The sequence below is a fragment of the Stomoxys calcitrans genome, chromosome 4 (assembly GCF_963082655.1).
Source record: "Stomoxys calcitrans chromosome 4, idStoCalc2.1, whole genome shotgun sequence".
NCBI classification, from domain to species: domain Eukaryota; kingdom Metazoa; phylum Arthropoda; class Insecta; order Diptera; family Muscidae; genus Stomoxys; species Stomoxys calcitrans.
In genome coordinates this window covers 22591403-22733401 of record NC_081555.1, presented here as the reverse complement: position 1 = coordinate 22733401, position 141999 = coordinate 22591403, and the positions used below count along the sequence as shown (strand labels likewise).

General features: G+C 36.8%; 15 protein-coding genes across 28 annotated transcripts; 8 read left to right on the top strand and 7 right to left on the bottom strand.

Annotated features, from left to right (window-relative positions):
- Positions 1-11863: 11863 nt before the first annotated feature.
- LOC106084942 (fibrinogen C domain-containing protein 1-like) lies at positions 11864-23961 on the top strand. Its single transcript, XM_013248927.2, has 6 exons — positions 11864-11979; positions 17201-17286; positions 17360-17380; positions 21346-21420; positions 23231-23665; positions 23724-23961. Exons 1-6 carry the CDS (start codon positions 11899-11901, stop codon positions 23839-23841), a joined length of 816 nt encoding a protein of 271 aa, XP_013104381.1. The 5' UTR covers positions 11864-11898; the 3' UTR covers positions 23842-23961.
- A 4873-nt stretch (positions 23962-28834) lies between these two features.
- LOC106085878 (venom peptide MmKTx1-like) lies at positions 28835-31663 on the bottom strand. Its single transcript, XM_013250326.2, has 3 exons — positions 31510-31663; positions 31334-31448; positions 28835-28990 (listed from the first exon to the last, which is right to left on the bottom strand). Exons 1-3 carry the CDS (start codon positions 31562-31564, stop codon positions 28891-28893), a joined length of 270 nt encoding a protein of 89 aa, XP_013105780.2. The 5' UTR covers positions 31565-31663; the 3' UTR covers positions 28835-28890.
- Positions 31664-37530: 5867 nt separating this feature from the next.
- LOC106084919 (uncharacterized) lies at positions 37531-41971 on the top strand. Its single transcript, XM_013248891.2, has 3 exons — positions 37531-37657; positions 37878-37992; positions 41753-41971. Exons 1-3 carry the CDS (start codon positions 37603-37605, stop codon positions 41844-41846), a joined length of 264 nt encoding a protein of 87 aa, XP_013104345.1. The 5' UTR covers positions 37531-37602; the 3' UTR covers positions 41847-41971.
- Positions 41972-50603: 8632 nt separating this feature from the next.
- LOC106084892 (nuclear transcription factor Y subunit gamma) lies at positions 50604-52257 on the bottom strand. The gene has a single exon (XM_013248844.2). The coding sequence runs from the start codon at positions 51954-51956 to the stop codon at positions 51066-51068; it is 891 nt and encodes a 296-aa protein (XP_013104298.1). The 5' UTR covers positions 51957-52257; the 3' UTR covers positions 50604-51065.
- A 1820-nt stretch (positions 52258-54077) lies between these two features.
- LOC106085431 (kinesin-like protein Klp10A) lies at positions 54078-78658 on the top strand. Of its 5 annotated transcripts, none has more exons than XM_013249694.2 (5): positions 54078-54175; positions 58382-59446; positions 74181-74427; positions 74491-75237; positions 77573-78658. In XM_013249694.2, exons 2-5 carry the CDS (start codon positions 58485-58487, stop codon positions 77888-77890), a joined length of 2274 nt encoding a protein of 757 aa, XP_013105148.1. In that variant the 5' UTR covers positions 54078-54175; positions 58382-58484; the 3' UTR covers positions 77891-78658. The 5 variants fall into 5 exon arrangements, with proteins under 5 accessions (XP_013105148.1, XP_013105129.1, XP_013105139.1 ...); XM_013249675.2 differs by lacking the exon at positions 54078-54175 and adding an exon at positions 54560-54979; XM_013249685.2 differs by lacking the exon at positions 54078-54175 and adding an exon at positions 57387-57508.
- A 3932-nt stretch (positions 78659-82590) lies between these two features.
- On the bottom strand, positions 82591-84483 carry LOC106085455 (uncharacterized). 3 transcript variants are annotated; one of them, XM_013249736.2, is made up of 4 exons: positions 84398-84483; positions 84155-84331; positions 83234-83410; positions 82591-83173 (listed from the first exon to the last, which is right to left on the bottom strand). In XM_013249736.2, exons 1-4 carry the CDS (start codon positions 84404-84406, stop codon positions 82805-82807), a joined length of 732 nt encoding a protein of 243 aa, XP_013105190.1. In that variant the 5' UTR covers positions 84407-84483; the 3' UTR covers positions 82591-82804. The 3 variants fall into 3 exon arrangements, with proteins under 3 accessions (XP_013105190.1, XP_013105164.1, XP_013105182.1); XM_013249710.2 differs by having other exon boundaries at positions 84155-84406; XM_013249728.2 differs by having other exon boundaries at positions 84161-84406.
- Positions 84155-86217, bottom strand: LOC131996681 (ATP-binding cassette sub-family F member 2-like). Its single transcript, XM_059366349.1, has 3 exons — positions 85609-86217; positions 85109-85545; positions 84155-85032 (listed from the first exon to the last, which is right to left on the bottom strand). Exons 1-3 carry the CDS (start codon positions 86150-86152, stop codon positions 84904-84906), a joined length of 1110 nt encoding a protein of 369 aa, XP_059222332.1. The 5' UTR covers positions 86153-86217; the 3' UTR covers positions 84155-84903.
- Positions 85008-88211, top strand: LOC106081698 (oocyte zinc finger protein XlCOF8.4-like). 2 transcript variants are annotated; one of them, XM_059366347.1, is made up of 4 exons: positions 85008-85061; positions 86385-86583; positions 86644-87927; positions 87992-88211. In XM_059366347.1, the coding sequence occupies exons 2-4, from the start codon at positions 86410-86412 to the stop codon at positions 88142-88144; spliced, it is 1611 nt and encodes a 536-aa protein (XP_059222330.1). In that variant the 5' UTR covers positions 85008-85061; positions 86385-86409; the 3' UTR covers positions 88145-88211. The 2 variants fall into 2 exon arrangements, with proteins under 2 accessions (XP_059222330.1, XP_059222331.1); XM_059366348.1 differs by lacking the exon at positions 85008-85061 and adding an exon at positions 86230-86283.
- Positions 88212-90818: 2607 nt separating this feature from the next.
- Positions 90819-93891, top strand: LOC131997286 (unconventional myosin-XV-like). Of its 2 annotated transcripts, XM_059367985.1 has the most exons (3): positions 90819-90932; positions 91981-93341; positions 93623-93891. In XM_059367985.1, the coding sequence occupies exons 2-3, from the start codon at positions 92699-92701 to the stop codon at positions 93718-93720; spliced, it is 741 nt and encodes a 246-aa protein (XP_059223968.1). In that variant the 5' UTR covers positions 90819-90932; positions 91981-92698; the 3' UTR covers positions 93721-93891. The 2 variants fall into 2 exon arrangements, with proteins under 2 accessions (XP_059223968.1, XP_059223967.1); XM_059367984.1 differs by having other exon boundaries at positions 90819-93341.
- A 1633-nt stretch (positions 93892-95524) lies between these two features.
- LOC131997293 (uncharacterized) lies at positions 95525-97657 on the bottom strand. Of its 2 annotated transcripts, none has more exons than XM_059368007.1 (2): positions 97410-97657; positions 95525-96544 (listed from the first exon to the last, which is right to left on the bottom strand). In XM_059368007.1, exons 1-2 carry the CDS (start codon positions 97431-97433, stop codon positions 95975-95977), a joined length of 594 nt encoding a protein of 197 aa, XP_059223990.1. In that variant the 5' UTR covers positions 97434-97657; the 3' UTR covers positions 95525-95974. The 2 variants fall into 2 exon arrangements, with proteins under 2 accessions (XP_059223990.1, XP_059223989.1); XM_059368006.1 differs by lacking the exon at positions 97410-97657 and adding an exon at positions 96609-96782 and having other exon boundaries at positions 95525-96557.
- Positions 96875-99186, top strand: LOC131997294 (uncharacterized). Of its 2 annotated transcripts, none has more exons than XM_059368008.1 (2): positions 96875-96942; positions 98513-99186. In XM_059368008.1, the coding sequence occupies exon 2, from the start codon at positions 98513-98515 to the stop codon at positions 99140-99142; it is 630 nt and encodes a 209-aa protein (XP_059223991.1). In that variant the 5' UTR covers positions 96875-96942; the 3' UTR covers positions 99143-99186. The 2 variants fall into 2 exon arrangements, with proteins under 2 accessions (XP_059223991.1, XP_059223992.1); XM_059368009.1 differs by lacking the exon at positions 96875-96942 and adding an exon at positions 97961-98010.
- A 32-nt stretch (positions 99187-99218) lies between these two features.
- LOC131996884 (mucin-1-like) lies at positions 99219-99920 on the top strand. The gene is made up of 3 exons (XM_059367068.1): positions 99219-99222; positions 99267-99721; positions 99777-99920. The coding sequence occupies exons 1-3, from the start codon at positions 99219-99221 to the stop codon at positions 99918-99920; spliced, it is 603 nt and encodes a 200-aa protein (XP_059223051.1).
- Positions 99921-116852: 16932 nt separating this feature from the next.
- LOC131994002 (uncharacterized) lies at positions 116853-118924 on the bottom strand. Of its 4 annotated transcripts, none has more exons than XM_059368250.1 (4): positions 118824-118924; positions 118428-118755; positions 117496-117672; positions 116853-117435 (listed from the first exon to the last, which is right to left on the bottom strand). In XM_059368250.1, the coding sequence occupies exons 2-4, from the start codon at positions 118677-118679 to the stop codon at positions 117067-117069; spliced, it is 798 nt and encodes a 265-aa protein (XP_059224233.1). In that variant the 5' UTR covers positions 118680-118755; positions 118824-118924; the 3' UTR covers positions 116853-117066. The 4 variants fall into 4 exon arrangements, with proteins under 4 accessions (XP_059224233.1, XP_059224235.1, XP_059224234.1 ...); XM_059368252.1 differs by having other exon boundaries at positions 118428-118604; positions 118671-118915; XM_059368251.1 differs by having other exon boundaries at positions 118434-118917.
- A 2748-nt stretch (positions 118925-121672) lies between these two features.
- On the bottom strand, positions 121673-123664 carry LOC106084939 (oocyte zinc finger protein XlCOF8.4). Its single transcript, XM_013248913.2, has 3 exons — positions 123324-123664; positions 121980-123263; positions 121673-121914 (listed from the first exon to the last, which is right to left on the bottom strand). The coding sequence occupies exons 1-3, from the start codon at positions 123495-123497 to the stop codon at positions 121762-121764; spliced, it is 1611 nt and encodes a 536-aa protein (XP_013104367.2). The 5' UTR covers positions 123498-123664; the 3' UTR covers positions 121673-121761.
- Positions 123665-126224: 2560 nt separating this feature from the next.
- Positions 126225-128500, top strand: LOC106085869 (caspase-8). Its single transcript, XM_013250316.2, has 5 exons — positions 126225-126494; positions 126579-127475; positions 127544-127894; positions 127957-128120; positions 128191-128500. The coding sequence occupies exons 1-5, from the start codon at positions 126399-126401 to the stop codon at positions 128318-128320; spliced, it is 1638 nt and encodes a 545-aa protein (XP_013105770.1). The 5' UTR covers positions 126225-126398; the 3' UTR covers positions 128321-128500.
- Positions 128501-141999: the final 13499 nt, after the last annotated feature.

Below are 141999 nucleotides of genomic sequence, written 5' to 3'. Positions count from 1 at the left end.
TCGGATTAGTGCAACTCCTATGTTTTTTCTTCAAAAAACAAGATCAAAATCGCATAATTAATATTCGAAAAGTGGTAAAAAAAATCGTGGTGAGTTTGCAATTACTGTAACATCTGTAGTTTTCAAAATTCTGAGGACACCGTTGGATTCGTGGGGAAATTCTCTTTCCGTAGCGGTGCTGTATGAAGGAATAATGTAAAGTTTTCTATGAAAAACATTGCAAAAACCAAATCTTTTTTGAAGTAAAAATTCAAGGTCATCTTCATCTGTAACTCCCTCATTTTTTCGAATATCGATCATTTTCCAGCATTCCGCAGTTCGCAATCCGAAAACGATTCGTAGAATAAACAAAATTACGTAAAATTTCACATTTTATTTTTTTGCATTTTTTTTTAGCAAAAATCCCTTATGAAAATTTGAAATTTTTCATGCGAAAAAATTTTTTGAGTTGAGTATACAGTATTGAAGATTATGGCCAAAAAAATCGGATTAGTGCAACTCCTAAGTTTTTTCTTCAAAAAACAAGATCAAAATCGCATAATTAATATTCGAAAAGTGGTAAAAAAAATAGTGGTGAGTTTGCAATTGCTGTAACATCTGTAGTTTTGCGAATTTCAAAATTCTGAGGACACTGTTGGATTCGTGGGGAAATTCTCTTTCCGTAGCGCTGCTGTATGAAGGAATAATGTAAAGTTTTCTATGAAAAACATCGCAAAAACCAAATCTTTTTTGAAGTAAAAATTCAAGGTCATCTTCAAGGTCAAAAACGCTGTAACTCCCTCATTTTTTCGAATATCGATCATTTTCCAGCATTCCGCAGTTTGCAATTCGAAAACGATTCGTAGAATAAACAAAATTACGTAAAATTTCACATTTTATTTTTTTGCATTTTTTTTAGCAAAGGCTAACCCCTTATAAAAATTTGAAATTTTTCATGCGAAAAAATTTTTTGAGTTGAGTATACAGTATTGCAGATTACGGCAAAAAAATCGGATTAGTGCAACTCCTAAGTTTTTTCTTCAAAAAACAAGATCAAAATCGCATAATTAATATTCGAAAAGTGGTAAAAAAAATCGTGGTGAGTTTGCAATTGCTGTAACATCTGTAGTTTTGCGAATTTCAAAATTCTGAGGACACTGTTGGATTCGTGGGGAAATTCTCTTTCCGTAGCGGTGCTGTATGAAGGAATAATGTAAAGTTTTCTATGAAAAACATTATCGATCATTTTCCAGCATTCCGCAGTTCGCAATTCGAAAACGATTCGTAGAATAAACAAAATTACGTAAAATTTCACATTTTATTTTTTTGCATTTTTTTTAGCAAAGGCTAACCCCTTATGAAAATTTAAAATTTTTCATGCGAAAAAATTTTTTGAATTGAGTATACGGTATTGAAGATTATGGCAAAAAAATCGGATTAGTGCAACTCCTATGTTTTTTCTTCAAAAAACAAGATCAAAATCGCATAATTAATATTCGAAAAGTGGTAAAAAAAATCGTGGTGAGTTTGCAATTACTGTAACATCTGTAGTTTTCAAAATTCTGAGGACACCGTTGGATTCGTGGGGAAATTCTCTTTCCGTAGCGGTGCTGTATGAAGGAATAATGTAAAGTTTTCTATGAAAAACATCGCAAAAACCAAATCTTTTTTGACGTAAAAATTCAAGGTCATCTTCAAGGTCAAAAACGCTGTAACTCCCTCATTTTTTCGAATATCGATCATTTTCCAGCATTCCGCAGTTTGCAATTCGAAAACGATTCGTAGAATAAACAAAATTACGTAAAATTTCACATTTTATTTTTTTGCATTTTTTTTAGCAAAGGCTAATCCCTTATGACAATTTGAAATTTTTCATGCGAAAAAATTTTTTGAGTTGAGTATACAGTATTGAAGATTATGGCAAAAAAATCGGATTAGTGCAACTCCTATGTTTTTTCTTCAAAAAACAATATCAAAATCGCATAATTAATATTCGAAAAGTGGTAAAAAAAATCGTGGTGAGTTTGCAATTGCTGTAACATCTGTAGTTTTCAAAATTCTGAGGACACCGTTGGATTCGTGGGGAAATTCTCTTTCCGTAGCGGTGCTGTATGAAGGAATAATGTAAAGTTTTCTATGAAAAACATCGCAAAAACCAAATCTTTTTTGACGTAAAAATTCAAGGTCATCTTCAAGGTCAAAAACGCTGTAACTCCCTCATTTTTCGAATATCGATCATTTTCCAGCATTGAAGATTATGGCAAAAAAATCGGATTAGTGCAACTCCTATGTTTTTTCTTCAAAAAACAAGATCAAAATCGCATAATTAATATTCGAAAAGTGGTAAAAAAAATCGTGGTGAGTTTGCAATTGCTGTAACATCTGTAGTTTTGCGAATTTCAAAATTCTGAGGACACCGTTGGATTCGTGGGGAAATTCTCTTTCCGTAGCGGTGCTGTATGAAGGAATAATGTAAAGTTTTCTATGAAAAACATTGCAAAACCAAATCTTTTTTGAAGTAAAAATTCAAGGTCATCTTCATCTGTAACTCCCTCATTTTTTCGAATATCGATCATTTTCCAGCATTCCGCATTTCGCAATCCGAAAACGATTCGTAGAATAAACAAAATTACGTAAAATTTCACATTTTATTTTTTTGCATTTTTTTTTAGCAAAATCCCTTATGAAAATTTGAAATTTTTCATGCGAAAAACTTTTTTGAGTTGAGTATACAGTATTGAAGATTATGGCCAAAAAAATCGGATTAGTGCAACTCCTAAGTTTTTTCTTCAAAAAACAAAATCAAAATCGCATAATTAATATTCGAAAAATGGTAAAAAAAATCGTGGTGAGTTTGCAATTGCTGTAACATCTGTAGTTTTGCGAATTTCAAAATTCTGAGGACACTGTTGGATTCGTGGGGAAATTCTCTTTCCGTAGCGCTGCTGTATGAAGGAATAATGTAAAGTTTTCTATGAAAAACATCGCAAAAACCAAATCTTTTTTGAAGTAAAAATTCAAGGTCATCTTCATCTGTAACTCCCTCATTTTTTCGAATATCGATCATTTTCCAGCATTCCGCAGTTCGCAATCCGAAAACGATTCGTAGAATAAACAAAATTACGTAAAATTTCACATTTTATTTTTTTGCATTTTTTTTTAGCAAAGGCTAATCCCTTATGAAAATTTGAAATTTTTCATGCGAAAAAATTGTTTGAGTTGAGTATACAGTATTGAAGATTATGGCAAAAAAATCGGATTAGTGCAACTCCTATGTTTTTTCTTCAAAAAACAAGATCAAAATCGCATAATTAATATTCGAAAAGTGGTAAAAAGAATTGTGGTGAGTTTGCAATTGCTGTAACATCTGTAGTTTTGCGAATTTCAAAATTCTGAGGACACCGTTGGATTCGTGGGGAAATTCTCTTTCCGTAGCGGTGCTGTATGAAGGAATAATGTAAAGTTTTCTATGAAAAACATCGAAAAAACTTTTTGAGTTGAGTATACAGTATTGAAGATTATGGCCAAAAAAATCGGATTAGTGCAACTCCTAGTTTTGCGAATTTCAAAATTCTGAGGACACTGTTGGATTCGTGGGGAAATTCTCTTTCCGTAGCGCTGCTGTATGAAGGAATAATGTAAAGTTTTCTATGAAAAACATCGCAAAAACCAAATCTTTTTTGAAGTAAAAATTCAAGGTCATCTTCATCTGTAACTCCCTCATTTTTTCGAATATCGATCATTTTCCAGCATTCCGCAGTTCGCAATCCGAAAACGATTCGTAGAATAAACAAAATTACGTAAAATTTTACATCTTATTTGTTTGCATTTTTGTTAGCAAAGGCTAATCCCTTATGAAAATTTGAAATTTTTCATGCGAAAAAATTTTTTGAGTTGAAAAAAATTACGTAAAATTTCACATTTTATTTTTTTGCATTTTTTTTAGCAAAGGCTAACCCCTTATGAAAATTTTAAATTTTTCATGCGAAAAAATTTTTTGAGTTGAGTATACAGTATTGAAGATTATGGCAAAAAAATCGGATTAGTGCAACTCCTATGTTTTTTCTTCAAAAAAACAAGATCAAAATCGCATAATTAATATTCGAAAAGTGGTAAAAAAAATCGTGGTGAGTTTGCAATTGCTGTAACATCTGTAGTTTTCAAAATTCTGAGGACACCGTTGGATTCGTTGGGAAATTCTCTTTCCGTAGCGGTGCTGTATAGGTCAAAAACGCTGTAACTCCCTCATTTTTTCGAATATCGATCATTTTCCAGCATTCCGCAGTTCGCAATCCGAAAACGATTCGTAGAATAAACAAAATTACGTAAAATTTCACATTTTATTTTTTTGCATTTTTTTAGCAAAGGCTAACCCCTTATGAAAATTTGAAATTTTTCATGCGAAAAAATTGTTTGAGTTGAGTATACAGTATTGAAGATTATGGCAAAAAAATCGGATTAGTGCAACTCCTATGTTTTTTCTTCAAAAAAACAAGATCAAAATCGCATAATTAATATTCGAAAAGTGGTAAAAAAAAATCGTGGTGAGTTTGCAATTGCTGTAACATCTGTAGTTTTGCGAATTTCAAAATTCTGAGGACACCGTTGGATTCGTGGGGAAATTCTCTTTCCGTAGTGGTGCTGTATGAAGGAATAATGTAAAGTTTTCTATGAAAAACATCGCAAAAACCAAATCTTTTTTGACGTAAAAATTCAAGGTCATCTTCAAGGTCAAAATTCTCTTTTCGTAGTGGTGCTGTATGAAGGAATAATGTAAAGTTTTCTATGAAAAACATCGCAAAAACCAAATCTTTTTTGACGTAAAAATTCAAGGTCATCTTCAAGGTCAAAAACGCTGTAACTCCCTCATTTTTTCGAATATCGATCATTTTCCAGCATTCCGCAGTTCGCAATCCGAAAACGATTCGTAGAATAAACAAAATTACGTAAAATTTCACATTTTATTTTTTTGCATTTTTTTAGCAAAGGCTAACCCCTTATGAAAATTTGAAATTTTTCATGTGAAAAAATTGTTTGAGTTGAGTATACAGTATTGAAGATTATGGCAAAAAAATCGGATTAGTGCAACTCCTATGTTTTTTCTTCAAAAAACAAGATCAAAATCGCATAATTAATATTCGAAAAGTGGTAAAAAAAATCGTGGTGAGTTTGCAATTGCTGTAACATCTGTAGTTTTCAAAATTCTGAGGACACCGTTGGATTCGTGGGGAAATTCTCTTTCCGTAGCGGTGCTGTATGAAGGAATAATGTAAAGTTTTCTATGAAAAACATCGCAAAAACCAAATCTTTTTTGAAGTAAAAATTCAAGGTCATCTTCATCTGTAACTCCCTCATTTTTTCGAATATCGATCATTTTCCAGCATTCCGCAGTTCGCAATTCGAAAACGATTCGTAGAATAAACAAAATTACGTAAAATTTCACATTTTTTTTTTTTGCATTTTTTTAGCAAAGGCTAATCCCTTATGAAAATTTGAAATTTTTCATGCGAAAAAATTTTTTGAATTGAGTATACAGTATTGAAGATTATGGCAAAAAATCGGATTAGTGCAACTCCTATGTTTTTTCTTCAAAAAACAAGATCAAAATCGCATAATTAATATTCGAAAAGTGGTAAAAAAAATCGTGGTGAGTTTGCAATTGCTGTAACATCTGTAGTTTTCAAAATTCTGAGGACACCGATGGATTCGTGGGGAAATTCTCTTTCCGTAGCGGTGCTGTATGAAGGAATAATGTAAAGTTTTCTATGAAAAACATCGCAAAAACCAAATATTTTTTGAAGTAAAAATTCAAGGTCATCTTCATCTGTAACTCCCTCATTTTTTCGAATATCGATCATTTTCCAGCATTCCGCAGTTCGCAATTCGAAAACGATTCGTAGAATAAACAAAATTACGTAAAATTTCACATTTTATTTTTTTTGCAATTTTTTTAGCAAAATTTGAAATTTTTCGTGCGAAAAAATTTTTTGAGTTGAGTATACAGTATTGAAGATAATGGCAAAAAATCGGATTAGTGCAACTCCTATGTTTTTTCTTCAAAAAACAAGATCAAAATCGCATAATTAATATTCGAAAAGTGGTAAAAAAAATCGTGGTGAGTTTGCAATTGCTGTAACATCTGTAGTTTTCAAAATTCTGAGGACACCGTTGGATTCGTGGGGAAATTCTCTTTCCGTAGCGGTGCTGTATGAAGGAATAATGTAAAGTTTTCTATGAAAAACATCGCAAAAACCAAATCTTTTTTGACATAAAAATTCAAGGTCATCTTCAAGGTCAAAAACGCTGTAACTCCCTCATTTTTTCGAATATCGATCATTTTCCAGCATTCCGCAGTTCGCAATTCGAAAACGATTCGTAGAATAAACAAAATTACGTAAAATTTCACATTTTATTTTTTTTGCAATTTTTTTAGCAAAATTTGAAATTTTTCATGCGAAAAAATTTTTTGAGTTGAGTATACAGTATTGAAGATAATGGCAAAATAAATCGGATTAGTGCAACTCCTATGTTTTTTCTTCAAAAAACAAGATCAAAATCGCATAATTAATATTCGAAAAGTGGTAAAAAAAATCGTGGTGAGTTTGCAATTGCTGTAACATCTGTAGTTTTCAAAATTCTGAGGACACCGTTGGATTCGTGGGGAAATTCTCTTTCCGTAGCGGTGCTGTATGAAGGAATAATGTAAAGTTTTCTATGAAAAACATCGCAAAAACCAAATCTTTTTTGACGTAAAAATTCAAGGTCATCTTCAAGGTCAAAAACGCTGTAACTCCCTCATTTTTTCGAATATCGATCATTTTCCAGCATTCCGCAGTTCGCAATTCGAAAACGATTCGTAGAATAAACAAAATTACGTAAAATTTCACATTTTATTTTTTTTGCAATTTTTTTAGCAAAATTTGAAATTTTTCATGCGAAAAAATTTTTTTAGTTGAGTATACAGTATTGAAGATAATGGCAAAATAAATCGGATTAGTGCAACTCCTATGTTTTTTCTTCAAAAAACGAGCTCAAAATCGCATAATTAATATTCGAAAAGTGGTAAAAAAAATCGTGGTGAGTTGCAATTGCTGTAACATCTGTAGTTTTGCGAATTTCAAAATTCTGAGGACACCGTTGGATTCGTGGGGAAATTCTCTTTCCGTAGTGGTGCTGTATGAAGGAATAATGTAAAGTTTTCTATGAAAAACATCGCAAAAACCAAATCTTTTTTGACGTAAAAATTCAAGGTCATCTTCAAGGTCAAAATTCTCTTTTCGTAGTGGTGCTGTATGAAGGAATAATGTAAAGTTTTCTATGAAAAACATCGCAAAAACCAAATCTTTTTTGACGTAAAAATTCAAGGTCATCTTCAAGGTCAAAAACGCTGTAACTCCCTCATTTTTTCGAATATCGATCATTTTCCAGCATTCCGCAGTTCGCAATCCGAAAACGATTCGTAGAATAAACAAAATTACGTAAAATTTCACATTTTATTTTTTTGCATTTTTTTAGCAAAGGCTAACCCCTTATGAAAATTTGAAATTTTTCATGTGAAAAAATTGTTTGAGTTGAGTATACAGTATTGAAGATTATGGCAAAAAAATCGGATTAGTGCAACTCCTATGTTTTTTCTTCAAAAAACAAGATCAAAATCGCATAATTAATATTCGAAAAGTGGTAAAAAAAATCGTGGTGAGTTTGCAATTGCTGTAACATCTGTAGTTTTCAAAATTCTGAGGACACCGTTGGATTCGTGGGGAAATTCTCTTTCCGTAGCGGTGCTGTATGAAGGAATAATGTAAAGTTTTCTATGAAAAACATCGCAAAAACCAAATCTTTTTTGAAGTAAAAATTCAAGGTCATCTTCATCTGTAACTCCCTCATTTTTTCGAATATCGATCATTTTCCAGCATTCCGCAGTTCGCAATTCGAAAACGATTCGTAGAATAAACAAAATTACGTAAAATTTCACATTTTTTTTTTTTGCATTTTTTTAGCAAAGGCTAATCCCTTATGAAAATTTGAAATTTTTCATGCGAAAAAATTTTTTGAATTGAGTATACAGTATTGAAGATTATGGCAAAAAATCGGATTAGTGCAACTCCTATGTTTTTTCTTCAAAAAACAAGATCAAAATCGCATAATTAATATTCGAAAAGTGGTAAAAAAAATCGTGGTGAGTTTGCAATTGCTGTAACATCTGTAGTTTTCAAAATTCTGAGGACACCGATGGATTCGTGGGGAAATTCTCTTTCCGTAGCGGTGCTGTATGAAGGAATAATGTAAAGTTTTCTATGAAAAACATCGCAAAAACCAAATATTTTTTGAAGTAAAAATTCAAGGTCATCTTCATCTGTAACTCCCTCATTTTTTCGAATATCGATCATTTTCCAGCATTCCGCAGTTCGCAATTCGAAAACGATTCGTAGAATAAACAAAATTACGTAAAATTTCACATTTTATTTTTTTTGCAATTTTTTTAGCAAAATTTGAAATTTTTCGTGCGAAAAAATTTTTTGAGTTGAGTATACAGTATTGAAGATAATGGCAAAAAATCGGATTAGTGCAACTCCTATGTTTTTTCTTCAAAAAACAAGATCAAAATCGCATAATTAATATTCGAAAAGTGGTAAAAAAAATCGTGGTGAGTTTGCAATTGCTGTAACATCTGTAGTTTTCAAAATTCTGAGGACACCGTTGGATTCGTGGGGAAATTCTCTTTCCGTAGCGGTGCTGTATGAAGGAATAATGTAAAGTTTTCTATGAAAAACATCGCAAAAACCAAATCTTTTTTGACATAAAAATTCAAGGTCATCTTCAAGGTCAAAAACGCTGTAACTCCCTCATTTTTTCGAATATCGATCATTTTCCAGCATTCCGCAGTTCGCAATTCGAAAACGATTCGTAGAATAAACAAAATTACGTAAAATTTCACATTTTATTTTTTTTGCAATTTTTTTAGCAAAATTTGAAATTTTTCATGCGAAAAAATTTTTTGAGTTGAGTATACAGTATTGAAGATAATGGCAAAATAAATCGGATTAGTGCAACTCCTATGTTTTTTCTTCAAAAAACAAGATCAAAATCGCATAATTAATATTCGAAAAGTGGTAAAAAAAATCGTGGTGAGTTTGCAATTGCTGTAACATCTGTAGTTTTCAAAATTCTGAGGACACCGTTGGATTCGTGGGGAAATTCTCTTTCCGTAGCGGTGCTGTATGAAGGAATAATGTAAAGTTTTCTATGAAAAACATCGCAAAAACCAAATCTTTTTTGACGTAAAAATTCAAGGTCATCTTCAAGGTCAAAAACGCTGTAACTCCCTCATTTTTTCGAATATCGATCATTTTCCAGCATTCCGCAGTTCGCAATTCGAAAACGATTCGTAGAATAAACAAAATTACGTAAAATTTCACATTTTATTTTTTTTGCAATTTTTTTAGCAAAATTTGAAATTTTTCATGCGAAAAAATTTTTTTAGTTGAGTATACAGTATTGAAGATAATGGCAAAATAAATCGGATTAGTGCAACTCCTATGTTTTTTCTTCAAAAAACGAGCTCAAAATCGCATAATTAATATTCGAAAAGTGGTAAAAAAAATCGTGGTGAGTTGCAATTGCTGTAACATCTGTAGTTTTGCGAATTTCAAAATTCTGAGGACACCGTTGGATTCGTGGGGAAATTCTCTTTCCGTAGCGGTGCTGTATGAAGGAATAATGTAAAGTTTTCTATGAAAAACATCGCAAAAACCAAATCTTTTTTGACGTAAAAATTCAAGGTCATCTTCAAGGTCAAAAACGCTGTAACTCCCTCATTTTTTCGAATATCGATCATTTTCCAGCATTCCGCAGTTCGCAATTCGAAAACGATTCGTAGAATAAACAAAATTACGTAAAATTTCACATTTTATTTTTTTGCATTTTTTATGAAAATTTGAAATTTTGCATGCGAAAAAATTTTTTGAGTTGAGTATACAGTATTGAATATTATGGCAAAAAAATCGGATTAGTGCAACTCCTATGTTTTTTCTTCAAAAAACAAGATCAAAATCGCATAATTAATATTCGAAAAGTGGTAAAAAAATCGTGGTGAGTTTGCAATTGCTGTAACATATGTAGTTTTGCGAATTTCAAAATTCTGAAGACACGTTGGATTCGTGGGGAAATTCTCTTTCCGTAGCGGTGCTGGATGAAGGAGTAGTGTAAAGTTTTCTATGAAAACCATCGCAAAAACCAAATCTCTTTGACGTAAAAATTCAAGGTCATTTTCAAGGTCAAAAACGCTGTAACTCCTTCATTTTTTCGAATATGGATCATTTTCCAGCATTCCGCAGTTCGCAATTCGAAAACGATTCGAACAATAAACAAAATTACGTGAAATTTCACATTTTATTTTTTTTGCATTTTTTTAACAAAGGCTAACTTACCCCTTATGAAAATTTTAAATTTTTCATGCGAAAAAATTTTTTGAGTTGAGTATACAGTATTGAAGATTATGGCAAAAAAATCGGATTAGTGCAACTCCTATGTTTTTTCTTCAAAAAACAAGCTCAAAATCACATAATTAATATTCGAAAAGTAATAAAAAAATTGTGGTGAGTTTGCAATTGCTGTAACATCTTTAATTTTGCGAATTTCAAATCTTTTTCGACGTAAAAATTCAAGGTCATTTTCAAGGTCAAAAACGCTGTAACTCCTTCATTTTTTCGAATATCGATCATTTTCCGGTATTCCGCAGTTCGCAATTCGAAAACGATTCGTAGAATAAACAAAATTACGTAAAATTTCACATTTTATTTTTTTTGCATTTTTTTTTACCAAATTTGAAGACGATCGGGTGAAAATTACGACTTGTAATTTGTACAGACGGACGTAGCTAAATCGAATCAGAAAGTGATTCTGAGTCGATCGGTATACTTATCAATGGGTCTATCTCTCTTCATTTTGGTTGTTACAAACAAATTCACTAAGTTATAATAACCTGTACCACAGTAGTGGTGTAGGGTATACAAATTTATTTATTATATACCGCCGCTTAAATTTTCTTTGTTGTAGGAAATTTACATCAAATTGTTTTTTTGTATTGAATCCACAATGAAAGGCTAATATTTTTTTCTGTTCTTACAAGGTGTATTAGAAAAAAATCTTCGATGATCGTTAGAGATTTAAGCCATTATTTGGCGTAGTGCTAAAATTATAAATAGGTTGGGTATAGACCACCGGGCTCCAATTCATCCAGAGGCCCAATGCCGTGTTTAGATAGATCTTTTCATTTATTTTCCGAAATTTTGACCCAGTGTGGGGTATTAATGCCATATTTTGTTTATTGAGTCTATTAACAAATTTATTTTATGTTTGGACCAAGTTTGATAGAGTAGAGTGAACAAGAACCTCCCCCAACCGGCTGATAGCTAGCCCAGTCAATGGCTCCCACTAGTTCCTTTGCTCTATAGTACTTTGAGTCCTATTATTGGATAGTCCGAATTGGTCCATTATAAATTGGTCCTTTTTAATTCCAAGGGACTTTGTAAGCATATTTATCAACATCGTTTTCCCCTGCCCCGGCTTTTTAATGGAATGTTAATGGGCAAATTTGCATGGCATTTTGATTTTCTCAATGAATGCCACAATATGTACAGATTGTGATAGAAATTCCTTATTTCAAATTTACGCAAATTTTTATTTCGATGACTTAACCTGCATACCCAATGTGGTGAAGGCGATCAAAAGGTCGGCTTTGCCTGACTTAAGTCCGTCTATACTTGTTTTTTTCTGTGTCAATTTTCCTTATCATTGCCATTGTTTTTTTTTTTTTTGTATATAAATTTCGCAATTCTTTATGTAAAGTAAATGAGAATATGTAGTTGATCGCCTCCAAATGATAACAACCTTATTCTGGCAGTTCATCCCGAAACTATGAAGCACTCCCTTGCCCTTTTTGTAATTACGGTTGGTTTCGTGCTCGGCACCAACAATACTGAGACCAAGGAATTCTTAGTAAGTAAAAGTTTTCTACTTTAATTAAAAATAACTTATGTTGCAAAAAAAAACATTTAAAACAATAACAACCATAATTTTCAACCATTTTCGTAAGCTGCTAAAAAACAGTAACCTTTTCGGGTAGTAGACACCAAGTTTTACCAAATTCTCACTGCTATATCGGTCAAACTAGAAATGACATCTGCATAACAGTTGTTTCATTATATTGTTTACAAGCCACTAAAAGCATTTGTTTCTGAGTTTATTTAAAAAGAAACGCTACGGGATGTGAATGTGTAGTCAAGTGCCCCAAATGCAAAAATGGAAATTTTGCCCATGGACATTCCACTAAGGAAGAGGGGCAAACTTCTCACATATCTATGAGTGCAGTCCGATTCAAGTTTAAGCTCAATGATAAGGGGCCTCCTTTTTACAGCCGAATCCGAACGGCGTGCCGCAGTGCGACACCTGTTTGGAGAGAAGTTTTACATGGCATAGTACCTCACAAATGTTGCCAGCATTAGGAGAAGAAAACCAACGCAAAAAAATTTTTTCTGATGGTCTCGCCATGATTCGAACCCAGGCGTCCAGCATCATAGACGGATATGCTAACCTCTGCGCTACGGTGGCCTCCAATTGCCCCAAATATACCGGTCCCAAACTGGAGAATTAGTTACCTGTCACAGGACATCTCCTACAGGGAATGAAACTTTTCAATTGTCACAACTTAAGATTTTTAATTATTTTTTAACAAGTAAAAGCGTGCTAAGTTCGGCCGGGCCGAATTTTATATACCCTCCACCATGGATCGCATTTGTCGAGTTATTTTCCCGACATCTCTTCTTAAGCAAAACAGGATATAAGAAAAGATTTGCTCTGCTATTAGAGCGATACCAAGATATGGTCTGGTTTGGACCACAATTAAATTATATGTTGGAGACCTGTGTAAAATGTCAGCCAATTCGAATAAGAATTGCGCCCTTTGGGGGCTCAAGAAGTAAAATAAAGAGATCGATTTATATGGGAGCTGTATCGGGCTATAGTCCGGCTTCAGACCATAATAAACACGTATGTTGTTGGTAATGAGAGAATCCGTCGTACAAAATTTCAGGCAAATCGGATAATAATTGCGACCTCTAGAGGCTCAAGAAGTCAGGATCCCAGATCGGTTTATATGGCAGCTATATCAGGTTATGTACCGATTTGAACCTTATTTGACATAGTTGTTGGAAGTAAGTATAAAATACGTGATGCAAAATTTCAGCCAAATCGGATAGGAATTGCGGCCTCTAGAAGCTCAAGAAGACAAGTCCTCAGATCTGTTTATATGACAGCTTTATCAGGTTATAAACCGATTTGAACCATACTTGGCACAGTTGGATATCATAACAAAATACTACGTGCAAAAATTCATTGAAATCGGATAAGAATTGCGCACTCTAGAGGCTCAAGAAGTCAAGACCCAAGATCGGTTTATATGGCAGCTATATCAAAACATGGACCGATATGGGCCATTTACAATACCAACCGACCTACACTAATAAGAAGTATTTGTGCAAAATTTCAAGCGGATAGCTTTACTCCTTCGGAAGTTAGCGTGCTTTCGACAGACAGACGGACGGACGGACAGACGGACGAACATGGCTAGATCGACATGAAATGTCACGACGACCAAGAATATATATACTTTATGGAGTCTCAGACTTATATTTCGAGTAGTTACAAACAGAATGACGAAATTAGTATACCCCCCCATCCTATGGTGGGGTATGTTATCTGTCCCAGGACCTATCCTACGGTGTTAGAATGATGGCAATTCAACCTCGAGCAACAATTCCTTATAAAGAGGATAGGTTTTTTCAATGCATGGGGACGAGAACTGAGACCGGTTCCTTTCACCATAGGACCTATCCCGTGACAAATTTGGGAGCTGCCCCATTTCCCGTAAGGAAGTTACTAGTGATGGAGTTAAAGAGTAATAGTGTGAATTTGTTATATTTGACTGGAGAATCATAATCAGCTATTGTTGGCGAACTCAAACAAAATGTTTATGTATAGCGCCATAAATCACTATAATGATACTGGTAGCGTTTCCAAACGCCATGGCAATGGTTAAAAAAAATAATACCAGAAATGCATTGGCGAATGGAGGCTCCAATTCAAGCAAATGGCTTAAGGTCTGACAATATCCGTGGAAGGATACAACATATATATAGGTTATATAACCTAAAGGTTGAAAAGAGGGATCGGATATTAATCCGCCCAATACAACTACATACACCTTGTTGAGCGCTCGAAAAACTAAAAAGTAACATCGAACAAGACAATTTTAAGTTAGGAATTCCGTATTGCTTAATTCCTAAATAGTTTTCCATACCATTCCCCTAAGTTGGTTCATGACTGGTATTGTGTCCCCACCTTAGTGCCGATGTCTTTTAGTCTCTAAAGCCGGACAATAACAATGCGGAAATGCTTCAACGTCTCATCATCTTCCCCATATGTTATCACTTGCCGCACCGATTTTGCATAAGTGAGCTCGCAGTCCTATGTGTCCCCTTATAATAGCAAAAGCTATACTGACCTCCTTCTTACTTTCTTTCAGTAATAGCCTCGTTTCCTCACAGATTTGGATATAGCTGCCATATAGACCGATCCTCCGATTTAGAGTCTTAGGCCCATAAAAGCCACATTTATTATCCGATTTTGCTGAAATTTGAGACAGTGAGTTTTGTTAGGCCCTTCGACATCTTTCGTCAATTTGGCTCAAATCGGTTCAGATTTGGATATAGCTGCCATATAGACCGATCCTCTGATTTAGGGTCTAAGGCCCATATAAGCTACATTTATTATCCGATTTCGCTGAAATTTGGGACAGTGAGTTGTGTTAGGCCCTTCGACATCCTTCGTCAATTTGGCTTAGATCCGTCCGAATTTTGATATAGCTGCCATATAGACCGATCCTCTGATTTCGGGTCTTAGGCTCATAAAAGCTACATTTATTATCCGATTTCACTGAAATTTGGGACAGTGAGTTGTGTAAGGCCCTTCGACATCCTTCGTCAATTTGGCTTAGATCGGTCCAGATTTTAATATAGCTGCCATATAGACCGATTTCTCGATATAAGGTTTTGGGCTCATAAAAGGCGCATTTATTGTCCAATGTCGCCGAAATTTGGGACAGTGAGTTAAGATAGGCTCCTCGACATCTTTCTGCAATATGACATAGATCGGTACAGATTTGGATATAGACCGATATCTCGTTTTAAAGTTTTGGGCCCATAAAAGGCGCATTTATTGTCTGATGTCGGCGAAATTTGGGACTGTACGTTGTGTTAGGCCCTTCGACAGCCCTCTTCAATTTGGCCCAGATCGGTTCAGATTTGGATATAGCCGCCAAAAGACCGATCTCTCGATTTAACTGAAATTTTAGACAGTGACTTATGTTGGGCTTTTCGGCATCCGTGTCATCCAATATTTTGTTCTACAAAATTTAACAAAGACTTGTATTTAATAGATCGCTCAATATCCGTGTCGAATTTGGTCCAAAACGGACCATTTTCGATAATGCTGTTATGGGGGCATAAATTTTTCATTTTTCACCGTATTATGACAAAAAGTGGTTGACATATATAACCGAGGTGGAGGGTGTCCAGAGTTCAGCCCGGCCAAACTTAACGCCTTTTTACTTGTTTTTTTTTTTTTGATAATTCTACATTTATTAAGTGAGTATAAGCAACAATAGAAAAAATAAAAAAATGACAATTCCTGTCTTCCATGTCTACTTTTCGAGGTATTACACTTGCAAAAGTACCAAAATACTTAAAAATTGTGTTTTTTTTTTTGAAAATCGAAAATTGATGAATTTTAGCGGTCATATCTCCTAAACTAAATATCTGACATTTCTATACGTACAATTACATAAGGTAGGTTCTTTCAATTTCGTAAGCGCACATGAAAGTGTTGATTTTTGCCACCTGTTTCCTCTGTCCACGCCATTGTGCGCCGGTGGCCGCTCTCTAAACGTTTTCATCGAGGGTGGCGTCAATATAAATGTGACTTATTATCGGTAAAACATTTTGGATTCTGCTGTGGAGCTCTGGGAAGGCAAATAATTCGGTCGTAAACAATTGACATACCATCAAGACTCTGCACCGCCACATAAAACACTTGTAAACAAAGTATGTCTTAATAATCATGTTCCGCACTTTATTTCGTCCACACAGTGACAGTCCAATTCGCCAGATGTCAATCTGATGGAATTTACTATTTGGGACATTTAAGAGAGCAAAGTAAGGACTTACGAGTAAAAGTGTGTTATGTTCGGCCGGGCTGAATCTTGGGAACCCAATTTAGTTGAAGGACATAGTTTTATTCTACCAAACTTCTGTCAAACCAGCAAATATTAAAGCTTATAGGAAACGAACAAGGATGATCGAGGGACCGGTTTAGATGGGAGCTATTACAGGTTAGAGACTGATGTATAACGTTTTTGGCACAGTTGTTGGAAGCCGTAACCGGCTGCAGAATTTCAGCCAAATCGGACAAAATTTTCAGCTTGTAAGGACTCAAGAAGTCAAATCGCGAGATCGCTTTATATGAAAGCTATATCAGGTTATGGACCGATCCGGACCGTACTTAACACAGTTTTTGGAAGTCATAACAGAACACGACATGAAAAATTTCAGCCAAATCGGACAAAAATTGCGGCTCCCAGGGGCTCAAGAAGTCAAATCTGGACATGGGTTTATATGAGAGCTATATCGGGTTATGAACCGATTTGGGGCGTACTTGGCACAGTTGTTGAAAGTCATAACAGAACACTACATGCAAAATTTCAGCCAAAAATTGCGGTTTCCAGTTGGCTCAAGAAGTCAAATCGGGACATGAGTTTGTATGAGAGCTTTATCAGGTTGTAGACCAATTCGAACCGTACTTGACACAGTTGTTGAAAGCCATAACAGAACACTACATGCAAAATTTTAGCCAAATCGGACAATAATTGTGGCTTCCAGGGGCTCAAAAAATCAAATCGGGAGATCGGTTTATGTGGGAGCTATATCAGGTTGTAGACTGATTTGGATCGTACTTGACACAGTTTTTGGAAGTTATTACAAAACACTGCATGCAAAATTCCAGCCAAATCGGACAAAAATTTAAACAGCATCTTATAACAACGATAAAGATTATGATTGTCATATGGTTAAACCCTATTATTTTTTTATTTCTTATATTCTTACAGGATTTTAATGATCCAAATGATAAAAATGTCATTATGGGAGAACTTTTTGTAAAAATCAACACCATCTTGATAGAGAGCAGAAATAGGTTAGTACAAAATTCCCCTATCTCATTGATACAACCCTTCTTTATATTTTAATATCTTTTTTTTTTGTTTCAGATCCGATGAGCTGACTCAGAGGTTTGTATGTGGGCAATCGAAAATTAATACCTGTCTCTTGAAAAAGTGTAGTGTCTCCGCTTTTAAAAAACTGCAGTGCCTACAAACCGAAAATTTTGCAAGGTTAGGTTGAAGAAGAGGTTGCGGCACCATGCCCCTCGGTACATACGCCTAAGCCAGCAATAGGATTATGCGATCTAAATACCGAAAAATATCTCCGTGTAGTGTTAACGCGAGCACGACAAGGACGTAAAGACCATATAACTGTTGTCAATAAACTAGGTTAATCCGAAAACCTTTTGGGTCGACGCAGTCCGCATTTAGCACTAAGAAACAGCGAAATGGTCGATAGGATGCGGCAAGCGATAGCACGTGTGGCGCATGTGGGGAAGCTTATGAGGCGTTGTAGAATTTCCTTTGTCATTCCCAGCTTTTGCGGCTAACAGACACCGACACTTAGGTGCGGACACAATACCAGACATGAACCACCTTAGGGTGGTTCTGCTGACTTGGATTTTTTTGAGGTTACTTTTTAGTATCTAGAGCGCACAACAAGCAGATTAGTTGCATGTCCATAGTGGCATGGAGCGTGGATTATAATATGCGCAGCCTCTTTTCAACCTAACCTAAACTTAGCCCGTAAAACATCAGAAAAAACATCGATTCCATGATAGCCGGTTGCACGCACCAGATTGACCCGATGGAATCCTTCATCGGCGAGGGCTGCCACCTACACTGGTACGTGTTCGTCCGTGCCGAGATTGAAAGGAACCCCGTACCCTGGTTCTGTTTGGTTTGCCAGAACCGACTCCATCTTCGGTCGGTTTCGGTAAGATGTAACCGGTGCATAAAGTGGGTGCATTTGTGATCTTGCTCTGGCTTTACGTCACTGGGGGAGTATAGTCGCACTGAATATGTTGCAAAGTGCTGTGCGAAATTAGACAGCAGTGGGTTACAAGCGTCGTCGTCGTCGCCTTCTGCGTCCTCGTCGTCGCACTATGTGACCCCCCGACCTCTCCCGTGCGGCAATATTCGCAACAGCAGCATCCCAGCTCTTATATTGCCGGGCCAGTACCGGAAGAGGCAAGATCGACGAGATAGTGAGATCGGAGGAGGTTGCAGCGATCCAAGAGACAAAGCTGATCAACACCTGCAGCCCGCACAGTTGTCACAGATACAATGTGCTGGGAATGGAGGTGGGGGATTGGCTTTGAGGTGGGGGATTGACCATTCCGTGCAGTATAGACCCTCTTCGCCTGGCGCTAGTGACCCCAACATGGAGTGTATGGTATAGAGTTATACAATGTGTATATACCGCCAGTTGGTAGTTGTGATTCAGTTAATGGCCAAGCTTACAAACCCTACATAAGTGGGATACTGTCTGACCATAATCGATTGGTTCTAGGAAACTTTAAAGCGCATCACGTTTCGCGGCATTCTTCCCTAGGAACGACCAGCGGGGCATAGCTTTGGCAGAGGTGTTGAATGCTCCACGTTTTGCACGATGAATGAATATGCCCCTACTAGGATTACAAGAAGACCAAGCTTACAAGCCCTACCTTCTGGCCACAATCAACTGGTTCTAGGAGACTTTAATGCGCATCACGTTTCGTGGAATTCTCCCCTAGGAACGACCAGCGGGGCATAGCTTTGGCAAAGGTGTTGAAGGTTCCTCGTTTTGCACGATGAATGAGAATGCCCCTACTAGCATTTCCATTGCAACCTCTGATTTATTTATGATTAGACCAGCTCCCCATAATTCTCACCATTGACGGAGCACCCGACTGCATAACCTCTGAGCGCCGGACGTTTACCAATGAAAAGAAGGCCGATTGGACCGGCTTCAGAGAGTACACCAATCACCGCTCCAGTGAACTGACACCACTCTCAAATTTGTTAGTTGCCGAGAGGAAATGCCGAATCATCATTAACGCAGCAGCCGCTCCCTTTATACCAGGCAGTATAATACCCCAAGTGCGGCCCAATTTCCTCGCAGACGAACGGGATGGAATTCGTTGCACGGACCCCACTAACCCCAGAATCAGCGACCTGAATCTGGATATTAACAGGGCATTCAACAAACATAAGCCGAATTTGTGGCTGCAACACTTGGAGCAATGTAACTTAGGTACCGGTTTAGGCAAGCTGTGGTCTTCTGTTAAGTTACTCTCGTCTACCTGGGGACGACAGGACCCCAGTCATTTTTGGCGACGTAACTGTGACGGATCCGAAGAGATTCGCCAGGTTGTTCAACCGTCAATTCATTATGCATCCTGAGAGTGACAAGGCTAGAAGGAAAGCCATTTGTCGTATCCGTGGACGAAGCAACTAATGTCATTCGTGGCGCCAAGACATCCAAGGCATCGGGCACCGACGGGATCTCTACACTGATGCTGAAGAACCTGCATCTATCTGGAGTCGAGCACCTTACTACTGTCTTCATCCAGTCTTTGGACACTTATAGTTCCCGATGTCTGGAAGATGGACAGAGTAATCCCGCTACTGAAGACTGCAAGGTATCTGAGTTTGGGGGAGTCGCTTGAGTCACTATTCCTCCCGAGCCTCGTAGGAGAATTTTCATAAAAACCTGCTCAAATTCTAAAGACTTTCTACATCAAAAACATGATAGTCTCTTGTGAAACGATGCTATGTTGGTGTATTCATATGAAAGCCAATTCTGGGAATCAATGGATATGGAATCAATTGCTGAATTCAAAGAATTGAGGTTGGTCACGGTGCAACGTTAATTGTCTTTAATTATTAACATAAATAATCGAATCGTGGAGGCCACCGTAGCACAGAGGTTAGCATGTCCGCCTATGATGCTGAACGCATGTGCTCGAATCCTGGCGAGACCATCAGAAAAATTTTCAACGGTGGTTATCCCGTCCTAATGCTGGCGACATTTGTGAGGTACTTTGCCATGTAAAAACTTCTCCCCAAAGAGGTGTCGCTCCGCGGCACGCCGTTCGGACTCGGCTATAAAAAGGAGGTCCCTTATCATTGAGCTTAAAATTGAATTGAACAGCACTCATTGATTTGTGAGAAGTTTGCCCCAGTTCCTGAATGGAATGTTCATGGGCAAATTTGCAATCTGCATTCGAATTAAAATAAGATTAAAATTTTTATCAATGGTTTTTTATGGTTCATTAGGCGGTGGAATAATCAACAACGATTTCGTACTAAAACCAATAACGGTCTGATGCTAAAACCAATAACAAATTGGTATTAAATCCAATACCAGTTCGGCAATAAGGCTGGTACCAAACGGTACTAATCATTTTATGTTTCAAATTGTTATTTAAACCAATACCAGTTTGGTAATAAGGGTAGTACCATACCATCCGGTATTGTTTCTGTATCATATGGTGTTGCTTTACTGTCAATACCGTATGGTACTGAAATGAGCACGTTTGGTATCAACTTTTCTCTGGGTGTAGTTCTGGCTCAATTACGATACCGCAGATGCAGCCGCCTCAATTCCTACAGAGCAAGGATTGATGCCAACGTGCAGGATGTATGCCACGATTGTAACCTGGGACCACACGTCACCTGTTTAACTGCCCAGCCAGACTCACTCGGATGCACAGACCTAAATCCCTCTGGACTTGAAACGAACAGCACTCATTGATATGTGAGAAGTTTGCCCCCTGTTCCTTAACGAAATGTACGTGGGCAATTATGCATTTGCAACCTTATAGAAATGTTTGTCAGGAATCCCTTGCTGCTTACAAGACCCTTAATCGTTTTCCTTACTAGTATGTCCCGCAGATGGTTCTAGTACAGTAAAGTGTCCGCACCTAATTGTCGGAGCAATATCAGGCTGTGAACCGATTCGTATCATACATGGTAGAAGTCATAACAGAAATCTGAAGAGGCGAAAAATACTCATTTCGTATCATACATGGTAGAAGTCATAACAGAAATCTGAAGAGGCGAAAAATACTCATTTCTCCTTTTATTTTTGTTGAAATTTTTTTTTTTAGATTATCAGATCAAGACAGACAGATAAAAAAATTGAAGGAAGACTTGAAAAAAGCCCAGTTGGAATCATATGAAAGGTAAGTGTATAGAGTATATAAATATTGTTTATGAGTATTCATATATAATGTGTTTCCTGTATATCATTTTAAATTGAGCTCAGAGGAATTTTTTTAACAGAGATGTCTTCACTTTTTATATGACTAGCTGACCCGGGCCCGCTACGCTGCGCCCTCTTTTATTTTATATGGAGCAAAATTTTCCTTGGAATATTTATTTTCGACAATTCAAGAGCTTTTAGTGAAATACCATGCTACGAAAATGGTATATCGCTTGACTAACAGTTTAACAATATAAGTGCCTTTATCTGAATCCCATGTGGTCTTTATTGGTCCACGAATTTAAGTTTGGATGTAAGGTGTACTCCATTCTTAAAATACTTTATTCCAGCCCGATATTCTCATGATATCTGATTTAGGGATGTTCTCGGGGGTGAGGTAGTCCCCCAGACACTTGGCCCTGAAAAAATATCAGCATATTTGCCATTGGTTTGCCATTGGCCTCAAAATTGGATATCAAATTTTTTTTCTAATATCATTTTAACTCCTTATTGCAAAAGTCTGCAAATATGTCCGGTTTGGTGTATTGACCCTAAAAACTATGAATATTTAGTTTCACTCTCTTTAAGACCCAAATTGTCTTGATGAGCAAATATGTCCTATTTGAAGGTTGTTATGGTGGTGGGACGTCCGCTAGACAGTTGGCCCCTAATGTTGATATCAGATACATAGTCTACTCCCACATACCTTTAATTTGAGCCCCATATTTCCATAGTCGGCAAACATGACCGGTTTGGGGGGTGTTTTGGGGAATGGGCGCTCAGTGAGTTGGCCTTGAAAATATAAATCGGATTCGTGTTCCACTTTAAAACCCCTCTTATTTGAGCCTCATATTGCAATAGTCAGCAAATACTTCATATTTGGGTGGTGTTGTGGGGGTGCGTTGGCCCCCATAGTCCATTTTCCCGAATATTGATATCAGATTCGTGCTTTACTTCCAAAGACCTTTTATTTGAGCCCCATATTGCTATTGTCGTAAATTTGTTCCCTTTTTTGGGGGATGTTTTTGGGGAGAGGCGCCCCCCCCCCCAAACACTTGGTCCCATATTTGGATATCAGATTCGAATTCTACACTCAAATACCTTTTACTTAAGCCCCATATTCCCATGGTCAGTAAATAAGTCCTGTTTCGGGGGTGTTTTGGGGAAGGGGTGGAGCCCCAAAAACGTGGTCCCACATAGGGATATTAGATTCGTATTTTATTCGCAAATACCTTTCATTTGAGTCCCATATTGCCATGGTCGGTAAATATGTCCGATTTAGGGGTGTTTTGGGGGTTAGGGTGGTCCCCCTAACACTTGGTCCGACAATCGGATATCAGATACGTTTTCTTAACCTAAACATCTTTCATTTGAGTCCCATATTGTCGTGATTGATCTAAATATATGTTTAGTAGGTTTTAGGGTGGGACGGCCCCCCTAAGTACCCCATCCGAAATTTGAATACCAAATTTTTATTTTTAGGGTACTATATGAGAGCACACAAAATTTCGCTTAAATCGCACCACCCATCTCCGAGATCTGGCGTTTCTGAAAATAAGGATAAGGGGGAGGGTCCGCTCCCCCTTCAGATATCAAAAAATTTAGTACCCTATTTTCACCACGGGATCATTATGCACCATCTGTGAAAATTTCAAGAAAATCGGTTCAGCCGTTTCTCAGTCTATAAGGAACACACAAACATACAAACACACAAACAAACACAAATTGATTTTTATATGTATTAGAAGATACTGTACAGATAATTAACTTTGTTTACCATTTTACTTCAGACTAGAAAAGCATATTGCAATGCTTCAAAATAAAGAATGGAAAACTATACTCCGACGCCAAGATGGTTCGGTCAATTTCAACAGAAATTGGACCGAATACAAATTTGGATTTGGCAATCGGAATGGGGAATTTTTCATTGGTCTTGAAGAATTGCATGTCTTAACCACCTACGGCCCACCCCAAGAGCTTCTTGTGGTGTTGCAAAGTTTTGAAAATGGAACACGATATGCCAAATACGATCGCTTTAGGGTGGGCAACGAGAACGAGAAATATGCCATACTTGAATTAGGCACATACAGCGGTGATGCAGGTGATGCTATGAAACATCATAAAGACGTTAAATTTTCAACAGCTGATGAGGATAATGATAGCAGCGATAGGAGCTGTGCTTATATATATCGCAGCGGTTGGTGGTTTAAAAAATGCTATCATTGGTATGTGACTTTAGAACCAATTTAGCACCAGATTTAACTGTGTTCTTATTTCTTTCAGTAATTTGGCCGGATTTTATAGAACGACTTCGGCAGGTGATGGAGTTGATTGGACGGTATGGAAAAAAGATGATTTTTCCCTAAAGTTTGCCGAAATGAGGTTAAGAACACAACTTTAAAATTCATAATTATTTTTGAATTCATAAATAACACGGAGAGTGTGATACGTAAAAAATAATTATAAAAGAAAAACTAAGTGGATTATAAAGGAGGATAAATATAAGTGCCATAAAATTGAACACTAAGTTTCTGAAAGCACATAGACCCAAAACTTAGCCCATATAAAGAGTGATTTTTTAGGTATTATCTTTTTGACAACAATGGTTTAAACAGCGCATGCACTTTTCGAGTTTTGTTTCACTGTCAAACATCTTCAGTTTGGTCTATAATTTATCCATGAATCGTCTTACAAACGAACAATGCTTTGAAATTATTGAATTTTATTTTCAAAATGAGTGCTCTGTTGAGAAAATGCATCGCGCGCTTCTTGTGTTCAGCGACGAAGTTCATTCTTGGCTCAAGGGCTACGTATATAAACAGAATTGTCGATTTTGGAGTGAAGATCAGCCAAAAGCATTGCAAAAGCTACCAACCAAAGTCACAGTTTGGTGCGGTTTATGGGCTGGTGGCATCATTGGACCGTATTTCTTCAAATATTATGCGAATCGTAACGTAACTGTGAATGGTGAGCGCTTTCGTGAGATGATATCCAACTTATTTTGTCCAAAATGAAAGAGCTTGACTTGCACGAAATGTGGTTTCAATAAGACGGTGCCACATGCCACACAGCACGCGTATCAATGAACTTATTGAGAGGCTAGTTCGGTGAACATTTTATTTCACGTTCGGCACCGGTCAATTGGCCGCCTAGATCGTGCGATATAACGCCTTTGGACTATTTTTTGTGGGGCTATGTTAAAGCTCGTGACTATACAGACAAGCCCGCTTCAAGTTACGCATTGGAAGACAACATTAAAGCACTTATTCGTGAGAAACCGGCCGAAATGTTGAAAAGAGTATGCCAAAATTGTACTAAGCGGATGGAGGATTTGAGGCGCGTTCACGGTGAACATTTGCATGAAATAATCTTCAAACATTAAATTATATGGATCGTACTATCGATTCAAAAAAAGATTTCATGCATATTTCTGCATTTTTTGTGTTATTTTTTTTTAATTTTCCACCGTAGCGCAGAGGTTAGCATGGGTTCGAATCCTGGCGAGACCATCAAAAAAATTTTCAACGGTCGTTTTCTCCTCCTAATGATGACAACATTTGTGAGGTACTATGCCATGTAAAACTTCTCTCCAAAGAGAAAAAATTTGCATAGCTCCTAAAAAATCACCCTTTATAAACATATGTGCATTAAATTCTCCAAGTACGATTTTAATGCGGGCCAACTTCCAGATGTTGTCTTTTAAAACATATCCCTGGTCTGTTCTCCCTTGTCTTTTGTCCAGGTATGGGCACAAATAAGATTGATGTAAAAGAATTTGGCTTAAATATATACTATCCAGTGGAGTTAATGTGGTGACGAGATATTTCAGTCGTTGACTAACCGCAAATCCACCTATATTCATCAACTTTCAGTGTCCAATCCATTGCACTTTCTTTACAGCGGCAATGACGGCCTTGTACTATTGCAATATATCCGCCAGTTCGAATACTGCGCCTTCGCACAGTCTAGGCTTAGATTCGCAAATTATATTTTCTATTCCTTCGTGTTTTCAGAGTTCAGTATTTTCTACAAGGGCGGGCTTTCAGACCCAGTAACTTTACACCGCTTACAAGTAATGCCTCCTTGCGAAGTTCCATGCTACTTCTCCCATCGGACGCCTCACCAGGTGGTGGATTGAGGAAAGCTCATCAGATATGACGGGTAACGCAGAAATAAAATATGCGTGTCGAAGCCACAAGTTAGCACAAGCAAGGGATTTCCCGTTTGCACTGATACGAATACAATCACGATGGGTTCGTGCAATAAGGTCGACAGCGGATGAGCCAAAGAAAATGGCCAACGGTGCCACTCGCAGATCTTCAGATAATTCACCATCAAGAAAGCCCGGCTTAGTGAGTCGCTAATAGCCCCAGCACTAGGCACCTATGCCACGGCCCAATCCGCCATCCATGTAAAAATCACGTTTACAGAAACATCAACAAGAAATAATGGAACTGACAACCCCCCGATGACGACCTATGGATTCTGAACACGGTTAATGCTAAGAACATGGAACGTCAGAACTCTCTCAGAGTCATCGAGACTTTACCAAGTCCAGAACGAGATGTCAAACTACATCCTAGACATCCTCGGTTCAACTGAAGTAGGATGGCCGAAATCCGGAACTATGGATCTACAAGGTGGATACCACTTCATTTTATCAGGCATTGAAATCCGTCGAATAATTGGCTGTTCTAGCTCTTCTATCATACACAGTTATATCTGTCAAATTGTGTCAAAATTCCACAAAATATCCATTGTACAATGCTACGCGTCAACCGAACCCGATGACGACAAAACAAAGGATCAATTCTATTCCCAACTCGACTCAGTGACACGCTCTCTACAAAAGGGAACATTGAGTTAGTTATGAGGGATTTTAATGCCAATATGGGCAATAACAACAATAATATACAATCAATAATGGGAATGCAAGGATTTGGCGATACCAGGAATGACAATGGCGACATATTGGTTTATTTCTGCGCAAGAAACCGGCTCTTTATTAGAGAAACAAAATTCCCCAAAAAATGTATACAAATATACTTGGGAATCACCAGAAACATACGTAATCAAATCGACCACATACTTATCAGCAAACTCTTTTTGGGTTTGCTGATGGATGTGAAAACTAGACGAGGGGCCGACATCGATAGTGACCACATGCTTTTAGTGGCCACTCTACCTCTACGCCCAGCCGTCATGAAAAGAAATCAAACAAAAAAAAGAAACGAAACAGCGCGCGATACCCATCCTGGGCTGATAGCAGCATGTACGGAGACGGGCACCTCTATCATAGGTATTGCTCGACGATCCCAAAAACCATGGAGAAGTAACGAAACTATAGAGGAAATAAAACACAAAATCAAGTATAACTAAAATCGCGGCCAGGACTGAATATCGCGCCTTCGCCTTGCTGGTCAAGCGCCTAGTTCGCAGAGATAATCGAATATATTTCAATATGCTGGCAGACAGAGCAAACAGAAAATGCAGCTAATATTGGAAACATGTGTGTTGTCTACAAGTCAGCGAAACAAATGAGCGGCAACAATATAAGGCCAAAGGCAATAACAATAGATAAGGACTGATCGGAACAACACCTGAACAGCAATTAGACCGATGGCGTGGTTTCTTCAGCTCCCAAGGACCAAAATCCGAGGACGTAATCTCCGATCTTCTTAATCCTCCTATGCGCCGAAACCCATACAGGAATATATATACGGTCCCACCCAAGAAATTGAGACAGTTCTGGTCTCACTCAAAAACGGCAAATCAGCCGGCCTTGATAATATACCTGCTGAACTGTTGCGCTAAGGGGCATACCCCATAGCTCAAGCGATACAAACGTTGTCCCCACGGAATGAACAAGAGGATCATGATCACAGTTCCAAAGAAGGTTGACCTCACCCAGTGAAAGAACAAAAGGGGGATAACATTGCTAAACGCAATCAATTAAATGATGGCAAGTTTTCTTCTGCAGCCTTTTTCGCCTGCACTTGACAGTATTTTGAGGACGGAACAGGCAGGTTTTCGGCCAGGACGTTCTTGTGCCGACCACATTAACTCCCTGCGCATAATCAATGAACAGTCTGCAGAACTTAATACACACCTATATCTTTTATTCATCGGTTCGAGCGTGTTTTTGACACAGTTTCGCGAGGTTCAATGTGGAGCACGCTGTTTAATAAGGGCATCCCTGAAAAAATTGTAACACTAATTAGGGAGCTGTATAGGAATGTTGAAATTTCAGTCTATTTCAATGGAAAAGAGAGCCGACCTTTCGGGATCGACAAAGGAGTGAAGCAGGGTTACATCCTGTCACCGATGCTATTTTTAATTTTATTAGACTCCGTATTAGAAGGAACTAATCCTGAGGTACACTATAGCTTACGCTGGGGTATTAACGACTTCCTTGAAAACATTGACTACGCGGATGATATATGTATGCCTCTTTGTGCATCACTTCAAGCACATAAAGGCGATACTGGAACGACATAATGAAAATGCGGTCAATGTAGGCCTGAGGACAAACATAGCAAAGACCAAATTGATGAGGATAGGATCATCAAATCTGAAACCGCGCTCACTATAAAAGACCTTATCATTGAAGACGTTGACAACATATTCTATCGTGCCAGCAAAATAGCAAAGGACGGAGGATCAGAGGCAGACATACGCATACATTTCAACAAGGCTAGAAGCGCCTTTCTTAAACTCATCAAAGTTTGGAGATGCAGAGACATCTCACATAATACAAAAGTCAGGATCTTCAACAGTAGTGTGAAATTTATTTATATGGTTTTATTAGGTGGTTGTACAACTAGGAGCTTGATACCAGCGACTTCCAGTAAAGTCCAAGTTTTCGTAAAACGCTGCATACGACAAATACTTGGAATTTCCTGGCCCAACCGTATTTTAAATGAATTGCAAATAAGAACAAACACTTCCCCTATCGATGTAAAAATTTAGAAGAGAAAATGAACTTGGTTGGGTCATATCCATGATATAGCGAGAAATGTCCTAAAGTGGAACCCGCAAGGACAGCGAGGGAGGGGAGGCCCGAAAAACACATGTATCTGCTGTACGAAAAGAGAGTTGAAATCAACCCATATATAATGGAATCAAGCCATGTCTCTGGCCAACGATTAAGCTCGATGGAAAGATTTTGTTGATGTCCTATATTCACACTGAACAGTTTACTGTTGACGTTGTAGGTACCGCGAAATCCACGGCCCAAATTTCGCTCAGTACCTTTAACGAATGTTAAAGGCAACTACCCCAACTGTACTACGAGGAAAATTTGCCTGTACTTTGCCTTGCTATACTCGGTATCTTCCATTTCCTACGTTACCCTCGTGGAAGACCAGCAAACATTTTATTTGGCGTACAAAAAGTTTAAGAATTATTACTCTTTATTGGATCGTTTAGCAGCACATAATTGGTTTTCTATTTAATGTTTGCAAACAACACGGGCACAACACTCGGGATAGGGTTTTGTGACATCCTTCTCAATAAGTTTGCAATTGTGGGTTACATGGACTGGAGGACAACTGAAAAAAAAAATATAAAAACCATTTTTAGTGAATTTAAATTTTCAAAAATAAAATGAAATAATACATTTTTTGTGTTTTTTCAAACATCTTCCAGCTCGAGATCATATTCAATGCTTTCTATTCAAAGAATAGCTTGGAAAGAAATTATAAAAGTTGAGCAAGAGTGTGCTGCTATTTAAAACACTTTGACTGGCTAGTGTAACATGATTTCGGTTACGCCATGTAACTTCATCAGAGCTTTTGTCATATGGATTAAGATGCCCTACATACCCAAAGACTATTGAGTACGGTGTAGAGCACGGTTTTGTTTTGAAACAGCGCTCTCTCTTTAGCGCAGCAAGAGCGAAGAAAGCCTTACATTCCACTATATTCAGACTGTGTATGCTATTTTCAGCAATCTTTTTTCTACGAGTGTAGGTTAGTTGGGGGAATGATGTGAGGTTGGTGCATTTCCTATGCCATTGCCCGTCTTTCGCGGCTAACAGTCATGTGAACCAATTAGGAATTAGGAATTTTGAAAGTGGCACGGAATTAATGACTTAAATTTTCTTTTTGGAGGTTACTTTTTACTATTTAGAGCTCGCAACAAGCCGATTATTGACTTAGATATGCCCATAGTTGAATGGGCGCATTAATATCCGCACCCTCTTTTCAGTCTAATCTAAACTAACTTATAGGTTAGGTTTGATGTAGATCTAGCAAACTATTGATATTCGCAATATTTGATGTTTCTAATAATAAATATCGATACTATCGTAGATTTCCTAGGTATATACAATAGATATATAGTATGACTTGAGTTGTAGTCAAGACGCTCCATATTGTATTCCAACATAAGTTCATTTATTTTCTTGGCCCAGAAGAGTTGACGCCGATGAATAAGTTTTGCAAGTTTATGTGGAAGCCTTTCTTCGTTGTATTCAAACATGGCTCGATGGAAATATTTTAGGTGTGTACCAAGGGTATATACGTGTCCATTTTCTACACCGGTTTCGAGCATAAGAATATAAGTGGATGTAAATGTTGGCAAGTTAAGTATTTTCTTGAGGAAATTTAAACAGAGTTTGTCCTGCGATCAAAATACATTGATGGCTATAGGGCGAAAGCAAATGAAACGAGAAGGTTCTATGGTAAACTTGATGCATCTGTGGGTCCGTTATACGTGAACAACCGTTATACCCAAGACGAAATAACGTGGATATTTAAGGCCAGAAGCAACATGATAAAACTGAATGAAACCCGTTTCCCTCAGAAGTCGAAACCTCAGAACGAAAATGAAAGTTTGCAACACTTTTTATGTAAATGTCCCGCTTTAAGGGAATTTCGAATTCAATACTTCAAAAAGGTTTCGCTTGATGAGAATGATCTAATTTGCACTTTAAATGGTCTCAAAATAGATTGGAAATCCTTAGCTAACTTTATAAAAATCTGTGTTCAATACAGAGAACAATTGTCACACGAGTTCAACTTCTAAACTATGAATATCTATCACAGAATTATAACATTTGAACAGTAGACTAACGGCCGTAGGCTAATGTCATAAGAAATATCAATATGCTATTCTTATTTTTTTATTGGATTGCCCAAAAAGTAATTGCGGATTTTTTAAAAGAAAGTAAATGCATTTTTTACACTTTTTTTCTAAAGCAAGCTAAAAGTAACAGCTAACTGACAGAAGAAAGAATGCAATTACAGAGTCACAAGCTGTGAAAAAATTTGTCAACGCCGACTATATGAAAAATCCGCAATTACTTTTTGGGCAACCCATATTTTAAAACTTAACTTACATATATTGCAACCAAATTCAATTTATAAATTATTAAATGAATGAAATAAAGAATACTACTTGTGGCCTATTCGGATGGAAGTTGCACCCTCTATGGGTTCGAAAAAATTAGAGATTTGGGAAGGACGCTATACCAATGTATGGACCGGTTCGAACATTACTTGAAATACTTAACAAGAAGGACGATTGAAAAATGTATGATTGGAATACATCCACGATCGGATTGCTTATTTTTTGTTCCATTTTGCAAATAGTGGAACATTTTTGATAGTATCGATGGTAAAACACATCAATCGATATTTAGCCAAAAACTAAAATATCGATATTTTGCCAGCTCTAGTTATCATACCAGACATTAGACATATTATTCGGGGCACAGTGTGATTCTTCATTTCCACTGCCACTATAAACCACTATTAACCTTATTTACAAATCATATTTTTAAACAAAATACTATGCTTATCAAATTTAAGTAAAATTTTCCGTTGAGTTTGGACTGATGTAATCTTGTATACCCTTCTCAAACTCGAATCCAATTTCCAAGCTAAACTTACTCTGTGGTGCTGAAGGTGCCCTCGTTGGTACATTTATAAAGTCTACATTGTCCAGGTGGCTGATAAGTTTGTCCCACTTTTACACTCTTGCCATCAATGGTGCAGGTAACCTCAGCTACAAGACAAAATCGATTAAATAAAAATTGCCTTTTTAAATCATTTGTTTACAAACTTACCTTTGGCTAAAGTACATATGACCATTAAAAGTGTAAAAAATACGTATAATTTCATTTTGCCCTTCTTTATTCTAGTCGACACAGACTATATGAAAGCTTCTTATAGCTAATTCAAATGTTAACTAATCAACAATATGGACACTACAACTCAAATTGTTTGTAAATCAGCTTCCAGCCTTCATGATACTACGAACTCTTATCAGCATATGGGGAAAACAAAATTCTGGGAAAAAAATCACAAATTCAAAAAAAAATAGTGATAGGCATTTGACATCTGCTTGGGGCTATCTGAGATAGGAGGACCAGCATAGAAAGGGACAGTGCAGAGATGAGAAACTTTCAAACGAAATGACTAAGGCTGGGCGATTAACATCACTAAGAGAGTGTTTTGAAAGAGAACCTTGCAGACATATGAGTGCATTACTTCAGATTTAAAGTAAAATTTTATAAAAACTAGTTTGGCTGACTCAAATCTTATATACCCTTGACCATGGATAACATGCTAAAAAACTTTCGACATATCGGCAATATATTACAGCCTCGAGGTTCTCAAGCAAAAAAATCGGAAAATTAAGAATATGATATGATTCTGGGCATGGATGTTGGAAATAGCAGTGGAATCGGATAAAATTTGCGCCATCTAGAGGATCGAGACGGATTTAAGGATACAAAGTACCAGTTCTGAGTGGCCTAAACTTAATAAAGTACAGGCCAATTTTGGTTCCTCCATTAACTTAATTGTGGACACTGAATACTTTGAAAATATGAAGAAAAAGCAAAAACCGATACTCTTTATTTTTGCATGGCCCCAAACGCATTTAGAATTGCGAATCTGCACCTGGCATATCAGAACTATGTACAGATAATGCACAGTAAACGCCCTGGTGGATGCACGATGGAACCCAATGACCATTTCCAAAGGCAAAAAGTCCAATTTTGAACTAAGCAATTTTCAAAAAGTAGGTTAAGTTGAAAAGGGTGGCGATAATAATCCGCCTCATGCCATTATGGACATACACCTAAGCTAGTAATCGGCTTGTTGTGCGCTCTAAGTACTAAAAAGTAACCTCGAAAAAGAAAATTTAAGTCAGGAATACCGTGCTACCTACAAATTCCCTAATGGTTTTCCATACCACGCCCCTGAGTTGGTTCATGTCAGGTATTGTGTCCCCATCAAAGTACCGCTGCCTGTTAGCCGCGAAAGCTGGAAATTATACATAGTGGGAGAAGCCCATAAATTTGGTCACCTCGGTGTTTTGAAAATTTGTTGGGCTGCCAAATTTTCGTTTGTGGTCCGATTTTCAATTTTTTTGGTGGATAGTGTTAAAAATTCCCTACTTGAAAAAGTCTACTTGAGGTCTACAATATCTCTAATGGCTTCGAGATATTCGACTTATTTTTTTTCTTTTGCAACTTTGACGGAGACCTGCTTTGTACTTTGCAATTTACGAAGGCATTTGTTGTCACTCGATTTGCATTTTTATATCCTACAGCACTACTACTGTGGTACAGTCCATTTGTTTGTAACACCCAGAAGGAAGAGAGGTAGACCCATTGATAATTACAAGATCGACTCACAATCACTTTCTGATTCGTCTGTCTGTCTATCCATGTTAATTTGTGTACGAACTACAGGTCGCAATTTTCATCCGATCGTCTTCAAATTTGGTACGGCCATGTTTTTCGACCTAGAGACGAAATCTATTGAAATTGAAAAAAAATCGGTTCAGATTTAGATACAGCTCCCATATATATATTCGTCCGATTTGTAGTAATAGTGCAATAAAATGGTAATTTGTTAACCGATTTTCTTGAAATTTGGCAGGAGGCATTTTCTTATGAATCTTAACATTATAGATGTATTTCATGGAAATCGTTTCAGATTTAGATATAGCTCTCGATATAGCTCGATTTCCACTTCTATGGTCATAGGAAGCGCATTTATTGACCAATTTTCCCAAAACGTTGTACACTGCTTTCCTCGACGACTTCCGCAATGTCTATAAAGTTTGCTCAAAATCGGTTCAGATTTAGATTCAGCTCTCATATATATGTTCGTCCGATTTGCAGGAATAATGCATTAAAATGGTCATTTGTCAACCGATTCTCTCGTAATTTGGCAGAAAGTATTTTGTTATGACTCTCGACATTACTGGTGAATTTTATAGAAATCGGTTCAGATTTAGATATAGGTGTCATATATGTATATCGCCCGATTTTTACTCCAACATCCACAGGCAAGCACATTTTTTGCACAAGCTTTCCTCGTTTGGATATTAGTTATGCATTATTCTAAGGTGTTCAAGGAAATAGGAAAGAATGTTGCTTCGTTTGTTTTTTGAAGAAAAAACATAGGAGTTGCACTAATCCGATTTTTTGCCATAATCTACAATACTGTATACTCAACTCGCATCAAAAATTGAAAAATTTCGTAAGGGTTAGCCTTTGCGAAAAAATGCAAAAAAAAAAAATAAAATGTGAAATTTTACGTAATTTTGTTTATTCTACAAATTGTTTTTGAATTTCGAACTGCGGAATGCTGGAAAATGATCGAAATTGGAAAAAATTAAGGAGTAACAGCGTTTTTGACCTTGAAAATGACCTTGAATTTTTACTTCAAAAAAGATTTGGTTTTTGCGATGTTTTTCATAGAAAACTTTACATTACTGCTTCATCTAGCATTGCTACGGAAAGAGATTTTCCTCACGATCCCAATTGGGTCTGAAAAATTGTGAAGTTTGCAAAACTAAGGAAGTAACAGCAATAGCAAACTCACGTCGGTTTTTTTTTTTTTTTTGAATTTTTTGGATATTATTTAATTATGCGATTTTGAAGCAATACTCTAAAGTTTTCAAGGAAATAGGAAAGAGCTTTGCTTAGTCCAACACCATTACGGAAAGTAATTTTCTTCACGAATCCAACGTAAATGGGCCAAGTCGATCCATGTTTTGACATAGCTGCCATATAAACCGATCTTGGGTCTTGACTTCTTGAGCCTCTAGAGTGCGCAATTCTTATTCGATTGGAATGAAATTCTCCACGACGTATTTTGTTATGATATCCAACAATTGTGCCAAGTATGGTTGAAATCGGTTTACAACCTGATATAGCTGCCATATAAACTAACCTTGGGTCTTGATTTCTTGAGCCACTAGGGGGCGCAATTCTCATCCGATTTGACTGACATTTTGCATAAGATGTTTCGTTATGACTTCCAACAGCTGTGCTAAGTATGGCGCAAATCAGTACATAACCTGATATAGCTGCCATATAAATCAATCTGGGATCTTGACTTCTTAAGCTTCTAGAGGGCGAAATTCTCATCCGATTTGGCTGAAATTTTGTACAACGGCTTCTCCCATGACCTTCAACATACATGTCTAATATGGTGTGAAACGATCTATAGCTTGATACAGCTCCCATATAAAGCCATCTCCTTTTTAGGCCCATACAAGGCGCTATTCTTATCCGAATGGACTGAAATATTACCAAATGACTTTTACTAAGGACTTCAACATTCAATTCATTTATGGTCCGAATCGAACTTTAACTTGATATAGCTCCAATAACATAACAGTTCTTATTCATTATTCTTTGTTTGCCTAAAAAGAGATACCGCGCAAAGAACTCGACAAATGCGATCTATGGTGGAGGGTATATAAGATTCAGCCTGGCCGAACTTAGCACGCTCTTACTTGTTTTTACTTCATATATGTGCCCAAAGCCCATACAAAAAATTGTTTGCACCTGACAAAATTTGTAGCCTCCGCAGCAAATTAACTAAAAAATGCCGATTTTTAAAGCATCTTTGCCAGAAAGAGGTATTTTGGGGATTTTCCTTAAAAAAATCGAGCAGAATTTGTTTTTAGTTTTTTCTGCAAAATTCAAAAGCAATTACTAAGATATCTCTATTTGTTTTTTCTTAGAACATTATAAATAAATTTATAATGTATGCAACTAAGCAAAAACAAAAAAGACAGACCCGTTCAAGTTCAGACAGGCCCAATTGTAAAGGGTGATTTTTTACCTATTATATCTTTGGCAACACTGGTTTAAACAGCTCACGCACGTTTCGTGTTTTGTTTCACTGTCGAACATCTTCAGTTTGGTCCATAATTTAACCATGATTACAAAGGAGCAACGCTTGCAAATTATTGAATTTTATTATTTAATTGCGTGCTTTGTTAAGAAAATTCATCGCGCGCTTCTTCTATTTTACGATGAAGCCCATTTTTGGCTCAATGGATATGTAAATAAGCATAATTGTCGATTTTGGAGTGAAGATCAGCCAGATGCATTGCAAGAGCTACCAATGCATCCAGAAAAAGTCATAGTTGGTTGCAGTTTATGGGCTGGTGATATCATTGGGCCGTACTTCTCCAAAGATAATGCGAGTCGTAACGTAACTGTGAATAGTGAGCGCTACCATAAGATGATATCCAACTTTTTTTTTGTCCAAAACGCAAGAACTTCACTTGCACGCAATGTGGTTTAAACAAGACGGTGCCAAATGCCACACCGTCGCGCGATGAACTTTCTATTGAACATTTGTGAACATTTATTTTACGTTCGGGACCGGTCAATTGGCCGCCTAGATCGTGCAATTTAACGACTTTAAATTTTTTTTGTTGTTGTGAGGCTATGTTAAAGCTCATGTCTATACAGACAAGCCCTCTTCAATTGACGCATTGTAAGACAACATTGTAGGATTTATTCGTAAGATATCGGTCGAGATGTAGGAAAGAGTATGCCAAAATTGAACTAAGCGAAACGACCATTTCAGGCGCAGTCATGGTCAGTATTTGCATGAAATAATCTTCAAACATTTAATTATATGGACCATACTATTGATTCAAATATGGATTTCATGCATTTTTCTAATTTTGTTTTTTGTTTGAAAAACTTCCCTATAGCTCTTAAAAAATTACCCTTTAAATGACAAAAGAGAGTAAAGGCTACTCTTAGTCTCTTGTAAATTTTCACTTGTAAATTGGAATGAAACTGGAATAGTACACAAACAGACCATTTGTAGAGGAAAATCGTTAACTGTGAAAACCTCATTTTCGATCTGACGACAACCTTTTGGTCTAAAAAACGTTGTGGGGGCGAAATCTGGAACACGTCGCTACCAGCACCATTTGTTAATTTTTCATCCAATGTGACAATTTTATCTAAATGCTTAATTAAAATTAATATTTTAATAATAGAGGCAAGGCTGCCGTAACAACAGACTCATTGTAGTCACATTTCCTATTACTTGTTACACTTAAAGAAAATTGAATTGCCATAAACATTTATATGAACGAGAGAAAGTAGCAGGCATTTTTAATAATAATAACTTCATGGAAAATGGCGAGAAAGAAGAACTTGGGTACCACATGGCTTCGCCTGACAACCATGTTACGACAAGAAAATGGCATACAGATCAAACCTGCAGACATTAACAACGTCCACGTTGACTAGGGAAAAAGAGTGAATGGGGAAACGTCTATTCCATAGAAAGGAGAGAGAAATGGATAGACGGTAGTGTGATTAAATGTATAGAAATTATAATTAACTCCAAAAATTCTACTAAAGAACTAAACATTTAACAGATGACTTTGATACAGGCATATCCTCCTGACAACAGCTACAGATTGTGTGGTAAGGTTAGGGAAATAACATTTTTCCCAACTGCTGGTTTTCGTATGAGATCAGCGAGGCACTAACCTGTCTAAAGAATAATAAGGTAGCAGAAGCCTATGGGTTACCGCCTTAATAATGTATAAGCTTGTCTTCGCAATCTACCTAGAAGAACGCATGCCCTATGATTAGAACCTCTCCGCATTAATTTTCGCTAATAGATATTGGTCCCACTTGAACCGATACTTGAATTTGATTTTTTAGTTCTGCTAAAAAGTGTACCTTAATTTTTTTGAGTGTATCAAATTTAATATACGTACCACTTGATGCTCTTAAGAACATCACATAATATCTCACAAGCACAGCCAAACCACTAAATTTAGAATATTTTTAATTAAGCCATAATCAGTTGATATTTAAACGGCAAAGAGAATACAAGTCATCAAGACGAAAAAGTCCATTCGAGACAAAATGAAATTCTACACTTTAATTGCAGTAATTTTTGCCATTATTGGCATTGCTCAAGGTAAGGCGTAATATTTACCAAAGAAATCGAAACAATTTGTAAAAATAATGGAATTTTTAAGACTGTTCCCCTGGAACAATGATAAATCCAAGGTTCAGAGTTTTATTTTTATTTCACCATAACGAATTGAAGAATTTCATTTCAAATAGGCTTTAAATCATTTGTATAGTCTAACTTATTCTTACCCTCTCTCTCTCTCACACTGTCTTTTCATCTACAGCTGCTGATAAATGTACCGTCAATGGTAAGACATTCGATCAAGGTGAGAAATATCAACCCCCAGGAACATGTGAAATTTATGAATGTTTTGGCAAAAACGGAATGATACACTCCAAGTAAGTGCCAAGGAATATTTTTTAATTACTTTTCTTAGAATAAATAATTTATTGGTCATTTGGTCAAAATTTGTAATATAATTTTTTTTTTTCAAAAAGTTTTATGAAAATTTATTTTTCAGAAAAATATTGTCCGTTCTGGACCATAATCAAGTCGGATGTTTGTTTCAAATTTCACACAATTCGAATAATAAAGCATTTGACCCTGCAGCTGAAGTTCAATCTATATAGCAGCTATATCTAAATATAGCCTGATCTAGACCGTATTCGAAACCGATTTCGGGAGCCTTAATATACACTTAATATACACTGCTCAAATTCGGCGAAATCGGGTAATAAATACGCCTGTTATGGCCCTAAGAATCAAAATCGGCAGATCGAACTGACCATATTTGGTTCGAATATCGATGGGTCTAATAAAACTTACCATCGCAATTTTCAGCAAAATCGGGTGATAAATGCGCCTGTTACTAGACTTAAGACCCTGAATCGGTCTATATGGCAACTATATCCACATATGTTCCGATATGGACCATATTCAAGTGGGATGTCGAAGCCCCTAGTAAATCTCAATGTTTCAAAATTCAGCGAAATCCGGTTACAAATGCTCCTGCTACTGGCTCAAGACCCTAAATCGGCATATCGGTCTTTACGGCAGCTATATGTAAATATGCCCCTATAAAGACCATATTCAGATCGAATATCGATGGGCCTAATATAGCTTACTGTTCCGAATTTCAACGAATTCGGGTAACAAATGCGCCTGCTACGGGCTCAAGACCCTAAATCGACATATCGGTCTGTATGGCAACTATATCCATATATGTTCCCAAATGGACCATATTCGGTCAGATGTCGAAGCTCCTAGTTAAACTCACTGTTCCGAATTTTCACGAAATCGGGTAACAAATGCGCGTGCTACGGGTTTAAGACCCTAAATCGGCATATCGGTCTATATGGCAGCTATATGTAAATATAGCCTGATATGGACCATATTCAGATCAAATATCGATGGGCCTAATAAAGCTCACTGTTCCGAATTTCAACGAATTGGGATAACAAATGCGCCTGCTACGGGCTCAAGGCCCTAAATTGACATATCGGTCTATATGGCAGCTATATGTAACTATGGCCCTATAAAGACCATATTCAGATCGAACATCGATGGGCCTAATAAAGCTTACTGTTCCGAATTTCAGCGAATTCAGGTAACAAATGCGCCTGCTACAGGCTCAAGACCCTAAATCGACATATCGGTCTATATGGCAGCTATACGTGAATATGGCCCGAAAATCGAACAAAAAATGCGGCTTTTATGTGCTTAAGACCCTAAATCACCAGATCGGTCTATATGGCAGCTATATATAAATATTGTCCGATTTGGCCCGTTCAAGAACTAAACCTGCGTGCTAATCAATTTTAAGCGTGCTAAGTTCGGCCGCCCAATTCTTATGTAAACCCCCACCATTGATCGCATTTATCGAGTTCTTTGCCCGTTAAACAAACGATAATGGGTAAAAATTACTATGCTATTGAAGCTTTATCAAGTTATGGTCCATTCGCACCATAATTGAATAGAAGTAGAAGTTATTGTATAAAATTTCAGCCCATTATCCATTCGGGTAAGAAGTGCGCCCTTTAGGGGCTCAAAAAGCAAAATCGGGATAACGGTTTATATGGGAGCTGTATAAGGCCGATTCAGACTATATTTGACGCGTAAGATGAAAATCATGGGAAAAGCCGTTGTAGAAAATTTCAGCCAAATCAGCCATAAGAAATCTAATCGTGAGATCGGTTTATATGGGAGCTATATCGGGTTATGTCCGTGCGTAGTTCCAATGCTTCGCGCCAACCGAACCCAATAACGACGACACAAAGTATCAATTCCATTTCCAACTCGACGCAGTGACACGCTCTCTACCAAAATGAGACATTAAACTTGTTATGGGAGATTTTAATGCCAAGGTGGGCAATAACAACAATAATTTACAATCAATCATGGGAATGCAAGGACTTGGCGATACCAGGAATGACAATGGCGGCAGATTGGTTGATTTCTGCGCAAGAAACCGGCTCTTTATTGGAGGCCCAAAATTCTCCATAAAAATTTATACAAATATACCTGGGAATCACCAGATGGAAACAACCGTAATCAAATCGAACACGTACTTGACGAGGAGCCTACATCGATAGTGACCACACGCTCTTAGTGGCCACTCTACGTCTACGCCCAGCCGTCATGAAAATGACTCAAACAAAAAGCACAAACTTCAAACAAACTACAAGACAACGTCAACGGAGAAACTACAAAATAACATCCTTACATGGGCTGACGTAACAACAGCATGTACTGAGACGGGTACCTATATCATAGGCATTGCTCTACGATCCCAAAAACCATGGATTAGCAACGAAACTATAGAGGAATAAAATACCGGAAACGTCTACGCAACGCTCTGTTAGGGACAAAATCAAGTGTAACTAAAATCGGGGCCAAGACTAATTGTTGCGCCTTCGCCTCGCTGATCAAGCGCCTAGTTCGCTGATATAAGCAACAATATAAGGCCAACGGCAATAATTAAATATGAGGACGGTTCGGAATTAACAACACCCGAACAGCAATTAGAGCGATGGCGCAGTTTCTTCAGCTCCGAAGGAACAGCAACCGAGGACGTAATCTCCTTCCCTCTTAATCCCCCTGTGCACCGAAACCCGCACAGGGATATATCTACAGTCCCTCCCACCTGCGAAGAAATTGAGGCCGTTCTGATCTCACTCAAAAGCGGCAAATCAGCCGTCCCTGATGATATACCTATTATACTGTAGCGGAATGGGGCACATTCCATAGATCAAGCAATCGCCCCAATAACCAGGGAGGCCTGGAATACAAACGCTGTCCGCACGGAATGGAAGAAGATGATCATGGTCCCAATCCCAAAGAAGGGCAAGTCTTCTTCTGCAGCGTAATTTGCCTGCATTTTACAGCAAAGGAAGGAAGAGGCATGTTTAAGGCCAGGACGTTCTTGTGCCGACCAAATTAACTCCCTGCGCGTAATCATCGAAATTGTATTTTCAATAATTAACTGTGTAACTGCTAGGAGGCCCCCAGACCACCTAGAACCTCACCTCATTAACACCACAGCTATAACCATCCAACATTTCAAAGAGTTATCGCTACTCGTTCTCAAACGTTAAATTTTTTACTTGTTTTTTTTTCGATTCAATCCCACTGTGTGACGTAAAATAGTATTACGTCATGAGCAAAAGTGGAAAAAGAAATGTCCAGTGGAAAAAAAAATGTCCAAAAGTTCGCAATACCCTTGATTTGGCAATTGATTTGCAACTAGGTAGTTATCCACTATAGAAGAAGAGTGACCAAGGTGGCGTATGACGTATGTGTGTATAAATAACAAAGCGTATCATACGCACCCATGTCAAACAAATTTTTAAATTATTTTCAGGTATTTTCGGGTATATTACAAACTTTTAGGCATAATTTCTTCACTGAACCATAGCCGTAAACATAGGAGAAAAGGTTGCATTTAAACTCAAAAAAAAAAAACAACAAAACAAAAAATTTTAAAAGGTTCCATCTAAACTTAAAAAACAAAAAAAAAATGGTTTGTTATTTTTTCTCTTGAAAACCTAATTTTTGGAAAAAATTTGATTAAATGTTTGATTTAAATTATAATGTGTTCATACGTCATAATATTTTAAATAAATATTTATCTTAAAAAAACCTTTTTTCTATTCATTGCAGTTGCCCTCCAATAGATACGCTAAAACCCTGCAAATATTTTCCACAAGATACTTCCAAGCCGTATCCCAAATGTTGTGCCCGCCAGAAATGCTAAATTTGACAAGGGGTTTATAATAATAACGAGTATATGTGTGTATTTCAGTAAATTAAATATTTAACCTGTATATAAATACATTACTTTTTTCATAAATCAATATACCGAAAAATACTTTCTATCAATTTTTTATGATTTATATACCTAATAAACAAAAGTTTTTTTTGAGGTGTCAAATTTTTGGGTGGCAGCACTGGTTGATTATTATTAGAGAGCGGATATATATGCACTTTTTGTTTATGGACCGATTTTGACCAAAATTTGTATTTAGGCATTATTTGGTGTAAGGAAACGAATTTGATGTCACATCTGATATATGCAAAATGTACAACCTTAAATGATTTAATGGTTTCGGTTCTAAGTACTTTTGTGGATATAAATGTGCTCCTTAAACCCATTTTCCTCTAAGTGTATTCTAAGAATACTAGGTCCAAATTTAAACGCCGTATTTATTTCCCGATTTCGCTGAAAATTGGCACAAGGAGTTGTGTTTGATATCTGTGCCAATTATGGTTCAGATCGGTCTATATCTTAATATAGCTCCCATATAAACTGATCATATTATTTAAGTTGATCAGATTCTTAAATTCAATTTTCAGATAAAATTCTATATAATTATTCTATAAAAGAGAAGAGATTGAAAAATTTTTTTACAAACCTTTTTTTTGCAAACACCACATAAAACTTCGTCTCCATCTAAGGCGTATCATTTAACATTTTTTGACACCATTTTTTTAACTAAATTTGCACTATTTTTGCATTTTCGAAAATTTCAACCGTATATGTTCTTCTCAATTGCAAGACTGATGTCAATCAAGATTTGTTCTTTTTATATAAACTTTCTTTATTTTGTCATTTTGTTTCGAATAATCATTTGTCCAGTAATTCCCAACCATTTCAAAATTTTTCTTGCACCACAACAAACTACAAAATCTATGCTACCATAATGTGTGCAACTATTTGAGAAACACTTAAGAAAAAACAGGTAAAAGCGTGCTAAGTTCGGCGTGCTAAGTTCGAGTTCTTTTCCCGGCATCTCTTCTTAGGCAAAAAAGGATATAAGAAAATATTTGCTCTGCTATTAGAGCGATATCAAGATATGGTCCGGTTTGGACCAGAATTAAATTATATGTGTAAAATGTCAGCCAATTCGAATAAGAATTGCGCCCTTTGGGGGCTCAAGAAGTAAAATAGAGAGAGCTGTATCGGGCTATAGACCGATTCAGACCATAATAAACACGTACGTTAATGGTCATGAGAGGATCCGTCGTACAAAATTTCAGGCAAATCGGATAATAATTGCGACCTGTAGAGGCTCAAGAAGTCAAAATCCCAGATCGGTTTATATGGCAGCTATATCGGGTTATGAACCGATTTGAATCTTATTTGACACAGTTGTTGAAAGTAAGAATAAAATACGTCATGCGAAATTTCAGCCAAATCGGATAGGAATTGCGCCCTCTAGAAGCTCAAGAAGTCAAGTCCCTAGATCTGTTGATATGACAGCTATATCAGGTTATGGACTGATTTGAACCATACTTGGCACAGTTGTTGGATATCATAACAAAACACGTCGTGCAAAATTTCATTCCAATCGGATAAAAATTGCGCACTCTAGAGGCTCAAGAAATCAAGACCCCAGATCGGTTTATATGGCAGCTATATCAAGTTATGGACCGATTTGAACCATACTTGTCACAATTGTTGGATATCATAACAAAACATGTCGTGCAAAATTTCATTCCAATCGGATAAAAATTGCGCACTCTAGAGGCTCAAGAAGTCCAGACCCAAGATCGGTTTATATGGCAGCTATATCAAAACATCAACCGATATGGCCCATTTACAATACCAACCGACCTACACTAATAAAAAGTATTTGTGCAAAATTTCAAGCGGATAGCTTTACTCCTTCGAAAATTAGCGTGCTTTCGACAGACAGACGGACGGACCGACATGCCTACATCGACATAAAATGTCGCGACGATCATGAATATATATACTTTATAGGGTCTCAGACGAATATTTCGAGTAGTTACAAACAGAATGACAAAATTTGTATACCCCCCATCCTATGGTGGAGGGTATAAAAACTGGATAAATATATATATGTATGTACACACATACATATATATTTATCCAGTTATTTTTCTTTTCTACGAAAACCAAAACCTACTATGTAAAACTATTTAGCAAAGGCAAAGCGGTTTGCAATCGTTTTGTTTACCTAAGTGTTTAACACTAGAAAGACGATGATTTTTTACATTTGTACCTACGTGGACCAAACCAGTTTAAGAAGTATTTTGACAAGATTTACGAACATTGGTTCTATTTTATACAGGGGGTCAAAATGACCGGTGAGTCCATTTAGGTATACCGCATACACTTTTCCCTTAAAGAAATTTTACAAATAAAATAATGTGTAACATAAAGTTTACATCAATTTATTAAAAAATTATTTATATGACAAAAAATGTTCGAAAGATATGCAAAATATATACACAATATGCACAATATGCAAAAATATGCAATATATGCATAAAATATTCAACAATTTCTTAGCGTTTTTTAAACCTACATTCAATGAAACGAATGTCTGCGTTTTCAAATTCTTCTTCCGATTTTCAAAAAAATATTTGGATTGGCATATGTATCCGCTCTCTAATAATTATGTACTTCATTGTACGTCATTTTTGAAAGTGAAAAGTGTTCAGCATATTCTGTCATTTCATCATGGAGAAACACATAAACGAGCAACGACTGAAAATCGTTGAAATTTATTTTCGAAATTTGTGCTCTGTGACAACTGTTCGATCAAAATCCACTGTTCAGCGATGAGGCTCATTTCGGGCAAAATGGATATAGCTGTGTTAAAATACCCAGCATTAGTAAGGGGATAATTACCGCTGAAATTTTTTCTAATGTTTACGCCGGGATTTGAACACAGGCATTAGGGATCATTGGCGGACGTGCCAACCTTTACACCACGGTGGCCTCCAATAGCAGTACTTTTAATAGGTTTTCACATATGAACACCTCCAAAATATATGAGATTTCAAGCAAAATTGATTAAAACACATTTTTTTATACTTCATCTTAATAGTTTATTTATCTTTTTCAATTCACGTTTTTAAAAAATATTAAAATATTTTAAAATTTTGTAAGAACTATTCAAACATTTAGATAATATGCTTTTTTTGTAAATATAAGTAGTTGACAATATTAATTTGAAAAAAATCGCCCTAAAGAACATAACCCATAAGAAAAATATCATATATAGAAATCAAACCTATTTCATTTCCCCGAAATTGCAAAAACCTTGCGATTTCAATTCGGTCTCTCTTATATTAGGATACGCTAAAAGAGAGCGTCGAAAAGCAATGAGCTGATTTAGAATTCTTTTTTAAATTTTGACATAACTCGCATTTAAAGTGGTCAACTTTTTCTTGGTTTACTTTCATTGATTGTTTATGTTTCTCTTATTTATGAAATTTTTAATCGTCATGTATAGGCAATTATAATCTCCATGAGGTTTTCCTTCTATAGGCGCATTCAGGAATATATAATATAATTCAAAATGGTTGTTTGGAGTTTTTAATTTAAAATTTAATCATAAAGTACAGGACTCACTGCATAAGGTTAAGCCAAGCGATCAGCCGTCATACATTTATTTTTTAATTTTTGGCAGTACTTGGCATTGAGGATGTCAACTTGTTCTCTTTTTACTGTCATTCTTTCTTTACGTTTTCTCCTATTTGATGACATTTTCAATATTTGACATCCTCAATGATGTCCATGGGGCCTATCCACTTTATGTTTTCGCAAGTAACCTAACCTTCTATTAGTGAATCCGGCATGAAGTACGAATTTATTATCTACCTTATAACTAAAAATATATTTTTATTTTATAAATCAGGCCCTAAAATGTTTGTCCATTTATTTCTATAATATTTTTTTTTTTGTTGGTGTAGAATTATTGTTTTTTTTTTTGTATTTTTTTTTTTCTTTTATTAATAAAAAATCGTATACACTCCCTTCTTAAGGATACAACAGCTAATAAACTATATATTATGGGCCCTTTACATTTGCCAAAAAATTTATAAAACGTACATCATAAGTTGCCAAAATTTAACAACAAACTTGTCAATCTTGTGGTAAATATGAGCGGGCATTTAGGCAAGACAAACAATTATTACTAGTAATGCAGTTTGTAATAATGGCTAAAAGGTTATCCACATCCAAATCATTTTGTATAGAGGAAGGTTTTTTTTTAACTTAAACTATAGCAACTTGAACTGAACCATATCGGTTCAGAACTAGAGATGGCAAACTATCGATAATCGCAATATTCGAAATGTTCGATGTTTCTAATAATATCGATACTATCGTTTATTTCCAATCACCTACATTTCAAACAAAAATGTGAAGTAAAAATCGGGAGATAAATTTATAAGGAAGCAATCTCATGCACAGACCGAAGACTACTAAGTTTAATGAAGTCAGTTGGCAGTCATAAGAGAAATCATTGTACAAAATTGTATCCCAATCGGTTTAAAGTTGAACCCTCTATAGGCGCAACGTATCTTATAGAATACATTTAGTGTCGGATCTCTTATTTCTGTTCAATTTTGCAAAAATTTAACTTTGCCGATAGTATCAATAGGAAAAATATCAATCGATGTTCAGACAAAATATCGATAGTGCCATCGATATTTTGCCAGCTCTTTTCAGAACAGGATATAAAACTCCGTTTACACTGCTCTTTAAATCAGGATTTAATGGCTCGACCATCTGTTTTCCCTTTATGAAATCAGCTGACGAGCAGTGTAAACGAAGTTTAACTCCCATTTAAAGTTGAGCTGGCAAACTATCGATTATCGTAACATTCGATATTTTCAATAATAAATATCGATACTATCGTTAATTTCCTATCACTTATATTTCAAACGAAAATGAGTAGTAAAATCTGGAGATCGATTGATATCAATGAACAGACCGAAAAAAAAACAAAATTTAATAAATTTAGTTGGAAGTCATGAGCGAAATCATTGTACAAAATTTTAGACCAATCGGATGAAAATTGCACCTTTATAGGGGCAGGCCCTCCCATTACCTTAATTTTCAAAAACGCCAGATCTCGGAGATTGGTGAGACGACTCAATATTGTTTGCACTCTTATTGTAAGATAAAATAAATTGGAATGGGGTGCCTCGGGGAACCGCCCCAACTCAAAAATCCCGCCAATGCGATTTATAGATCAATCATGACAATATGGGAGTCAAATAGAAGGCATTAGAGAGTAAAAAACAAATTTGATGTCCAAATAGGGGTCCAAGAGTTTGGTGGGCTCTCCACCACCAAGCCGACCATGGCAATATGGGGCTTAAATAAAATGTCTTTTGGAGTAGAGCACGGAATTGGTATCTTACTTCGGGACTAAATGTCTGGAGGTATGCCCAACCGCCAAAACCTCCAAACTGTACTCTTTTACTGAATACTTAGAGAAGAGCAATAATCTTTGATATATTTTCAGTGTCAAGTGTTTGAGGGGCCACCGAGCATGGCAATATGGGGCTCAAATGAAAGGTATTTGGCAGAAGAGCACGGATTTTATATCCCCATTCGGGGTGAAATGTCTAAAACCGTGAGTTTGTATGCAAACAACCCCTTAACCATTTATAAATTCTGTTATACTCTAAAATAAATTTTTTTTCTCAATTTTTTTGTTGTTGTTTTTTTTATAACTCTAAAAGCTATGATTTTTAATTCCCTATAACTTTGTGTTGTAACTTTGTAATTTTCATAAATAATATAAAAAAACAATTATATCGACACCTTTAAATTCATAGTCGTTCAAATAGATGTTTCTTAAAAATTACTACGGAATTGGTAATTAAATACAAGTAAAAGCGTGCTAAGTTCGGCCGGGCTGAATCTTAAATACCCTCCACCATGGATCAAATTTGTCGAGTTCTTTGCGCGGTATCTCTGTTGTGCTGTTTTAGGCTATAGACCGATTCATGATTGAAGGTCATGATAGAAACCGTTTGTTCAAAATTTCAGCCAAATTGGATAATAATTACTCCTACTAGAGGCTCAAGAAGTCAAGATTCCAGATCGGTTTATATGACAGCTATATTAGGTTATAAACCGATTTAAACCATACTTGGCACAGTTGTTGGAAGTCATAACAAAACAACTCAAATATGGTCCAGATCGGACCATATTTAGATATAGCTGTCACATAGATCGATCATCCGAATTAGGGCTTAATTCCATGAAAGGCGCATTTTTACCCGATTTCCGGCACCAGAGCCAAATATGATTAAGATCGGACTATATTTGGATATTAATATGGATATAGTAGTGTTATAATAAATTTTGATGACCATCACCCATGGTGGTGGGTATTAAAAGTTCGGTACGGCCGAACTTGCGAATACGTTTTTATTTGTTTGAATATTTATACCCAACACCATAGGATGGGGTATACTAATCCAAACATTCCGTTTCGTTTTAACAAAGCAGCTTAAGTCTGTTAGGTTAGGTTCAAGACATTTAACAAAAAATCTTCCATTAATTGTTATAATTTCGAAAAATCTTCAAGTAGGAGCTGTGGGTAATGGTTCTTCAGTTTTTCCTATGAAAAATAGGTATCGACATAATTTCTCTAGTTATATTCATAGGTTGTTGAATATTTGTGCTAAATCTAGGCTTACATGGTAGAAATAAAGTTTTATATATATTTTTTTAAACAAAGTAGTTTTGAAGATTTTTTTCAATTGAATTTTTTTTTTCAAAAGTTAAACTGTCTTTCAAATTGTTTTAGTGAAACCTTTTATAAAAATAATTTTTGACTGAACTGCTTTTTTTTGTTTTACTATGATTAAGGTTTCGGATTTTATTTTGGTCACAATATAAAAGAAGGCTATTATTGAGGTATGTATATTTTTCAATTCTACCATTTTACTCTAATCTATACAGTACAAAGTGAAAACAAATATGTTTTTTTAATTGAGAAAAGGTGTGGGGGTAATTTTTAGCAAACAAAAATTATATCTTATATATATAAGATATGTATAAAAATTAAAAAATCATAAAAAACTAGGTGGATTATGAAAGAGGAGAGAAGAGAAATAGAAAACACATGAAACGGAATTTTTACAGTGTACATTCAAAGGTAATTTAAACAAGTAAAAGCGAGATCAGTTCGGCCGGGTCGAAACTTTTTCAATTATATAATCATAGACCTATGTAGAAGTCATAAAAATTGGCACTTTTGCAATCTCTGTAATAATTTAGCCCTCTAGTGGCTCAAGAAGTCTTGGCACGGTTGTTGGAAGTCAAAGTAAAACTTTACATTCAAAATTTAAGCCAAATCCAATTGAGCCTTCTCGAGGCAAATCTGAAGATCGGTTTATATGGCAGCTTTATCAGACTATTGCACGGTATAGCTGTGAACACCTTGTGTGGTTGTCTGGAACATTGAGGTCCGATCAGTGTGGTGTTGATTGCTGTCACGAGAAGCTTAACTGCGAGCTACCGGGCGCGTCCACTGGTTGCGGATAGTGGTATGCTTCATCCGGAGTAGCTGTAACTGCAGTCGCTGTCAGTGAGAGGTCAGGTGGCGCCGTCTCTTGCCCAAATACTGAGTGCCTGCGGTGCTCGATATGACAAGGCGAGTTACTGGCGCCTTTAAATAACCAATAGCCACCTTGTTCCCGCGGCGATCGGTCCTTTGGACCGGAACGAGAATGCTCACCTACAGGATCTTGACCAGGATCGCCACCTCCACATGAAAATGTGGTTACAGCAACAACAACAACATGGACCGATTTGGTCTATACGTGACACAGTTGTTAGTTAAGTTAAAACAAATCACTTCATGCAAAATTCAGCCAAATCGGATCTAAATTACGCCATCTGGAGGTTCAAGACGTGAAGATCCAAGATCGGTTTATTATAGCAGCTACATCAAAACATGGACCGATATAGCCCATTTTAAAACCCAACCGACCTACACTAATTGAAAGTATTTGTGCATAACTTTAAGCGTCTAGCTTTACTCCTTCAAAAGTAAGCGTGCTTTCGACAGACAGACAGAAATATTCGTCCAAAAAGAATCTTTTTACGTCTTGATATTTCCTGTAATTCTGACATTTTAGGTATACATGGTATATACATATGTCTTTGGCAATATTATTGAAAACTCTGTGATAAATATTTTCGTGAACCCTTTGATCAATAAAAATTAAAAACACATTTTGGGTTAAAGTGTTACTTTTTTGGTGTTACTTCGTCTTAGAAGAAACACGTCAAAGACAAAAATATTCTTTAGCCAATGTTACTATAAGACACTGAACAAAGAAATCTGTATGTATAGCAAGAAAATATCGGTATCCAAATTGGCAGAAATTTTTCTAATTTTTGTATGCCTTAATTAACGAATGTGAACTTTAGCAATTTATTAAACTTTTTGGATGGTTCAACAACATAAACTAAGACATCTTTCTTCTCTTCTAACTTCCGTATTAAAATTGACTAAAAATGCCTAGGAAATCTGTACAAGCAGTACATACTGATATTTTATAGCTAAAACCCTATGTAACAACTCCTCTAAAGACTTGAGGTAAAATTTGGATGGATATGGGTTCTCACGTAGGTATAAAATGGTTTCAAGGTTTTGTGTTTTCTTTAAAAAATGTACAATAAACCAAAACAAATTTCTGATCAAATTGAAATAAAAGAGAAATGAAATGGTTTAAATAAAATCATTTAATAAAGCATACAATCAATTCAAAATAATATACCCATCCACCATGGGGGGCAAGGAAAAACTAAAACTAACTTAATCTAAAGGAGAAACAAAAACTAAAGCTTAATCATGAACATAAGGTAGCGTTATTTAAGAAAAAAAAGTGTCGAATAAAATTAAAGTATATTTTTGGAATAATTCCAGGAATATCAAAAATATTCCTTTGCTCTTTTTAGTGTATAGCAATTCCTTTTGGTCTATATAACTAAAATTTAAACTAAAATCTAAAAAAAATGTCTAAAGAAAAATTAAATCGTAAAGATCATCTATAAAGACTATTGCTTAAAACAATTATCAGTAGTACTTGTTAATGAGATGCTCTCCACATCCTGTTGCTGCTTTTGCTCATGCTCCTGGTCGTCGTCGCTACTCAGCCGTAACAACTCAGCCGGTGTAAGTAATTCTCATTGACGTGCCGAACGCTCTGTCTCCATTAAACATTCTCGCACTAAAATTCTGGCATGTACAATGCCACGTTTTAAACGTTCTGTGGAAGTTCTAGAGCCGGTATAAGTTGGTCTAATATCGCGTCCCATTTCCTCAATAATGGCCAACAGTTGCGCATATTTGGTTAAGCCATTGTTAAGGCCACCGACGCCACCACTACTACTGGGCAAATTAGCAGAGCTTAGATTCAATGAAGACTGAGCTGCTAACAAGGCAACGGGCGAAGATGATTGGGGATATTTGAGTTGAGATTGGGTATGTTGCTGTTGCTGCTGATGCTGGTGGGAGCCATTTAAATTCATGCTACTGCTGGTGCCACTATTATTGTTGTTGTTATTATTACTATTGGAACTGTGATGGTGATGCTGGTGATGATTACTATGACTGATACTATTTGAATGTGCTGCCGAACGGGCAGCTGGGCCAGCTGGAGTCAAGGTGATCGAGGGAGAAGCCGTGGTGTTAGCCTGTTGTTGCAGCAAGGCCAACTGGGCCTGCAACTGTTGTGTATATTGCAAAGCTGCCGCTGCAACAGCAGCACTTGTTCCACCTCCAGCCACTGCCGCAGCCACATTGCTCAGCTGCTGATGATAATCTCGCTCTCTCTTGGACGTGGACGTATAAAGATCTCTGCTTGATGAATGGCCGGATGTGGAAGAATCTCCGCGATCGCTGTGATGACGATCCCTGGGTGTATGATGTATAGCTGAGATTTGTATTTGAGGTTGTTGTTCTCTTTGTTCCCTTTGTTGATAGTTGTAGAAATTTTGAACCTGAGATCTGGGTATTGGGGTTACAGTGACGTCACTCAACTTAGATTCGACAGCTTGAATGTCCATAATATCCATGTTTACAATATGCTAATATGCTGTTGTTGATAAATAACTTCTCTAGCTCTCAAATAACAATTTAACAACTTATTGAAGCCAACACTAATAAAAATTGTTCGCACTTTGCAATTACTAAACTAATCAAAAGGCCAACTTAATTTTGGTTTTGTTATTGAAAGAAGAAAAGACAGCAAGACAAGAAAAAACGCTTTCTAATGTCAAAGGCCGAACATAATAGCTTACACTGGCGTCTGATCATCTATTTGTGTTGCTTTTTCTTGTATGAGCTACAGGCAGCTAGACGTCGACGGCAATAGAACTTATTGTGCTTGTTGTCATTTATGTTCTTCGTTTGACTTTGTAATCGATAGGGGCAGGATTGCCGGAGTTCATCTTTTGGTTAATGAATTTAAAATTGCTATCGCATGTTATCGATAACTATTCACTGCAGCATTGCACAGAAAATCATTGTTCTGGATAAAATATCAGGGCAATGTTGTACTGCTAAGCTATAACAGATAATAAAAAACGATTAATCGTGATTTGCACTATATAGTACTAAAATAAAACACAGAAAATGAACAGGTATCATACAGCAAACAGATGAGTTCAATTTCTTTTCGCGAAGTGCACTATATGTCAACGAGTTTGGTTGTTTTAGTTATGAACCATACCACAAACTCACAACGAAAAATTGGGCGAACCAATAGTAAACACAAAATCAGATTTGAATCAATCACTGATTTTAACAGATAGTAAACACAATATTATGTTTCTGGGCAACTGCTACTTCCAGTTAATGAATTTATCTTGTTGCGGTACTTTCGAATTGCACAGAACAGTGCTATAATGCAATTGCACAGGACAGTGCTAAAATAAAGCAATATTTTCAGATGTTACCCTATGATATCGATAACAACAACAACTTACTATTTTTAATTTGACACCTATCCAGTGCACGTCAAATGTTGTTGTTGTAGCAATGTGTTGTACACTGAGGCGACAGCCCTTGCTGACTCTATCGGGCCAATCCGGTACGTACAGCCGGCTGCCAGTCAGATGTTCTATAAATGTTGTGTTTTATTCAAGGTGACTTAATAAAGTAGTCTCAAGCGAACAGCTGAAAACAGCGGCCAGTTAGACGGTATCAAGATGTCAGTTCTGTGTTTACATTCTTCTCTTTGTTTGTGTTTCTTTTTCTCTCATTTTACCTGCACACGTACACGAGCGCAAGTTTCTTTGGTTGTGTTGACAAAGATTGCATTTTTAAATTGAAAACTTGATGACGGATTGCACCAGATGATTTCTGGCTGTTTACAAATGAGACCACCTTAAATTGCCTCGTCATGTGTTTAATTAAAGTCCTGTCCATTACAAGGCAGAGTTCTGAATAGTATATCGGTGCAAAGTTGTCATGGATAGTTATCGATAACATGCGATGGCAGCCGACACCAAGTAATATAAACATGACACATCAAACTCTTACAAATGTTGTTGTTACATTTATATGGTGAAACAATTAAAGGTGGTCTCATTTGTACGTATGGTGCAATCCGCCATCTTGCCATCACACAAAAAGAAATGTGTGTGCATACTTGTGCGTACATGAGCAGAGAACATGCGAGAAAAAAGATAACAAAAAAGAGAATGCAAACAAAAATCTGTCATCTTAGTACCGCCAAACCTAGCCGGCTGTTAACAACTGTGAGACCTCCTTTTTATATCCGCCTTGAAGTGAAGGTATTGATCCTCATCAAGCTCCATAGGTGAACAAGTTTGTTCGGCTCCATAGGACCATCGCCGCGGGGACGTTATGACCAATGGTTATTCAAAGGTGCTAATATCTCGCCTTGTCTAACGAAAACAATACATCGATTTTTTTTCTTTGAACTTTTTCTTAGTGTTTTTTTTTCTTTATTGTGGATACATATTACTAATCTATTTTTCAGTATTTTTTGATACATGTTGTTTTTCTAGTTTTGGTAATCGATTGACGCCAATTATCGAAATCGAATATTCGAAACCCCACTATGGGCGCCATCTATGACTTTTTCCTAGCATACGGAACCGTTATAAACCTTTATTCATCTGTGCAGGAAGTAGGGAAGGAGACGAGACAGAGCATGGCGTGTTTCGTGTTTACAGTTATTTTATTTGTGCCACAGAAAACAACCGTGAAAATTAACAGTAACGATTGCTATCAGCTGTTTTGGAGAAGGAGAAGAGTCTCAAAAGCGGTAAGGATAGGCAGATAAGCCAAAGGACATTTTTTTTGAAAAAAATATTAATTGTGTCAAATAATTTGGTGATAATCAATTATTGATTTCCTGACATGTTTTAAATAACCAAATATTTTCTAAGAAACATGGAAACTGAATGCACACACACACCCCTCCCTTTTGCACCAACTGTAGGCGGTATGCGCTAACACAACCATTTCCATTTTATAGATTTATTTACATTGCCCAAACCAAGCCGTTGTCGAGGAAACAGTTATTAAGGTGATGATAAAAGTAACAGCAAAAAATAATTAAGAACAACAGCAAAAACAACCAACCACACCAACGACAAAAAGAGAAAACAATGAACCACAAAAAAGTACAGGCATAAAATTGGGAGCGAAAAACAATACTGCAGCTACTACTGTCTGTGCTAGCATGGCAATAAAATTGAGACAATAAGCGTAGTTTTTAATTTTCAATCCAACTGAACTGAACATAGCATAGAGGCACATACATATATATAATGCCCCAAGTGTGACAATGGATTAAAAACATCGTCGACTAATGCCGATACACGCCGACACATTTCCATTGCCATTTTAGGAAAAGTTTAATTGAAAAGAAAAGTGAAATATTAGACAACTTAAAAAACCGTCAGCATAACAAAAAAAAACAAAAGTGAAAAAGTAACAAATACAGAAGCGGCAATATTAAAGAATCGTTTCTTAACGAAAAAGTGAAAGTGTAAAATTCTAAATCGTATCGTAAATGTACATGTGTTTGCATAAAACAATTCAAATTTAAAAAAGTTGTACTGAGGTATTAAATTTCCTGCATGCAATTCATACTTACTATAGCAGCTTGCATAAGTGTTTAGTTTTATTGTGTGCGTGTGAGTGTGGTGTGTTTTTTGAGTGGTGTGCCAATGTTTCAATGTTTGGTGTTTTTGTCACCGTTACACTCAGATTGCGATTTGTTCCCCTTAGTATCTTAAAAATTCATTTTCATCTTCTATCTATCACTATGTAGTTTTGGTAACCAACAATGGATGTTTATTCTTCCAGTCAATAGAAAGAGACCAAAATCATTCAATCGCACCCTGCCCGGCAAAGTCAAGGGAACATACACAAAAACCAACAGCTGTTGTATTTTTTAAAATATAATTTTCCAATCTTCTATTTATTAATTAGTGAAAATAAATGCATGGAAATTGGCAAATAACGAGAAAAATCTTCACTACACAAATTAATTAAATAAATTTAATATCCCTTTGCTATATTTACTTTTTTATTATTCAATGTGTGCGATATCTGATGTGTTAATTAGTTGCGGTTTAGTAGTTATTTTAATTACCAAGAGAGCAGTAGTGAGAAAGAGAGAAACTTACCAAAAATTCTCATTGGACTTTCAAATGTCAAAAATATTGGTGCGGCGAATTGAAGACCAGTGTTGTAATAGTTTGGACAATAAACGAACCTTTGCACAGTGAGAAAAAAACATATTTTTTGCTTTATTTAATGAAAGGCCATCCTTTTTTAAGCGTTTAGCTTAAGGTTTGGTATTCTATTATACTTTCTGCAATCTGAATTTTACAGCAATTAAAAAAACAAAGCAAACACCCAATAATTTAATTTGTTTAATTTTAACAAACAATAAGAGAATGTTCTACGGATAGAAATTAGCATATTTTTTTTTGTTTCTTGAATCTTTGTCCAAAAATAGAAAAAGTAAAAAACATTCATTTGAACTGTGTTCAGGCAGCTTGCCATTGGCTTACACTTCTTATTGTTTTATCTTTTACTTTTTATTAGCTAAGTTCTGCCTTAGGTTCTACTTTAAATACAATTTTTGAACTTTGCAACTCCAAAGGGTTACATTCGGAGTTAGCCGGCACTTTGACATACGTTTAAGGAATGAAGGCGGCTGCATATGTTAGAAAAATTAAGTTTGAATAGTTACCTTCAGCAGAGGCTATGGGCGGTGGATGGTCCTCAATCCCACCTCCTGTACCGTATCCCCGTGAATCTCCTCGCACCTGAGGCTTCGACTTCTTATCGAGAAACATTCCATGCCCTAAACGATGTTACCATTGTTTTGTGAGGAAGCGTAAGGCCTTGTTTTAAACTATCTTCTTCATAGCAACTAGGCAAATCTGTCTTTTTATGGTTATCGTTCAGATCAATGTTGTTCTTGTATCCCCAAGCGCCAATAAATCGCATTGTCATATCGAGCATCATAGGAGGCAACCGTAGCTCAGAGATTAGCATTTCCTCATATGAAGCTGAACGTCTGTGTTGTACTGGTGAGAACATCATAAAATAATTTTCATCGATGGTTATCGGTGGCGTCCTCCTAATCATAGCGACTTTTGTGAGTTACTATGCCATGTAAAAACTTCTCCCCAAAGAGGTGTCGCATTGCGGCACGCCGTTGGGACTCGACTATAAAAAGGAGGTCACTTATCATTGAGCTTAAACTTGAATCGGACAGCACTCATTAATATGTGAGAAGTTTGCTCCTATTCCTTAATCGAATATTCATGGGCTAATTTGCAATCGCGATCATCATCAGTATTTATGCAAGGGCAAGGCCCTCTGGCCTCTCACTGAGACTCTCCACTCGAGACCGTTGACGACAGTTGCAGTCAAGATATATTCATTGTACTCAGCTGTTTACGGTACACTACCTGATAATTATGTCATGGTTGCAGCTACTCCGTCAAGGAGGATTTAAAAAGGTGGTCTCACGCGATTAGTCGTTAACAGATGGCCAGGTGTGACGGTATTAAGGTGACAAATTTTTGTTTGCATTCTCTTTGTTGTTTTCTTCTTTCTCGCATATTCTCTGCTCATGTACGCACACGTATGCACACAAATTTCTTTGCGTGCGTTGGCAAAAGTACGATCAGCTTGATAGCAAGATTGATTTATTGATAGCATATGATTTAATTGTTTCGCCATTCTACTCCATGTGGAGCATTCCACTATGCGCAATAGTTTGAAGATTGGATAAGTGTAATGGTTTCCACATTGTTAAAGGCTCCCTTAATGTCAAGGTATAGGAAGGCTTGTCGATACGGCAGTTTCGACTGATCTCCCTTACCCTAATTTGTAGCACCTTTGGCTAAGTATTTATTACATTTAAACAATTTTCTTGGGCGTCTTAGTAAATTTTCCATTAACTAGGTTTTTATTGTCAAATATTTTCTGAAAGAAATAAAATTCTTAGTTTTGCATCTTTGCAAAAAATCAACTCTGTACCTATTGTTGAAAAAAGGAGGGAGAGAGAGAAATATAAACAAATTAAATTCGCCGCCTATAAGTCTCAGTTGTCAGTTGTATTCGAATTGTAAGCGAATTGGGTTCACACGCACACACACTACGCCAACAATTATTGTGTTTTTGTGTTTGACTTCACTTTGTAATCGCAGATGTTTTTTTCTATTTGTTAAACGAAGATTTGTGAGTAATCTAATCATCTTAACGGGAAAAGATTGATAAAATTAACATAAATTTGTTTATAACTAATTGAAATATATGGAAACAAAGTTTTCAAAAAATTTACAAATATTAAACGGAGAAAATACAAAAGCATAGGAATTCAAGCCCACACATAAAATTTACAAAACTGAAATAGGCAGCGGCGACTGCAGCCAGCAATAGAAAAATTCGCGAAAATAAGGAAGTGTGTTTGTGTGTGTCTTGTAAAGTGAGAAGAAAGAAAATTGAAGTTTTTTTTTAGTTTGGCAAAACTTGAACGGTTTAATTGATTGAAAGAAGAAAGGGAAAAAAGAAAGGCATATAAGTCCTCTCTCGTTCTAATGTGTCAGAAACGGAAAACCCTTTAAATAGTTGCAAAAACACGAAACTCCAATTAAAATTTAGCCAAAGACTGTGATTTTTTTGGGCTGAACAGCACAACAAGAAGCGGTGAGTTTTTTTGTCTTCAACTGAAACTGAGTGTCAGAGTCACCAAACCTCACTTTTTTCTTCCTCTGTTTCCACTATTTGGTGTGAGAGTGTTAGTTTGTGTGTTTGCAGCTTGTATGAATTTTGAATTGAAGTCATACAAACGTTGTTGTTGACGACGTTATTTTAACGGCGACGGACGGCGGGTCGAACGAACGACGACGTCCAATTTTTATACTGCATCAACTTAAACTGTTTTTGTATTTCTTTTTTCGTTTTTATTTTCGGTTTGTGTGCTTGCTTGTCACACTAGTCAGCAGCAGCAGCAGTGGTGGTGAACCTACGCCAAAAATTTTAGACGAACAAGTAACAAACAGCTAGCCAGCCATCCAGCAAAACAGCTAACAACTCCCACTATGGAATTCATCACAATTGGCCAGAGTGTCAATATCAAACGGACGGATGGTCGTGTTCATGCAGCGGTTGTCTCAAAAATCAATGAATCGGGCAAATCGATTACAGTGGAATGGTATGAACGCGGCGAGACCAAAGGCAAGGAGGTGGAACTGGACGCCATATTGGCCCTAAATCCTGAGGTGCTGGAACAGGCCGAACAGGAGGTGGTGCATGCCGCCCCAGAGCCCAAAAAGATAGCCACCGCTCCCATGAACTTGTCCCGCAATGCCACACAAGGTGCCATAGGCCATCGCACCAATCGGGCCACCATCAATTCGTCCAATATCCTCTCATCGGCGTCGGTGGCCGAACATGTTGAGAATATACCACCACAACAACAACCGCCAACCACTGGTATTGTACGCTCTCGAACCACAAATAATGCCTCACGTTTAGCCTCGGCCACCGGTAGTGGCGGTGGTTTGACCACTAACACCTCCAGCATTGGTAACACCTCCTCTTATGCTGGTGCCGGCTCAAACTCAGTGGCCGCTGCCGGTAATGCCCGCCGTTCCTATGTGGTCAAAGAGGTGGAACGTCTCAAGGAGAATCGTGAGAAACGCAGAGCCCGACAAGCAGAAATTAAAGAGGAAAAAAATGCCCTTATGAATCAGGATCCAGGTAATCCCAATTGGGAGACAGCACAAATGATACGTGAATATCAATCCACATTAGAATTCAATCCTTTAATCGATGGCCAAGCTGTCGAAGATCATCAAATCACTGTGTGTGTGCGTAAAAGGCCATTGTCGCGCAAAGAAATCAACCGCAAAGAAATTGATGTTATCTCAGTGCCGCGCAAGGATACATTGATTGTGCATGAGCCGCGTAACAAAGTGGATCTCACCAAATTCTTGGAGAATCATAAATTTCGTTTTGACTATGCCTTCGATGATCGTTGTGACAATGCCATGGTTTACAAGTAAGTAATGTGTAGAGATCTATACAAAAACACTAACCACTATATTCTATTTAAATTATATTGTCTATAAGTAGCAGGGTAGATGTCTTACAGACATATCATAGTCATATATCAAGCCAACTTATTTCTCTTATATAGCCATAGAAAAACCAAGCCATTATCCACCTCATCATTTACTAAATATAAAGTGATGTCATGGACTATCTATAGTGCATGCCTTTTTGTCACATACCTAAGGCTATATATGGCAATGAACAATGACTTTTTGTTTTTACTATTTAGAAACACTGTCATACGTAGAGATATGCATATTTTTTTTTTAGCCAAGAGTTGTCCCGTTTGAACCCGGAAAATAAAAAGTAGTTCTTGGTATGAAAGATGACTCCCGTTAGTTTTTTTATGGAATATTCGTGGAAAAATTTGTTATTTGTTAGTGTTACTATTTGGCCTCATGTGGCCATCAGAAGATAAAAATCCTTCCTATGCGAGGCACAATTATATGCTGTATATATAATTGCTGTATTTATTGGGTCGTTATCTTATCTTATGGATAGATTTATGACCAACGCCTAGAGACGTCAGGGATCTTCATGATCTAGGGCTGTGGTGAGCACACTAAGTTATGTGTATGTGTAATAGGCCACCAATGACCTATAGCGAGAGATTAAGTGCCTCAAACAAGAACTCCTAGATCAGTGAAGGGCAAATAGAAACACTAGGTGTTTCTATTTTGTACGTAAATAAGAACAAAAGCCCAGAAATTGGAAATAATGGGTGCATACATATGTATGTTAGTGTGCTACTATAAGTATCGTAGCACGCCGGCAAAAAAGGAATATGGTAGCGCAAACAATGCACAACTAACAAGTAAAAACCGTATTTGGAGACTATCCGCCGTCTTTGCACCTGAAAAAGCTAACCCCCGCAATCCAGAGTAATTCTGGTTCACGTAGCTGTCTTAATTGTGTATGGGCTAGGACGGATGAAAACGTATGCCTCGCTTGTAACCTGGGACCAAACGACACACCTAACCTGTTTGTCTGCCCAGCCAAGCCTTTTCGACTTACTACCAGTTCACTGTGGATGTGTCCCATCCAAGAGGCAAAGTTCATTGATATGGATATTTAACAGAACACAGCAAGCAAATTAAGTATAAAGATTAAGTATAAAGATCCCCGTCAAGCTCCATAGGTGAGCAAGCTCGTTCCGGTCCATAGCACCGATCGACGCGGGAAAGATTGGTTATTTAAAGGCGCCAATAACATGCCTTGTCATATTGAGTATCATAGGCACTCAGTATTCAAGCAAGAGCTTGAATCTTCTTATTGAGACTCTTCACCCAATATCGCTGATTGTCCGTGAATGCAGTTGGAGCATCGCCTTATCCACAACCTGTGGATGCGCCCGGTAGCTCTCTGCAGAGATTATCCTAATCACAATGAACATCCTTGTGGGGCTCATAGTCCCGTGCCGGAAACATTTCTCTTTAATCGATCTTGCCACATTCATTTCTTATATTACCCTTGATTAAGATTCGCGGGCTTTGGCATCTAGTACTGAAGGTATGTACATGCCAATGTCGAGTCTAGCTTATGTTAGGATGAAGACAAATTCAATATCAAGCCGCTTCTCTTGAAGATCTCAGGTTGGAAGGTTAGCCTAGGTTGTATGGTACGAGTCCAACAAACTCTTTCACTAGCCGCTTCTTTTGGAAATCTTAAGTACATTGTGTTGGCCCTAGAGGAAAACGAGAAAGAATTTTGGGAGTTTTCTTCGTTGATATTATCACTTTTTGTACCTTTTACTTCTACTAATTCAATGTCGAATACCTGACTCCGAAGTAAAGATCTCTCAAACCTTGCCAGCATAAGTAAGGGCAACCCATCACTGAAAAAGGATTTGGATGCTCTCGCCAAGTATTGAACTCTTGAGCATGCACTGCACTTAATTAAGATGTAAAATTAAAATATCATTTTTCAAACCCGCTAAAAATTATAAGAAAACTTATTGCCCAAAATGTCGGTAGTACAAGAGGTACAAGAAGTATAATTCTACAGCATAATCTATAGATTTTCAAAATAAATATTTATTCTTCATAGCGCCCCACACACTAGTAGCAAAATCTTATATTTACCTCAAGCCTCCCAACATCCAACACAATCCTAAAATTAGTTCTATCGTTTTAAATGATTTCTTTGAAAATGATTCATATTTTGGGGCTAACGTATCTTTATGTGAAATCAAGTATGTGTTGCCGCAGCAAAACAAGAAGTGCGAGTATTCTTCTCTGGGATTGGTGACTCATATTCATTAGGCGAAATTATTTTTATCTCTTGAGTTGGAATACCTAATCTTTTGGGGGGTTAATGCGCTATTTCCAGTCTTAAAAAATGTGCATACGGGGCGTTATTATATAATTTTCTTGTTGTGAATACTTCATAATTTTTTTTTAAACTTGAGTTTTGAGTTTTTTTTTTGTGTTATAGGCAGCAAAGAAAATGATTAAATAGAGCGCTTTTAGAAAATAATATATGGAAAACTGTAAGACGGAAGAATTACATAAAAGGAAACGTTTATTATACCCATCGTCATAAGATGGGGTTTAAACTTACCTTGTCATTCAGTTTGTAACACCTCAAAATATTGATTTGCGACCCATAATGTATATATATTCTTGATCGTCTTGGTGTACTAAGTTGATCTAACCATATCAATCAAGACAACAGTCGAACGCGTAAAGTTATCCGCTTTGCAGAGATACTTCTTATTGATGTAGGTTGCTGGGGATTTCAAATGGATCAAAACGATTCAGTTCTTTGACTTGACTTCTTGAGCTTCAACAAGACATAATCGTTATCCGATTTGGCTGAAATGTTTCACATAGTGTTCGGTTACTAATTCCAATTTCAAGGATGGCGAATGGGCCATGTCGGTTCAGATTTGGAAATAACTTCCCTATGTAGTGGTTCTTAGATTTAACTCCCTGAGCTCTTACAAGAAGCAAAGCTACTCATTTGGGGACATAGTTTTCTACGAACACATTTTGTAGAAATGGTGCTAAGTCGTATGTTGTTGTTGTTGTTGTTGTAGCAGTGTGTTATACACTGAGGCGGCAGCCCTTGCCGATGAAGAACTCCATCGGGTCAATCCGGTACGTACAACCGGCTGCCATGGGATTATAAGTTGTATGTGTAAAATAGTAGCGACATGTTGCTGCGTCGATATAAATTCACTTTAATTAATTGCAAATATTATTAAATGCTCACCAACTGGGGCACAAATAACTCTGGTTCATTGCAGTTGCTTTGTTGTGTATTAGGTGTAAAGAAAACTCCTATTATTTAAATTCGAAGTCGACTTTTCCGGCAAACCAGAGTAGTTCTGTCTCAATTACGATCCGCCAGATGCAGCCGATGCAGCAGACCCCTCGTCTCAGACCCAGATCCCTCTGGGACACTCAACAGAATCAAGCAGAAAGATATACCACAACACATTGCTACAACAAAAAAACAGGCTTTTACGATCGTTGACACTATCAACTTTGTTTCATTATCATGCAGGCCCCATGGTGCAGAGGTTAGCATGACCGCCTATGCCGCTGAATGTCCGGGTTCTAATACTATGCCATGTAAACATGGCAGCCATGTAAAAACCCAAAAGAGGCGTCGCACGCCGTTCGAGCTCGGCTATAAAAAATTGTCTTCCTATCATTGAGCTTAAGCATCCAGCAAGATGTTAAAGAAATCACAAGATAAACTGTCCTTCTGTCTAAAACTCTTTTGGTCGTATCGAACGGTTCGAGGAACGTATGTCACCCAGCGTCATCCTTCATAGACGTATCAATTTTGCAAGGATACAAAATTTAGATATGCCTTTAAATTTCTTTAGACGTATGGGTTATCGGAGTCATCTTTGTATATCATAAGTGTCGGTCTGTTGTTTCTCTTGTGTCTTTTCTTGGATTTGCCACAGTGTGAATATCTGGTCTATGGTGGAGTATTGCAAGCTCAAATCTGTCCACGAACATTTCAATTAGTTCTGTCTGTTTCAAGTTTAAGCTTGGTGTTAAGGAACCTCCTTCTACATAGCCGATTTTGAACGGCGTACCGCAGGCCGAAACCTTTTTGAGGACAACTTTTTACATGGCCAGACCAACATGTCGCCTCTTTTATTAAATATTTAGTTCAGATTTTAAGACAGAAACTTTTTTTCAAATTCTAAGCACACTGTTACGGGTTTCCCTTCTTTTTGTGCCTGCAGGAGAATTTTTCCGCACTAAAGTCCTCCTAAGCTACTAAAGCATAATGTTGGCTTATAATCATGATATTTGAGTTTGAGTGACTTAATCCTTTCAATGACTCAATAAACCTATCGGATAGCTATTATCTGTAAAAATTTACCACCCCCATAGCAAATGTTTTAGGCAATCATGAACTTGGCAAGTATTACTTAAAGCCGGCTTAATTACAAAGAATTCTCAAAAGAATATACAAGAATACCCATGGAATAATAATAACCCATGCCTTTCCTTTTTGGGACTGTGTACAACACAAGTTGTTGTCACTAACGTTTGTTATACACATAGAAACAGCTGATGGTGTTTTTCGTACGTTAAGTTTCAAATATTCTATGCGACACCTTCCAACAACAAAATTTTGTTTTGTTTCCTACTTTATGTTATTTCTTTTACATATTTAGCAATGCCATTCATAACGTTTAACAAGACAACACTGCTGACTAGCTGCTCTGGCAATGGTGGTGAGTGGATAGAGAGTCAGACGGTTGTTTAGTTGGTTGGTTGGTCTGACGTTCGTCCGACGATCGGTCTATATTTTATATTTGTTGTCGCTATTGCCGTTGTCTTCGTCACTTGAAAAGATTAGTCATCCAATCAACGGCCTTTTTCTTAGTACTCCACACATTCTCTCCATATACTTCTTCTGCGGCGTTTGGTTTTGGGCTGTTGCTCTTTGCTTGCTCCCCACACACGAACGCTGAGTTTTAGATATTCACACGACAGCAATAGCATAGCAGCAGACAGCAGACAGCAGATCTTGGCATTTCAGTCAGCCTTCCTACTTTTTTTTTTGCTTGCTCTTTGCGAATCTTTGTTTAAATTTTATAGAGCTCAAGATGTGTTTTTTTTTTGTTTTGTTATTGTTGGCGCTTTATTGTGTGATCTGGCCTGCTCTGCTCAATTCTGCACAACAAACAGAGTCCCATGCAGAGGTAACAGAAAGCTAAAAGACATATTGCATTAACAATAATTTGCTGTTGAAATGTCTGTCTTTTTTGAGTAAATACAAATAAATATAGCGCTCAAGAGAAATGCAAAAGAACTTAAAGATTCTTTGAACTCTGAATTGACAGAGTCGACGTATTTCTTAATTCAAAACCATACCTAACGTCACATATGTATATCTCAAAGAGATTTCTGCACATTTCAATATTCAGTTGTTTTAGTTGGGTCGGGCAGAGGAGTTTACAGATCTAGTTTGAAGTACTTAGACATTTCGATGGATTGGAATGCTGAGCTGATTCCTCCATGTAAAGGCCCAAGATCGACGCCAGACAGATGTCGAATAATTGGGAACTGTGAACTCTCCAAAATTATCATGTGACCCAACGCAAACTTAAAAAAGGTCTTGTTCCACAAGCTGATAGCCTGAAGGTTTCAAACTACAATTGAAGCTATCATGATGTTGAGGTAGATCAAAGGAAGGAATTTCATTTTGGGTACTTGTCTGAATTGGCACATGTAACCAGAACGCAATGACTAAGTTAGTATACACCCATCCTATGGTGATGGACACAAAAAAACGGCTTAAGTCCTTTTACATTTTATTATTATATTATTTTATATGAATATTTATCGCATACGTACATACATACATATGTACGATACCTTTATTGCAAAGCTGACTATGACAAAGCATCTGTTGTCTGTGGCTTGAAGATGCAATCGATGAGTGTTTCATTTCAATTCACTGTCGTTGATCTTCTTTCACTTGTATTTCCTTTAAATTGAAGCTATACCAAAGGCTTTGTTGCTGTGTTGTTGGCTGGCTATTGATTTATTTATTTTTTTGCTTATTTCCTAAAATCATGAATTTTAATCTGCGTTAGCTGCCGTTTTTATTGTTATTGTGGGACTATGAAATTGATTTCCTTATGCAAAATTACATCAAACTTAAATCAATTTTATGATTTGCTGGTGTTATTGTTGGTCGTTTCGTTGCCTTTAAAATTACAAAAATTATGTGTGGGGTTAACAAAACTGCGTTTATTGGCCGCAACCAATTCCTTAATTGTCGTTATGAACTTGCAAGAAAAATTCTCATTTCCCTTTTTCGGAAAAGAGACTTTTGAATGATGACAGGGTTATTCATCTCTTCGCAATGAAAATGAAATTAAAATCATTGAAGAAGATTTATGGAAAGGTAATTTAAAATGTCTTTAGTTAGTGGAAGGTTAGATTTAAGTGGCAGTCTGCCATCAGACTCACTTAGACGTTTTTATCCATTGTGATACCACAGGAACAGAAGAAGAAAGACACCTTCTAGTTCCTTCCTTTAAAATATCCAGATTACTTATAAAAGTCCAACAACTTGCGAATGTTCACATCCGCTAAATAAGACAGGTTCTCAAAGAAATAAGAATCTAAAGTTGAACTCCTTCAGACTGCCAGTGCGGGATACACACAAAGAAGGTGTTTTATAGTCTCTTCTTCTTCGATGTCCTCACAGCTTTCAGCATGTTTTCCGATTAGACAGTGACCTGTCATGATGGACACAATGACTGAGACATCTGTTCTTGTCAGTGACAGCAAAGCGGTAGATCTCTTCAAGTCTAGATTAGGTCACATAGTTTTGGAATGCTCACAGCCCCCTATTTGTGACCATCTATCATTCGTTGTCCTTCGGGCCTGGTCCTGAAAACTTAGCTTACATGTCGCTAGAGGCATAGCCACAGATTCAAGTTTCGCTGGAATGTGTAAGGTAGTTCCTAGTCTCGCAAGCTCGTGGGCTTTACAATTCCCTGGAATATCTCTGGCCCGGCACCCAGAAAAGGTGAATTTTGAACTGTTCAGCCGACAATCGATGGCGGTTTTTGTGGCGAAAGATAGATTCAGGACACCGTAGCGGTCCGATCTCTAAGATAGAAATGGAGTAGGGGCGGACGCTCTACATTATACAGTCCATCGTAGACCTTTGTACTTGTAACGTAAGTTCCTTCTCGATGAAGTTAGTCCAACATGCATAGATCTGTGGTTGCCGCGAGAAGGACCCTATACCGTAGTGAAAGGTCGTCTTGAGGAATAAGGCCGGAGAGACAAACTGGCTTTTTCTCGACCCTCGCTGATGGTCGAACTGGAGCAGATGTATTTACGGAGATGTATTTCCTAGGAGTTAGGGAGATGTATTTTTTAGGAGTTAGAGATTCTGATAGACTTCTAGCTGTAGTGTTTTCTTTGCAGTTTTGAGTGTTCTTCAGAGTATTTAGAGGCAGAATCGACAGAGGGTGAAGAAGACTCTTGTTTGGGTCGTTTAACGCGAATCACTTTTTGGTTAATTTTAAAGACTTTTCATGACTAATTTTTTTTTTTGGATATAAACTATTCCAGATGACAAACGACCACTTTTTTGAAAGACGCATTTCTCATACAAGAAAATTTACTTCATAATATCAAACCATTGCAATTTTATTAGTTAAAATACTGTATAATACTCCATAAAAAATTTTCGTTGCCATATGGCAACACCAGGTTGATCCTGGTTAAAATCGGATCGAATTGTAATGGGAAAATGCCGAGGGCTGCTCCTATGTGGATTGCAGAGTGGTCGCAGAGTGGTCGAAGAGAAAAGCTTTACTAATCTTGGCACTGAGGATGCAAGACCCTCAGGCTACTGAAGTTTTCTAATCATTGCATAGAAATGATGCTGCTTTAGACGAGATAGGAGTGGCATTGATATACTGTTTTGCAAAGATATTGAATGTTGAATTTGGAGAAGCTTCAAAATTATCCTTTTCCCTTGAATGTTTATGAGTTGGATACAAGAATTGATGGCACATGCAGAAGTTTACGTTTCGTAAAAAATACCAACATACTTTTAAAGATCGGTCAGCCACTTTGATATTGCCAATTTTCTTTGTAGTTTTCTTAAAATGATCAATGACATACATTTTTGTTTATTTTTCAATAATTAATCATAATATAATTTAACAAATATTTTTTTAAGTTTTAGCCCTCTTTTATTTTTTATTAACAGTTTTCGTAGGTATACGTGGCTTAATTGGTTTATTATTCAAATGTATTTGTTTTTCATTACAAACTTAAGCACTTTCCCATAAACATCTCTTTAAGAAATAAAGGGAAATGGAGATAAATTCTTTAATTCTGTATCTACATTTTATGATTTTGTTACTCTTCCAACCATTTCTCAGTATTTGATCAAAAAAAGTTTTTACTTAAACAGCTGATGATTATTAATGAAAACTCCTTATCATTTGCTTTTGATTGACCAAACACTATAGATAACACCCAAAAATGTGTCACTCAATTGGGTTATACTGCAGTTTTGGGTTCTCTCCTTTTTTCAAATATCCCAGATATTGATATGAATGATTTCATTTCCCGTTTATTTTTGGGGGGTTTTCTGGGAATCATTGCTTATTAATAATAATGACCATAATGACTTGTTATGATTGCCAGGCTGTTTTCTCAAGAATGGTGGGTATTGGTAAGCATGTTTTGCACTTTATGAGGTGTTGGTAACATTTCCAAAACCTACATCACTTAACACCATTAGCATTTATCCACCAAACACACATAGCTTTTAAGAAAGGGAAGACTTATTGTCCCATACTGGCAAAATAACAACGCCTGGGTTTTTCTGTTAATTTTCATTTTCTTTTTGTGTTTGTGTGTGTGTGTGCGCTTGAAAGGGAAGCTCTAGCTTAATTTAAACAGTATCTAATCGACTCTTCCCCCTTGTAGAACATACAATAGGTCATTCATTTATCGTTGGCGTTGAATGAACACCGCTGTGCTATAGTTTTGATTTGTTTCAATTTGTCGAGTGATATGGTTGATGATGATAATACATAGTAATCCAAACCCCCCCAAAGTAAAGCGACCTTGCGTGTGCTGTAATTCTCCACTCCGTTTTCTGTTTTTTATTTTTTTTTATTTTCAAGTTTTGTTTTTGTTGCCATTGTTTTTACGCTCTATCTTTACAGTTGACATATGGTCTGGGCAGCGGCCTTTGTTTTCTTTCTTTGAGTAATCAATGGAAAATGCGTTGGAACGTGTTTAAGAAAGAAAGCATTATATGCAGTGCGTGTGTTTGTTTGTAACATCTGCCTTTGAGCCTTGCAAAGTGAAAATGCTTCCTACTTTTTCTTCACGATATTTACTTGTGGTCGAAAAGATTGTAAGAGACCTAATCTTGATATTTGTATAAACATATATATTAAAAGGCTGTAGATTACTTATCACCGATTTGACAACCCAACACCAAGAATGGTTGATGTACTAATAATTTTATACATCGGTTTTAGTCCCCATGACATATTTTTGTGTGTATATTTTTAATCAATTAGGATGGACACGACTAGGCGTCAGGGTGGGTCAAATGCAGTCACCAGGCGTTTGTAACAATCATAATCTACGATACATTTTAAGAAGTTTTACAATACATCATGGGTTCAGAATCAAAAGCAAGCATCCGATTTTTAATGCTAGGCAATCTTTCAAGTTTGTAGTTGAAAACCTGTAGGTTTCTTTGGCAAGATTTCTTAGAATTTGTCGTTAATTAACATTTTAAAAAATCAAAAAATTTTAAATATACCAACGTGTATATACCTATTAAGATCCATGCTTGTGTAGGTTTGGTACGGTTGACGGATAACGGATGACACTTAGCCCACCAAAAGGGCCAAATGTCACTTTGGGAGAGTCCTTCCTACCTCGTGCGCCGCCAGAGGGTCCCAGAGTCGTTGCAATGTTCTACATATTATCCCCGTCTTATGTATCCTATTCAGCCCTGAATCTTTTGTGGGTTTTATTCCGAAGCTACCTTCAGAAATCGTCCTAGATCTAAACACATTTGATGTTGTTCTTGTAACTAGAAGTGTGCACGTGAGTCGTGAGAAGTCACGTGATTCGTGAGTTAGATCCAAATCTAATCACGTAATCGTGCGTGATTGAATTAATATTCTTCGTGCGTGAGAGTGAATCACGACTCACGAGAAAATCACGAACCACGATTTAGGGTTAGTATTCCTTTATGCTTTCGGAAAAGTCGCTAAAATTTGTAGTTTTTTCGCGAGCGAAATTTGACAGAAATTAAATGTTGTTGTTACCATACCAAATCACGTTTTTTATCTGCACTTAATGTTTTATATTTATTTATTTGCTCAAATCTAATCACGTAATCGTGCGTGATTGAATTAATATTCTTAGTGCGTGAGAGTGAATCACGACTCACGAGAAAATCACGAACCACGACTTAGGGTTAGTATTCTTGTATGCTTTCGGAAAAGTCGCTAAAATTTGTAGTTTTTTCGCGAGCGAAATTTGACAACAATTAAATGTTGTTGTTGCCATACCAAATCACGTTTTTTTTTATCTGCACTTAATGTTTTATTTATTTATTTGCTCAAATATAAGCCAAGCCCTTAGACCTTATTTGAATAGTTGACTTCATTTAAGTTAAAATGTTATAAAAAAATTTGTTCTTAAGTATAAATATATAATAAAGAATAAATGACCACTCAGTTGAGACAACTTCAATGAAAAATTTCTATATTTAATTTATTTTTTTTTTCGGAAATAAATAAAAAGAAGTAACATCGTGCTAAGTTCGGTCAAGGCGAATTTTATATAGCCTTTACCATGCACCCCATTTGTCAAGTTCTTTGCCCGATATCTCTTTATAGGGAAACAAATGATAAAGGATAAGAATTGCTATGCTATTGGAGCATAGAGTGATTGGAACCATAATTTGTTTGGCTGTTGAAGACCAAAGTAAAAGTCATTGAGCAAAATCGGCTTCACAAATAAAATCGGGAGACTGGTTTATGTGGGAGCTATATCATTAGACCGTACTTGGCACAGTTGTTGAATGTCATAACAAAACACTTCGTGCAAACTTTCAGCAAACCGGGTAATTACTGCGCCATTTAGCGGCTCAAGAATTCTAGATCCGAGATCGGATGATATGGGAGCTATATCAGGGAATGAACCGATTTTAAAAATACTTGGCACAATTGCTGAAAACGAAAACAAAACACCTCATGCAATTTCAGCCAAATTGGAAAATAATTGTGCCCTGTAGCGGCTCAAGAAGTCAAGATCCGAAATTGGTTTATATGGGAGCTATATCAGTTTATAAGCCAATATATTTAACATAGTTGTTGGAAGTTAAAACAAAATACTTCATGCTAAACAGCGGGAAAATCGGATAACAATTGCGCCATCTAGCGGCTCAAGAAGTCATGAAATCGGTTTATATGGGAGCTATATCAGATTATGGACCGATTTGGAGAATACTAAGCACGGAGCAAAATTTTATTCTCGTGAGCTTAAGTTATTAGCTATTGGTTATTTTAAATCTGACTCTCGATCCCCTTGTCCATTTTTTTCAAATTTCTTATATTCATTATTAAGGGCACTTATTATTAAGGGCACTTATTGGGTTGCCCAAAAAGTAATTGCGGATTTTTTAAAAGAAAGTAAATGCATTTTAATAAATCTTAGAATGAACTTTAATCAAATATACTTTTTTTTTACACTTTTTTTCTAAAGCAAGCTAAAAGTAACAGCTGATAACTGACAGAAGAAAGAATGCAATTACAGAGTTACAAGCTGTGAAAAAATTTGTCAACGCCGACTATATGAAAAATCCGCAATTACTTTTTGGGCAACCCAATATATCAACGTAGTTATTTTTTACATTTTTAATTTAATATTTAAAATTTTTTAATTTTATTAATTTTTTTTTCTAAATAAGCAAAAAAAAAACTTTAAATATTCAAAAAAAAAATGGAATTAAAAAAAAAATAATAATAATAATAAAAAAAAATTAGAACGCATCTTTTCTCAAAAGTAGTAGGCAATCGCCATAAATGAGTTTACATATGTATTTTTATATATTACTACTAGGGTATACTTCCCTCATATCAATAAGTGCAGTCCGATTAAAGTTAAATATCAAAGAAAAAGTACATTTTTTTACGCCGAGTCCCAACGGCGTGCCGCAAGCGACACCACTTGGTAGAGAAGTTTTAACATGGCAGGATATCTTACAATGTAGCTAGCATTAGTAAGTGGGTAACCGCCGCTGAAAAATTTTCGGATGTTTACGCCGGGATTTAAATCATGCAAACCTCTACGCCACGTTGGCGACGGTTTATGTATATAAGCTATTAAATAAAACGGTTTTCGGAAATCTCACTCCCAAGTATTTTCAATTTTTTTTTTTAAATTTTTGAGCTTAAGCAATTGCTTACACATGACATTATATGATAGCACAAATTTTTTTAACTAGTTTCATTCGCCCACTTTACGCTTATCCCAACTGTATTGGCATACCTCATTCCCAATTTAAGCTAACATTTTTTTAAGACTGCTGTATTCTTGGGTATTTTTCTATCCATTCGACATTAATGGGTTAAAGGCGCCAATAATTCGCCTCGTCGTATCAACTATCACAGGCATTCAATATTTAAGCAAGAGTCGGTGCCGCCCGGCCTCTCACTGAGACTCTCCGCTCGATACCGCTGATTGTCCGCGACTGCGGTTGCAGCTTCTCCGTACTGCGCATTCCTCTATCCGCAACCTGTGGACGGGCCCGGTAGTTGACAGCAAAGCTTCTCGTGACTGTTTTAAGAACCACACATATAGGTCGTCAAAGCTCCAGCCTGTGTGGAGTTCACAGACATCACGTGCCGTTTGCTAGCAATGCGTATCTTCTGCTCCCTAAAACGTCTGATTATCCCATTGATAACCCCTCTTTATGACATTAATTTAATCACAAACTTGCTAACTAAGCCTGCTGCAAGTGATACTTTATTAATTCAGAGCTTCGGCGTCGTATCAACCCAATTCTCTTCTATGTCGAAGAAAGTAGCCAAATAAGTTCGCCTATAGCAAAATTCCCTTTTATATCGCCCACACGTCATGATGAAAGGCATCAACCAACCGACTCTTGTTAAGCAAGCTGCTTACCAATTATGAGTCAAGTGGGTAAGTTTTTTTTATATCCTTAGACACTCTGGTCGATCACCAAGAACGGCATCAACCAACCGACTTGGTTAAGCAACCTGCTTAACAATTATGAGTCAAGTGGGTAAGTTATATCCTTAGACATTGGGGACCAAAGAAGGCTAAAGGAGGTCCTGGCTTTTGATAAGAGGTTAGTGAGTGCTTTTACAGGGGCTATAACGGGATACTATGCGCACTAAATGACACATAAAGAGGAGACTATTGATTAATTGCTTTATGCATATCTGTATCTTCAGGGGCAAAGGCTTTCTATCTTGGGAAGGTGGGTTTTGTCTTCGGTTTGGGTGTACTTGGAGGTGTATATGTAGGAGATGTATTTAAATATATTAACAAGATGGAATGGATCCGTAAGAGGAGACACAATGAAATTCTGCACAGACGTTCATGTGAAGTCACCTTTGTGTAGGGCTCCTCGTATAACTTAAACCTAATCCTAATTTCGTTACATATCTGTCTAGTCCCCTCAGAATTTTTAATTTCCCTGCCCTTAGGCCAAGACCATATACGATGGGGCTCCTTGAAATGATTTTTAGCAGCTGTGTTTTATTGAATTATGTGCCCACTGGATGGCAGAAGGTAAGACGAGTTTTCTTCCCTAAATTGGGGAAAACGAAGCCACTCCCTGTCCAAGGGCTACAGCCCAATAAGTCCCTCACTTGATGTAGAGAGATCTCAATTTAAATGCCCTATTTAAAACGACATTCAAAAAGTTTTTGCTCATTGACCTACTCAGTAAAGTTCTTGGCATGTCCGAGGGTGTATCTACAATTATTTTAATCACGCCCTATACATTCATTTTCTTATTGGCCCAAAAAATACTTGCCACCTGAAGTTTTCTGCGAAGTGCTGCATTCAACCAAAAAAGGAAACCAACAAAAATATTTGGCATTGAAATTCAAATCCAAACTGAGTAGCAACAAATGAAACGCAAAATTGTTTTGTTGTTCTTTTTTATGGGTTTGCCGCTACAGCAAATTGATGATGAATCTTTTTTATTATTTGTATTCGCATTTGCAACTTGTTTCTAATGGTGGTGAAGCGGCATTTCACAGTGCCGCAATTTAGAAAATGTAAATTGCTCAAACAAGTGTTTTGCTCTTTTTTCTGAGGAGTGGTTCTTTTGTGGCATATGGAATAGATAAAAAAATTAATTTTAACAATAAAAGATCATTCAAAATAATTATCTCATTAATATTATAATTAGATAATGAAAGCCAATTTTATTAGGGTAATCAATCGTTGACATAAAAACTTTAACTTTATTAATGATTTTTTAATTACTATATAACTGCTATTTTTTAAATATCTTTTTTAACAATTTTTTTTAATAAATTTTTATTATTTTTTTTTTAATAAGTTTTTTTATATTTTAATATTTGTTAGTAGTTTTTTTAAGAATTTTTAATAATATTTCTTTCATCTCTATAATCTTTTTTATTTTTTTAGATATACTGCCAAACCATTGGTTCAAACCATATTTGAAGGGGGCATGGCAACTTGTTTTGCCTATGGTCAAACGGGCTCTGGTAAAACGCACACTATGGGCGGTGAATTCAATGGCAAGATACAGGATTGTAAAAATGGTATTTATGCAATGGCAGCTAAGGATGTGTTCACCTATTTGAATGGGCCTCGGTTTCGTCATTTGAGTTTGGTGGTTTCTGCAAGTTTCTTTGAAATCTATAGTGGCAAAGTAAGTTTTAATGTTTTATTAACGACAACCTAACCTAATGTGCACTGCATTTTTTGTTTACAGGTTTTTGATTTACTTTCGGATAAACAAAAACTTCGTGTACTAGAAGATGGCAAACAACAGGTTCAAGTTGTCGGTCTAACCGAGAAGGTAGTCGACAGTGTTGAAGAAGTGCTTAAACTTATACAGCACGGCAACAATGCTCGCACCTCCGGCCAGACCTCAGCCAATGCGAATTCATCGCGCTCTCATGCAGTATTCCAAATTGTCTTACGTCCACCCGGTTCAACAAAAATTCATGGCAAATTCTCATTTATCGATTTGGCTGGAAATGAACGTGGTGCTGATACCTCATCGGCCAATCGTCAGACACGAATGGAAGGTGCTGAAATCAACAAATCCCTATTGGCTCTCAAAGAATGTATACGTGCTTTGGGTAAACAATCGGCCCATTTACCCTTCCGTGTCTCAAAACTAACCCAAGTACTGCGTGATTCCTTTATTGGCGAGAAAAGTAAGACCTGCATGATAGCTATGATTTCACCCGGTTTAAGTTCATGTGAGCACACGCTAAACACCTTGCGCTATGCGGATCGAGTCAAAGAACTGGTTGTAAAAGAATTACCCGATGTGCTGCGCGAAGAGGACGCCGAACAATTGATGTATGAGGAGGATGAGGAAACCAATAATATACAGCATGTTCAACAGAAGCCTATACGACATAATAATCACACCAATCACAATAATAATAATAACAACAAAAATGGCCAAATGTCAGCAAATGATTTGGCATTGTTGCGTTCGTTGAGCGTAAGTATTAAATATTTAAAAAGTTATATTTGAAAAAAAAAAGATGTGTAATCCCAAAAAGTCAATACAGAAATTCAGCATTGCACCATCCGGAACCTTTGGCTCCCAGTTAAGCTTCTTGTGATAACATAGGTCTTTAAGACCGAAAAAACTATATACATATATAGTCTTTGTCGGGTGGGGTTGAAGATGACCACCAAGGGTTTAGACCCCGTAAAGCGATTATCCGATCCGAATTCTTGACTTTCAAAGTGAACCAAAGAGAACCCTTTTTATTATCTTTTTATTCTTCTTCTTTACATATTATGTTTTATTTATATTTATCTTTTTGGTTTTTATTTTATTATCTTTTTATTTATTTATTTTTTTTTTGGGTTTTATTTATTTTTTATTATTTTATATTATTATTTTTTTGTTATATTATTGTTTTTATTATTTTTTGTTTTCTTTATTTTATTTAATATATTTTTGCTTTCATTGTTTTGTTGTTATTTTATTTTATTTGTCTTTGTTTTATTTTATTTTTTCCTTGCTTTGTATTTATTTTTTTTTTCTTCTTTGTTTTGTTTTTAATTTTTTTTTTTATTCAGCCCTATACTGAAAACAATTCCCCTGGAGTTTATTCCCTACTACCTTTTCCCCGAGAATTTATTCCCTGCTTCCTTTTCCCCTAATTTGAATAACAATTTACCGGGAGTTTTTGCCCAACTCCCTTTTCTCTTATTCGAAAAAGGGATATATCTCCCAGGGAAATAAGTGGCTATTCTGAATCGAAAGAAAAGGGAGAATGAGACGATTAAAATTGGGAAAAATTCCCCCCAAAGAGGTGCCGCTAAGTGGCACTTAGTTCGGAGTCGGTTATTAAAAGGAGATCCCTTATCATTTGGTTGAAGTAAACTCGGGCGGCACACAATGATATGCAAGAAGTCTTTGTCTGTTCCTTAAGGAATGTTCGTGGACATTTACTCCACAACAGTAGTAATAAATCCATATGTTGCTTTTCGACAGCACTATGTCCAGCAGTCGTCCCAACCACCAAGAAAGGCAAAAATGCAGATTAAATCTTCAATTTCTAGATTCATTAATGTAGGCCTTCAGATAAAGCGGCGTATTACGCAGTCTACCACAGCATAATTCTTGGCTTTTTATATTTTACTTCCGGTTTTATTATTCTTTTGTTTTTGTTTTTTTTTTTTTTTTTGGTCTGACTTGTGTGAAGAGAGTCTAGGTTTCAATTTTTTCGTAGTAGTGCCAACATATGACATTGGGCATATGTAGGTATTGACACCGTTGCATTTAATTGTATACACTATATTCGATTTGTCCACTTACTCGACTTTGGACTTGGTCCTGCTGAATAGCTCATTGGCGGTTCTGATTGTCTTCCAGACTAGATGATACTTCTCCTTATAGTAGATATTGGACTTGCTTACTCTCTTAGAAGCCTTCTGCCATTTTGTATATTTTTCCTTCCGAATCTTTAGGCCTTTTTGAATTGTCTCCATAGCTTTCCTTGGCTTTGCATATCATTTGCCTTTTTATGTGACTTGTCTTATGTGTGACTCGTTTCTCGCGTGAAACTCACTGTCGCTAATGCTAAAAACTCTCTTGATAAAATTTGTCGCGGTATTGGTTATTATTTGTCTACGGTGTTTAGATCGAAAATTGATAAGTCGTACCGAAGCGGTTGATTTTTGGTAAAATCAACTTTCAGCAACTTGGTAAGCATTTAGAGCTTCTAAAGTTTGGTCCACATCCGATTTCCTTACGCCTGCGAAGATGTCATTAATTTTTTTTGTATATTATTTTATAAAAATTAAAAAATTTGTTAAATAATATACAAAAAAAAATATACAAAAAAAGTAATGACATCTTCGCAGACGTAAGGAAATCGGATGTGGACCAAACTTTAGAAGCTCTAAATGCTTATCACCGACAAATACAGTTCACTGAGGAGGAGGAACTAGAAAACAAACTACCATATCTTGACTTTTTTTTTATTATTTTTTCCTCTTTTTTTTCTAATTTTTGTTTTGATTCTATTGGGTTGCCGAAAAAGTAATTGCGGATTTTTCATATAGTCGGCGTTGACAAATTTTTTCACAGCTTGTGACTCTGTAATTGCATTCTTTCTTCTGTCAGTTATCAGCTGTTACTTTTGGCTTGCTTTAGAAAAAAAAGTGTAAAAAAAGTATTTTTGATTAAAGTTCATTCTAAGTTTTTTTTAAAAATGCATTTACTTTCTTTTAAAAAATCCGCAATTACTTTTATTTATTTCTCATAACATATCGTATATTGCACCTTTATTAATGGACTTAATTTTTTTTTATTACAGGAACACGACATGTCTGACGAATTATTGGACCAGCATGCTGCTATATCTGATTTACAACAAACCGAAGAAATGGTCGTCGATCAACATCGAGCTATCAATGATTTCCTATCACAATTTTTGCCAGAATCTATGCGTCTCTATAACCTAACCAATTATGTAGATTATGATCAGGATTCATATTGTAAAGAGGGCGAAGCCTATTTCACACAATTAGCTGAAATGGCAACAAGTTGTAGAGATCTGATGGCTGACTTCCGCACAAAATTGGCCAAGGAGGAAATGCTATCGTGTACTGTGAAACCACCAGGCAAACGTTAAGTTAGTTTTCTGGGAAATCACATCGATATGTGAATGATTCAAAGAAGAAGCAAAAAAAAACAAAAGTATCAAAAGAAAACTGAAAAACAAATACTCTTTTTCTCTAAAACTAATTTTAAAATAAAACACATACACAAGAAGAAATGAAAATGAGAGAATATGATAGCAACAGCCTCTAGTAGTAGTTATAATTAACTTTAAATGTCATATACATATAAATATATATATAAAAAAAAAAAACAAAAAGAAATTAACAGTGCCGTTAGAAAATGCACTTAAAAAATCAATTAACACTTAACACCTTTACGTTTTAAACAAACCAAGTAATAAAACACAACTCAAAAACGAGATACACACATAAAAAACGCGTTCACCTAGGAGGACGATAAGATACAACAAATTCCCTTCTTCTCACCTCTATCCCCGGACACATTTGCGAGAAAAAGAAAAAAATGTTCTCACGTCCTCAAACCCCCTCACTCACCCTCATTGGTTTTACACAAGGAAATTAAACTCACATGAGATAGTTTGTGATGAGTAGATGAGATTTTCAAATTCCCTATACTAAAATCCTGTTTGGTATCCCAAATTCATTCTTTGTCATATTTATTTTTCAAGCACCTTTCCATCTTCACCCTCCATCTTGTTTCACCTTTTTTATACATAACATTACCTATCAACTTTTTATTTCATATTTTTCTTGAAACAGAAAAACAAAAACAGCATTTTTGTTTCCTAATTGTCGCGTCGCATTAATATAAATATTTTTGTTTACTACTTTGTACTACTACACATACATATGTTATTTTTTATTACTACTTTTAATTTTAAATGATATTATTTTTATTCTTTTAATATATACATACATAATTTTTATTCTTCTAATATTATTTATAAAAAATAAATCAAAAACATTGCAAATCTTCTATGAAATGGTCCTTCTAGGAGGAGAGTAACATATTTATATTAAAACAAGTATTAACAAGGAAGCTTTCTATGCAAACCTCCCACAGGTGAAAGCCTTTCAGTAGTAGTTTCATGAGAAAGTCCTTTACCAAATTGTGAAAAGAGACGTCGAAGTTTTCATATGATGATGAATGGAAAAGACATTTTTGTAAAACTGAAGAGAAAAAGAAAATTTTAGAAATTAATTTTTTTGGTTCAAATAGAAAATTGAAGCATTTTTTTATTTATTTATGACCTTTTATGCTACACATTTTTTTTAACTTATGATATAGTTTTCTTCTTCTCCCTCGACCAACTTATGTATGTAGTTTTATTTTCTTCATTCCCTTTGTCTCGGTCTTCATGCAGTCAGAGACAAAAGTTTAAATACATCATAAAACATCCCATCAAAGAGTCGTTTAAGGGTTAAAATATTTCACAAAAATATTCCTCAAAAGATTACGAGGGATCTCAAGCCGAAGTTTTTTTTAAAATGTCCAAAAGCATATAATTTATATTTATACTTTTGTCTTTGACCCTAGACAAGGCTAGTTATGAACGTCTTATACCTATACCCATTGTTTTGTTTAAATTCCTTGTCTTTGTGCTCAATTTGTTTTAAAAGTGCAGTTTGTGCATAAATGTAAAAATCGTTTAAACTATCAACCCAACTGCTGTCTATGTACATATGTATGTTATGTTGGCCACTAACCGCAATAAGTTTCCATAAAAACTGCACAACCACAATATGAACTTATCCACCAGTAAATCAACCTCCAGCTCCACTCACCCTTTCTAACAAAAATCTAACTGCTGTATGCATTACTATAGAAGAGAACTATTTTTATTTCATTATTATATAACAAAATAGTCTGTATTAGTATTACAAAACCCAAACAAACAACCGCCCGGCCGCCTCTTTAACCCCAGACAGCCAGCCAGTAAGGCTCCTTGCCCCCCGCCTCGTCTTTGTAAGCACTTTTCCCTCTCAATGAAATCAAGGCTTGTAAAAATCTGTAGTAATTGTTTCGAAAAAAAATATTTATATTACATAAAAAAATAACACTGTTTCTTTCTCCCCTATTAGTGTAACGTTTTTATACTGTTTGATGATCTTAAGAAATTATTGTTGTTTTTTTTTTTTTTAATCCTATATACATAGAGCTTATCGCGATTTAAAAAAAAAGATCATATATAAAATAAAATCAAATAAAAAGAATTTCTGTTATACAAGTGCTTCAAAAGAAACCCTAAAACAACAAAAATATACATATTTAGTATCTAATAATTATTAAATTATACAAAAGCAAAACAACAACAAAAACCAACCTATTATTAAAAATAAAATAAAAAACAATTGAACTTTTTTGAATTAACAAATTAAACGAAAAATATTGTTTTAATGTTAAAATCAAAAGGCAAAGCTACAATACATTGCAGCCAAAGGTTTCAGATCGATTAATCTCACATCCTTTCTTCTTCAAACGTTGGAGAGGATTTTGGACTTTCCTATTAAAGACCAGTTAAACACACCTTATGCGTCGATTATGCAACTCAACTATAGTTATGTTGCCAGTAGTTTGTCTAATGAAACAACAATAAATGTAAAGTTACAAATTTGTTTCAGTTTTATTCAATACAAGTTCTTCATCCAAAGAAATATATTTACGCAATTCAACACAGAAGTTAAAATTTCTCTAACAAATTTGACCCTTGGCAACGCATCTGAAGTTGGGTGCAATCCATAATCGACTCATTACTTCTCTGGGGCCTAATGACGGCATTCGATTGCAAGATTTTTCAATCGCGAGAGTCGTTATCGAGTTTCTTTTATTCGAATAATATTCCATTGCTCTGTTATCATCGAGAAGAATTTCTTTTGTTGTTGTATCCGTATGTGGTACACTGAGGCAGCTGCCTTTGTCGATGAAGGAATTCATCGGGTCAATCCGTTACATACAACCGGCTGCCATGGGATTGGATTTCTTTTGTGATTAGTTTGTACACAGGAGAATGCAAAAACGTAAAATTTTAGTTGTGTTCTTCTCTTGTTTTGTCTATTTACTATAAAAAATGATTTATAAATTATTTTTGCCAAATTTAACATCAATTAAATAACAACAATCAATTCTGGTAAACTAAAGGAAAAGCACCAAAATCATAAGAAATTGCGCACAGACTAAGGCTACAAAGAGACTGTGGAAGTTTTTATTCCTTACTTCGAGGTCTCGGAGACAGTATAGTTTGGAAGAAGATTAATGTATGAAGCCTTGTAATAGGCGATTTCAATCGATGCTGCACTTAAGTTTCTTTTTAGAAGAAGATGAAATATTGCTCCCACTATCTCACCACTTCCAAATTGATAGCCATTTGCTAATTTCTTTTGAAAGCTTCTAATGGTCAAAAGATTTTATTATTGATATTGCTGTCGGCCAGAAAACTTTCTGCCGCACGTAAAATCATTTGCTTTTTGCACCACTCCTTCCATTTCCAAAAACAACCGCATGCATATATCGATGCGCAACGTATTGAAACGCTGCAAGAAAATTACTACGTTCGGCCATGAAATCGTTCATTCTGTCTTCTTTAGAGAAAGATCCACAGAGTACACCACAATAAAAAGTAATTTTTACATTTAGATTTACAAAACAAAGTAATATTTATTTTTATTCACTGCCGCCGACTAACTTTTCCTATTTGTTTTGATTCTAATTCGCTTTTTGATACTGGCAACGCTATACAAAATGGTAGCAAATTTCGATCGAATGCCGTGATCCGAATATGTTTTCGTATCGACAATTTGTTCGAAGCAAAAACGAATACGGTATTGAATGCCGTGTAGCAAACTGCCTTTTTCAAGAGGAGACCTGCTTTTATTGTAGTTTGTTTTAGTGTCATCCTGCAGTCTTATTAATTTTGCAGGGATACCAAACTCAGACATGGCTTGAAATACCTTTGAACGTAAAGGAGTATCGAAAGCGGCTTTGTAGTCAACAAATGGTAGGTGTTGATTTGCCCTTCTCGGGTCTTTTCCAGGATTTGGCGCAGTGTGAATATCTGGTAAAGGGTGGATTTACCAGATCTAAAGCCGCATTGATAGGGCCCAAATATCTCATTGACTTTAGGTTTTAATCTTTCACACAGTACGCTTGAGATGGGGAGGAGACTTATTCCTCTGTAGTTGGACCTTATTCTGACTCCTGTATATCTCAATTCGCTCACACTCACGTCTTCCTATCCGAAACATCGCAGAAACGTCAGACTTCCCTCTGATATTTCGTTCCGAAGTCGTGGCAGCCACTCCATAAAATTCAGACTGTCTTCGGATCTGAATTCGGATAAATTTTCCGACTTTCGTATAGACTTCTAACCGAATTCTGAACGTTTGGTTCACTGGGTTCCTTTGAGGAACGGGATATTTCTCTCATATCAATGAGTGCAGACCTATTCAAGTTTTAACTCAATGATATGAAGCCTCGCTTTTATGTCGAGTCCGATCCGAAGATCGATTTATGTACAAGCAATATCAATGCACAGACCGAATAAAACCAAATTTAATTAGTCAATTGGAATTATTTACATTTATGCGACGTTAAGTATTCTTCAGAGAATATGTAGGAAATTTATTAAAAAGTCGAATTTTTCGAAGTTTTTCCTTTTAATTATTTTATTACTAAGTTCCGGAGTCATCAACAAGTATGGTTTATTATTTACATTTTATCTTTTGAGAAGGATTTTAAAGGAATGTGGAAAAATTACACGAAAATTTTCGGTTTATTTTAACTTATAAAAAAAAATTATACAAAACCCAAGCACACAACGAAATCGATATTTGCTCACATCCATTTTTTTGAAAAAGGATTTTAAGATTCGCAATTAAATTAGCACAACTCACATTTACTAAACTCACTTCAAATCAACTGATATAAAATAATATTACGGAAGTATAACTCTAAAATTGGACTGAAATCAATAATATTGCTCCGCTGCGTGGGCATACATGCGTTGTTTCTTCTTGGCTTCGAATAGCGCTAACGTGATAGTCTCTACCAATTCATCCCTTACATTTTCATTAGTAATAGTTTGTAGTTCCGATTTGATAAAATTACAAAAAGCTTCATCCTTTTCATTCGAAGAAGTCTTATTGACACTGAATACATGTGGCAGGACATTGACTTCTGGTTCCACTACAACCTCTTCGTTTTTCATGCTGCAGCTTGCTACCGGCGTATGATGTCTTCGTTTGACTTTTTTAATTGGTTCTTCTGCAGATACATCGCTTTCATGAGCTTGCGATGATTCATAAGTGTCCTCCTCAAACTGTGAATAGTGTTGTTGCTGCAAATGAGTATTTATTTTATACAAAAGTTATCAATGGAACACAAAGAAAAAACTTACCAATGAATTGAAGTTGGACTTTTCTTTTCTTACTTTTACATAGTCAAGCAAGAAATCTAACTCCTTGAACCAGTAGGTACATGGGACATATACATCATCTGGATTTACTGCATTTTGAGATTCTCTGGCTTTGGCAAGCTCCCGAGTAAACTGTCCACGCAAATACTGAAGTTTATTCTGTAGAATAAAAGAAAGTATTGAGTGGTATTTAATTCTCTTACTAGTGTAGTTGTGAAGTACTATAGCCAAAATATGATCTAACCCTTGACTAGTTGATGTGCAAATAAACTGAAACAGTTTAAAACGTGCTTTGTATGGCCGGGACGAATCTTGGTAACCCACCACCAAGGATTCTGCTAGATATTTCCACAAATGAACTTAGTTGAAGTGCATAAGTGTACTCTACGTTCCAAATTTCTGCCAAATCAGGCAAAAAATGTAGCCTCTAAACAAGCATTGAAAAGAATACGACTTCTAAGAGCTGAAAAAGTAAAATCGCAGGACCACATTATATGGGAACTAGATGCAAAACTGAACCGATGTGCCCCTTTTGCAATCTGCAGGGACCGAGATCAATAAGTATCTATGCAAAATTTCAAGCGGGTATTTTATTCGTTCGGCCGCTCTCGTGATTTTGACACACGGAAATGCCTATTATCAATTAAGAATGTCAAAACGATCAAGAACATACAATATATATATATATACTTATGGGATCGCAGATTAACATTTCGAGGTTCTACAAACGGAAGGTCAGAATAGATTAGTATTCCTCCCTCTATGACGGTGGATATATATACAAAAGCAAGTAGGGTAAAATAAATTATCCCTATCTGGGTTATTTATTTGTATGCTATAATACCCAAAACCACAGTGTCTTACAGTGTATAATACTAGTAACTGAATGAGCAGACAACTTACCCTTACCTGGTTTGGCCCAACTTTTATGTTATATGCCTTCATCCTTTCTGCTATCTCAGTTAACACATCATTTCTGCACTTCTTCTTGTGATAAAATCTATTCCTTGGATTGTACAGACACTCATTATTTTTCCACATTGCAATCATTTCCAGAATCGCTTCCTTTGGCCAAATTAACTGCAATAAATCAAATAATTGTATTAGTAAGTTAATAATAATCCACAAAAAAATAAAACTACTCACTTTATCCATTTTGTTTTAATTTTTTGTACCTACATACAACAAAAAATGTTTTTTGTTTTCCAACCAAACAACAGCGCGCTCTAATCTAAAAAATTACATATGTATGTATTTCTACATCTGTTTTATACACACACTTATGCACATATGCAATATTTTATTCATTTCACAATGTTGCTTGGGTTTTTCTTGTTTTTTGTTTTCCTTTAATTTAATATAATAAACACCTTTTATAAACTATCTATTTTAGTGTTGTTGTTGTTGCTGCTGTTTGTTATTTATAATAAGGTAATAAAAGGGGGTTACACAAATCAAAAGTTCCAAATAAAAAATATTTTTAAGGTAAAAAATTAAAAAAAAAATTCGATCACGATAAGAATAAGAGCAAAATCCTACATTAAAGTATAGAAACCATGCCATTCCGCATAACACATTCATCGGCAATGTGAAATGCATTCTGCTAAGCTCTGGTTTCCGTTTGTGGGAAGGGGGAGGTGAGTGTAAGGGTTCTATTTCTTTTTGCTTTTGCTTTCATTATCGCTAACGACCTTCTTCTTTAAGGTATCCTTATAGTCCAAGATGTTGCCCTTCCATTTGGTAACGGTTTCATTTTCACAAATCCAAATTTCCTCGGCCACCTGGACAGACAGAAAGATATAACAAAAAAGTATTAAAACCAAATTCTACTCTTGACTTCGTTGCTTTTTCACCCACCTGATTAATCAATCTGAAATCGTGAGAAACTAACACCATACCACCATCGAAGTCATTGATGGCATCAGCCAAGGCATCAATGGTCTCCATGTCCAAATGATTGGTAGGTTCATCGAGTAGCAGCAAATGGGGCACTTGCCAAGCCAGCCAGGCAAACACTACTCTGCAGCGCTGGCCATCGGACAATTGTCTAATGGGACACACCTGTTGGCGTCCTGTTAGGCCATATCTGCCTATAATTTTGCGCATTTCTTCTTTCTCTTTGACCTCGGGGAAGGCACGCATCATATACTCCAAGGGGCTGGCATCCAAATCCAAAAGTTCATGCAAATGCTGATGGTAACGGGCTATGCGTAAATGGGAGTTTTTGCGTATCATACCAGTAGTGGGCACCAAATCACCATAAAGCAATTTCAGCAGGGTAGATTTGCCAGCACCTAAACAATTAAAAAAGAAGTTAGATTTTTTCTTTGTCTTTTAAAATGTTATGTTGCACTTACCATTGGGACCCACCAAAGCCAGACGTGTATCCAAATCTATACCAAATTCCAGATTCTTATAGATCCAAGGAGTGTTTTCATTGTAACGGAAGCTAACATTTTGCACCATAATCACGGGTGGTGGTATAGTACCGCAAGAGGGGAAATAAAAGTTCAATACTTTATCGTCGGTGACAGATTTTGTGCCTATTTGCGACATATGACTATTGTCATTTTCATATATAGGCATTTCTTGCGCAGATTGTGAGCTTAGTAACTTCTTTTGATGAAAACACATTATGCCAAAGTCATTTTTAGGCATTGCACCAATCTGTAAGGATTTTGCATTTCTTTGGCAACATTTCTCAAACTCATCTATACATATTTTAGTATGAGTACTTATTTTAAGATTATTTCCTATGGCTTCAAGCCAATGAGATTTGATTTTAAACAATGTTTTATTGTGTTTTTTACACAAAATGCACTTTGCCCCTCTATAATGATCTCTTATATTGTTTGCACTATCATTGGGTTCTGCATTATTATTTTCAATTTTTTTATTCATTTTTATTTTTATTTAATTGGTATTTAATTCTCTTACTAGTGTAGTTGTGAAGTTTTCATTGGGATTTTCCAGTGTTACAAAAAAGTAACCGTAAAAATATATTGTGTTTTCAACTGTGAAAAAAGAATAGGGTACTAGCCTTTAGGGATTAACCGATAACTTGCTACTTTATCATCCCTACTTGAATTAATCGATTAGTTCAATGGGATTTGTTTTTCCTTCCCATCCTTAGATTTGTTTTGTTGTTGTAAACAAAAATGAGTTCAAATCCAGATCTGATAAATAGTTGCCGGGTTTGTAGACATCCTAATCAAGATGATGCAGATTATGAATGTCTATTTGAAGAAGTCACGACAAATGAGGCAACGTCTCCACCAACAGCACCTGCTTTATCTAATGCTGGGAGATTGTATGACTCTCTGGTTTGTGAGGTAACTATTGCAAATCCTTAACTTTTCAAATTCATACATTTATTGCTTTCATGGTGGCAGATTACCCCGGAGACATACGACTACTATCCGCGCTATCTTTGCAATAGTTGTTGCCTACAAATGAAATTGTTTAAGAAACTTAGAGACAAGGCCCTTAATACCTTAAAAATGTTGGAGGGGCTATACGAAGAGGATGTGTTACCACAAAAAGAAGAGAAACTCCTAAGCGACGATGAGGAGGTATATAATGAAGAGCAAATAACAATAGAAGATTTGGTGGAGGAGGAGAATGTGAGTGTTGACGCAAGTCTTAAAGAGGTTTCATATATAAGTACACAGACAGAAATCTGCATAAAAGGAGAATCGGAAAACGTACTCTCAGAGGGCGTATTTTTAATTCCAGTGTCTATACAGAAGACAACAATAAATGAAACAGACCCCATACAATTGAATCCAACAAACGAAGACATGAAAACTGAGGAGGATGAAGCCATTTCAGAAGCTGCCGAATTAGCCCATTGTGCAGGGCTAGATAAATCAGATTATGTACTTGAGATATATAAAGTACTGGATGATGGTGCAACGCAAACTACAATCAGCCAATCTGAAGCGGACACAAATGATTTAGAAAATTATGTGATGGAAGATAACCTAGGCTCGCAAATTGATGAAAGCGAAGAGCAATGTTTAGATAGGAGCACTCTTGCCACCTCCGAAGGGGAGGAATTAAGAGAAATCTCTAAAATTCGCAGTAAAATAGGCATACCCATTCATGAAAAAAATAAAATGTATTCTTGTACCGAATGCAGTGAATTGTTTTCCTGTTCTAGGCAATTCAAACATCATAAAACTTATGTTCATGTACAAACCTATGCTTGCAAGGTATGTTCGACTATCTTAAAGTCATCACGGGGTCTTGCTACTCATATGAAGCTCCATGATAAGAATCCTGCATACAGCTGTGAAATGTGCCAAAAGACATTTTCACAAAAAGCCCACTTTGAATATCACATGAATAGGCACAACAATATAAGGCAATTTCAGTGTGATCAGTGCGAAAAAGCATTCTTAACAAAATCAGATCTTAGATCTCATCAGAGGCGTCACAACACGAATTATCGGCCTCATGTTTGTCATACCTGTGGAAAATCGTATATATCAGCCGAGCATTTGCGAACACATGCCCTTAAACATACGAATATTAGCTTCAGGTGTGACCATTGTCCACAACAATTTGCCAATCCCAAAACACTAAGACAGCATGTGAGTTCTATACATGCGGCAGAACCAAGATTTAAATGTGAAATTTGTATGAAACCATTTCGACGGAAACATCACTTACAGGTATGAATTATTATCTCCACACATGTGAGTTTTCTTTTAAAAAATTTTGTTGAACATTTTATAGTATCATATGAGATTGCATCCGGGATATAATTCTAACTATGAAAGATTTGATATTGATAATCCTGATGAAATGTCTAGCAATGTAGATGATGAAGATGATATTATAAAGGATCCTGGATTCGTGGCATTGGATGGGGATACTATTTTAATGTAAATAAAAAACTATAAAGAGAAATATGTAAGAATTATTTTTAAAAATAAAAACGTTCTGTTACATTGGAGACAGTTCTCTCCGTATTGCAACTTAGAATATATTTAATAATTAGTTGACCTTTTTCAATAGCATCTGAACTTCTCCACATACCACTCACTACCCACAATGAGGTTCTTTTTTCCTGCAGAAGTGGCTTCTATCTGTAACTTAAGGTTTGAAAACCCCTTCTCTGAATTGTGTGTCATACAGCCAGTACAGGGATGTACATGGAAGCCACTTTCATGAAGGGATGGCTACTACTAGATCTTCATTGCTTAGCGGCGGAAGAAGTTAAATATCTATACTGCTACTAGCAAGAATATAGCATCCACCCACGGTATGGTTGATGTTGTTGTAGCCACATTTTCATGTGGAGGAGGCGATCCTTTTCAAGCTCCTGTAGGTGAGCAAACTCGTTAAGGTCCAAAGGATCGATTACCTCTGCTCGATACCGCTAATTGTCTGCGACTGCCGTTACAGCCAATTCACATGGATCATTCCACTATCCACAACATTTGGACGAGCCCGGTAGCCCACAGCTGAGCTACTCGATCGAATTAGATCGAATCTCAACGTTCCAGCCTGGGTGGTGATCACAGGTGGACAACATCTACAATCCTCCGGCCATCAGGGGGACATGCAGAGGCTTTATAATGGTGGAGATTTATCTGCAGAGAACGGACCATAAGAAGTGTTCAAAAATTTTATACCACAGTTGCGTTAGCCTCATTGTCTGTGTACAAAACAAGCTACAATTTCCAGAATTCAATTAAGGTAGTTTCTCTTACTATTCTAGAGGTTAAGCGCTTCTCGCGCTTTTTTTGTTTTCATTTGCAGCTTTGAGACTTGTGGCGATGAGAAAGCGGTTAGAAATTAGGAACAGGTCATACCATCGCGGGACAATCGAGGCAATTATTGAAAACCTGGATGGCTTGGAAGAGGTTTCAGATCAGATACCAGAAACCATACTTATGGTCAAATGTCAGACGCTGCTGACAGCAGCACGTTTTCGGATTTGTATTCATACTACACGGACGGATCAAAGCTAAAAGACAGAGTGCGTGTGGGAGTCTACATTGAGGACAGATGGACTAAAATCGGTTTCTGACAGTCTGACAATAATACGATCCTGCAGCCGGAGATCCGGGTGACCACAAAATGTGTGAGGTAGTATTGTATTAAAGCGAGGACGTTAGATATGAACATCATTGGATGGCCATCAGGGTTACAGCAATAGCTATGGGCGTGGGCACTGCGGAAGAATAAAAGGGTCGGTAAGGCAGCAAAAATTCTACGGATCGGAGTAGACGACGCTATTACCATTCATGCTTAACAGACTCTGGCACTTAGGTGGGGACACAATGCCAGATTTGAAGTAACTTATGTCTACAGTGCGGATTAATATCCTCACACTTATTTCAATCTAACGTAACAGTTTCCAAAAGTTGTTGCAAATTTTTAACTCCAATATAGAATACCCAAACACAAGAATAAAAAAATTAAAATGAAAGCTCGAAAACAAACCGGAATGTTTCATATGTAAAATACATACAACTAATTAGTAACATCTACTAAGTGAAAAAAGCGCAGCAAGAAACTAAGAAACTAAACAAACTAGTACGACAATACGACAACAAATAGTGTATGGTGCAAAGTGCCATCTCTTGATAAAGATTAGATGATTTGATTTACAAAATGATATTAGGTCTGTTCGCGTAATTTTCCAGTAAAATTTTGCAAAAGAGTAAGCGCAGTCTTTACTCTCTTTTGCATTTATTTGAATTAAACAGTTGTTCGATGCTGCAAACTTCTGCTGGAAAAAACATCCAGTAGAAACTTATATAAGGTAAAGTCAAAAGCCGAGCTGATGGGATTTTCCAATGGTATCCAAATCTGGATTTTAAAGTTTTTTTTTTTACGTTTTTTATCTTTTCACATTTGCGGCACCACCACCATAGGGTTGCTCTTTTGCTATTTATCTCCCGGCACGAAAACTATGAGCACCACACAGGCTGGAACTTAGAGTTCCGATCTTTGTGGTGTTCATTGTTATCGCAAGAAGCTCAGCTGCGAGCTACCGGGCGCGTCCATAGGTTGCGGATAATGCTCCATACAGAGTAGCTGCAAACGCAGACGCTGGCAATCTACCTCCACATATAGACACGTGGTTACAACAACGACAGTAAAGGATGATCAAAATTTGAAATTCAAAATTTCGAATTCAAAAATTAGACCAACGGACAAGAAACTAAGAAACTACGTCTTGATTTAGGTTGACATTCTTTGCTTATGTTGCCATTTCACTGAACATACCCGGTTTTGAAGGCGCCACACGCACCACATTTCTCTCTCTCTCTCGAAGTTTCGAAAAGTCGAAATCCGCTCTCTCCGGGTCCGCTCTCCCGCTCCTCCAATTCTCCCACCCACTTTCGTTGCGATCGCCGAATTCCTTGCCCACTTTCGTTGCGATCGCCGAATCCTCCATTCTCATATAATTCTTAAACAAACAACAATGTAAGAGAAAAAGAGAAACACAACATGTGTTGCTGTCCCATTCTCCCATTCTCCCATTCTCATCTGTTATCCCATTATCCCTTTTTTCGCGGATTCGCATTCCCGAATTCCATATTTCCAATATTCCATATTCCATTCCATTATTCCATTATTACATTCCAACTGTCATCAGACAAAACAAACATCAACCAAGAACAAAATAATAACAACTAACACTAATTTAAGTCCTGGCCAGGTGAAAGCCCAACAATTCTAGAAAATATGAAATGAAATATGAAAATATTAGATGTTGTGAGCCAAACTCTGGAGGCATTCAAGTTGAGATTTTAGATTTTGAAAGATTCCAGAATACAACATACATTCCATACATCATGAATTTAACAAAGCAAAGAAATCAAGAAATCGGTGCCAATGCCAAACTCTTAATGTGCCCATTGCGCGGCGTTTGGTTTGGAAGTGGCACCACCGTGAAGTCATACATGCCAGTTCGAATAATGACCACAAGACCACAATATGACCAGCTCATCAACAAATGCCGCAATGCTTCGTCACCCATGATGGCAGGATCCTATGAGCCATGATACCTATGAGGCATCATACCCATATGTGCAACACTCGCAACAACAACAACAGCATCTGGAGCAGCAGCAGATGGCGAAATTCTTAACCAGTTTGGCTGCTGAACTGAAATTTGACTAAGTTCTCCACACTCCTGTCAAGTATCGCAAATAAACAAATAAACCAATTTCCCAAAATAAAAAAAAAATAAAAAATTTCTCCTATGACAACCAGCAGTTATGCTAATTGGGGTCCGAGTTGGTCTGTAAACTGATATAGCTTCCATATGAATCTCTCGATTTGACTATGCTATGCGGTCCATCAACTGAAATAGCTCCCATATGAGCCTATTTCTATATTTGAGCACCTACGGGAAGCAATTAGTATCTATTTACAGCCCACTGTAAAGAACTTGACAAATCCCATCCATGATGGAGGGTATATAAAATTTTGGTCCAGCCGAACCTGCAAATGCAAACTTGCCCATGAACCATTGAGTGCACACCTCTTAAAGTACCTAACGAATGTTGCCAGCATTTGGAGGGGATAACCACCGCTTATGTTCTCGCCGGGAACGCCGGGGTGTTCAGCGTCAAAGACGAACATGCTAACCTCTGAGCTACGGTGACCTCCGACGAACCAGCCGAGCCTAGCCCCTTTTAAACTTTTTATTGCTATATTTTCTTTTGTTTTAACACAACATTTCTCCCTCTCTTTCTTTTTAGCCAAATTTCTGACTTACGTTCATGGCCGTGAATCTTCGGAACGTTCTTCCAATCGCTCATATGCTGAACTGGTGAAATGGCAGGGCCTGCCCATACGCATGCCTTTACTGCGTTTACCCAATGACTTGGCTCCCCTAGCTTTAGAATGTTTTGAATGTATATTATGTTATTGTGGTGATCCCGAGCTCCCGAGCTAACCCAGGTCAAATGTGTCCATCTAAACCACCATGGCTTGAAGAATTTTACTTTCCTTCCGTTTTCAGCATTGTCACAAATACTTGGCATTACGTGATGAGGTCTACTGCCAGTTAATGAAGCAAACTACCGCCAATCGTTCGCCCTGTCCCGATTCCACTCAGCGTGGCTGGCGCCTATTCAGTATTTTAGCAGCATATTTTGGCTGTTCCGATGCCTTGAGGCCTTATCTATTGGAACACGTCGGCGTTCGTGTCATGGCACTGCCGCGGTTTGCTTAACTAATCTTCGCAAAACGGCACGTTGTGGTGGTGGTCACAAGTGTGGAAGAGGTGACCGCAGTGTCGGCAGGCCGTTCAGCTCGTCGACAAATCTATCGTTTACCTGGAGGAGCAGGAGCCACCGTTGTTCCACTGTGGTGGCGGATGTTATAGCCGAATTATGCGCTTTACTGGGCATCGAATCGGAAACCGAGCAGCAAGAATTCTCCTTATATTGCATAGTTCAGGGAGATGCCTTTACTATGCCCTTGGCAGCAGATGAATATATTTTGGATGTAACCACAGAGCTACTAAAATCCGGCCAGCCTTTCTATCTGATATTCTGTCGCTCGGTCTGGCATTTCCCCTTGAAGAGGGATCCTGCCCCCACGCCCTTATATGTGGAGGTTATTTTCAATCAAGTGGCACCTGATTATTTGGAAGGTCTGCTGCTTGAATTACCCGGCAATGGAGTGCCACCACCTGATGTCGTACGCGATATGGCTCGCATAGCGGCTTTATTGCATAGAGCGGCTGACCTAAGTCATGTACCAGCAATGAAGGAAATCAAATTTCTATTGCCTAAACCAGCTTTAAGTATTAGAGAAACACGGCCAGCCCAATGGGTGGGTCTAGTCCAATCGGCTTGGCCACAGATTGCCAATCTAAGTCCTGGCCAGGTGAAAGCCCAACAATTCTTGAATGTGTTGTCGGCATGGCCTTTATTCGGTAGCAGTTTCTTTGCGGTGAAACGTATATGGGCCGAAGAGGGTCCACATGTCGATGACGGTCCCATGTGGAGGGATTTGATATTGGCCCTCAATCGTAGGGGGGTGTTATTCTTGGATCCCAATACACATGTCAATGCAACATTGGCCATTTATGGAGGTCATATCGACAAGGAAGGTGGGTTGAGTAAAATAAAAATTATAATAAAAAAAAGGATTTTATATAAGAAATAAGGTAGCTCACAAAAAAAACCTAACAATGTATTGGGTTAGTAAGAACTGCGGAATTGTTCTCTGTAATGACTCGTGTGTTACCAAAGTACCCCAAAAGTTGAACTAAAGTATTTATGGTCTTTTGGTGAATCTTTTCATGATCCACTCTATTTTTCAAACAAATATTTTTTTTTGTATTTACATTTTTTGTATAAATTTATGAAATGTAATTTTCTATTTTTTCAGGTCCGTTCCGAGGATGGTGCATTGTTTTTGGACATGAAGGTGGACTTCAATCTGATGCAGCAACGTGTCATACGGGTCCAAACCGAAGAGGCTCATGAGATATCGCGTTTGGTACGCCAATACATAACCATTGGCTCAAATTAGTCAACGTGACAAAAGGGATGTTGTCAATTAATTACTTACTTAATTAATTAATTATCTGTAATTCTTACATTAATTAAAACAAAAAAAATACAACTACACATCTTTAAGAAAAAATTTAATTTATAAAAAAAAATATAAAAATATATAAAAATATAAAAATATATAAAAATATAAAAACATGTTTGCTTTAATTATTTACAATAATTGGCTCTCAGCTGTTATTATTTTGTTTTTTGAAAATTTCATAAAAATTATTATTCTTGTCAAAATAAATTTAATAAAAAAAGAAACAATATCAGTAAAAAATTATTTTAAGGACATATTTTCTTAAAAATTTAAAGCACATTTTTTTCTTTAACAAAAATATAAAAAGTATTATTTTTTATTCATTTTTCGAATGTATAGGCGCAATGAAATTAAAACAGAAAAATAGAAAAATAAATTTATTTTGTTAACTATTTTTTTCTAAAAGTTTTTTTCTATATATAAATAAATAAATTCTATAAAATATACCTATATAAATATTAAACAATATTCACCTTTATCTTGTAAGAATTTATAAAAAAAAAAAAAATAACTACAATGAAATATATGTTGTATTATATATACAAATATTAAAATTAAAAAAAAATTATGAAAATTTGTTTGTTTATTTTCAATATTTTTTGCCTATAGGGATTTATTTAAAAGTCTAAAAAGCCAATATATTAAAAATCCAAAATACACTCTCAAAAATTTCTTATAGTGTATTGCTGATATCTAGGCATCTAGATCGTTTTAAAAATCCCAATAATTTGCAAATGTGCTCCTTCTGCCTTCCAGTGGGACACACACACACATACAGCAGGAGGTTCTCAAGTGGAACTCATCCCCAGAGTCACACAGGATGTGTTTACGTATTTACGTACGTACCTTCGGAAAGCCACAAACCACTATATCACAGAGGTTACCATGTCCGCATATGACTCCGAAAATGTTCAGCGGTGGTTATTCCTTCCTAATTTTACATGGCCTAGTACCTCATCAGCGCACTATGTGCCTAATGAGGGGTTTTAGAGAGAGGCAATAAATTACAGGAAGCAGCTAGGACACTAAAATTTCACACAAGCGACTGTGGGGGCAAAAAGACGACGCTGACAAAATATGAAGTCAATCCCCCTTATTCCGGTTGTCGAAGGCGTAGTCGAATTTCGATAAATGTTAAAAATGGTATTATGGTTGTTGAAAACGAAAATGTTTGGTATCATGTAAGGCGTATTGGCGTATTCGACTGTTAAATTTTGTGAAAACAATCAATTTATAAGTTAATTTCACTCCAAAATACATGCAATGAAATACATCACACCATCACACCTGTTTGTTGAAAGAGTATAGACCTACTTTTATATTATATTGTTATTTACTACAATTTGTTTCTATTACAAAGTGTCGAAGGCAATAAGGCGAAATGAAAAATTCGCCTTCGACTACGACTGCTGTAAATTTTCGCCTTCGACAACTGGAATAAGGGTGAATACTTATAAAGCTGGTTTAATGGTTTAATTCTTTGTAAAAAAGGCTGCCAGAATATAAGAAATAAAACACTCCATCATCTTGTTTTGTTGTTTTGTTAAGCTATTATTCTTTTTTAATTTTATTTTTTTTTGGTTTGGTTGTTTTTGTAATATTTATATTACTTAAATATAAATGCTTTGTTTGTTTATATATAATATTAATATTATAAATAATAAACATATAAATCGCTTAACCACTAACAACTAACAACAATAGTTTAATATAATAGTTTGTTTAGTTTTAGTTTAATACAATAGTTTAATAGTTTGTCTCTTCTAGGTGGCCTTGTTTGCCATTTTCGCCAGCTGGTTGAGTGGGTGGTGGTTGGCGTGTTGATGTTGATGTAGTTGGGTACTGTGGCTCATAGTCACATTCACATTCGCCACGTTCGCAAGCTGAAGCTGAAGCTGGTTGAATTGGCGGTGGTGGGCGTGTTGATGGTGGCTCATAGCCACGGCCACGTTCGCAAGCTGAAGCTGGTTGAATTGGCGGTGGTGGGCGTGTTGACGGTGGCTCATAGCCACGGCCACGTTCGTAAGCTGGAGCTGGAGCTGGTTGGCGTGTTGATGGTTGCTCATAGCCACGGCCACTTTCGTAAGCTGGAGCTGGAGCTGGTTGGCGTGTTGATGGTGGCTCGTAGCTACGGCCACCTGCCTAAGCTGGAGCTGGAGCTGGTTGGCGTGTTGATAGTGGCTCGTAGCCACGGCCACGTTCGTAAGCTGGAGCTAGAGCTGGTTGGCGTGTTGATGGTGGCTCGTAGCTACGGCCACCTGCGTAAGCTGGAGCTGGAGCTGGTTGGCGTGTTGATGGTTGCTCATAGCCACGGCCACTTTCGTAAGCTGGAGCTGGAGCTGGTTGGCGTGTTGATGGTGGCTCATAGCCACGGCCACTTTCGTAAGCTGGAGCTGGAGCTGGTTGGCGTGTTGATGGTGGCTCGTAGCTACGGCCACTTTCGTAATTATAACGTTCATAGTACTCTTCGTAACGTAATGGGGGGCTGCGTGGTGGGGGTCTGCGTAGTGGGGGGCTCATGTGCCCCCTATAATAGTGGGATATATATCCCCCTTCATAATCGGGGTATGCTCCACTTCGCCACCGCCATTCCTCCCGCTGCTGTCGCTGTAGCCTGTCGTATTGGTGTAACTGCAATTCCGCTTGCATTTGCTGTTGTTTTAATTTATTTATTTTTAGCCTTAATTTTTGGCGTTGAGTTGGAGGCGCCATCTGAAAAAAAAAACTATTAAAAAATTAATTATATAAATAATTAGTGTGATAGTGTGACACCAACTCCACTCCACCAGCGCCCACACCAACTCCACCAGCAAATTGTGTGACCACCAGCAGCACCCCAGCAAACCCGCCCACACCAACTCCACTCCACCAGCAACTACACCGGGACGCCGGGACGTTGATGGACATTAGTGTGACACCAACTCCACTCCACCAGCAAATTGTGTGACCACCAGCAGCACCCAAGCAAATCGCCCACACCAACTCCACTCCACCAGCGCCCACACCAACTCCACTCCACCAGCAACCACACCGGGACGCTGGGACCTCCAGAACTCCACTACTCCACTCCACCAGCAAACCGCAAGAAGGAGGAGAAGGGCTTACTTAGGGTAAGTTAAAGTTAATTTTTCTATGACCTCCAACACAGTACAAATGGTCTGGTTCCATGTTTCCAATAGCTCCAAAATTTGATAAAGCTCCCATATAGATCTATCTCACTAATATACTTCATGAGCCTCTAGAGGCCCCAATTCTTATCCTCTTATCCAATTTGGCTGAAATTTTGCACGATGTCTTTTCTTTTGACATCTATCAGATGTACTGAGTATGGTTTGAATCGGATCGGTCCAACGCCTGGTATAGCTCCCATATATGATATCTCCCATACTTTTTAAGCCTGTAGAGGGCGCAAGGGCGCAGTTTTTATAAAATAAATAGATGGGATTTCTTTGATTTCTTATTATGACATCTTATAAGTTTTTAGTTTCTGCTTGTAAACAGAATCCGTCCAAAGTTCTTGACAAACAACAAAATTTCGATTAAATTCCTTTAAAGAGAAAATTTTGATAAGATATACTCTAAAAACAAAATTTTTAGTCATGGTCGAGCCAGTCGAAGTTTTTAAAGACAGAATTTCCAAAAAATTTGTGCTTGAGAGGAATTATTTGATTTGATTTGATTTTTTGATTTCAATAAAATTTTCTCCCAAATTCAATCTAATTTTTATAACCGCCAACAATTGTTTTATGACCAAATTTTGATTAAGCCCGGGCTCCAAAAAGACATTTTTTCTAGAGATAAAATTTAGTGAAAATTCTTTAAAGACAAAATTTGGCCCGCAATTATTTTTTTCAATGAAATATTCTCCAAAGAAAAAAATTCACTGCGGTTTTCTCTTAAGATAAATTTTTAATGAAATTGTTTAAACAAATTTGTTTTAAAAACACTATTTGAATAATTTTTTTTTTTTTTTTCTAAAAACGAAAATGAGAAAAAAACAAAATTTTAATGAAATTTTCCCTAAAGACCAAACTGCACTATATAACTATATATTTTTTTTTTTTAATTAATCATTTGCCAGATTTTTTAAGTAAAATTATTCCAATTTTGTGTGAAGCTAACATTTTTATGAAATTTTCTCAAAAAAAGTATAAAAATTTCTCGAAAGACAAAAGTTTGTAAGATTGATATCTAATTATATAAAAAATAACTGAAAACCTGAAAACATTGCCATATTTTACTACACGTAGCTCTATGCTTTCAGATTTAACCCTTTTTCGACTGGTGTTGCGTCTTCGCATCAGTGACTTGGTGAACATTTACGTCTATGTTTTTGCTTTTTTTAGTAAAGTCCACTAAAAATAATTATTTTTTAAATATTATTTTTGATTTTAAATATAGTGTTTTTTTTCAACCTCGTTTTTTATTTTATTTATTTATACATTTTATTTATATTTTATATGGAGCATCTTAGATGCAAAGTTTCAAAGCAATTGCACCACAAGAAGGGGTAGTGGACTAAAATGGGTTAACAACATTTTCTTTAAAGACTTAGATTTAATTTGCTCAATAGAATAGTTTTGCGAAGCTTTTACTTGTTTATAGCTGAGTTCAAATGGCGTAACTGGTTTTTTTTAAATTTTTTTTTCTCTACTTTCATATATAGTTTTTATTTTTCAGATGGCGCCTCCAACTCAACGCCAAAAATTAAGGCTAAAAATAAATAAATTAAAACAACAGCAAATGCAAGCGGAATTGCAGTTACACCAATACGACAGGCTACAGCGACAGCAGCGGGAGGAATGGCGGTGGCGAAGTGGAGCATACCCCGATTATGAAGGGGGATATATATCCCACTATTATAGGGGGCACATGAGCCCCCCACTACGCAGACCCCCACCACGCAGCCCCCCATTACGTTACGAAGAGTACTATGAACGTTATAATTACGAAAGTGGCCGTAGCTACGAGCCACCATCAACACGCCAACCAGCTCTAGCTCCAGCGTACGAAAGTGGCCGTGGCTACGAGCCACCATCAACACGCCAAGCAGCTCCAGCTACAGCTTACGCAGGTGGCCGTAGCTACGAGCCACCATCAACACGCCAACCAGCTCTAGCTCCAGCGTACGAAAGTGGCCGTGGCTACGAGCCACCATCAACACGCCAACCAGCTCCAGCTCCAGCTTACGAAAGTGGCCGTGGCTATGAGCAACCATCAACACGCCAACCAGCTCCAGCTCCAGCTTACGCAGGTGGCCGTAGCTACGAGCCACCATCAACACGCCAACCAGCTCCAGCTCCAGCTTAGGCAGGTGGCCGTAGCTACGAGCCACCATCAACACGCCAACCAGCTCCAGCTCCAGCTTACGAAAGTGGCCGTGGCTATGAGCAACCATCAACACGCCAACCAGCTCCAGCTCCAGCTTACGCAGGTGGCCGTAGCTACGAGCCACCATCAACACGCCAACCAGCTCCAGCTCCAGCTTACGAAAGTGGCCGTGGCTATGAGCCACCATCAACACGCCAACCAGCTCCAGCTCCAGCTTACGAAAGTGGCCGTGGCTATGAGCAACCATCAACACGCCAACCAGCTCCAGCTCCAGCTTACGCAGGTGGCCGTAGCTACGAGCCACCATCAACACGCCAACCAGCTCCAGCTCCAGCTTACGCAGGTGGCCGTAGCTACGAGCCACCATCAACACGCCAACCAGCTCCAGCTCCAGCTTACGAAAGTGGCCGTGGCTATGAGCAACCATCAACACGCCAACCAGCTCCAGCTCCAGCTTACGAAAGTGGCCGTGGCTACGAGCCACCATCAACACGCCAAGCAGCTCCAGCTACAGCTTACGCAGGTGGCCGTAGCTACGAGCCACCATCAACACGCCAAGTAATAAAACACAACTCAAAAACGAGATACACACATAAAAAACGCGTTCACCTAGGAGGACGATAAGATACAACAAATTCCCTTCTTCTCACCTCTATCCCCGGACACATTTGCGAGAAAAAGAAAAAAATGTTCTCACGTCCTCAAACCTCCTCACTCACCCTCATTGGTTTTACACAAGGAAATTAAACTCACATGAGATAGTTTGTGATGAGTAGATGAGATTTTCAAATTCCCTATACTAAAATCCTGTTTGGTATCCCAAATTCATTCTTTGTCATATTTATTTTTCAAGCACCTTTCCATCTTCACCCTCCATCTTGTTTCACCTTTTTTATACATAACATTACCTATCAACTTTTTATTTCATATTTTTCTTGAAACAGAAAAACAAAAACAGCATTTTTGTTTCCTAATTGTCGCGTCGCATTAATATAAATATTTTTGTTTACTACTTTGTACTACTACACATACATATGTTATTTTTTATTACTACTTTTAATTTTAAATGATATTATTTTTATTCTTTTAATATATACATACATAATTTTTATTCTTCTAATATTATTTATAAAAAATAAATCAAAAACATTGCAAATCTTCTATGAAATGGTCCTTCTAGGAGGAGAGTAACATATTTATATTAAAACAAGTATTAACAAGGAAGCTTTCTATGCAAACCTCCCACAGGTGAAAGCCTTTCAGTAGTAGTTTCATGAGAAAGTCCTTTACCAAATTGTGAAAAGAGACGTCGAAGTTTTCATATGATGATGAATGGAAAAGACATTTTTGTAAAACTGAAGAGAAAAAGAAAATTTTAGAAATTAATTTTTTTGGTTCAAATAGAAAATTGAAGCATTTTTTTATTTATTTATGACCTTTTATGCTACACATTTTTTTTAACTTATGATATAGTTTTCTTCTTCTCCCTCGACCAACTTATGTATGTAGTTTTATTTTCTTCATTCCCTTTGTCTCGGTCTTCATGCAGTCAGAGACAAAAGTTTAAATACATCATAAAACATCCCATCAAAGAGTCGTTTAAGGGTTAAAATATTTCACAAAAATATTCCTCAAAAGATTACGAGGGATCTCAAGCCGAAGTTTTTTTTAAAATGTCCAAAAGCTGTAGCATACAACGGTCAATTTCAATTTCTTGAAAAGCCAGTACATGTTGATCAAGTCAATGAGCAGACAAGTTGGCATTGGCACGCTTATTCGGCTCGGCCTTATTGCTCGTCGGTGGGTATGGGATCTTGCCATTGTCAAGCTCGAAAACGCTACCATAAAACTTTAAAAAGAATTGTCTATAAAGCGTGCAAGTTAAGCTAAGATGGGGACGAAATAGCAACGCAAGAAGTAGAAAAGAGAAAGAAGAAAGTCGATTTCGCAGAGCCTATTGTATTCAGGTTATAGCTGTAGCAACCTGAAAAGTCTATGCCCACCCATCCATGTTACCTGGTATCCACCAATATATCCCTGGTAACCCATAACCAAAACCTCCCCTCTACGCTACTGCGGTGCCTTCAGGAATCAAACATAAAGAAATTGCTTAGCACATATCTATCGATTTCATGATTTTATTCGACATTGTAACCGATATTAATTCAAAAACAAACATATTCATTTTAAATTCACAAACATTTTTTTTTTAAACCCTTATATATATATATACAAAAGATAATAATAAAAAAACCAAAAAAAAGATAAAAAAACAAACAAACAAATCAAAATAACTTGCTTAACTGCTGTTGTTAACTATATGGCTAAAATTTAAAACGGAATGATTAACAGTGACAGAGGTTTGTTCGTAGATGTCTGTTACGATCGACTGAAATGTTAAACAAAAATGTTAATGCGCATATGTTCAATATGCATAAGAAAGCAAAAGCAAATAAAAAAAAAACGCAAAGCAAAATGATCGAAGTTCAATGACCTGTTTCCGGACGGACAGGTGAAATTGCAAATGTATTAGTGTTATTCTCTGTTTGGTCTTATTTGCTGCTTAAAATTGTGTCATAATTTCAAAACATAAAACCCAATGCAATAATTACAACAACAAATGAAAAATGGTCACATCAACTGGTTTACCATAGGGAAAACAACAAAAACAACATTCACGTTTGTACGGCTATGCATTTATGTACTGAGAGTAAGGGACCACCATTCAAAAACAAGTGAGCATATTAAACTGCAGCCAAGAGCTTGCTATATGTTTCAATGCCTCTAAAGCTGTAAGGAGAAAATAACAAGGCATACACAAAAGGAAAAAAACCCTTGAACGCCTACGTGAATGTTATTTTCGAGTCCTTTTACCAGGATTTATAAAATGTTCTAATTATTTTGATCTATTTGAAATTTATTGCAGCTGAATTTGTGACCAAAGAAATATATTTTGAATTTATTGAAAATAAAAGAGAATCTTCATTGAAACCACCACTGCTCTTCAATATTCTAACGGTCTGCTCAAATGATTGGCACAACTAGTCCATGCAGCCACAGCATTAATGACAGCAAGTGGTGTTTTCAAATAAAGCAACAACAACAACAAAACAAAGGAGTAAAGAAACCACTTACTTGTCGTTTAGATCCCACGATGAAAGGCCTTTCAGCAGGGGTATGCGGGGCAGGGCTATTTGCACTTCCCAACACTGGTGGATGTTCTTATAACTTACTAGATTTGTTGGTTGTTTTATTTATTGTCTCTTTTATGTGACTTGTTGTTGTAGTCTTTGGGTGTAATGTTTTAATATGATTTTCTTTTTCTTTATTAGTGTTTCACTTTTTCTAAATTTTTTAAATATATCCTTTTTTTCTTCGACCACTTGCGTAATTTTTACCCTTTAAAATTTTGGAAACTAAATAAATTTTAGAGACACTATAAAGTTGTTAAAAATGTTACTTTTTCTCCAAAGAACCGATTTAAAAAAAATGAATATAAATGGAAGCGGTTCAAAATCAAACAACACATACGAACAAATAACATGAGATTTTCATGCATGCAAAGCAGACTTCTGCTTGGAAAAAAAAATCAATTTCTTTCTTTTTCAGGTTCTTACAGTTTTCAGGCTATCAAAGCAACGATCTTTTTTTTCTAATTCGCACTATAAAATAGGTCACTTTTAAGGCTGCGAATATGAGCAGGAACACACTATTTTTTTTTTTTGTTTGGGGTTATATAGCACACAAAGGCGGTCAGGGCTTCGCCGCAGTCCCCGAATACTTCCTCTCCACTCCCCTGACCACGGACACAACGCGGGGAGTAGGAACGAGTTAATTTCACGACGCTGAGTAACAGACTGATGGGTTCCGTGTAAATGGGATGCAATGGTACTCCAAGTCAAGCCAGGGACTTCGTTCGCCTCAAAAGAGAAACCAAATCGACCAAAGAGAGTTAGAAACCTGAGGGAAACACACGACCTCTTATTAGAATTGGAGCAAAGCAAAAAAAAAACAAAACTTTATTTACCTTTGTAGGTTTTTAATCGGGAAATGGCTAATGCGGGTTTCATATGCGGCAAATCAATAATTTAAATGACCGGAAATAAATTATGATTCAATGGTAGTTTGGCTCAAAAATTTATCCAAACACCCTTATTGGAAAATTTAACATAAGTTAGAATAAAATTCCAACCTTAAAACAGAAAAAAAAGAAAATTCGAAATAAATGAAAGCAAATCACTTTATGCCGACCTACCGACACCCGAAAAATAAGAAAAACTCACAATGGATAATTAAAGAAGTTCCGAAAACTGAGCGGTTTTCATAAAAAAAAAACGGATGACGTTTCAATAAAAAAATTCACAGCGGTTTTATTAAAAATTGACTCAACAAACAACGATCGTAGCTTTATGTACACTTGTTCACTCTGGGAAAGCTTGCCAAAAATGAGGAAGATGGCTTCTCGGCCAGGCCCTTTTCTACTCTCGCCAAAGCATCAGAATTTCCCAAGCTCTTAGCAAAGTTTACAACAAAAAAGAAATGGCCCGACATATACCAATGCAAAACAAACTCAATATGTCGCGGAGAAAAGGAGATAACATCATTGCCTAGGGCATAAAGACTCAATGGCATAGCATAGATATAACAGCGATTAAATGTAATGTGCGAAATCACAGGTATAATCTAGGGAGCTATTTGCCAAACCAAGCCACCAACACCATAACACAATCAGTCTGGCCACAAACCGGAAAAGGAACAAAAAAGAAAAGAAAGATTTAAACCAACACAGCCACAAGCGCCACTACATTTACCCCCCCGCCAAAATCAGGTTTCGGGGAGGAAAAAAAACTCGAAAGCTGATCACGCTTGTGGATGTTCATTGCCTTATATCCTTCGCATGATAATTACCAAGGGATCGTCCTTGTAGATCCTCAAGTTCGTAATAGTAATTGCCCAGTTTCCTACGTATCCGGGCTTTAACAAAAGTTGGAGCCAACTTGGCATTGTAACCCTGCTCAAAGTTGCTTTGGCGAAAATTTCTCCGGAAAACCTCTTGACCAACTTCGTAGGAAACCTGTCTGGACCGAAGGTTATATGCCCTTTCATTGCGCTCAAACTGCTTCCTCATGAAATCCGAAGCCTTAGCACGAATAATATCAAATGAGTCCGAACGATTGAAATTGACAGCCCTATCATCTAACATGCCCAAGTTTCTTAATAATTTATAAGAAGCACCATTGGTCACCATATGCTGACCGAATGCCATGAAATAAGGGGAAGTACCAACGGAGGAGTGAACTGTAGACCTAAGTGCACATGCAATTCGACTCAGATTCTCATCCCAATCCTTCTGGTTAGGATTTACATACGCCTTTATCGCAGAAATAACTGATCTGTTCACTCTCTCAGACGCATTTGCCTGGGGAGAGTGAACCGCAGTATAAACATGAGAAATGCCATAATGTTGCAGAAGTTTATTGAAATTATTCGCCTTAAATTGGGTTCCGTTGTCGGAAACAACAACCTCGGGGACGCCAAAAGTGTGAAAAAGATACTCCTCCAGGAACTTGACAACTATATCGGCCGTAAACTTCTTAACAGGATGGATAAAACAAAATTTCGAAAAATGGTCCAACGCCACAAAAATTCCTACGTTACCGGTTCTGGACCTAGGATACGGTCCTAAAAAGTCCACATACAGCCTCTGGATGAACCTATGAGTCTCCCCTGCCTTACCCATCGGTGTTTTCATAATGTAATTCGGGTGTTTAGTGGATTTGCAGATCTCACAACTGTTAATGTAATTTCGGACATCATCGACCAAATTTGGCCAGTAGTAATATCTTCGGATTCTCTCCAGTGCCTTATTAATTCCGCAATGAGATGAGAAGGGGTCATCGTGGTGCTTTCGCAGGACCTCAGGAACTAAACCCGATGGAATCCAAAGTTTCCATGCCAAGTCGTCAGTTGTTTGTTCTCCGCGTGCGTGCTCTGTCCTTCTATACAAAAACCCATCGATTATTTTTAAGTCAGGTGTATGATCGATATTAGCTTGAACCCTTCTTAACAAGTCTTTGTAGTCTTCGGAGTTAAAGTGGGTAGAATTCAAATCTACAAAAACCCCACTGTCCTTACCTATCTCGGACAAACACAAGACCTCGGACAAGTCATCAGAGTTGACACGGGAAAGCGTATCAGGAACTATATTTTGCGTACCCTTTCGATGCTCAATCTTAAACCGATAGCCTTGTAGTTTCAAAGCCCATCTGGCCAGCCTTGTGCTTAGGTCTGTTTGGGACATGAGCCATTTTAATGATGCGTGATCAGTTATCACAGTGAACTCATGCCCCTCGACATAAGCCCTGAATTTCTTTATACTCAGCATTGCTGCCAAGCATTCTTGTTCGGTGACACTGTAGTTGCGTTGGGCTTGGTTGAGTTTCTTAGACATAAAAGCTATCGGAAACTCATCACCCTCCGCATTCTTCTGCACCAATACACTTCCTATTCCTGTTTTGCTAGCATCGCAGTGTATGTAAAAAGGCTGCGAGAAATCAGGACTATGCAAAACAGGGGCTGAACTCAAGATTGACTTTAAATCCTCAAAAGCTTTCTGGGCATCATCGGTCCACGCAAATTTTCTTTTTGCCTTTAACAAATCTGTTAAAGGAGTCGAAAGGGCAGCATAGTTCCTAATAAATTTCCGGTACCAACCCGACATACCAAGAAAACGTCTGACCTGTTTAACAGACCTCGGTGTCGGGAATTCTGTAACGGCGGCAACTTTATCTGGGTCTGTTCGGATAACCCCGTTTCCCACAACATGGCCTAAATATCGGACTTCAGTCACGCAAAATTTACTTTTCTCGACATTTATGGTTAAACCAGCGTTTCGTAGACACTTAGCCACTTCCATTAACACAGCAATATGTCGCTCAAAGGATGCCGATACCACAAGAAGATCATCCAGATAGACAAACACTTCCGATCTGAGGTCCGCAGGTATCACCCGGTCCATGAGCCTGCACATGGTCTGTGGCGCATTGCATAGACCGAAGGGCATGACTTTGAAATGATACAGCGGCCTCCCAGGTACCGTGAATGCTGTCTTATCTTTCGATGAGTCATCAAGTGGTATTTGCCAAAAGGCATCTTTGAGGTCCAAACTACTGATAAATTCCGCCTTGGGCAGACGGCTTAAAATGCCGTCGATATGTGGAAGCGGATAAGCGTCACCTATTGTCAGAGAGTTTAGTTTCCTGCTGTCGAGACACAATCTATTTTTGCCAGGTTTTCTATGTAGCACCACTGGAGAAGACCAGGCACTAGAGGATTCTTCTATCACCCCCATGGCAAGCATTCGGTCCAACTCTTCATAAATCAACTTCTCAATCGCCGGAGAGACTGGGAAGTGCCGTTGTTTAACTGGTTTTGCATCACCAGTATCGATGGTATGGCATAAAACATTAGTCTTTCCCAGGCCCGCCTTCGCGAATGAAGGGAAAAGACCTATCACCTTTTGCATCTCGAACCGCTGCTCGGAGGTCAACACAATATCACCCAAAATCTCACAAACGTCAGGGAAAAGATTAAGCGAACCTATGGCCGGTAACAAAGACGGTGGTAAAAGGTCATATAAACGCCAAAAATCGATCCCTAAAATCAGATTCTGCGAGAGAGTAGGTACAATGAAAAGCCTTATGTCCATTTTTCGACCGCGAAATTCAATTGAAGTCTCCAAAATCCCTAAAACCTTTTGAGCTTTGTCATCGGCAGTGTTCACTGTGGTGTGAAGAGGTTTGTATGGAATATCCGAATGTAACATTCGTGTAGCCGCATCAGAACCTAAACAGGATACGGAAGCGCCAGTATCGAGGAGACCTATCATATTTCTGCCTAACAACTGAACCTCCGCATAGGGTCTTACATCTCCAGGTCTGTCTAGGACAGAAACAGAGAAGATTTTCCTCACAGATTTAATCTTTTTCCAAAAAGTTTTCATTCTAATACTCGACCTACTAGGCCTGTAGTCTTCACCAAAAATCCTCTTTCTGACTTCATAATAATTCCTAAGTCTCTCATGGAAAGGAACCAAAGGATTAGGACCTAATCGTCGATCTAACTCAGGGTTATCTGTACAAAGTAATGCCTTTTCATTTCCATTTCCTGTGTAGTTAACACCATCATTTCCATCGTTAAAGCTGGGTGATTTATTTTCAAGTCTGGGTAAATTATTGTCATATCCGGTTAGAGTACTGTCAAAATTGGGTAAAATATCCTCACATATATCACAATATCCTATTTTGTTTCGGGGCTCGTTCGAGCATGACTCGTTTTGGCTGCACCCTTTGGTGCCATCGCTGAATAGTTTTTTGGATTCGAGCTGCATTTCCTACAGCTGGGTTTGTATGTCTGTGGTGCCCCACACCCATAACAAAATATGGTGCGTTCTGCCAAACAATCTTGGTAACGGTGTCCCGCCCCTCGGCAATTCCAGCAAATCAAACTAATTTCTGCTATATCCTCATCAGGTGGCAGCAACTCTAATACCGGTGTCTGTTCAGGTTCGATATCAATCTCGGATAACCGCTTTTGGAGGTGACCCACCTTACTACCAGAAACACCATGCCTTTTATAAACGTCCTGAATGAAAAATTCACGGCGGCGGCAAATCTCACGAAGTTGACCGATAGATTCTATTTTCATATTCAAAATTTCGTGCTGGATTTCTGGCAAAAGATTACGTCTCAAGATCTCAACCAGTGTTTTACCACTCAAAGGCTGCTCCAATCGATCCACGAGGTCGATAACCGATTCGTAAAAGGAGTCAAAAGATTCATGAGACTTTTGTTTCCGGTCTCGGATCATTTCCCTAATATCTACATCCGTACGCGAATCCTTATACTGTTCACGCAGTGCACGACAAAGATCTGGCCATTTAACAATATCTACCGTCTTGTGGAATCGCCAAAACCAATCGTTGGCTTTCCCGTCAAATAACGCACTAGCATTGCCACACAACAAATGAAAATTGCCACCTAAGGTTTGGTTTGTCAACGCTTCAACCCTATAGATAAAACTGTCGACCGGCAAACAGTTTGAGCTTCCATTAAATTTCATCTTCCAGTTAAACATAATTTGGCTAACCTTATCGGGTCGGATACATAAATCAGGCACGGTGACTGATCCTGCAGAGTACGGGCGATTAGTACCAAGCCTAGCATCAAAAAAATCCTGACCACCACTAACATTCGGCCGATTATTTGATGATGAAGGCAAACCAAGGAGCTGCTCAAGTGTGCGATGCTCTACATCAGGTAATGTATGCATTCGTGGTGCTCTGTTAGCATCCGGTGAAGACGTGTTCAAGGCATGAGAAGAATTTATATCCACTCTGTTCAATTGAGGTGGATTACTCTGAATGTGGCCCATTTGGAAGGCATTCGAACCCAATCTAGACAAACTGGTCTCAACACTCTTATCAACCAAAGTCGAGATTTGGCTGGACAAAGCGGACAAAAGTTGGGATTGCTGTTCAGAAACAATCCTAGATACCATACTCTGAATGTCATTCAAAGAAAATTCAGACATACCAAGGGTCGTACTAGAGGAGGTATTAGAAGGTTTTCCCTGTGAAACATTAGTCGCATTTCCTGATTGACTAGATGTAGATGGGACTAAATCGGTTGATCTCATTGAGTCAAAATTCTTGGCTTTCGATGAAGATCTAGTAGCTACAGGTGATGAAGCAGGCTTAGGCGCCGACGGAGTAGGATCTCTCGTAATTTTCTTACCACACACTGGGCAATTAGGATTGGTTTTAATGTGATTGCTAACACAAGTCTTGTGAAATAAATGCCTGCAAACAGTTTCGGTCAAAACGGACTTATCTGGGACAGTAGCATTGCACACGCCACATTTTGGACCGTTTTCCTCACTAGCTAGCGCGTTAGGCAAATCCTCATTACTACGTTGGAGTACCATTTTGAAAAAAAAACCCAAGACAACAAGAGAAGAAAAATCTAAGTAAAATCCTTCACCAGACGACTTCAAGAAAAGTAAAAAAAAAAACCCAAAAATATTTGAATTTGAAAAGCTAAAAATATTCAGAAAAAAATATTTCGCTTTTTATTATTCAAAAACAAAAACAAAAGTATGGAAGTCAAAATAAATCCCAAAAAAATAAAAAATGTAACTCTTAAAAATCAAGAGAAAAAATATATTCCAAGACGGAAAAAAAATCTAAAATAAAAAAGAATAAATAACCAAAAATAAAGCAAAAAAAAAAAAATAAAAAACCAATAATGGAAAAAAAATCTAATAAAAATCGAAATTTCCAAAACCCAAAATAATCATGAAATTATTTGATTCCTTTAGGCGACCACCAGTAGAAAGGGAGAACAAAATATAAAATATATCTAGGCTCTAAAAAAAAAGAGATTCCCCAAAAGAGAAAGATAGATCTAAAAGAAAAGATAAGCTTACGTTGGTTGCAAACGTAATCGAAAACATTCACAAATTCCAATACGTAAATTAGAGAGAAAATATCTTAAGAATTTTAAAGTCTAGGTCAGTATTAGACAGAGGTCCAAAATCCTGAATTCGCCAAACAGCAAAATACAAAAGATACCTTCATAAAGATACAAGGCCGTGTACCCCTATAACTGGTAGTATTCGACAGCACCACTGCATTTAACGAAATACAAATTCCATTGGAATTGAGATACACAGAAGAAAATTGAAAAATTGGAAAGGATGGGAATACACAAAAAGATAGAAAAGGAAAATAGGAGCTGAGCGATTTTGCCAAAATATAAAAAAAAATATTTTGAAGTTTAAAAAAAATAAATTAATTTACGAAAATCAGTTTCAAAACGCTCGGGCCCCACGTTGGGCGCCAAAAATTTTATATATGTAGCATACAACGGTCAATTTCAATTTCTTGAAAAGCCAGTACATGTTGATCAAGTCAATGAGCAGACAAGTTGGCATTGGCACGCTTATTCGGCTCGGCCTTATTGCTCGTCGGTGGGTATGGGATCTTGCCATTGTCAAGCTCGAAAACGCTACCATAAAACTTTAAAAAGAATTGTCTATAAAGCGTGCAAGTTAAGCTAAGATGGGGACGAAATAGCAACGCAAGAAGTAGAAAAGAGAAAGAAGAAAGTCGATTTCGCAGAGCCTATTGTATTCAGGTTATAGCTGTAGCAACCTGAAAAGTCTATGCCCACCCATCCATGTTACCTGGTATCCACCAATATATCCCTGGTAACCCATAACCAAAACCTCCCCTCTACGCTACTGCGGTGCCTTCAGGAATCAAACATAAAGAAATTGCTTAGCACATATCTATCGATTTCATGATTTTATTCGACATTGTAACCGATATTAATTCAAAAACAAACATATTCATTTTAAATTCACAAACATTTTTTTTTTAAACCCTTATATATATATACAAAAGATAATAATAAAAAAACCAAAAAAAAGATAAAAAAACAAACAAACAAATCAAAATAACTTGCTTAACTGCTGTTGTTAACTATATGGCTAAAATTTAAAACGAAATGATTAACAGTGACAGAGGTTTGTTCGTAGGTGTCTGTTACGATCGACTGAAATGTTAAACAAAAATGTTAATGCGCATATGTTCAATATGCATAAGAAAGCAAAAGCAAATAAAAAAAAACGCAAAGCAAAATGATCGAAGTTCAATGACCTGTTTCCGGACGGACAGGTGAAATTGCAAATGTATTAGTGTTATTCTCTGTTTGGTCTTATTTGCTGCTTAAAATTGTGTCATAATTTCAAAACATAAAACCCAATGCAATAATTACAACAACAAATGAAAAATGGTCACATCAACTGGTTTACCATAGGGAAAACAACAAAAACAACATTCACGTTTGTACGGCTATGCATTTATGTACTGAGAGTAAGGGACCACCATTCAAAAACAAGTGAGCATATTAAACTGCAGCCAAGAGCTTGCTATATGTTTCAATGCCTCTAAAGCTGTAAGGAGAAAATAACAAGGCATACACAAAAGGAAAAAAACCCTTGAACGCCTACGTGAATGTTATTTTCGAGTCCTTTTACCAGGATTTATAAAATGTTCTAATTATTTTGATCTATTTGAAATTTATTGCAGCTGAATTTGTGACCAAAGAAATATATTTTGAATTTATTGAAAATAAAAGAGAATCTTCATTGAAACCACCACTGCTCTTCAATATTCTAACGGTCTGCTCAAATGATTGGCACAACTAGTCCATGCAGCCACAGCATTAATGACAGCAAGTGGTGTTTTCAAATAAAGCAACAACAACAACAAAACAAAGGAGTAAAGAAACCACTTACTTGTCGTTTAGATCCCACGATGAAAGGCCTTTCAGCAGGGGTATGCGGGGCAGGGCTATTTGCACTTCCCAACACTGGTGGATGTTCTTATAACTTACTAGATTTGTTGGTTGTTTTATTTATTGTCTCTTTTATGTGACTTGTTGTTGTAGTCTTTGGGTGTAATGTTTTAATATGATTTTCTTTTTCTTTATTAGTGTTTCACTTTTTCTAAATTTTTTAAATATATCCTTTTTTTCTTCGACCACTTGCGTAATTTTTACCCTTTAAAATTTTGGAAACTAAATAAATTTTAGAGACACTATAAAGTTGTTAAAAATGTTACTTTTTCTCCAAAGAACCGATTTAAAAAAAATGAATATAAATGGAAGCGGTTCAAAATCAAACAACACATACGAACAAATAACATGAGATTTTCATGCATGCAAAGCAGACTTCTGCTTGGAAAAAAAAAATCAATTTCTTTCTTTTTCAGGTTCTTACAGTTTTCAGGCTATCAAAGCAACGATCTTTTTTTCTAATTCGCACTATAAAATAGGTCACTTTTAAGGCTGCGAATATGAGCAGGAACACACTATTTTTTTTTTTGTTTGGGGTTATATAGCACACAAAGGCGGTCAGGGCTTCGCCGCAGTCCCCGAATACTTCCTCTCCACTCCCCTGACCACGGACACAACGCGGGGAGTAGGAACGAGTTAATTTCACGACGCTGAGTAACAGACTGATGGGTTCCGTGTAAATGGGATGCAATGGTACTCCAAGTCAAGCCAGGGACTTCGTTCGCCTCAAAAGAGAAACCAAATCGACCAAAGAGAGTTAGAAACCTGAGGGAAACACACGACCTCTTATTAGAATTGGAGCAAAGCAAAAAAAAAACAAAACTTTATTTACCTTTGTAGGTTTTTAATCGGGAAATGGCTAATGCGGGTTTCATATGCGGCAAATCAATAATTTAAATGACCGGAAATAAATTATGATTCAATGGTAGTTTGGCTCAAAAATTTATCCAAACACCCTTATTGGAAAATTTAACATAAGTTAGAATAAAATTCCAACCTTAAAACAGAAAAAAAAGAAAATTCGAAATAAATGAAAGCAAATCACTTTATGCCGACCTACCGACACCCGAAAAATAAGAAAAACTCACAATGGATAATTAAAGAAGTTCCGAAAACTGAGCGGTTTTCATAAAAAAAAACGGATGACGTTTCAATAAAAAAATTCACAGCGGTTTTATTAAAAATTGACTCAACAAACAACGATCGTAGCTTTATGTACACTTGTTCACTCTGGGAAAGCTTGCCAAAAATGAGGAAGATGGCTTCTCGGCCAGGCCCTTTTCTACTCTCGCCAAAGCATCAGAATTTCCCAAGCTCTTAGCAAAGTTTACAACAAAAAAGAAATGGCCCGACATATACCAATGCAAAACAAACTCAATATGTCGCGGAGAAAAGGAGATAACATCATTGCCTAGGGCATAAAGACTCAATGGCATAGCATAGATATAACAGCGATTAAATGTAATGTGCGAAATCACAGGTATAATCTAGGGAGCTATTTGCCAAACCAAGCCACCAACACCATAACACAATCAGTCTGGCCACAAACCGGAAAAGGAACAAAAAAGAAAAGAAAGATTTAAACCAACACAGCCACAAGCGCCACTACAAAGCATATAATTTATATTTATACTTTTGTCTTTGACCCTAGACAAGGCTAGTTATGAACGTTTTATACCTATACCCATTGTTTTGTTTAAATTCCTTGTCTTTGTGCTCAATTTGTTTTAAAAGTGCAGTTTGTGCATAAATGTAAAAATCGTTTAAACTATCAACCCAACTGCTGTCTATGTACATATGTATGTTATGTTGGCCACTAACCGCAATAAGTTTCCATAAAAACTGCACAACCACAATATGAACTTATCCACCAGTAAATCAACCTCCAGCTCCACTCACCCTTTCTAACAAAAATCTAAATGCTGTATGCATTACTATAGAAGAGAACTATTTTTATTTCATTATTATATATCAAAATAGTCTGTATTAGTATTACAAAACCCAAACAAACAACCGCCCGGCCGCCTCTTTAACCCCAGACAGCCAGCCAGTAAGGCTCCTTGCCCCCCGCCTCGTCTTTGTAAGCACTTTTCCCTCTCAATGAAATCAAGGCTTGTAAAAATCTGTAGTAATTGTTTCGAAAAAAAAAAATATTTATATTACATAAAAAAATAACACTGTTTCTTTCTCCCCTATTAGTGTAACGTTTTTATACTGTTTGATGATCTTAAGAAATTATTGTTGTTTTTTTTTTTAATCCTATATACATACAGCTTATCGCGATTTAAAAAAAAAAGATCATATATAAAATAAAATCAAATAAAAAGAATTTCTGTTATACAAGTGCTTCAAAAGAAACCCTAAAACAACAAAAATATACATATTTAGTATCTAATAATTATTAAATTATACAAAAGCAAAACAACAACAAAAACCAACCTATTATTAAAAATAAAATAAAAAACAATTGAACTTTTTTGAATTAACAAATTAAACGAAAAATATTGTTTTAATGTTAAAATCAAAAGGCAAAGCTACAATACATTGCAGCCAAAGGTTTCAGATCGATTAATCTCACAACCTTTCTTCTTCAAACGTTGGAGAGGATTTTGGACTTTCCTATTAAAGACCAGTTAAACACACCTTATGCGTCGATTATGCAACTCAACTATAGTTATGTTGCCAGTAGTTTGTCTAATGAAACAACAATAAATGTAAAGTTACAAATTTGTTTCAGTTTTATTCAATACAAGTTCTTCATCCAAAAAAATATATTTACGCAATTCAACACAGAAGTTAAAATTTCTCTAACAAATTTGACCCTTGGCAACGCATCTGAAGTTGGGTGCAATCCATAATCGACTCATTACTTCTCTGGGGCCTAATGACGGCATTCGATTGCAAGATTTTTCAATCGCGAGAGTCGTTATCGAGTTTCTTTTATTCGAATAATATTCCATTGCTCTGTTATCATCGAGAAGAATTTCTTTTGTTGTTGTATCCGTATGTGGTACACTGAGGCAGCTGCCTTTGTCGATGAAGGAATTCATCGGGTCAATCCGTTACATACAACCGGCTGCCATGGGATTGGATTTCTTTTGTGATTAGTTTGTACACAGGAGAATGCAAAAACGTAAAATTTTAGTTGTGTTCTTCTCTTGTTTTGTCTATTTACTATAAAAAATGATTTATAAAATATTTTTGCCAAATTTAACATCAATTAAATAACAACAATCAATTCTGGTAAACTAAAGGAAAAGCACCAAAATCATAAGAAATTGCGCACACACTAAGGCTACAAAGAGACTGTGGAAGTTTTTATTCCTTACTTCGAGGTCTCGGAGACAGTATAGTTTGGAAGAAGATTAATGTGTGAAGCCTTGTAATAGGCGATTTCAATCGATGCTGCACTTAAGTTTCTTTTTAGAAGAAGATGAAATATTGCTCCCACTATCTCACCACTTCCAAATTGATAGCCATTTGCTAATTTCTTTTGAAAGCTTCTAATGGTCAAAAGATTTTATTATTGATATTGCTGTCGGCCAGAAAACTTTCTGCCGCACGTAAAATCATTTGCTTTTTGCACCACTCCTTCCATTTCCAAAAACAACCGCATGCATATATCGATGCGCAACGTATTGAAACGCTGCAAGAAAATTACTACGTTCGGCCATGAAATCGTTCATTCTGTCTTCTTAAGAGAAAGATCCACAGAGTACACCACAATAAAAAGTAATTTTTACATTTAGATTTACAAAACAAAGTAATATTTATTTTTATTCACTGCCGCCGACTAACTTTTCCTATTTGTTTTGATTCTAATTAGCTTTTTGATGCTGGCAACGCTATACAAAATGGTAGCAAATTTCGATCGAATGCCGTGATCCGAATATGTTTTCGTATCGACAATTTGTTCGAAGCAAAAACGAATACGGTATTGAATGCCGTGTAGCAAACTGCCTTTTTCAAGAGGAGACCTGCTTTTAGTTTGTTTTAGTGTCATCCTTATTAATTTTGCAGGGATACCAAACTCAGACATGGCTTAAAATACCTTTGAACGTAAAGGAGTATCGAAAGCGGCTTTGTACTAAACAAATGGTAGGTGTTGATTTGCCCTTCTCTGGTCTTTTCCAGGATTTGGCGCAATGTGAATATCTGGTACAGGGTGGATTTACCAGGTCTAAAGCCGCATTGATAAGGCCCAAATATCTCATTTACTTTAGGTTTTAATCTTTCACACAGTACGCTTGAGAGTATGTTATATGCGATGGGGAGGAAACTTATTCCTCTGTAGTTGGCACATTCGTATGCTGAGGTTCCAATCATCGGGTATGTGTTCTTCTAGTCAGATTGAGCAGATAAGCTGGTCCATACGCCTTATCAGCGTGTCGCCTCCGGTCTTAAATAGTTCAGCGGGTAACTTGTCGGCTCGTGCTGCCTTGTTGTTCTTTAGTCGGGTCACTGCTACTTGGACCTCATTCTGACTAGGAGGTAAACATTCTATACCATCATCATTGATTGGTTCTGCGGTATCCTCATCGCCGCCCAGGTCGTACACAAGCAGTTGGGTAAAATGTTCTTTCCATATCCTCAGCATGTTAACTGTGTCAGTTTCCAGATTTCCTTCTTTGTCTCTGCAGGAGAATGTGCCTGCACCAAAGCCATCGGTTTGATGTTTAATTCTTTGGTAGAATTTCCGGACTTTATTCTGACTCCTGTACATCTCAATTCGCTCACACTCACGTCTTCCTATCCGAAACATGGCAGAAACGTCAGACTTCCCTCTGACATTTCGTTCCGAAGTCGTGGCAGCCACTCCATAAAATTCAGACTGACTTCGGATCTGAATTCGGATAAATTTTCCGACTTTCGTACAGACTTCTAACCGAATTCTGAACGTTTGGTTCACTGGATTCCTTTGAGGAACGGGATATTTCTCTCATATCAATGAGTGCAGACCTATTCAAGTTTTAACTTAATGATATGAAGCCTCGCTTTTATGTCGAGTCCGATCCGGAGATCGATTTATGTACAAGCAATATCAATGCACAGACCGAATAAAACCAAATTTAATTAGTCAATTGGAATTATTTACATTTATGCGACGTTAAGTATTCTTCAGAGAATATGTAGGAAATTTATTAAAAAGTCGAATTTTTCGAAGTTTTTCCTTTTAATTATTTTATTACTAAGTTCCGGAGTCATCAACAAGTATGGTTTATTATTTACATTTTATCTTTTGAGAAGGATTTTAAAGGAATGTGGAAAAATTACACGAAAATTTTCGGTTTATTTTAACTTATAAAAAAAAATTATACAAAACCCAAGCACACAACGAAATCGATATTTGCTCACATCCATTTTTTTGAAAAAGGATTTTAAGATTCGCAATTAAATTAGCACAACTCACATTTACTAAACTCACTTCAAATCAACTGATATAAAATAATATTACGGAAGTATAACTCTAAAATTGGACTGAAATCAATAATATTGCTCCGCTGCGTGGGCATACATGCGTTGTTTCTTCTTGGCTTCGAATAGCGCTAACGTGATAGTCTCTACCAATTCATCCCTTACATTTTCATTAGTAATAGTTTGTAGTTCCGATTTGATAAAATTACAAAAAGCTTCATCCTTTTCATTCGAAGAAGTCTTATTGACACTGAATACATGTGGCAGGACATTGACTTCTGGTTCCACTACAACCTCTTCGTTTTTCATGCTGCAGCTTGCTACCGGCGTATGATGTCTTCGTTTGACTTTTTTAATTGGTTCTTCTGCAGATACATCGCTTTCATGAGCTTGCGATGATTCATAAGTGTCCTCCTCAAACTGTGAATAGTGTTGTTGCTGCAAATGAGTATTTATTTTATACAAAAGTTGTCAATGGAACACAAAGAAAAAACTTACCAATGAATTGAAGTTGGACTTTTCTTTTCTTACTTTTACATAGTCAAGCAAGAAATCTAACTCCTTGAACCAGTAGGTACATGGGACATATACATCATCTGGATTTACTGCATTTTGAGATTCTCTGGCTTTGGCAAGCTCCCGAGTAAACTGTCCACGCAAATACTGAAGTTTATTCTGTAGAATAAAAGAAAGTATTGAGTGGTATTTAATTCTCTTACTAGTGTAGTTGTGAAGTACTATAGCCAAAATATGATCTAACGCCTTGACTAGTTGATGTGCAAATAAACTGAAACAGTTTAAAACGTGCTTTGTATGGCCGGGACGAATCTTGGTAACCCACCACCAAGGATTCTGCTAGATATTTCCACAAATGAACTTAGTTGAAGTGCATAAGTGTACTCTACGTTCCAAATTTCTGCCAAATCAGGCAAAAAATGTAGCCTCTAAACAAGCATTGAAAAGAATACGACTTCTAAGAGCTGAAAAAGTAAAATCGCAGGACCACATTATATGGGAACTAGATGCAAAACTGAACCGATGTGCCCCTTTTGCAATCTGCAGGGACCGAGATCAATAAGTATCTATGCAAAATTTCAAGCGGGTATTTTATTCGTTCGGCCGCTCTCGTGATTTTGACACACGGAAATGCCTATTATCAATTAAGAATGTCAAAACGATCAAGAACATACAATATATATATATATACTTATGGGATCGCAGATTAACATTTCGAGGTTCTACAAACGGAAGGTCAGAATAGATTAGTATTCCTCCCTCTATGACGGTGGATATATATACAAAAGCAAGTAGGGTAAAATAAATTATCCCTATCTGGGTTATTTATTTGTATGCTATAATACCCAAAACCACAGTGTCTTACAGTGTCTTACAGTGTATAATACTAGTAACTGAATGAGCAGACAACTTACCCTTACCTGGTTTGGCCCAACTTTTATGTTATATGCCTTCATCCTTTCTGCTATCTCAGTTAACACATCATTTCTGCACTTCTTCTTGTGATAAAATCTATTCCTTGGATTGTACAGACACTCATTATTTTTCCACATTGCAATCATTTCCAGAATCGCTTCCTTTGGCCAAATTAACTGCAATAAATCAAATAATTGTATTAGTAAGTTAATAATAATCCACAAAAAAATAAAACTACTCACTTTATCCATTTTGTTTTAATTTTTTGTACCTACATACAACAAAAAATGTTTTTTGTTTTCCAACCAAACAACAGCGCGCTCTAATCTAAAAAATTACATATGTATGTATTTCTACATCTGTTTTATACACACACTTATGCACATATGCAATACTAATATTCCGTATAGTTAGTTAGGTAAAACACATGTGTACTGGCTCTCAAATGTTTCCAAACTGAAATGTATGTTTTAAGCTGTCAGCATTTTGCATGCATTTCACATATGTGTGTGATGTCTCTCTCTCTCTCTCTCTTATCTATAGGTAATTCTTTATGTACGTCAAATAAAAATAGAGCCTACTCTCAGCGACATGTGTTTTACATATGTATGTGTTGTTCCATGAAAAATGGGTACGCGTTTTTGCTTAAATGCTTGATTGGTTTACATAAAAACGTAGCATGTCTACCATGGAATTGCGCATACATTGCTTTGTTCGTCACTATGCATGTCAGGTGACTCCTCTATCGAATTGCAAGTGTATTTTCACATCTTTTCTACTGATTAAATCGACCGATTAAATGATTATCGCGTGATTTCTTGTATTGAAAAACTTAAAAACTTCTTTGGAAAGTAAAAAGTAATTTGATAGCACGAAAACAAATCGGAATGTTTCATATGTAAAATACATATACCTACATAGTAACACCTACTAAGTGGAAAAGGCACAACAAAAACCAAACAAACTAGTACAACAACAAATAGTATGGGGTGCAAAGCGCCATCTCTTGATTTAAATGAGATGATTTGATTTACAAAATGACTTAAGGTTTGTTCGCGCACTTGTCCAGTAAGAATTTGCAGGAGTGTAAGATCATCCTTTACTGTCGTTGTTGTAACGACGTGTCTATATGTGGAGGTGGATTGCCAGCGTCTGCGTTTGCAGCTACTCTGTATGGAGCATTATCCGCCACCTATGGTCGCGCCCGGTAGCTCGCAGCTGAGCTTCTTGCGATAACAATGAACACCACAAAGATCGGAACTCTAAGTTCCAGCCTGTGTGGTGCTCATAGTTTTCGTGCCGGGAGATAAATAACAAAAGAGCAACCCTAAGGTGGTGGTGCCGCAAATGTGAAAAGATAAAAAATGTAAAAAAACTTTAAAATCCAGATTTGGATACCATTGGAAAATTCCATCAGCTCGGCTATTGACTTTACCTTATATAAGTTTGCCTAGTTTCTACTGGATGTTTTTTCCAGCAGAAGTTTGCAGCATCGAACAACTGTTTAATTCAAATAAATGCAAAAGAGAGTAAAGACTGCGCTTACTCTTTTGCAAAATTTTACTGGAAAATTACGCGAACAGACCTAATGTCATTTTGTAAATCAAATCATCTAATCTTAATCAAGAGATGGCACTTTGCACCATACACTATTTGTTGTCGTACTAGTTTGTTTAGTTTCTTGTTGCGCTTTTTTCACTTAGTAGATGTTACTAATTAGTTGTATGTATTTTACATATGAAACATTCCGGTTTGTTTTCGAGCTTTCATTTTAATTTTTTTATTCTTGTGTTTGGGTATTCTATATTGGAGTTAAAAATTTGCAACAACTTTTGGAAACTGTTACGTTAGATTGAAATAAGTGTGAGGATATTAATCCGCACTGTAGACATAAGTTACTTCAAATCTGGCATTGTGTCCCCAATTAAGTGCCAGAGTCTGTTAAGCATGAATGATACCTTCCTTCTTACTTCCTGCCAGTAATAGCCTCGTCTACTCCGATCCGTAGAATTTTTGCTGCCTTACCGACCCTTTTACTCTTCCGCAGTGCCCACGCCCATAGCTATTGCTATAACCCTGATGGCCATCCAATGATGTTCATATCTAACGTCCTCGCTTTAATACAATACTACCTCACACATTTTGTGGTCACCCGGATCTCCGGCTGCAGGATCGTATTATTGTCAGACTGTCAGAAACCGATTTTAGTCCATCTGTCCTCAATGTAGACTCCCACACGCACTCTGTCTTTTAGCTTTGATCCGTCCGTGTAGTATGAATACGAATCCGAAAACGTGCTGCTGTCAGCAGCGTCTGACATTCGACCTTAAGTATGATTTCTGGTATCTGATCTGAAACCTGTTCCAATCCATCCAGGTTTTCAATAAGTCCCGCGATGGTATGACCTGCTCCTATTTTCTATCCACTTTCTGATCACCACAAGTCTCAAAGCTGCCAAAATGAAAACAAAAAAAGCGCGAGAAGCGCTTAACCTCTAGTATAGTAAGAGAGACTTCCTTAATTGAATTCTGGAAATTGTAGCTTGTTTTGTACACAGACAATGAGGCTAACGCAACAGTGGTATAAAATTTTTGAACACTTCCCATGGTCCGTTCTCTGCAGATGAATCTCCACCATTAGCCTCTGCATGTCCCCCTGATGGCCGGAGGACTGTAGATGTTGTCCACCTGTCATCACCACCCAGGCTGGAACGTTGAGATTCGATCTGTGCGGTGTTCATTGCTGTCACGAGTAGCTCAGCTGTGGGCTACCGGGCTCGTCCAAATGTTGCGGATAGTGGAATGCTCCATGTGAATTGGCTGTAACGGCAGTCAATTAGCGGTATCGAGCAGAGGTAATCGATCCTTTGGATCGGAACGAGTTTGCTCACCTACAGGAGCTTGAAAAGGATCGCCTCCTCCACATGAAAATGTGGCTACAACAACATCAACCATTACCGTGGGTGGATGCTATATTCTTGCTAGTAGCAGTATAGATATTTAACTTCTTCCGCCGCTAAGCAATGAAGATCTAGTAGTAGCCATCCCTTCATGAAAGTGGCTTCCATGTACATCCCTGTACTGGCTGTATGACACACAATTCAGAGAAGGGGTTTTCAAACCTTAAGTTACAGATGGAAGCCACTTCTGCAGGAAAAAAGAACCTCATTGTGGGTAGTGAGTGGTATGTGGAGAAGTCCAGATGCTATTGAAAAAGGTCAACTAATTATTAAATATATTCTAAGTTGCAATCCGGAGAGAACTGTCTCCAATGTAACAGAACGTTTTTATTTTTAAAAATAATTCTTACATATTTCTCTTTATAGTTTTTTATTTACATTAAAATGGTATCCCCATCCAATGCCACGAATCCAGGATCCTTTATAATATCATCTTCATCATCTACATTGCTAGACATTTCATCAGGATTATCAATATCAAATCTTTCATAGTTAGAATTATATCCCGGATGCAATCTCATATGATACTATAAAATGTTCAACCAAATTTTTTTATAAGAAAACTCACATGTGTGGAGAAAATAATTCATACCTGTAAGTGATGTTTCCGTCGAAATGGTTTCATACAAATTTCACATTTAAATCTTGGTTCTGCCGCATGTATAGAACTCACATGCTGTCTTAGTGTTTTGGGATTGGCAAATTGTTGTGGACAATGGTCACACCTGAAGCTAATATTCGTATGTTTAAGGGCATGTGTTCGCAAATGCTCGGCTGATATATACGATTTTCCACAGGTATGACAAACATGAGGCCGATAATTCGTGTTGTGACGCCTCTGATGAGATCTAAGATCTGATTTTGTTAAGAATGCTTTTTCGCACTGATCACACTGAAATTGCCTTATATTGTTGTGCCTATTCATGTGATATTCAAAGTGGGCTTTTTGTGAAAATGTCTTTTGGCACATTTCACAGCTGTATGCAGGATTCTTATCATGGAGCTTCATATGAGTAGCAAGACCCCGTGATGACTTTAAGATAGTCGAACATACCTTGCAAGCATAGGTTTGTACATGAACATAAGTTTTATGATGTTTGAATTGCCTAGAACAGGAAAACAATTCACTGCATTCGGTACAAGAATACATTTTATTTTTTTCATGAAAGGGTATGCCTATTTTACTGCGAATTTTAGAGATTTCTCTTAAATCCTCCCCTTCGGAGGTGGCAAGAGTGCTCCTATCTAAACATTGCTCTTCGCTTTCATCAATTTGCGAGCCTAGGTTATCTTCCATCACATAATTTTCTAAATCATTTGTGTCCGCTTCAGATTGGCTGATTGTAGTTTGCGTTGCACCATCATCCAGTACTTTATATATCTCAAGTACATAATCTGATTTATCTAGCCCTGCACAATGGGCTAATTCGGCAGCTTCTGAAATGGCTTCATCCTCCTCAGTTTTCATGTCTTCGTTTGTTGGATTCAATTGTATGGGGTCTGTTTCATTTATTGTTGTCTTCTGTATAGACACTGGAATTAAAAATACGCCCTCTGAGAGTACGTTTTCCGATTCTCCTTTTATGCAGATTTCTGTCTGTGTACTTATATATGAAACCTCTTTAAGACTTGCGTCAACACTCACATTCTCCTCCTCCACCAAATCTTCTATTGTTATTTGCTCTTCATTATATACCTCCTCATCGTCGCTTAGGAGTTTCTCTTCTTTTTGTGGTAACACATCCTCTTCGTATAGCCCCTCCAACATTTTTAAGGTATTAAGGGCCTTGTCTCTAAGTTTCTTAAACAATTTCATTTGTAGGCAACAACTATTGCAAAGATAGCGCGGATAGTAGTCGTATGTCTCCGGGGTAATCTGCCACCATGAAAGCAATAAATGTATGAATTTGAAAAGTTAAGGATTTGCAATAGTTACCTCACAAACCAGAGAGTCATACAATCTCCCAGCATTAGATAAAGCAGGTGCTGTTGGTGGAGACGTTGCCTCATTTGTCGTGACTTCTTCAAATAGACATTCATAATCTGCATCATCTTGATTAGGATGTCTACAAACCCGGCAACTATTTATCAGATCTGGATTTGAACTCATTTTTGTTTACAACAACAAAACAAATCTAAGGATGGGAAGGAAAAACAAATCCCATTGAACTAATCGATTAATTCAAGTAGGGATGATAAAGTAGCAAGTTATCGGTTAATCCCTAAAGGCTAGTACCCTATTCTTTTTTCACAGTTGAAAACACAATATTTTTTTACGGTTACTTTTTTGTAACACTGGAAAATCCCAATGAAAACATAATAATTTTATGACAAATTTTTCATAAGTAATGAGCGAATGTCATACTGAATGCTTCAAAATCTATTATCTAAAAAGTAATCAAGAAAATATTTTGCACAAAACTAACATAGTCCCAGCCATAAATTGAAAACATTGGCGTGGATGCCTGCCAAAGACGTTGCGTTGTTTTTGTAATGGTATTGGTGAAAACAAAGGTGTATGCGTCACATATACACATAACCGTCAGTCATGGCTGATAAATCAAAATCAGTTGATTTTCTTGATAAATGGCGTCTATCAATTACCGTTTACGAAGAAATGTGTTATCCTAGGCAAATTTAAAATTTTAAGCTAAAGTCATTTGCCCAGCTGATGAAATTTTCTAATTCCAGAGTTAAGGCTGGTGCTATATTCGTTTTCCACAGTTGAAAACACACATTTTTCACGGTTACTTTTTTGAAACACTACAAAAATCTCAATGAAAACATAATACATTTAAGAAATTTTTTTCTTAAATAATGAGGGAATGTCCTACTGAATGAAATCAGCAAGTTTTTTGCTTCAAAATCTATTATCTCAAAAAAGTAATCACGAAAAAATGTCGTGAAAAACGAAAAGAGTACCAGGCATTATATGCAAATTTCACTACATCGTCAAATGCTTTGTTTGGATTTTAAAGGTTTTTTACATTTTGTTTCTTTTTTTGCACAGGGTTGTAAAGTTGATTTCGTTGTTGCTGGACTAATGACTTTACCTTGTATAAAGTTGCCTAGATGTTGTCCAAAGAAATGTGTGTGTGTGTGTGTACTTTTGCGTAAGTGAGCAGAGAATATGCGAGACAGAAGATAACAACAAAGAGAATGCAAAAAAAATCTGACATCTTAATACCGTCATTAACAGCTGTTCGCATGAGACCACCTTATTGAATCCGCCTAGGGTGCTATCATTAATTGACAAATTGACTGATATTGACAAACACTTTCTGTGCCAAATAAAGTCAAAGAAAAGAAATAAATCGATGTACGATGGTTTTTTGCAAAAGCTGTAATCAACACATAAACCGCGTTTACACTGCTCTTTAAATACGGATTTTATGACTCCGTCATCTAATTTTCCCTTATAAAATCTGCTGACGAACGCCTTAAATCCTGATTTAATGAGCAGTGCAAACGCGGTTATACGCACAATGAGTATGATCATGGTGTGCCGTCTAAAAAGGTCATAAAAGAGGCATTAGATGATGCTACAGCCCGGTCTGTGGTTGGTACGTATATATAGGGCTCGTGTTACTTGTTGTCGAAAAATACATTTTATCGTTTGTTTCTGACAAACGTCAACTGCCAGTTTTAATTTAGCGAATAATCCTTCAGCTCTGCTGATGTGGCCACCTTAAGCTGCCATCACAATATATGTTCTTGTCTTATGACAAGTCAAGTTTTGTTTACGCATCAGCTTTTGCAGCTTTTGATGTGGCCACCTTAAGCTGCCATCACAATATAAAGGGTGATTTTTTTGAGGTTAGGATTTTCATGCATTAGTATTTGACAGATCACGTGGGATTTCAGACATGGTGTCAAAGAGAAAGATGCTCAGTATGCTTTGACATTTCATCATGAATAGACTTACTAACGAGCAACGCTTGCAAATCATTGAATTTTATTACCAAAATCAGTGTTCGGTTCGAAATGTGTTCAAATTTTGACAAATTTTGTTCAGCGATGAGGCTCATTTCTGGTTGAATGGGTACGTAAATAAGCAAAATTGCCGCATTTGGAGTGAAGAGCAACCAGAAGCCGTTCAAGAACTGCCCATGCATCCCGAAAAATGCACTGTTTGGTGTGGTTTGTACGCTGGTGGAATCATTGGACCGTATTTTTTCAAAGATGCTGTTGGACGCAACGTTACGGTGAATGAACACATTTCGAACCGAACACTGATTTTGGTAATAAAATTCAATGATTTGCAAGCGTTGCTCGTTAGTAAGTCTATTCATGATGAAATGTCAAAGCATACTGAGCATCTTTCTCTTTGACACCATGTCTGAAATCCCACGTGATCTGTCAAATACTAATGCATGAAAATCCTAACCTCAAAAAAATCACCCTTTATGTTCTTGTCCTATGACAAGTCAAGTTTTGTGTACACATCAGCTTTTGCCCTCATTTAGGTTAAGCGATACCAAAATCACATACAGGTGTGATAGCAAAAATGACGAATCACAGGTAAGTTGACAATTTTGACACGAATAATGAAATACCTATCATACATAAATAGTGACATGTCATAGAACATATAGTGTGATGGCATCTTTATTAATACGCAAACAAATTCTGTGGAGACCATATGACTTTGACACAGCACTGATCACTTCCCGTGTCAAACAATTTCATTTTTTTTTTTATTATTTTTCTGTCACTTTGCATTTAGAATTCGTCTGAAGCGGACGCTTCGGGATTCGATGCTTAGTCATCGTTATACACAGTACAGTTATAACTGTACATTGGTTTTAATTCTGTATTTTTAATACACGTGTTTTAATTTACAGTTGGTGGGGACACCAACTTCGGAAGTACAACCTGGCATATAGAGTCGTACTCTGCCATTTCGATTAAAGTCCAAAAAAAAAAAAAAAAAAATATTTTTCTGTCGGGGATTACCCCACAAGAAATAAGCTTTTTAGCACAATTCGAGGAAAAGGGTGGCTACACAAAGATGGGCTCGTACAGAAGGAATATAATGGAACGCATTAATGACATAGATATAGACGATTTGGAATATGTGGAAAGGGATTTGTGTTTTTATGAATTGGTAAGCTGCTTTGCATCTCTATCGAGATATGACTAATAATCATGCATATATGCTGCTATTTGTTTTTTTTACATATATTCCTAGGTTTCTTTGGGGTTTCTACTTTATGGCAGAGAGAAAACAACTTCGGAGTACATTTTACAAAAACTTATAGTGCTGCAGCAAAATCCACCCAAAGGTAAGGGTAACTTTGGACTCGCGGGTAGCAGTGATATTCTCCGCAAATATGCCACCATAAATAACACCACATGGCGTGTCAACATTGTGGAGGCGCTGGCAATTATAAGAGCAAAAAAGGTTTTGCGCAAACTGGGATTTAGTTGGCAAGAGCTTCATGACATTTATCTGCCACACATACCGGAAGTAAATGTTTACATTCATCCTTTGTTAAAAGCTTTATACAAAATCTCTGAGCGGCTCTCAATCGCCCAAGCGGGCAGAATGGTTATCAAGATCAATGAAACGTATTTGCGTCATGAATCACAAAACTTGCGTTTCTATGATTATGGTCATCTGGAAGTGTTTCTTTTGTTCTGGATGACTAGAGATGTAATTGCAATTGGCAATCAAAATTTGCAAGGTGCCGATGTGCTTAATTTAATATCATATTTTAAACAAAATGATTTGGATTCAATGAAGGCAGTTTTGGTGGATACCATCAACCATAATTCTGTGCATGGAAACTATAGAAGAGCCACAAACAACACATCGAATACAGTGGCAGACAATGTTGTGCAATCTGCCGCTGGAAATGCTGTTGGTAGACAGGAAACAGAAGACAAAGATTCGGGGGCTGTTATGGATTCCCGGGATATGTCATTGTCAGCAGAACACATGCAACCCCAACCAAATGGTTTTCCCAGAACAGATCATGAAGACTTTGATTGTACTGAACGCTATGTTATACGCAAGCAACAGGCGGGTTATGTTTTGATTATAAATCAAAGCAAGTTCTATGAAGAAACAAATCCAGAGTTTAAGGTAAATTTTGTATACACTATACATTTTCGAATTTGATTTTCAACTTTGGCTTTATTTTTTTTTTTCAGAATCTTTTACCCAAAATACCATTTAAGCCATATCGTGCTGGAACCGATGTTGATAGAGATAATCTGAAAGCATTATTTTCTTCATTTGGCTATACGCCCTTAGTTCGCGATAATCTAACGCATGAAGAAATGCAGCATGTTATAGGACAAACTGTGCAAAAATCTCTCATTAGAGATTCCTTAATTGTGTGCATATTGACACATGGCATGGAGGGAGTAGTTTATGGTTGTAATAGCATACCGGTTAGTATAAACACCATAAAAGCAATAATGGCAGAGGATACATTGAAGGGAAAACCTAAACTATTGATAATACAGGCATGTCAAAAGAACATTGCCCCATTGGATACGGTTAGTTTTTGTTGCCTAGATTCAATAAATAAAAATTTCTTCTAATAATTTCTTTTTTGTAGAGTGTTTCAAATGCTGAAAACCAATTGGAAAAACAACCAGATGCTTATGCAGATATGCTAACAGCAATGTCTTCAATAGCAGGCACGGAAGCCTTAAGACATACCATGACTGGAAGTTGGTTTATCGAATCTCTGTGTAAACTCACAGCAAAGTGGTGTACTCGGTAAGTACAGATTTAATAGCATATGGTATGATGATCTTTATATTGTTGTTGTTGTTGCTTTTTTTCACAGCAAACACATGCTGGATATATTAACCAATGTTATTGCAGATGTGGCAAAGAGGCATGACAAAAATGAATATATGCTTCCCATTATGAGTACCACCTTGCGGAAAGATTTCTTTTTACCACCACCCACATAGTAGTGCAGTCAGTGTTCATAAGTCGCCTTACTTGTATTTTTTATTTTTATTTCGCACAATTTTAAAGAGTACACATTTGAAAACAAGTTTTGTTTTGGAAATGTAAGAGAAAAGTTAGAAATGGAAAATGAAGTGAACCTTTGGCCAAAATTTCAAGGGACTTTCCTTATTTTCTATAAATTTTAAGTTTTGTTTTGCAACTATTTTTTCATTTGAATATTTTGATAAGAATACTTTATTTATTTTAAAAAGAAAAAAGAAAACAAACAAAAGTAAAAACCCGCTATATTCGAAAAATGTTCAATAATTAACTCAAAAACAAGTTGATTTAAAAATTAAAAAAACAGGCGTTTGGGTGAATCGAGTCACTCACTTGATTTACACAAAATTAGTGGAACAGTCAGTAAGACATCATGCTGCAATTGACGAAGGAGGTGAAATACTGGTCTTAGTAGGTGATTAAAAATTTTTCGTAGAAAAGGTATAAAATGACATAACAGTAGACCACAGATTGCCTAAACCGGTGCCTAAGTGACATTGCTCCAAGTGTTCCAGCCTCAAATTCCGCCTATGTTCGTTGACTACCCTGTTTTTTTTTTCCAGATTCCGCTTGCTGATTGCCAGGGTACGTCACAAAGGAGATCAGAGTATGCAATGGAAATGTCTGGCGAGCGGCTACACCTCGTTATCCTAGTGGGGGCATCCTCATTCACTGTGCAAAAGGTGGAGCCTTCAATCTGCTCTGCCAAAGCTATACCCCGCTGATCGTTTCCTAGGGGGATCGTTATGTCGGGGTTATAAGCTTGGCCTTTAATTGGGACACAACTACCAACCGGCGGTATGTACATGTTATATATCTCTATCTCGAAAGTACCGGACCTGACTGCTATCCCCATTCACTCCATGTAGGGGTCACTAGCGCCAAGCGCGGGCGAGATGGGTCTATATTGCACGGAATGGTGTATCACGAAGGCCAATCCCCTACCTCCATTCCTTGAGTGATCCTTACGTAGCACATTGTATCCGTGACAATGTGCATGCTGCAGGTTTTGATAAGCTTTGTCTCCGGATCGCTGCGATCGAACTTGCCACGGAGACCGTTGCAATTCAATTGCAAAAATGATACACTTCCCGACGCTGGCCTGGCAATATTGGGGCTGGGATGCTGCTGTTGCGTATATTGCCGCAAGGAAGAGGTCGCAAAGGTCACATAGTCCGACGACGAGGACGCAGAAGGCGACGAAGACGACGCTTGTGATCCACTGCTGCCTATGTACACAGCACATAGCAACATATGACTATACTTCCGTAGTGATGTTAGGCCAGAACAAGATCAGAAATGTACCCACTTCATGCACCGGTTACACCTCACCTACACCGACCGATGATGGGGGCGGTTTTGGCAAGCCGAACAGAGGCAAGAGGCTGTAATTATTTCACAGCTAGCTAGCTAGCATGCACAGACAGACGGATTTGTTTGGGTTTGTTGAAGTGACAGTGCTTGGTCTGTTGGTCAATTGTTGTTGAAGGGTTGAAGTCGACCAGCAGCGTATTCCTGAACTCGCTGCCCGTAGCTTTTATCAAACGATGACTTTTGATGAAAGGTAGACGGCTGATAAGTTTTCATCTGGCAGCACCAGTTTTGGTTGTCCTTTAGCAGTCTGCGTAGTTAATAATTCATTTCGGCTGGCGCCAGGAGGCATAGTTTTGCAAAATTTGAGTATAGCCGCTTAACTTTTGCTTCGTTTAGCACTGAAAGGGTAAAAGTAGAATTTAGGCTAACAGAAAAAGAAGTAAAATACATAAATGGCTACATTTGAAATACAATGAAATGAAATTAAATATGTACAGATTTTATTTACTAAAAGTTTAAAACTACAATAATAAATTAATGGTTTAGTTTTACAATTTTATATTAAGCAATCATAAATTCTAATAAAAAATTAAATTTGTAATATATTTTGTATGTTTTTTAGCCTATAATTCAAGGAAAATATCAACAAAAACAACAAATGTATTTAATGTCAGAATTACAAAATTAATTAAACAAAGTAAACAACAAGGAAAAACAAATTCTTGGTGTGGCCTTATTGAAAAAAGTAATCCATAGCTAGTTTTCAAATTCCTTTTCCATTTTTTGAATTTCCCTCTCGCATTGAACCACTATTTCCCGGGCATCAGAAAGTTCAATCAACAGTTTTTTCTTGCTCTCTTTGAGTTGTAATTCTCAAACCATAGAAAAATGTTACTTGTTGGATTAGTTGGAGCCCAAACGTCGGATCTGCATCGGTCGGTTTGCATGTATGTATATATAATGTATACCTATAGGTGTGTGTAGTCTCAAGACCCTAGGGGGTCCGGGTCTTGAGATAGACGAAAATTCGACTAAAAATCAGAAACATTTTCTGTGTTGGATTTGTTGGTGAATAGACGCCGGATCTTCACGACATTTTACATGTATATAGATATAGCGATAACCTATCCTTAGGTCTTATCTCATATATCTTTGACCAACGAACTTTTTTTTTTGAAATTTCCAACACGCACGATTTTGATGAAATATTGCATGCAGATAGAGGAAGTTCTTACTTATCCGTCGGTGTGAATCTCAAGACCCTAGGTGGTCCGGGTCCCGAGATATAGGCCGACGAAAATATTTTTGACGAATAATTCTTAAACGGCGAAAAATTCTTAATCGGCTCCTGGAAGGCTAATTTACAAGCCTATTGTCGAACTTTATTTGGTGGGGGCTAATTAGCCGTTGACAGATGAGTTCGCGCCAAATTTGATTTTGTAGGGTTTAGGCGGGAAAATTCGGCGAAAAATCATTAAAAATTTGTTTGAACTCAGGCGTTCAGCGTCAAAAGAAATAAGTCTCCTCGCCATCGCATACAAGATACTTTCGAGCGTACTGTGTGAAAGATTAAAACCAAAAGTCAATGAGATAATTGGGCCCTATTAATGCGACTTTAAACCTGGTAAATCCACCCTAGACCAGATATTCACACTGCGCCAAATCCTGGAAAAGACCCAAGAAGGACGAATCTAGGTATTCATTTGTTGACTGCAAAGCCGCTTTCAATACCCCTTTATGTTCCAAAGTGTTTCAAGCCATGTCTGAGTTTGGTATCCCTGCAAAATTAATAAGACTCTGCAGGATGACACTTGCTGATACGCGTTCCTCAGTAAGAATAGGAAAGAATCTCTCGGAACCATTCAATACCAAAAGAGCTTTCAGACAAGGAGACAGTCTATCGTGTGATCTCTTTAATATACTGCTGGAGAAGATTATACGAGATGCAGATATGAATAGATATGGCACACTAATCACAAGAGAACACATGCTACACGCCTATGTCGACGACATCGACATCATAGGTCGGTCACCGGAAGTAGTAACTGCAGCCTTTTAAAGAATTGAAAGTCAGTGAAAATGGGTCTGGCAGTAAATAGAGATAAGACAAAATGGACGGTTTCAACTCCCAAAACGTCGAGCAGATGAAGAAAATGGAGAAAGTTGGGAACCACAACTTTGAGATAGTCAGTGACTTTATCTACCTCGGCACCGCCGTAACCGAAACAAATGACACCAGTTTTGGGATAAAGCAAAGAATAATACTGGCAAACAGATGCTACTTTGGACTAAGTAAGCAGTTTAGAAACAAGGTCACCTCTCGACAGACGAAGATTACACTATACAAGACACTGATACTACCCGTGTTGTTATATGGTTCTGGGGCATGGATGGCTAGTGAAAACAGATGAGGCAGTGCTTGGAGTATTTGAGAGAAAGATTCTTTGTAAAATATATGGACCAGTTTGTGTTAATGGTGATATGGGCGAAACACAAGCTGCAGGTACACGCATTAATATACAACGACTGCGTTGACCAGGTCATGTTGTCAGAATGGATGAAAAAGCTCCAGTAAAGAAGTCTTTTGAAGGCAAACATGGTGGTACACGCAAACCGGGAAGACCAAAAGCCCAATGGAGAGATCAAGTGGTGGGAGACACCTCGAAACTTGGTGTCAGGGATTATAGAATGAGCGCAGAAGATCGAGGCGCTTGGAACGCTATTCTACGTTCGGCTAATGGAAAAAATGTTCTGTCATAGCCAATTAAAGTAGGTAAGTATTATGGAGCCTTGTCCAACTCACTGTTCTTGTTTCAGTAAAATTGGGTAACAATTGCGGATTTCATGGCCTTAAGACCTTAGATCGGCAGATGGGTCTATTTGGCAGCTATATGTAAATATGGTCCGATATAGACCATATTCGATGGGCATAATTAGACTCACTGCTTCGAACTTCATTGAAATCGGGTAATAAATGCACCCATTACGGACTTAAGACCCAAAATCGGCGGATCGGGCTAGATAGCTGCCATATGTAAATATGGCCTGGTATACACCATAATTGAGTCGGATATCGGAGTCACTAGTTTAACTCACTGTCCCGAATTTCAGCGAAATCAGCGGCTTTACGGGCTTAAGACCCAAAATCGGCAGATCGGTCTACATGGCAACTACATATATGCAAATTAGGTCCGATCTGGACCATATTAGTTTCATATATCGATATATATACATTTGAAATGTCAATTGGTTAATATTTATCTAAATTTCCGTTAGAACCGCATGCCATTCACGTTGAAAGTAGTTCTTTTCATATCCTTGGAAACCCACCTTTTTTTGTAACTGTCACCAGAACTTAAAAACAATAAATAAACATTGGAGACTGGTATATTTTTTTATTAACTTTATATTTATTTTATATTTCATTTGTTTGGCCTTATATGTTCGTTTAAAATTTACAGTACATTGGCTTTGTTTCTAGTAATGCTTGATTTATTTCATCTTTGTGGCATCTAGAAGATGTCTAGTCGCCTTTGGCGAAGCGACCCATGTTTTTTTTACTTAAATTTACAAAATTTGCTTTTTAGCTTGTTATTATTTCGTGTTTCTTTTTCTTTTTTTATTTGTTTATACATTACAAATATATAAGAAAAAGTTAATACATACATGTAGGTAACAAAAATTTTACATTAAAAATATTTAATATTAGTTTAAAAACTAACTAAATAAAAATTAAAAACATATACAAAAGTCTATATAATATTTGTGTATATTAGAGTATTTGCTAATTAAGATTCTACAAAGAAAAGTTTTTCTTATGGTAATAGGAAATAATGGAAATAATTATTTAATTTCAATATTTTGGAGATGTTTTAGGTGGTACAAACGGCGAAAAATTGGAAATAAGTCGACAACTTTTTATCTGTTGATCTGAGCGGTTAAAAATGTTTTAGACTTTTGTAGAGGAGAACATGGGCTTTCAGGAAATTGGAGGTTTTGATGTTATTAAGAAAACACTGAAAAAAAACCAAGGCAAAATTTTGATATTTTAAAAGCAAACTATTTATGCAGCTTTCCTTAGATCTCGCCAAGCTTTTTCCTAAATCATGTAAATCGGCGGTTCAGTGGATCAAAAGTTAAAGCCCCACGAAGGTTGGAGAAGTGGTTTATTCTGATACCCTGTATTAACGATATGGACACACAGTTTTCCTGAAAGCCTATGTCCTCTTCTACAAATGTCTAGAACATTTTTTAGCGCTCAGATTAACAGATAAAAAGTTTCAATTATTTTGACGTTTGAAATGTGGAAAAGTGTCTGTATTTGTTGACATTTGGGACTTACCAGGACAACGTTTCATTCGATTGAGATGAACATTTTTTGATTTAACTCAAAGAGGAAGATCAAATACACCGTATCCATTTGCCCTATTTACAACTTAAATTGATATTCATGTATGTGAAATAACACAAAACAAATATTAATCGATTAATCGACAATCACTTATGCTCAGTTTAAATGGCACATCATGATGTGTGGTCATTGTAATAGTATTGGTGAAAATAAGGATGTGTGTGTCACATGTACACATAACCATCAGTTATGGCTAAAAAATCAAAATCATTTGATTTTTTCGATGATTGGCGTCTATCGTTTACCGTTTACACAGAAATGTGTAATTATTACTACGAGGGTTGCATTTTATATTTCGGGATTGTACAACTCTTGTGTTGCAATCTGCCAACCGACAGCTCTATCGTACAGTTTGATATTTTTGAGGTTATACGTAGTCAGAACGTTTTGACATACGAGAGCTATTGTGTTGCTTACAGTAACTTAAAAGATCCATCTCGCCCAAAAATGGAATTAAATCGTGAACATTTTAGTGCGATTATTTTTTACAACTCTCGATGTGGATTAATTCAACAACAGTGCATCGATGAACTTAATTCAATTTTTGGTGATGAAGCTCCATCAGGGACCCGTGTTTATCCATGGTATGGTGAATTCAACCGAATTGATAGTTCACTCCAAGACGAATTTTGTGAAGGTCGACCAAAATCAGTTGTTGTTGCAAAAACTATTGCGGCTGTTCGCTAACTGATATTGCAAAATCGTCATGTGACCTAGCGTGAGATTGAGACAACCTTAGGCATACATTCAATATTGCTTGGACATTTCATCGTCAAAAAATATGTTCGCGTTGGATCGATCCCACACAATTTGTCAATCGCTCTAAAAGGGTTCGTGTCGATTGGTCGAAAGAAATGCTCCTACACATCGATTTGATGAGTCATCCGCCGTATAGTCCTGACTTGGCACTGAATGACTTCTTTTTATTCCCGTATGTATGACACCTGAAGTAGCGGTTGATGCGTTCAGCATGCATGTTTTGGAGATACCTCAATCAGAGTGGCAAAAGTGCTTCGACAATTGGTTAAAAGCAAATGCAAAAGTGTATAGATTTTAATGGGGAATATTTTGAAAAACAATAAAGCTATGTTCGATTATTAATATTTGTTTTGTGTTCTCTTATCCCGAAATATAAAAGGCAACCCTCGTAGATACATATTGAAAAACACATTCTGTCCAAAATAAAGTTATAAGAAGAGAAGAAAAGTATAGAAAATTAAATAAAATCAAAGAAAAAAAATCGATGTACCGTTTTTGGCAAAAGCTGTAATCGACACGTACACACGATGAATACGATTATGCTGTGCCGCATAAACTGCCCGTCACGGTCTTGTTCGGTTAATCGTTGAACCTGAAATATCATATAAACGACTAATCGAATAATCAAAAAATACAAATAAATCAGTGATGCACAAAATTAAATTTTCTTTTACATCATCAACGCTAGTGATGCCCAATTCAGTTTCGGTCTTTCTTGAGATAGCAACGAATGGACATGTGCATGAGTTTGCGCATCGTTTTTGCATTTAAATTTTTTTTCTTGATTAAATGAAAATATTAAATATTTATTTTTATATTGTTTTCTTTTAAAAAACTAAAATTTTTTTGTCGAATAAATTAACATTCTCATTCATTGTGAGAATAATAAAAATTTATGGAGAGTAATTCACTCACACCACTGAAATAAATGTACACCCTAATACGCACATACTCGTGTTAAATGTACATTTAGGCGTATACTTTACATTCAGTTTTAGGGAATCAAAATAACTTATACGTCACCTATGCTTTTTCTTCTTTCCCTGGATTTTGAAACAAAATAAAATAATATAAAAAAATAAAATAAAATAAAATAAACTCCATTGTTCAAGTTTTTTGCCTGTTAGGGCGAAGATTATTAAATTTTACAATTTTGTTTGTTTCTCTTTCGAGGAAAGCCAAAGATAGCAACACACACCAACCACTATGGGACGCGTTTCGTCTTTGGTTAGAAGACTTTTCAACCGTATTAGGTGTGATGGCTTCAAGAACCGTGCGTTGGTATGTCGTATTTGAATCGTATTAACAGCGAAAATGCATCTATGATACAATTACCACATTAACCACACTCGACAACCCTGATTTTGTGCATCTGTTGGAAGTTGTATTGATGGCTTCGAACGCTAAGACAACGGCAATGGCTCTTGTTCCGTGTGCCCAGGTTCGAATCCTGGCCGGGCTCTGCCGAAAAATAAAATAAAAATAATGTAAAATTGCTCTCCCATAAATAAAATAAAAATAATATAAACCGATATAAAAAAGCGCAAAGATAAAAAAATAGCATAATATATAATAAAATGAATGTTATATATAAAAAAATAAAATAAAGTAAAAAAATACAGTAGTATAAAATATAAATAAAATTAAAAAATAAGATAACAATATATGTAGTAAAATAAAATAAAACAAGTAAAAGCGTGCGTAAAGTTAAATGAGATTTTCTCTAAAAATGCAATTTCAATAACATTTTTTGTCGAAGAAAAATTTCAATGATATCTTGTATATAAAAATCAATTTGTGTTTGTTTGTAGATTTGTTTGTTTGTATGTTTGTGCGTTCCTTATAGACTCAGAAACGGCTGAACCGATTTTCTTGAAATTTTGAAATTCACAGATGGTGCACAATGACCCCGTGGTGAAAATAGGGTACTACATTTTTTGATATCTGAAGGGGGGACGGACCCTCCCCCTTACCCTAATTTTCAGAAACGCCAGATCTCGAAGATGGGTGGTGCGATTTAAGCGAAATTTTGTATGCTCTCATATAGTACCCTAAAAATAAAAATTTAGTATCCAAATTTCGGATGGGGTACCTAGGGGGGCTGCCCCACCCTAAAACCTACCAAACATATATTTAGACCAATCACGACAATATGGGACTCAAATGAAAGGTATTTAGGATGAGAAAACGTATCTGATATCCAAGTGCTAGGGGGACCACCCGAAGCCCCAAAACACCCCTACATCCATAAAAATAATAACAAAAAATAAATTCCAAAAAAAATGGAATTTTTTTATGCCCAAATTTTGAGAAAGTATATCCTAAATGTGATTTTCTCTAAAGACAATATTTTAATAAAGTTTTTACAAAAATACAACATTTAAGGATAATTAATATAAGCAGTGAATTATCAAAAATTTAGTATTTTAAAGAAAACATCTCCAAAATTTTGAATTTTCGGGACTTATTTCCAAAATAAAAATGTATAAATAAGAAAAGTGATATTCTGGCAAAAATATCATGATAAATTATATATTATAATTCCTATTTTTTATATATATATATATTTCCTTTGCTTTCTTTTACGTTATTGTGATTTTAGAAAAATATGTATTTTTTTATTTTATTTGGTTTAAAATAGTTTCTTATTTTGTATGCCATAATATTTTGTTTTTACTTTACACTTTTGGTTTTTTACTTTTAAATTATATTTGAATTATCAACATAAAAAATTACTTTGTTTTTGTTTTGTTTGTACTGATGATCTCACACATAAATGATGGAAACAGTAGTGAAGTGTTTGAAGGAAAGATTTTATGCATATTTGTGTAGTAGATATATAGATAGTTTTATAGGTTGCACATATGAGCAGAAATGATTTAAATTAAAATCTTAAAGTCATAGACAGATAATTGGCTTTAAAGAATTTGTTATATCAATTCTATTTAGGAAAAAAACTTGTTTAACTTTAGTTCTTATAAGTGTTTACTCTCTTCAAAAGCTTTAATTTAAATGATAGTGGAAAAGAGAGACGAATTAATAGAAGTAGAGAGAGTGAGACAGAGAGAGATTGAGAAATGTAATGCGATAAGCAAATTTGCCCCTGTACATTCCATTAAGAAACAGGGGTAGAATGTAATGCAAATGCAAATTTTGCCCATTAACATTCCACGTAGGAACAGGGGCAAACTTCTCACCTATCAAAGAGTGTAGTCCGATTCAAGTTTAACTCAATGATAAGGGGCCTCCTTTTTATAGCCGAACGGCATGCCGCAGTACGACACCACTTTGAAGAGAAGGTTTAGATGGCATATTACCTCACAAATGTTGCCAGCATTAGGAGGGGAAAGCCACAGCTGAAAATTTTTTCTGATGGTGTCGCCAGGATTCGAACCCTGGCGTTTAGCGTCATAGCCGGACATGCTAACCTTCACCGTAGCGGCCTCCAAATGTAACGTACACAGAAAAAAAAATAAAAAACGATTTTAATTACGAAATTAATTGATCAAATTATAATATGAATCAAAGTTTTTGAAAAAGGTGATTGACAAATTGTTCAATTAAAAACATTCCATATTCAATTAAAAATATATGATTGAAATTTCTAAAAATGTTTCGAATGTTTTAAGGCCAAGTTGAAATCAGGGTGTCTAACCTAACCTAAAAAATTAATTGAAAAATTCTACACATTCCATCATTTTTTAATGGATCAATTTAAAAATTAATTTTTAATAATTTCAATCCTATTTTTTTAATTGAATATGGAATTTGTTTCAATTGAATAATTATAATATGCCATTTAAAAATGAGGTCCAAGATATGAGGGAGCGCCTCAACCCCATAAACCAGTCCCCAAATAGTAATATTAGCTAATCATGACTATATCGTATGAGGTTCAAATGAAAGGTATTTGAGAGTCGATTACGAACATGATACTAAAATCTGTGTACAAGTATCTGGGTGGAACTCTAACCCCTAAAATCACCCCAAATAGGTTAACTGACCAATCATGACAATAGTGGGATCAGGTTAGGTTGGGTTGAAAAGAGGTTGCAGATATTAATCCGTTCCATGCCATTATGGACATACTCCTTAGCCAGTAATCGCCTTGTCGTGCTCTCTAAATACAAAAACAAACCTTGAAAAAGAAAATCTAAGTTAGGAATTCCGTGCTACTTACAAAATCCTTAATTGTTTTCCATGCCACTACCCTAAGTTGGTTCATGATATAGTGTGCACATAAGTGCCGGTATCTGTTAGAAACGAAAGGCGGGGAATGACAAAGGAAATGCTCCAACGTCTCACCATCTTCACCGCATGCCCTACACATGTTATCACTTGCCTGACCGATTTCACATAAGTGAGCTGGTAGTCCTATGTATCCCGTCTTGATACCAATAGCTATACTGACCTCGTTCTTACTTCCTTTCAGTAATAGCCTAGGATCTGGATCCCCCAATAGGATTTTTGCCGTCCTACCGACCGTTTCGCTGTTCCACAGGGTTGCATGCGCGTTTGTCTTAACTCGGACTGCGTCGACCCGAAAGGTTTCGGGTAAACCAAATTAACCGCCAAATCTCCTGCCTTATTCCGTATGGCCCGGCACCCAAAAGATGCAGATTTTGCCATCCTCAGAGAAGGCGTTAATCTCCTTCTTACACTGCAAGACTGTTCGTGTAAGGTCAAGGTTCATCACAGATATCCGATCGGAACCTCTTCCATTCCTTCCAGATTTCCCATCTTCGCCTCGATTATGCCGCGATGGTATAAGCTGCTCCCATCCTCAAAGAATTCTCCCATCACCTTAAGTCTCAAAGCCGCACACTTAATCTGTATGTCAATGGGTCGCATCTCTTGAATAGTCTCCAATGCCCTAGTGGGCTTGGTCCTCATCGCTATAGCAGTGCACCAAACTTCTGAGGTGTAAGTAAGTATTGGCCACCTAACATGCAAACCTGTACAATTAAAAATTTTAGCAGATTGTGAGAGTTGGTCTGAAAGAAGCGATAGACTATACAATATGTTGATATCGGAAGGGGACTAACCCTCCCCAAAAATCCGTTCACCCCAAAAAACACCTCAGAATAGGAAATTTTTTGCCAATGGTAATATGGGGTTCAGAGGAAAGGTATTTGGAAGTAGAACACGAATTTGGGGCCAAATGCCTAGGAGTCCGCCACACATTCTCAAACAGGACATGCTTACAGAACATCGCAATATAGGGATGAGACTGCCTTCCAAATTCTTGGCACCAGAATTCCATACCAAATCCTTGTTCTACTTCCAAATATCCTACTTTTGAGCCCCATATTGCCAAGATCGATAAATATGTCCTGCTTGTGGGGTGTTTTGTGTTTGGAGCGGCCAGCCAGACACGTGTTACTTAAATAGATATCAGTTTCGTGCTCTACTTTCAAATACCTCTCATTTAAGTACCATATCGTATGCCCGATGTGTATGTCTATTTTAAGGGGGTTTTTGGAGAATGGCGGTCCCGGATTATTTGACACAAATTTTAATACCATAATCGTATTCTACTCACCAATAATTTTCATTTGAGTCCTCCCACATTGCCATTATCGGCCAATATGGGTGTTTAAAATCTTTCAGTTGAGTCCCATATTGTCCCGGTCGGTACAATTTTATTTTTGGGCTGTGCTTTTGTTGTAATTTATAAATTTTATATAGCCTATTGCTCCTTCCACATTGTGTTCGTAATCTACTCTTGAATACTTTTCTCTTGAGTCCCATATCGTCATGATCGTCCAATATACCTATTTTAGAGGCTTTGTGGTAGGGGCGACTTCCTAGGTGCTTAGACCCAATTTTTAATATCAAATTCGTACTCTACTCCAAAATACCTTTAATTTGAGTTCGATATTGTCCCGATCGGCCAACTTTTTTTTTGGATGTTATTTTTGGGGTAAGGGGCAGGGAGGGTCTGACCCCTTTCAGATATCAAAAAATTATATAATCTCCTACTCCTTCAAGATCAACCTACACAATCTATGTAAATTTCAAGAAAATCGCTTACAAACCATATTGGACTATATGTACGTTTGGGCTTCTATTCGGTGCAAGGCGGCTCCCCAGACACTTAGGTGCAAATTTCTTTTAGCATTCTCTTCCCCATTCTATAGTGGCAGGCAAAAGTGCAATTACGGAGTATTTAAAAATATTCCCTATTATTTATTCTTCAATACAAGGCTTTATTCAATCAACACAAAAATGATTCAAACCATTCACTGCATATTCGTTGCCTTTGAGAGTGTTAGGTGAGATAAACAAAAGACATGCAATGCAATGCAAGGTTTTCGTCAAATTCTCTTTCTATGAATAGTGTTGATGTGGTTGTAGCTGTGTGTTGTATATTGAGGCGGCAGCCAATAGGGTCAATTCGATACGTATAACCTGCTGCCATGCGATTGAATAGTATTGAATACTGTTGGTTTGAAATGAAGTGTGGAGTAAAGGGGTGCAGCAGTGTAACTGCAAGTATAAGCAAAACAGATATAGTGTGTGTGCCTTATACCAATGGTGTACATGAGAGACTGAGTCTAGCAGTTATGGTATGGCTTTGCTTGTGCGTATTTACTGAACAATAACAGAGAGAAACAAGTGATTGTTGTTTTGGGGAGAGTAACATATTTATTTGTTTTCTTGTTCTCAATTAACTGTAGTACCATGGGTATTTTCTTATTAGTATTGGTGCACCAAGTAATTTTGTGAGTAGATTGTTGTTAAGAAAGAAAAAAATAGTAAAAAAATGGATGATTTGGAGAAAAAATTAAATCGGGACAATACAAAATGAGTGACAAAAGAGGTAGAAACAGAATATGGCATTGCTTTAGAATAATAAAAGACGAGAATGATGAGGACATAACCAAATTTGCTGCATGCAAAATGTGTTTAAATGCATACAAATACAATAACAAATCAATATCGAATTTAAATAAACACAAATGCTATTCTTTGACGAAGTATGAAAAGGGAACAAAGCCAAATCAAGAGGCAAAAAAAATCTTGCACAAAAGTTTTGGCACATTGGGTTGTCCAAGATCTTTGCCCTTATTCTTTGGTAAAAGATACTGGATTAAAGGAGTATTCTAAGTTACTGAAAAAAAACTCCTTTGCTAAATTTCATCTCGATGTCTT

Coding starts and splice junctions, on each gene's coding strand:
- LOC131994002 (XM_059368250.1), bottom strand. CDS start 118,679: ATGGATAAAGTGAGTAGTTTTATTTTTTTGTGGATTATTATTAACTTA. Junction 117,673..118,427: donor TTGGGCCAAACCAGGTAAGG/GTAAGTTGTCTG, acceptor TTTATTCTACAG/AATAAACTTCAGTATTTGCG. Junction 117,436..117,495: donor AGTCCAACTTCAATTCATTG/GTAAGTTTTTTC, acceptor ACTCATTTGCAG/CAACAACACTATTCACAGTT.
- LOC131997294 (XM_059368008.1), top strand. CDS start 98,513: ATGGCGCCTCCAACTCAACGCCAAAAATTAAGGCTAAAAATAAATAAA.
- LOC131997286 (XM_059367985.1), top strand. CDS start 92,699: ATGCCCTTGGCAGCAGATGAATATATTTTGGATGTAACCACAGAGCTA. Junction 93,342..93,622: donor AGGTCATATCGACAAGGAAG/GTGGGTTGAGTA, acceptor CTATTTTTTCAG/GTCCGTTCCGAGGATGGTGC.
- LOC106085431 (XM_013249694.2), top strand. CDS start 58,485: ATGGAATTCATCACAATTGGCCAGAGTGTCAATATCAAACGGACGGAT. Junction 74,428..74,490: donor TTGAAATCTATAGTGGCAAA/GTAAGTTTTAAT, acceptor TTTTGTTTACAG/GTTTTTGATTTACTTTCGGA. Junction 75,238..77,572: donor CATTGTTGCGTTCGTTGAGC/GTAAGTATTAAA, acceptor TTTTTATTACAG/GAACACGACATGTCTGACGA.
- LOC106085869 (XM_013250316.2), top strand. CDS start 126,399: ATGGGCTCGTACAGAAGGAATATAATGGAACGCATTAATGACATAGAT. Junction 126,495..126,578: donor ATTTGTGTTTTTATGAATTG/GTAAGCTGCTTT, acceptor ATATATTCCTAG/GTTTCTTTGGGGTTTCTACT. Junction 127,895..127,956: donor ACATTGCCCCATTGGATACG/GTTAGTTTTTGT, acceptor TCTTTTTTGTAG/AGTGTTTCAAATGCTGAAAA.
- LOC106084942 (XM_013248927.2), top strand. CDS start 11,899: ATGAAGCACTCCCTTGCCCTTTTTGTAATTACGGTTGGTTTCGTGCTC. Junction 17,287..17,359: donor TTGATAGAGAGCAGAAATAG/GTTAGTACAAAA, acceptor TTTTTGTTTCAG/ATCCGATGAGCTGACTCAGA. Junction 21,421..23,230: donor CAGTTGGAATCATATGAAAG/GTAAGTGTATAG, acceptor ATTTTACTTCAG/ACTAGAAAAGCATATTGCAA.
- LOC106085455 (XM_013249710.2), bottom strand. CDS start 84,406: ATGGATAAAGTGAGTAGTTTTATTTTTTTGTGGATTATTATTAACTTA. Junction 83,411..84,154: donor TTGGGCCAAACCAGGTAAGG/GTAAGTTGTCTG, acceptor TTTATTCTACAG/AATAAACTTCAGTATTTGCG. Junction 83,174..83,233: donor AGTCCAACTTCAATTCATTG/GTAAGTTTTTTC, acceptor ACTCATTTGCAG/CAACAACACTATTCACAGTT.
- LOC131996681 (XM_059366349.1), bottom strand. CDS start 86,152: ATGAATAAAAAAATTGAAAATAATAATGCAGAACCCAATGATAGTGCA. Junction 85,546..85,608: donor GGCTTTGGTGGGTCCCAATG/GTAAGTGCAACA, acceptor TTAATTGTTTAG/GTGCTGGCAAATCTACCCTG. Junction 85,033..85,108: donor ATTTCAGATTGATTAATCAG/GTGGGTGAAAAA, acceptor CTGTCTGTCCAG/GTGGCCGAGGAAATTTGGAT.
- LOC106084939 (XM_013248913.2), bottom strand. CDS start 123,497: ATGAGTTCAAATCCAGATCTGATAAATAGTTGCCGGGTTTGTAGACAT. Junction 123,264..123,323: donor ATGACTCTCTGGTTTGTGAG/GTAACTATTGCA, acceptor TCATGGTGGCAG/ATTACCCCGGAGACATACGA. Junction 121,915..121,979: donor GACGGAAACATCACTTACAG/GTATGAATTATT, acceptor AACATTTTATAG/TATCATATGAGATTGCATCC.
- LOC106084919 (XM_013248891.2), top strand. CDS start 37,603: ATGAAATTCTACACTTTAATTGCAGTAATTTTTGCCATTATTGGCATT. Junction 37,658..37,877: donor CATTATTGGCATTGCTCAAG/GTAAGGCGTAAT, acceptor TTTCATCTACAG/CTGCTGATAAATGTACCGTC. Junction 37,993..41,752: donor AACGGAATGATACACTCCAA/GTAAGTGCCAAG, acceptor TATTCATTGCAG/TTGCCCTCCAATAGATACGC.
- LOC106081698 (XM_059366347.1), top strand. CDS start 86,410: ATGAGTTCAAATCCAGATCTGATAAATAGTTGCCGGGTTTGTAGACAT. Junction 86,584..86,643: donor ATGACTCTCTGGTTTGTGAG/GTAACTATTGCA, acceptor TCATGGTGGCAG/ATTACCCCGGAGACATACGA. Junction 87,928..87,991: donor GACGGAAACATCACTTACAG/GTATGAATTATT, acceptor AACATTTTATAG/TATCATATGAGATTGCATCC.
- LOC106084892 (XM_013248844.2), bottom strand. CDS start 51,956: ATGGATATTATGGACATTCAAGCTGTCGAATCTAAGTTGAGTGACGTC.
- LOC106085878 (XM_013250326.2), bottom strand. CDS start 31,564: ATGAAATTATACGTATTTTTTACACTTTTAATGGTCATATGTACTTTA. Junction 31,449..31,509: donor CATATGTACTTTAGCCAAAG/GTAAGTTTGTAA, acceptor TTTGTCTTGTAG/CTGAGGTTACCTGCACCATT. Junction 28,991..31,333: donor GGCACCTTCAGCACCACAGA/GTAAGTTTAGCT, acceptor TTTTTTTTTCAG/TTGTCCTCCAGTCCATGTAA.
- LOC131996884 (XM_059367068.1), top strand. Junction 99,722..99,776: donor AGCCACCATCAACACGCCAA/GTAATAAAACAC, acceptor GCGTTCACCTAG/GAGGACGATAAGATACAACA.
- LOC131997293 (XM_059368006.1), bottom strand. CDS start 96,739: ATGTCCATCAACGTCCCGGCGTCCCGGTGTAGTTGCTGGTGGAGTGGA. Junction 96,558..96,608: donor GTGGGCGCTGGTGGAGTGGA/GTTGGTGTCACA, acceptor ATTTTTTAATAG/TTTTTTTTTTCAGATGGCGC.